General features: G+C 48.3%; 2 protein-coding genes across 14 annotated transcripts in view; one reads left to right on the forward strand and one right to left on the reverse strand.

Moving 5' to 3' along the window:
* Positions 1-23,114: 23,114 nt before the first annotated feature.
* Positions 23,115-105,255, reverse strand: klhl17 (kelch-like family member 17). 12 transcript variants are annotated; one of them, XM_038822014.1, is made up of 17 exons: positions 104,369-104,620; positions 103,187-103,348; positions 88,033-88,226; positions 79,032-79,145; positions 68,353-68,469; positions 62,564-62,825; positions 58,620-58,706; positions 58,418-58,539; positions 53,168-53,389; positions 51,168-51,284; positions 48,005-48,218; positions 40,464-40,608; positions 38,343-38,510; positions 35,459-35,547; positions 32,783-32,856; positions 30,737-30,918; positions 23,115-24,834 (listed from the first exon to the last, which is right to left on the reverse strand). In XM_038822014.1, the coding sequence occupies exons 5-17, from the start codon at positions 68,359-68,361 to the stop codon at positions 24,606-24,608; spliced, it is 1,920 nt and encodes a 639-aa protein (XP_038677942.1). In that variant the 5' UTR covers positions 68,362-68,469; positions 79,032-79,145; positions 88,033-88,226; positions 103,187-103,348; positions 104,369-104,620; the 3' UTR covers positions 23,115-24,605. The 12 variants fall into 12 exon arrangements, with proteins under 12 accessions (XP_038677942.1, XP_038677939.1, XP_038677941.1 ...); XM_038822011.1 differs by lacking the exons at positions 88,033-88,226; positions 104,369-104,620 and adding an exon at positions 105,018-105,255; XM_038822013.1 differs by lacking the exons at positions 88,033-88,226; positions 104,369-104,620 and adding an exon at positions 105,018-105,255 and having other exon boundaries at positions 103,187-103,351.
* Positions 105,256-107,606: 2,351 nt separating this feature from the next.
* The window catches only part of noc2l (NOC2-like nucleolar associated transcriptional repressor), a 185,613-nt gene continuing 149,040 nt past the window's right edge, over positions 107,607-144,179 (forward strand). For both annotated transcript variants that reach the window (XM_038821980.1, XM_038821981.1), the window contains exons 1-5: positions 107,607-107,750; positions 116,283-116,456; positions 125,151-125,331; positions 130,584-130,700; positions 134,237-134,357. In XM_038821980.1, coding sequence (XP_038677908.1) covers positions 107,692-107,750; positions 116,283-116,456; positions 125,151-125,331; positions 130,584-130,700; positions 134,237-134,357 — 652 coding nt within the window. In that variant the 5' untranslated portion in view covers positions 107,607-107,691. The remainder of the gene's footprint in view (positions 107,751-116,282; positions 116,457-125,150; positions 125,332-130,583; positions 130,701-134,236; positions 134,358-144,179) is intronic.

Raw genomic sequence — 144,179 nt, forward strand, 5'->3', positions numbered from 1 at the left:
CCTGTGGATGATGAAACCTCACAAACCTACCACCCAACTCTTAGCTACGCCCCCGAGAGAAAGGTGAAAACCAGTTTGGGACAAAAAAACATCTACTTGGGAAACTCCTCAAACAACAGATCAGAAATGAGGCAATTGCACCTCCAACTGGATATGCTTTCTGGTGGGGGGGAGGGGGTGTTTGGGGGTTTCAGGGCAGGAAGAACCTCTCAGTGGAAAAGGCTAGAAAATTCAACCCTTTGTCTAGAGATTTAATATTAATAATCTTTATTATTTTACAGGCGTAGCCCCGATGCTACCGTCCCCATTCATTAAAAGTACCATCCTCAATTTTTTATTAAAAATTTTTTTTTAAAAATAAATTTAGATTACCCAATTATTTTTTTCCAATTTTTAGGGGGCAATTTAGCATGGCCAATCCACCTACTCTGCACATTTTTGGGTTGTGGGGGCGAAACCCACGCAGACACGGGGAGAATGTGCAAACTCCACACGGACAGTGACCCAGAGCCGGGATCGAACCTGGGTCCTCAGCGCCGTGAGGCAGCTGTGCTAACCACTAGGCCACCGTGCTGCCCTTGTACCATCCTCAATGACAGGGAATCCCAGTACATCAGTGCTAAAGACAAGGCTGAAACATTTGCAACCATCTTCAGCCAGAAGTCTCCTCCGTTGGTCGCCAACATCACAGATGTAGGGCTTCAGCCAATTTGATTCACTCCACATGATATCAATAAACGGCTGTCGGCACTGGATACTGCAGAGGCTAGGGGACCTTGACAACATTCCAGCAACAGTACTGAAGACTTGTGTTCCAGAACTTGCCACCCCGTGGCCAAGCTGTTCCAGCACAGCTACAACACTGGCATCTACCCAGCAACGTGGAAAATTGCCCAGGTATGTCCTGTACACGAAAAAGCATGACAAATCCAAGCCGGTGAATTACCGCCCTATCAGCAAATGCTGCAAGTTTCCTTGCCTTACTAGCCAACCTTGTATACTGGGTGATTGGGTTACCGCGCCCCTTGTGGGGTGCACATTCTCCCCAAGGAATGGGAAAGACAAGCATTTCCACCCTGTAGGTCCCTTGCGGGATATTACGGTTGGGGAGGGGATTCCAGAGCATGGGATGTACATGGGTACAGGTGTAGCTGTCAATGGTGGATGAAAGGAGTGTGAAATGGGTCTGTCTGGTGACACCTGTGAGCATCAATTTACCTGTTAACCAGATAGCATACCAACTTTCATTATCTAAAAGTTGGTCAATGATAGGGACAGCACAGCGGCGCAATGGTTAGCACTGCTGCCTCACGGTACCGAGGTCCCAGGTTCGATCCCGGCTCTGGGTCACTGTTCGTCTGGAGTTTGCACATTCTCCCCATGTTTGCATGGATTTCGCCCCCACAGCCCAAAAGATGTACAGGATAGGTGGATTGGCCATGCTAAATTGTCCCTTAATTGGAAAGAAATGGATTGGGTACTCTAAATTTTATAAACAAACTTGGTCAAAGAGGTAGGTTTTCAGGGGCGTTTCAAAGGAAGAGAGAAGGAGGGATTTTAGGAATGGAATTCCACTGTGAAGAGTTCAGGCAGCCACTTACTGGGGAATGTGGGAGGACACAAAGGTATCTCTGAAGTTATAGGGGCTGAGCAGGTGACAGAGATAGAGAGGGACAAGGTCATCACAGGATTTGAAAAGGCGCAAGAGCTTTAATATCCAGATGTTGTTGAACCAGGAACCGATGTAGATCAGTGAAGGTGGGGTGATAGATGTGCACGACTTGGTGCAGAACAATAGATTCACCAATGGAAAAAATTCAGGTTGATAAAGTAAGTTGATGTATGTCACATGGTACATGGGGCTGGTTTAGCACAGTGGGCTATGACAGCTGGCTTGTAATGCAGAACAAGACCAGCCTCCCCGAACAGGCGCCGGAATGTGGTGACTAGGGGCCTTTCACAGTAACTTAATTGAAGCCTACTTGTGACAATAAGCGATTATTATTATTATATCAGACCTATTTTCCTGGAACAATCAATGTGACACTCAGCACAGTGGCACAGCGGTTAACACTGCTGCCTCACAGCAACAGGGCCCTGGGTTCAATTCCAGCCTTGGGTCACTGTCTATATGGAGTCTGCATGTTCTCCCCTTGTCTCGTGGGTTTCCTCTGAGTGCTCTGGTTTCCTCCCAAAGATGTTCAGGTTAGGTTGGATTGGCCAATCTAAATTGCCCCTTAGAGTCCAAAAGGTTAGGTGGGGTGTGGTGGTATGATTTGCATAGCTGTCTGCCATTGGTGCAGAACACCGGCTTACCATTGGCCCTGGTCGGTCATGTGCCTCTCAACCGATTGGTTGAGATCAGTCATGTGACGGCTCTCCGATTGGTCGAGAGGCTGAGTTAACCACGCCTCCATACCGAGGTATAAATAGTCAGAACGCCAAGTGGTCGTCCATTTACTGTAGTCGACCGCAGGGCAAAGTTCTAGCTTATTAAAGCCTAACTTTTGTACAGCAACTCGTCTCGCGTTCGATTGATGGCTCACCAATTTAATAAGCTTCTGGGCTAAGGGGATAGGGTGGGTGAGTGGGCCTAGGTGGGCGCTCTTTCAGAACGTCAGTGCAGGCTCGATGAGCTGGGTGACCTCCTTCTGCACTGTAGGGATCCTAAAGCACTGTAAATCCCCCTTTTCAGGGCAGCACAAATATAATGACCAATCAGCGCCCAGTTAAACGAATTGCATTCAATAAAGAAACAAAACCAACTACATTGAGTTGTTATTGTGAGTGTCTAAGGCAAAGCTGCAATTTCAAAGATTAAAATTGAAAAGAAAATGAGCACCCACATGCAAAAGAGGTGAAAACTATTGGTGAAAAGTATCTAGAAATGCAAATATGTACAGGTAGCTAAAGGGGAACTAATGGGGTTGGTGGCTGACATGCTTCTGCCTGAACCCAGCTGATCTGGTTTCTCTACTATGAAAGAACAAAGCTTTCCAGAAATTTGATGCAATCATTGGCAATCACGACCGAGAATGTTCCGTGTATGACGCGCAGCTAGCCCTGTTACTCATTCACCTTCTTCTCTTGTCTTCTCAGTAACAGAGGCCTGATACTATCGACTTTTGTAACCGTGCCGCTTTGTTTACCCTCAATGTCATACAGAAGCGTAGGCACACTTTGTTCTGGTGAAGGAACGATTCCAATGGTAGGGTTAGGCTAATTGTATCTGGCTCCTTCACTGCGTTAGAAACAGTTAAGGTTATCCCAGCTGCGAGTCAGGCTGCTGTGGCTTTCCACGGCTAGTTTTACCTGCCGCCTTTGCCCCCACCCCGAAGGCTTGGGGCACACAGAGTGCTGGCCATGTAAAAATGGCACTGGATCACTTAACATTCTGTTGATGCTGACGCCTCCTCCCAACCGCAGCCATGTTGCGTAAAGTCCTAAAGACCAAAGGCTACTCGCAATATGCAAATCGTGGTACATAGGAACCCGATTTCAATTTTGAGGTACGAATGGGCAGAACTTCATCACCATTGTGGGGCCTGTCAGCAGTCATTGAAGAAATTATTTTGTCGGAGTATGTAAGAGGATGGGGCATTCTGTTCAAGGGATGTGCGGGTTAGGTGGATTGGCCATGCTAAATTGCCCGTAGTGTCCTAATAAAAGTAAGGTTAAGGGGGGGTTGTTGGGTTACGGGTATAGGGTGGATATGTGGGTTTGAGTAGGGTGATCATGGCTCGGCACAACATTGAGGGCCGAAGGGCCTGTTCTGTGCTGTATTGTTCTATGTTCTAAGGGAGCACAAAAAATACTCTGGCCCCAACTGAGTCTAAGAAGGGAATAACTTTTAAGACTAATGAACGATCTTGAGTGGAGGGGCAGGCAATGCTGTTCCAAACATTGCAGATCAAAGTTTCACCCAATCATTGAAATGTCCGAGATCACAAAACGGGTTCATTTATGACTGTCTGTCTCTATTTACTGGGGAAATTGAGTGTCACTTTTTGTTGCTCAAAGTAAGTTCCAAACCCTCCTTTGTCCAACAGTCTTCTGCTCGAAATCCAGGAATCCCCATTAATTAAAAAAAATAAAATAAATTTAGAGTACCCAATTCAGTTTTTTCCAATTAAGGGGCAATTTAGCGTGGCCAATCCACCTACCCTGCACATCTTTGGGTTGTGGGAGCAAATCCCACGGAAACACAGGGAGAATGTGCAAACTCCACACGGACAGTGACCCAGAGCGGGGATCGAACCTGGGACCATGGCGCCCGTGAGGCTGCAGTGCTAATCCACTGCGCCACCATGCTGCCCTGGAATCCCCATTAATAAATCATTCACATTGAGCTGACCCAGCTTTTTATCGAGCAGCCTGATCAGTGGTATCAAACATAAAAGAGAGACTGCAGGGCTCCAACATGAAATGAGTTTGGATTGGGGTTCGTCTCAATCCAGCTCCTCAGGGCATGGTCATTTGATTAGATTTCTCAGGGAGGTGACTGGGTGTGTAGATGAGGGCAGTGTAGTTGATGTAATCTACATGGTCCCGCATGGGAGACTGGTCAAGAAGGTAGGAGCCCATGGAATCCAGGGCAATTTGGTAAATTGGATCCAAAGTTGGCTTTGTGGCAGGAGGCAGAGGGGGATAGTCGAAGGTTGTTTTTGTGACTGGAAGCTTGTGTCCAGGGGTCCCCTCCTGGGGCCCTTACTGTTTGTAGTCTACATTAATGACCTAGATGGGAACGGGGGGCGGGGGGGGGGGGATGATCAGTAAGTTTGCAGATGACACATAAATTGGCAGTGTGGTAAATAGTGAGGAGGAAAGCATTAGATTATAGGTTGAAATAGACGGGCTGGTCAGATGGGCCGAATTGTGGCAAATGGAATTTAACCCTGAAAAATGTGTGAGATGATGTATTTTGGGAGGACTAACAAGGAAAGGGAATATACAATGAGCGGTAGGACTCTAGGAAGAACAGAGGGACCAGAGGGACCTTGAACAGCATGCCCAAAGAGCACGTAAGGCAACAGGACAGGCAGATAAGGTGGTTCAGAAGGCTTTTGGGATACTTGCCTTTATTAACCGAGGTATAGAATATAAGAGCAGGGAGGGTATGATGGAGCTAGATAAAGCATTCAGACCACAACTGGAGTGCTGTGTGCAGATCTGGTTGCCATACTGTAGTAAGGATGTGATTGTACTGGAGTGGGTGCAGAGGAGATTCACCAGCATGTTACCTGGGTTGGAGCGTTTCAGCTATGAAGAGAAACTGGTTAAGCTGAAGCTGGTTTTCCACAGAGCAGAGAAAGCCGAGGGGGGGACCTGACTGAGGTGCACAAAACTTTGTGGGATAGGGTAAAGGAGAATAAACTATTCCCACTAGTAGTAGGGTCAAAATCAAGAGGGTATAGATTTAAGGTCAGGGGCAGGAGCTTCAGAGGGGATTTGAGGAAAAACCTTATCACCCAGAGGGTGATGGGAATCTGGAACTCTGCCTGAAAGGGTGGTAGTGGCGGGAACCCTTACAACGTTTCAGAAGCATTTGAAACTCCATAGCAGAGAAGGCTATGGACCAAGTGCTGGAAAATGGGATTAGAATAGATAGGTGCTTAGTGGCTGGCACAGACAGGGTGGGCTGAACGGCCTCTTTCTCTGCTATAGAACTCTATGACTCTGTGATGTGGTTCCACAGCAATAGCTACACCTATTCTGGCACGTCACTCGGTAATCTATCTCATGAAATATTGAAAGTGGATACATCTATTTTCTCTTTAGCTCGATGCTAAATGTTCTAATAACATGTTAATTTTATCCTTCAATTGCAGTGGTTAGCACTGCAGCCTCACGGCGCTGAGGTCCCAGGTTTGATCCCGGCTCAGGGTCACTGTCCGTGAGGAGTTTGCACATTCTCCCCGTGTCTGCGTGGGTCTGAAAAAAATTTCTTTTTTTTTAAATTTGACCCTTCATTTGGAGCGGCATGTGGCACAGTGGTTAGCACTAGGACTGTGGCACTGAGGACCCGGGTTCGAATCCCGGCCCTGGCTCACTGTCTGTGTGGAGTTTGCACATTCTCCCCGTGTGTGCGTGGGTTTAACCCCCACAACCCAAAGATGTGCAGGGTGAGGGGGGTTGGCCATGCTAAATTGCCCCTTAATTGGGAAAAACATAATGATAATTGGGTACTCTAAATTTATTTTAAAATAATTTATCCTTCATTTGAGATTCTAATATTTCTGTTACCACATATGTTATGTAACTTGCCTGTAATCACCTGGATTAATGCAGTATTCACCCTTAAATGTGGGTTGTACCATGGCCATTCTCCAGTCCACAGCCACACTTCATAAATCTCTGAGGGAATGTGGCAGTTCGCTCTCTCCAGATTGTAGGGTCTTATCTTCCGTTTGTTTCTTTTTTTTTCTCGAAAATATTTTTACTGTAATTTTTAGCAATTTACGTACAAAACATACAATAACAGAGAATACCAATCAAACAGTAAGAACCTCCTTACCCACTCTGCCTTCCTCCGCAACAGTCTAACTTTGTTACTAAGTTCCCCCCCACCCCATGGCGGCACGGTAACACAGTGGTTAGCACTGTCGCTTCACAGCGCCAGGATCCCGGGTTCAATTCCCGGCTTGGGTCACGTCTGTCGGAGTCTGCACGTTCTCCCTGTGTGTGAGTAAGGTTCCTCCGGGTGCTCCGGTTTCCTCCCACAAGTCCAAAAATACGTGCTGTTAGGTGAATTAGACGTTCTGAATTCTCCCTCTGTGTACCCGAACAGGCGCCGGTACGTGGCGACTGGGGGATTTTCACAGTAACTTCATTGACAATAATAATGATTATTATTAGATACAATATAAACGGCCGCTATCTGCGGTAAAACCCTTCCACTGACCCTCTCACGGTAAACTTGACCTTCTCGAGGTGTGGAAATTCCATCACGTCACCCAGCCACGCCGAGGCACTGAGCGGTGTAATCGACCTCCAGCCCATGAGGATCCGCCTCCTTACCACAAGTGAGGCAAAGGCCAGGACGTCTGTTCCCACCCCTGTCCGGAGTTCCGACACAACCCAAACACCAAAAATCGCCACCAATGGGCAAAGTTCAAACCCAATGTTTGGGATTCCCGACACTGTCTCAAAAAAGGACCTCGTCCTTTAATTTCTATAATTTGGCAAGTGATTTATTTTTCTCCATATTGGTCAAATTAATGGCAACGGTTTCATTTACTGTCTTAAGAGTTTTACAACACAGAAAGAGGCCCTTCGGCCCATGACATCTGCCACGATCATCAAGCACCTATCTGTTCATTTTCCAGCACATGATCTGGTGTCCTGCTTAGCACAGTGTGTATTAATATTTGTCAGTATTTATTAAATACTTCCTCGGCACAGACAACAAAGTGGCACAGTGGCTATTGCTCCCAGGGACCAGGGTCCAATTCCGGCCTCGGGTGACTGTGCGTGTGGAGTCTGCACGCTCTCCTTGTGTCTGCATGGGTTTCCTCTGGGTGCTCCAGTTTCCTCCTACAGTCTAAAGATGTGCAGGTTCGGTGGATTGGCCATGATAAATTGCCCCTTAGGCTGGAGTTGCACGGAGGGGGATTGGGCCTAGGTACGGTGCTCTTTCGAAGGGTCGGTGCAGACTCGATGGGCTGAAAGGCCTTTTAGTGCCCTGTGGGGATTCTATGATTCCCCTTTCAAAATCCCACTTGCTTTTGTCAATTCTCCTGCGCCAGTTCTCAGTGACACGCACTGTGTGAGTACAACTTCCTGCCGACAATACAAGATTGCGGAATTAACCACAGCGGCTGCTATTTAAAATTAGATATCAGGTAGTTTATGATACCTTGAGGAAATGATAAGGCTTTATAATGAATGCAAGCCATTCATCTTCCTTTCTTATCGGCAATACCAACAGTGGCCTGTATTTATATAGCATCTTTAACATTGTAAAAACTCTCAAGGAGATTCACAAAGCATTATCAAACAAAATTTGACATTGAGCTACATTGGATTAGATTGGATTGGATTTGTTTATTGTCCCGTGTACCGAGGTACAGTGAAAAGTATTTTTCTGTGTGCAGCTCAAATAGATCATTTAGTACATGGGAAGAAAAGAAAATACGTAATAGGGTAACACAAGGTACACAATGTAAATACATAGACACCGGCATTGGATGAAGTATACAGGGTGTAGTATTAATCAGGTCAGTCCATAACAGGGTCATTTAGGAGTCTGGTAACAGCAGGGCAGAAGCTGTTTTTGAGTCTGTTCGTGCGTGTTCTCAGACTTCTGTATGTCCTGCCCGATGGAAGAAGTTGGAAGAGTGAGTAAGCCGGGTGGGAGGGGTCTTTGATTATGCTGCCCGCTTTCCCAAGGCAGCGGGAGGTGTAGATGGAGTCAATGGATGGGAAGCAGACAGGGTTGGTCAAAGAGATAGGTTTTAAGGAATGTCTTAAAGGAAGAGAGAGACACACACACAGAGGGGGTAAGGTTTAGGGAAGGAATTCCAGAGGTTAGGGTCTAATCTAGGCAGTTGAAGCACAGTTGCCTGTGGCAGAGAGAATTAAGGGCATAGGGAAATGTGTAAGGGGTCAGAATTGAAGGGCAGAGATTGTGGAGGGCTATGGGGCTGGAAGAGGTTGTAGAGATAGTGGAGGAAATGTCCATGGAAGGATTTAAACACACGGATGGGAATTTTAAAATTGAGATGTTACCGGACTAGGAGGTCAGCGAACACGGGGATGATAACAAATCACTCGATCTAAATGTTATCATTAGCTCTGTATCAGTCAGTATTTTTCTCAATTTGAGAATATTTGATGTAGTTACTCATCGGCAGTTATGACATAGTGGAACATTGAGGTTTGGCACAGTTTTTCCACAGTTCTCCTGATACTTGCACAATACCAAACATGCCCAAACAGCTTCCAATTTTGGCGCTGAGTCTGTAGAGGTAATGCAGATCTCTGAAGACCAGCAGTTGTACTGGGCAGAAGCTGTTTTAGTAACCTGCTGAATCTGTGGTGATTTAATTAGGTAACCTTCATAACATGACTTTAAAAAAAAATTTAGAGTACCGAATTCATTTTTTCCAATTAAGGGGCAATTTAGCATGGCCATTTCACCTAGCCTGCACATCTTTGGGTTGTGGGGCGAAACCCACGCAAACACGGGCAGAATGCGCACACTCCGCACGGACAGTGACCCGGGGCCGGGATCGAACCTGGGACCTCGGTGCCGTGAGGCTGCAGGGCTAACCCACTGTGCCTTACATGACATTTTTGTAAACGGTTTGAATTCCAGGAAAGATTTAAGCTCCTATCCATGAAAGAAATGAAGAAAGTCTTGCAATTATACAGCAGCCGTGATTTTCGCCCCCATCCCCCCATGCCCCTCCTCCCATGCGGTCCTTGCCATTGGCCACCGGACGGATCTTTCAGTCCCTTCGAAGTCAATGGCCATTTGTGTTGCTCGCCCGAGCGACTGAATCTCATTGAGAGACAAGTTCAAGATATTTCGGAGACGGTTCACTGTGTCTGTGATATGGTTCACAGTCTCTTAAGATACAGTTCACTCTTTCTGAAGGCCCCTATAAGCCTACTTTAATTTTCTCTCTAACCCTTCTCTGCCATTGTCCTCTTGCAGAGGTAAACCCCCAAGGGGACCTCGCTGTTCTCCAGTACCACATTTAAGTGATCATTCTGCCTGTTGGACAGTGAATGCTGGTATTTAGGAGGCCTCACAGAACCTTGTCCTCATCCTGATCTCTGCACTTTCCCATTGACTGAATCATGAGGAGAACTATTGGCTGACTTTTCCCTCCAGGGGTACTGAGGCCAGAGGTACCTAACTCTGATCAGCAAATTTAACTCATACTTTCTATTTGATACTAAATTAGTGGTGACTCATTAGACCTTTGAAGAATGATAAGCGACCTTATTGAGACATCCACGATTATCAGGGGGCTTGACAGGGTAGACGCTGAGAGGTTATTCCCTCATGCAGGAGAGTTTAGGGTCAGAGGGCATAATCTCAGAGGAAGGTGTCATCCATTTCAGACAGAGATGAGGAGGAATTTCTTCTCTCAGAAGGTAGGGAATCTGTGGAATTCTTTACCGCAGAGGGCTGTAGAGGCTGGGTCGTTAAATATATTCACGGCTGAGATAAGGGAATGAAGGGTTATGGGGATAAGGCGGGAAAGTAGAGTTGAGGATTGTCATAGCACAGTCGGGGGCGACCAGAACTTTGGACAGATGGAGACTCCATACTTTCCGACACCAGAAGGCTTCACCTTCATCCAACAGGTTCCATTGGAGGAGCGTGTACGAGGGCCAAAGGGACCCAAAACCATTTCCTCCATTTTTGTCAGCAGCAAACAAGGTAAGAGAAAATGGTGGGTCGCGCAGGTGGGCTGGCATGGGTCACGTTGGTCGGCCAGCGTGGGTAGCAAAGGTCAGCCGCCGTGGGTCGCGAAGGTCGGCCGGCATGGGTCGCGAAGGTCAGCCGGCGTGGGTCACGATGGTCGGCCGACGTGGGTCGCGAAGGTCGGCCGGCGTGGGTCGCGAAGGTCGGCCAGCGTGGGTCGCGAAGGTCGGCCAGCGTGGGTCGCGAAGGTTGGCCGATTGGTAAAGATGGGTTCCCGGAAAAAAAGTTTGAAGAACACTGTCATAGCATATAGAACATAGAAAATACCCCACATCAAACAGGTGCATTACTTCAAAAGTGAGTCTTTACGGGCAGCACGGTGACGCAGTGGGTTAGCACTGTGGCCTCACGGTGCCAAAGTCCCAGGTTCGATCCCGGCTCTGGGTCACTGTCCATGTGGAGTTTGCACAGTCTCCCCGTGTCTGCGTGGGTTTCACCCCCACAACCCAAAAATGTGCAAGCTAGGTGAATTGGCCACGCTAAATTGCCCCTTAAATTGGAAAAAATGAATTGGGTACTCCAAAGTAAAAAAAAAGTGAGTTTTTACTTTTTGACTAATATTTTAGCTGCAAGATTCGCACAATTGAAATGAGGCTGCTTTAAAGATGCCTGGGCCTGCCAAGGTGATCATGGATTTTATTGCACATTTCCCCTTGTGGGAGTGTCCAGGACCAGAGGGCATAATCTCAGAGTAAGGGGTCACCTATTTAAAACAGAGAGATGAAGAAGAATTTCTCCCCTGCATTTTTGTGTGGACTTGTTCAAACTTACCTCTAATTAGTTTGTTCCAATTAAATTATGTAATCACCTGGTCTGTACTTGAGAATTTAACTAACCTTTCCAGTAAACCATATGGCGAAATACACTATTGATCATAACCCAGAAAAATGTGAGGAATGTCACGAGAAAATAATCGTTACAAATTTAGGTTTAGGATGTGCCATTATGACACGGTTCAAAGTACCTGTAGCCTTTATATCTTGTTCATGCCAATTTACCCCCATTTTGCTGGGATGAGGATTTCAATTGGAGGAAGATTCTACCAGGCCTCTTGGATTGGATTGGATTGGATTTGTTTATTGCCACGTGTACCGAGGTACAGTGAAAAGTATTTTTCTGCAAGCAGCTCAACAGATCATTCAGTAAAATGTGAAGAATGTCACGAGAAAATAATCTTTGTCCCCACTCCCTCTTTGAGCTGCAAACAGTGGCCACCAGAGGGGCGGCACGGTGGCGCAGTGGCTTAGCCCTGCTGCCTCATGCCGCCGAGGACCCAGGTTCGATCCCGGCTCTGGGTCACTGTCCGTGTGGAGTTTGCACATTCTCCTCGTGTTTGCGTGGGTTTCACCCCCACAACCCAAAGATGTGCAGGCTAGGTGGATTGGCCACGCTAAATTGCCCCTTAATTGGAAAATATTAATTGGGCATTCTAAATTTTTAAAAAAAGAAACAGTGGCCACCAGCAGATTAGAAGGCTCCAATGATGATCCCACCTTTTATTTAAAAAAAAAGATGGACGAGAATGGCACCAGAACTGAGAGATTATAGTTCATGAGGAAAGTGGTCGTTTGGCAGTCCAGAATTTGAGTATTGCTGAAAAGGCACCAGTCAGCTCTCTCTCAGAAGGGGGGAATACCCTATGGTCCTTGGGGCCCGGGGCGACTATCATTGCTGAAAGGCGACACATGTTGTTGAATCTTCAAGATCAGGAAAGACCGACTTGGGGCTTTGTGAAACGTGAAGACTTAGAGGTGACCCCATAGAGGCATTTAAACATTCTGCAAGGGTTGGACGAGGTAAATGCGGAGAGAATGTTTCCCCCTGTGGGAGAACCCAAGACTAGGGGCCACAATTATGAGTTGGTTAAGAATAAATCCAATCCGGAAATAAGGAGAATTCTCTTTATCCAGAGCGTGGCTAGAAATTGGAGCTTGCGAATTGGTTCAGGCAAATAGCTTGGATGCTTTGAAAAGGAGACTGGCTGAGGACAGGAGAGAAAATGAAATAGAAAGATATTCTTGAATATTGAGCTGAGGAAGATGGAATGGAGGAAGACACAATTATGTGTTTGAAAGTCGTGAAATCACTGTCCGTATGGAGTTTGCACATTCTCCCCTCGTTTGCATGGGTTTCACCCCCACGACATGAAGATGTGCCGGCTAGGTGGATTGAACACGCTAAATTGCCCCTTAATTGGAAAAAAATTAACTGGGTACTCTAAATTTATTTTAAAAAAAAGAAAGTCATGAAATAAATCATAAATTATGTAAATCTAGAATATCCTCAGGAGTCCCAAGATGGTTTAAGAATAAAGGTTTATTTAGTCAAAAGGCCCCAATGCGGCAGACCGCACCAAAGTCCCAGTTGGGACTATCAATCATCCTGCTTCCAATCCTGGCCGGCTTTTTAAGTGCCTGGTTCAGGAGTTCCAGCTGCTAGGCCTCCACCCCCTCAGCGGGGGAACTCACATTCCCAGAACCCCACGAGGATATCAGTTGGATGATCCCCATGGGTCTCATGAGGGTTATTACACCCTTCTCCCCCCCCAGAAGTCCATAAATCCCTCGGTTGTTGAGGGTGGAGGTCTCCTTCGCCACTTTGTACGCGGTTGTGTTTCCAGCGGTTGTGGGGCTGGGTCAGTTCCAAACTTGGCCGGCTTTTAAATGCCTGATTTACGAACCCCAGTTGCTAGGCCTCCGCTCCTCAGTGGGGTTGCTCATATTCCATGAGTCCCATGGGGAGATCAATTGGGTCATCCCCATGGGTCTCGTGTGGATTATTAAATAATCTAAAGGAAAAAGGAAGGAATCATTTTTTGTTGAACAAAAAGATGACTGACAGAAGTCACCTGACAGATGGAATTATATGGTGGCCCCTCAGGCATTATATGGGTTGCACTGGAGACATGCCTTGACATGTTGCTCATGGAGCTCACACCTGAGACTGTCAGGGGAATTTCAAAAGGAAACTATTGTAATTTGCATGGTGATAAGCTTACCCTGAGCAAAGGCTGAGGTTTTACCAAGACAATGGCTACCTGGAGCAGGGTAATTAATATGGATAATGAGGCTAATGAAGTAAAAGCCAGGTCTAGACACCAGATAAACATCCCGTTATGAAATCATTGTGGAGGAAGGTCATCATGACTTTAGTAAACATTTTGTAATCTCTTTTATACAGTTGGGAACTCAGATGCAGATCAATTTGCTGATTCATCTCCAACCCACCAATATCCATCAGCAGGACTCCATGCTGACTCCAGCGGCCTGCAACAAGTCCTCATCGAATTTATCTTGAAGTAACTAGCCATCACCTGCCAAGCAGAACAAGTCTCGGAATATCACTGCAGCATAATTAACTTAAAGGAATTCTGCACTTCTGCTTTCAGCCAGGAAGTTGCTTGAACTAGAACTTCCCCGTGAGGGACCTGGCTCTGGATTTGGACTCACTGGATTCTGGAAATCATGCAAACTGATATCTATTTATCTGGTTCTTTTTATTGTTAATGTATTAATAATCGTAAACCCCCTCCTTTCTATCTCCCTTTCTGCATGCTTGTGTGTGTGAAGTTGAGATTATCCACCAGGTTTGAATGTGTGAATAAACTAAACTTCTGATTGAATCCTCAGAGTTTATTGCAAGTTACTTGAAAACATTTTTTTTTTTTTAGAAATTTAGAGTACCCAATTATTATTATTTTTCCCAATTAAGGGGCAATTTTTTTTAGTGTGGCCAATCCACCTAACCTGCACATGTTTGGGTTGTGGGGGTGAAACCCACGCAGACACGGGGAGAATGTGCAAACTCCACACGGACAGTGACCCAGAGCCGGGATTGAACCTTGGATCTCGGCGCCGTGAGGCAGCAGGGCTAACCCACTGTGCTACCGTGCTGCCAGTAGTTTGTACATTTTAAAGGCAAGCGATTCCCACGTGCCGATGGGGTTGTTGCTTTCATTTAGGGAGGCCCTCAGTGTCCTTGTAGTGTTTCCTCTGACCTCCGGGTGATTCTTGCCATTGGGGAACTCGGAGTAGAGATTTTGGTTGAGTTCAATAAACCACTTTTGTGTTTCAATGCTGTCTCGTTAATCACCTCACAATACAAGACAGGTCTTTTCAGAATGAACGTCACATCTTATTTTAAACAGAAACACCCCGTGCTTACTGACCGATAATGGGTGAATCTTCTATTTTTAAAAACCACACGAGATTAGTTTTTTGTATCATTTATGCTTTGTAACGTCATGAACATACTGTGCTTCCCAATGAATGGAAGAAGACAATGGATTTAGAACATTGAGAACAAAGGAAAACGGAATAGCAAGGCTGGAGATTAAAATGCACATTTGGGGAAGAGAGTTTTGAAGGAAATGTGGGAGGCAGTAAAGCAGAGGAAGCAAATGGAAAGTTTGAGGGGACAGGATTGTGGTGGCTGCTCCTGTTGGTTGAGTGGGTTGATGGGGGAAGGAGAAGTTTGATGTTTAAAGGAGTGGATGGTGCATGCAGAGATGTAAGGCACGCACTCTCTACTGTCTAGGACAAGGGCAGCAGAGGCCTGGGAACACCACCACCTGAAAGTTCCATTCCGAGCAAGAAACACCATCCCGACTTGGGAGATTCCTTCACTGGCGATGGGTCAAAATCCTGGAGCTCCCTCCCTAACAGCACAGTGGGTGTACCTCCACCACATGGACTGCAGCGGTTCAAGAAGGCAGCTCACCACCACCTTCTCAAGGGCAATTAGGGATGGGCAACAAATGCTGGCCTCGTCAGTAATGGCAACAGTCCATGGAAAGATTTTTTAAAAATGTGTCAAGTTTACGAAAACACTTTTGACATGAAGTGTGCAAGGACCCCTCAAGACTGCAGAAGACGGGTATGTTCAGTGTGTGGGACTTGTTAGATGAAGGTTAGGATGCGACGTTTTGAATGAGTGGAGGCTTGGAGTGGGGGGCAGAGACGTGGGAAATTCCATGAGGGTCACTGTTGAAGACCTGAGATGACAAAGGCATGAAGATTACAAAATTAATAATACAGCAATTGAAAACAATGAATAACTTTACAATAACGCAGGTGTCACCGAAGGGAATATTTTCACGCAGAGCACTGCCGCTTTAATGAGTTACAGAGCAAGTGACAACCTCATGATCCATTGATTAGTCATCGTAATAATTATTTGGAAGAGTTATCCTCGGTCAGTACGAGAGTAAATTGCGGTGGCAGCCTTTTCTGGACTTCCTGGTGGAAAGGTAGGGAAATAGGCCGATAGCAGCAGCAGCCCGGGGGGGGGGGGGGGGGGGAAGGATTGGGGGGAGGGAGAACTGTGCACATGGGCTTGTGGAGGGTGCTATCTCTCTTTTTTTCCCTTTTTTTTGTTTTCTTTTTCTTTGTTTTTGTTCTTTCCTTTTGTTTGAAGTTGCTCTTGAAGCTGGGGGGGAGGGGGGGGGGTATTGTTCATGGGGTGTTACCGCGGTTGTATGTTAATAGAGTTATGTTTATATTTTGTATTTTGTAAAAATTTCAATAAAAATTATTTAAAAAAAAATGAGAGTAAATTGTAGGGTACGTGCAGTTACCGTTAGCCATTCAAACGCACATCATTTCACAAACCAAGTTTTGTATTTGTTTCAAATGCAAAATTAACGTGATCAAACAGACCGGGAATTCAGACCTGCGTTCACTAGTTTTTCTTCAAGCAAATTATTTTATTTTTTTTTAAAATTTAGAGTACCCAATTAATTTCTTCCAATTAAGGGGCAATTTAGCGTGGCCAATCCACCTAGCCTGCACATCTTTGGGTTGTGGGGGCGAAACCCACGCAAACACGGGGAGAGTGTGCAAACTCCACACAGACAGTGACCCGGAGGCGGGATCGAACCTGGGACCTCGGTGCCGTGAGGCAACAGGGCTAACCCACTGCGCCACCGTGCTGCCCCAAGCAAATTATTAGGTGGAAAACTAGGTCCCACAGATGCCAAAATTCCCAGCAGTAACTTTCTAAAAATAAATTTAGAGTACCCAATTCTTTTTTTTCCCCCAATTAAGGGGCAATTTAGCGTGGCCAATCCACCTACCCTGCCCATCTTTTTGAGTTGTGGGGATGAGACCCACGCAGACTCGGGGAGAATGTGCAAACTCCACACGGACAGTGAATGAATGAAAGTCTCCTCTGTCTGCTGGCCTCAACCCAGGTCCTACCGAGCATGGGTCCCTCATTTGACAATCCTAATAACACATTGGGTGTGAGAAATGGGACATGCAAGGGATTGCCCTCTGTTGCGGCTGACTCAGTTTTGGGGGATCAGTACCCAAAGTCAATAGTGTTGCCAACTCTGGTTGGGTGTATAACTGGAAGCTGTACCACATGACCTCCCAGCTCGCACCATCATGCCCCAGCACGTCCGGTCCATCCAAATGGACACGTTGCCATTTTGCAGCCAATTGAAAAGGGACTAGACTCTTTACCCAATCAGCTGTGCCTGCTGTCGATCAGCCTTTAATCCCACATTCACAATATTTTATATTACTAAAAATGTAGTCAAAGAAAATGAAAAAATAAGCAGTTTATTTCAATGTCCCTACAATTGTTCTTCTGGGTTGCTTGCAAAACGTGAACTTGATTGTTTGTGTTAGCACCCGTCCTGATTTTCCAAGAACTCAATTCACGATGAAGCATTGTTCCAAATATGACCTGATTGTACTCCTATGACATCAGTTTTATTACCTCCTCCTGACATGCAAGTTCAGAAAGTTGGAGATCAGAGGTTGTGAAAGGTTCATGATAGGTTCGGAGTCTTCTGTGACTCAACGTTTTGGGCCCAAGGACAGTTTTCTAAATATAAATTTCAAGTACCCAATTATTTTTTCCCCAATTAAGGGGGGAATTTAGCGTGGCCAGTCCACCTAAACTGCACATCTTTGGGTTGAGGGGGCAAAACTCACACAGACACGGGGAGAATGTGCAAACTCCACATTGACAGTGACCCGGGACCGGGTTTGAACCCGAGTCCTCAGCGCCATGGGCAGCAGGGCCCCAAGGACAGTTGACCCAATTTTGGAATTGCACCAATAGTGTGTCCATCAGCACCCCTTTGGGACAATTGTCACAGTGAAACTATTTGCCTCCTGAAGTGCAGCTGAGGCCTCTCCGTTTTCCAACTAATCCTTCTTTGATACATTTATCTCTTTCCATCTACTCCTTCTGCCTTCAATAAAGGTGATATATTGGATGGTAGATGCCAATGGCATGAGGCTCTAGGGCAATCCTCAGGAGAGTGTCCTAGACCCAACCATCTTCAGCTGCTTCATCAATGACCTTTCGTCCGTCATAAGGTCAGAAGTGGATATGTTAGTTGACGATTGCACAAAGTTCAGCACCATTCATGACTCCTCAGGTACTGAAGCAGTCCGTGCCCTAAAGTAGCAAGACCTGGACAATATCCAGGCTTGGGCTGACAATTAACATTCATGCCACACAGGTGCCAGGCAACGATCATCTCAACAAGAGAGAGGGTCTAACCATCGCCTCATGAATCCATTACTGTCAACATCCTGGGGTTTATCATTGACCAGAAACTGAACTGGACTAGCCACATAAATATTGTGGTTACAAGAGTAGGTCAGAGGATAGCAAACCCAGAACAAATAACTCACCTCCTGATTCCCCGAAGACTGTCCACCATCTACAAGGCACAAGTCAGCAGTGTGATGGATTACTCTGCACTTGCCTGGATGAGTGCAGCTCCAACAACACTCAAGAAGCTAAACACCTTCCAGGACAAAGTAGCCCCGCTTGATTTCCACCCCATCCACAAACGTACAGCGACAGCAGTGTGTACCATCTACAAGATGCATTGCAAGCACTCATCAATGCTCCTTAGGCAGCACCAAACAAACACATGACTGCCATCATCTAGAAGGACAAGGACAGCAGACACATGGGAACGCCACCATCTGGATGTTCCCTTCCTGACTTGGAAATATATCGCCGTTCCCTCACTGTCGCTGGGTCAAAATCGTGGAACTCCCTCCCCAACAGCACCGTAGGTGTACCCAAGCCACAGGGTCTGCAGTGGTTGAAGAAGGTGGCTCACCACCACCTTCTTGAGGGCTATTAGGGATGGGTAATAAATGCTGACCTAGCCCGCAGATGTAAAGCGCAGTGCAGGAGCCAGCAGAGACGAGACACATCTGTTCCATCAGTCTGAGCTGGATTTAAACCCAAAGCCCCCCCACCCCCCGAGATGGAAGAGGCGCTGGTCTGACTTTACTGTTAGCTTCACAATTGATTTAAATCTCAGCGAAACATGAACAGCTCTCTCTACATCAAAAGGAATTAACTTTGCCGGCTAATGGAAAAAAAAAACACATTTATTTCACAAGTCATCTGATATTGCTTTTTTCTTAAAAAAAAGTGTAGTGCAAAGGTAATTAAAACATTTCACACAAGTATGGCAACATAAATAATACATAAATAAGCAACAAGTTTCACATATATTAACTGTAACTTAAAACAAACCCATGGTGCTTCACCCACTCGGTTCAGACATGTCATTTTCTTCATACCAACACATGTAAAGACACAGCCATTGCACTGGGATCTGTTCAGGTGCAATTATCTAAATCGACGGAAAAAAACATACGTACAATACATAAACTGTATTCTTAGATAATAAAAATCAGGATCAACTATTTTGACAAGTGACAAGTTTGTGCATTCACATCTTCGTTGTAGCGTGCCTTCCGGTCTTACACTAAACAACCTGGAACCCAACTCCCAGTGCCAGCAAGGGACGGTCTTGCTCTTTGAAGCAAATAATTGTTCTTGGATTTACAGTGGGGAAAAAACACAAGTAGAAATGCTACGTTGAAGCTGGCCCTAAAAGGGATGAGGCAAAGGTTCAAAACAACTGACAGGTAAATAGTACGGCCAGGGCCTCTCGCTTGGAATAGGCAACAAATGCAGATCTTTTCACCCAACACGCATATTCTGGCTAATTAAAAATGAGTGTTCAGTGCACACTTAGATCCCCAAATATATAACTGAAAGAGGGACAATAAGCATTGCTTTTTAAAAAAATGAAATAGCAGTTTTGCTAAGAGCTCGGGAGATGCCATACACATTTTCCATTCCTTATGGTGAAGTCTGTTGTCAAATTATAGATATGTACATTGATTTCTTCAGGAACTACATTGTCGTTTATGAGGTGCTTTACAAAGTTAATGGGTGTTAACCACCTTGGCACTATTTACTCCAGAATAAAGATCACAAACATTTCTCAAGCTCTCTGTAATCGATTTTTAGTCAGGTTGAATTATCGCCCAGATATTTGATGCTTAAAGAAGCTTATCAGCCCAGCCAAGATGATAGATACAATTCATCTATGATAGGTGCATGATGTGGTTTCTGACGTAATACCTAATCAAGGTATTTAAAATGACGAAAGGTTTTGAGAGAGAGTGGATATGAAATAAAAATGAAAATCACTTATTGTCACGAGTAGGCTTCAATGAAGTTACCGTGAAAAGCCCCTAGTCGCCACATTCCGGCGCCTGTCCAGGGAGGCTGGTACGGGAATCGAACCGTGCTGCTGGCCTGCTTGGTCTGCTTGAAAAGCCAGCGATTTAGCTGAGTGAGCTAAACCAGCCCCTGGATATGGAGAGTGGGGGGAATTTAAAGTTTTGTGGTGGGGTCTGGGCAGGAGGGTGACGGGTGGGCTGCCTGCCTGCCTCTTTCCCGACTAAGTCTGTAGCGGGAATGCTCGGAGATGGTCTTCCCACCCAATTGAGGCTCTTACGTGGAAAAATAAGGGTTTCATCCGGTCTCCGCTGGTATTAACCCATTGGCGGGCAGGAGCCTTGCCATGCGGGGAGCGTGACAAGCAAAATCCTGTCCTGATTGCTTGTGAGATTGTGGGGGAGGGAGAGATCCCTCATTCATAGGCACACGGTGCCTGATCGAGGGACTTGCCATCAGGAAAGCTGCCCGAGACGGCACGGTGGTTTGCGCTACTGCCTCATGGCGCCGACGGCCCAGGTTCGATCCCGGCTCTGGGTCACTGTCCGTGTGGAGTTTGCACATTCTCCCCATGTTTGCGTGGGTTTCATTTCCAGAACCCAAAGATGTGCAGGGTAGGTGGATTGGCCATGCTAAATTGCCCCTTAATTGGAAAAAAAAGAGGAAACAGGGTCCCACTGAGAGTCAGCGCTCCTGCCCACCCCCACCCGCAATCCCCCACCCGTCATCTCACACCGGTGGCATGGGTCCCTCAGCAATCCTGGGCCTCAGCCGAGTCCATTGCCGGCAGCAGCCACCGACTCCCTGGTGGCGCTGCTGAGCAGTCAAGAGTGGTCAGCCTCTGATTGGCTGTCGGCGGATGAAACCTCTGTCCCCCAAGGTCACTGGTCCCAGGGAAAGCCCACCACTGCCCAATGAAGAGCCAGATTGGCACTTGAGTCAGTGGACCTTGCCGTAATGAAGTGACGCAGAGGCCATCAGGGTAAGTTAGTCACCAATCGGGAATTTAGAAATCTTCTGGTTGAGAACGTGGAACCTGTTAGCAGAGAATAATTGCAGGAAATAGCATTGGTACAATCAGAGCGAGAGGCTAGACAAACAAATGAGGGAGACGGGAACAGAGGTTCAAGCTGATAGAATTAGATGAGGAAATGCAGGAAGAGTCATGGACCATGGACTGGTTGGACCGGTTTCTATGCCATTTACCCGGCATTCTCATCATTAATAATTCAAACCAGTTCGTGGAAAGAATTTATCTTGGGCCACCGCAGAAACTGAGCTCTCAAAGTGCTTTACTTAAGAACCAATTATGATACAACCCCAAATATTGGATTTGGTCAGATAGGAGGGGGACTATAAAATAATGAACTATTATATGGAGCCTCATCACATTGTGAACAAATCTCCAAGTGCTTCACACAAGGAATATATATTTCTGGAGGCCCCGTTACTGTAACACAGACATGTGGGGACAAAGCCCACCTTTCCCAAATACAGGTGCTGGAGAAATCATTGAATGTATACCTGGCTGCATATTTATGTAAGATTTGATTTAACATGTCCTTTGACACCTGCTACTCAACAAAAAAACTCAAAAATACAAGAACTTAAGAATTATAAACGGATAAGATATCTTAATGCCTTCAAACCAATGTTAACGGTGTTTTTTGATGGTCTGCTTAAAATATCCGGTTTTGAAAACTGAAAATAATTTCTTTGGAAACCATTGTGGAAATTGTGGAAAATCCCCAGTCAAACCCCCCTTTACAACTGCATTTTACATATCAAGACACACAATTTTGTTTGAGACATACATTTCCTAGATTTACTTTTGCAATTATTTACATGCTAGCTGCTTCATTTATTAACATTTCAGTGTAACCCAGTACAGGAGGTTTATCTTCCATTTAATATTTACTACAGGACAGACATATTACTGGCTACTGTAGGCGAATGTAGGTGGAACGAGCTGTTTGCTTCTGATTGGGGATGGGTGGGGTGGTGGGGTGGTGGGGGGGGGGTGTGCGGTGAAACACAAGTTAGTTCAGCAATCAGGCGCTCTTAGCCGATTGGAGCTCTGTTTGAAAGTGGCCGCTCGCAGGGTTGTGTGTGATTGGTGAATTTACCCCAGGAGTTGTGTACTCCTAGTTTATAGGTCAGGCGATTTGCTTTCAGTTCCAAAATAATAATAATAACCGTTTATTGTCACACGTTGGCTTCAATGAAGTTACTGTGAAAAGCCCCTAGTCACCACTTCCGGCGCCTGTTCGGGGAGGCCAGTACGGGAATTGAACCCCCGCCGCTGGCCTTGTTCTGCATTACAAGCCAGCTGTTTAGCCCACTGTGCTACACCAGCTAAAAGGCTTGCTTCAATCCAAAAGGTGGTGACTTTTGGAGGGACAAAGTTCCTCAAGTACTTCAGTAATGCTAGTTTTTCCACACACAATATCCCCTTGCCCCCCCCCCCCCCCCCCCCACACCGCCCAACCGGCGTCCACAACATCCCCAGAAGGAAATCCCAGGTAAACCGATATAGAGGAGGCCTTCTTTCTAACTGCTACCAACAATATAGCACCAGGTCAGGGCATACCGCCCACCTATCCACTGCCAGTTGGCAGGTCATGCAACTACAATCAGTCAGAGCCAGACTTGTGCTGTCCCCAACTCCGTCCCACACCCAGGAGTTGGCAGCAAGACCACTGGCATTTCCTCTTCCCTAGTCCGGGGTATATGGAGAACAACGATAGCTGTCCCAGATGAGATGATCCTCAGTATTACACCAAGGAATTAAATCTTCCTCATCCCCATTTAGCCATCACCATAATTGGGAGGATCCTTTTGAGGACCAGAATCTTCAGAGACGAGGTAAAATAATAAAAATTGCCTGCTGACATGATGAGAATATTAACCAGAGGGGCCACCTGACCGTGTGATATATGGGTTACAAAGATGGCCAGCACGGTAGCACAGTTGCTTCACAGCTCCAGGGTCCCAGGTTTGATTCCCAGCTTGGGTCACTGTCTGCGGAGCCTGCACATTCTCCCGTGCCTGCGTGGGTTTCCTCCGGGTGCTCTTGTTTCCTCCCACAGTCCAAAGATGTGCACATTAGGTGGATCGGCCGTGCTAAATCACCCCTTGGTGTCCAAAAAAAGGTTGGGTGGAGTTACTGGTTTACGGGGATAGGGTGGAAGTGTGGGCTTGGGTAGGGTGCTCTTTCCAAGGGCCGTTGCTGACCCAATGGGCCGAATGGCTTCCTTCTGCATTGTAAATTCTATGATTCTGTGAGAATGCACAATGGTGGGTGTGCTAGACAAACACGTTGGAATACATTGTCTAAAGGAGATGATCAACATGAATAACCCAAAGTCGGACGCAATATAATCAAAAATGTAAACTGCATAATACTGTTCATTATTCCACACCTTTCATGTATCTCCTCAGAATAAAAATGAATGAAGAGATCACAATGTTTATCAGATTAATCCCCAGTTCTTACTTTCCCATTAAGATAATCAAAATCTGCCTCCTTTCCTCTCTCTGGTAACAACGTCCTGACCAGAGGTCGTCAAAAACTTAAATAAAATACAACTAAACTTAATTAAGTTGGATTTAAAAAAATAAAAATCAAAGACATAACAAGCTGACGCGCTTCACATTTAAAGACACCAGTTAAATTAAACACAATGTCATTACCTCCAGTCAGTGCTAACCCATTGACAATACAAGAGCAGTGGTAAAGTGTGAGTGCTACAGTAGAATCTCCTGGAGATTATAGTATATACCAAAAAATACGAGGTATGTAATTGATTTCTGAATTATTTTTGTTGATCAGTACAAAAAGATGTGGAATAATTAGGTCTGTTCACCTGTTACACTCCCGTCATATTTTCTGCACACCACTGTTCTGTCTCGCTTCGTTGAGGTGACCAGAGGTGAGTTGATATGTTGTATAACTGGTAATGCTACATAGCCGTAAAAGATTACTGAGCAAGGTAAGAAAGTGATCTTAAAGGGGAGGGGGTTGGGGGAGCAGAGAAAAGGTGTCCTCCACTGGGGTCAGCAACCATTAAGGTACTTGGCCAGGGGTGGGCTGTCATTAATTTTAACTGGAATTAAATAATCGTGCACCATGCCGTGAAAATATTGAATGCAAACGTGGAATATAATTTCAGAAAGAACACAGCCTGTGTTTACTTGGTGGCGAGGTCATGGAGGTACTCCAACCGTTGCCGAATTTCCAATGACACTGGCAGTGTCGCTGCCCGCCTCAGTTCTCAGACCCTGGAGGGCTGGCCTCGGGTTGAAAGAAACACAAAAATTCCGCCTGGACGCCGGTGAGTTCAGATCAGACTCCTTCGCCTCAAATGACACCCTTTATATCATCGTGTGACCAGATCATTGGTGGGGGGGAGGGGGGGGGGGGCACTGTGTCGCTCGTTTTTACGCTGCTGTTGTTGGCAAATTGCGGACTTGCTCTAAAGACGCTCGTGGTGGAAGTGCAATTTAGCCACTGTTCACAGTTGTTGTTGTTGTTGTTGAGCAGGATACACTAAAGAAAATGGCTGGCCTCGTCACGGGCCCCACGGTCACGACGGGCTGCTTCGAAAAGGACTGTGTTCATCATGAGGTAAAGCCAGGCTGTGCTGGAATGTTAGAGGCTGGTTGAAGAAACGGAGAGAGTGGGCGAAGAGGGAGGGGGGAAGTTCAGCAGTTCGAGGACGGCGACCCCCACACTGCTTCGTCGCGTGAACATGCACGAGGCGGCCACCCATTTATTTGTGCGAGGATTGTATTTCTCAATGGAATTAAGGCTCGAGCTTCCATCATTGCCACCGACTGCGTAAAGCCATCCGTCCATCGCAACAAGGTCATGCGTGCTCCTGAAGAAAAAAATAGGCGAGGTGAAAACACAACGGTGATTGTTACTTTCCCCCCTCAAAAGATATTTCTAACTCTCATCTTCCAAGGAGAAGCTCAAACTCAGGAGAATGTTGATCACTAGCACAGTTATAGTACAAGCCAGAAAAAACACTGCTGGCGGTGGGGCGGTGGCACAGTGGTTAGCACTGCTGTCCCACAGCGCCAAGAACCCGGGTTCGATCCCGGCTCTGGGTCACCGTCCATGTGAAGTTTGCACAATCCCCCCCCCCCCCCGTAATTGCGTGGGTTTCGCCCTCACAACCCAAAGATGTGCAGGCTAGGTGGATTGGCCAGGCTAAATGGCCCCTTATTAGGGGAACAAAAAGAATTGGGTACTCTAAATTTATATTAAAAAAACACTGCTGATCATGTTAATTTTTGGAGAGTCCAATGTCAAGGAGAGATCCAACTTTATTTCTAACATTTGAGTCTGATGAGACAGGAGTGCTCAATTTCAAAATGGTCCCTCGGGTTCTATGCTCCTTTCTGTGAACTACACCCACACCCAGTGGGGCTCAGCACTGGGGATCTCATCGAAAAGACATCGCCTGGGACAGTGCAGCGCTCCGACATTTAGCCACTGAATCGAGAGCTGGGGTTACGTGCAGGAGTCCGAAGTGGGCATTGACCCAGTGACCTTCTGACCCAGAGACAAGAATGGTGCCATTGAGCTAAAGCTTGGCATGGCGTGGCATCCCCGCCCCCCCACCCCAATTTGATATCATGCTGTGAGAGACTCGAATTAAGAGACTAGTTGCCTAGGAAGGAGACAGGATACCAAAAGTCTCTTTAACAATCGGACTCCGAGACCAGTGTGATTCCCATACTGTAGACACAGCGTTTCCCCAGATCTGCGGAATTTCTCACCCATTTGTTTTGGTGAGGTGCAGGGCGGCGCGATGGCGCAGCGGTTTTAGCACTGCTGTTTCACAGCGCCGAGGACCCGGGTTCCATCCCAGCTCCGGGTCACTGTCAGTGTGGAGTTTGCACATTCTTCCCGTGTCTGCGTGGGTCTCACCCCCACACAACCCAAAAAAGATTTGCAGGGAAGGTGAATTGGCCGCGCTACATTGCCCTGAATTGGAAAGAAAAAAGAATTGTGTACTCTTAAATTTATCACAAAAAAAAAGTTTCGGAGAGGCGTGGGGGAGCCGGTGTTCTGCATTTGGCCCTTGTGCTCATTGCAGAATACGAACTAGGCCAGGCAGTGTCAGCAGCCTGGCTTGCCTCTTGCTTCCAGTGACTTTTTAAAATGGGAGCTGCCTTGCTATCAGCCCTCGCTCATGAGCCGCAATGTCAAGATCCACCTTGCCCTACTCGTGACGCTGTACTAAGACTTGGTGTACAGTATCGCAGGTACAAACGGCACATGCAGGCGAAGTCAGCACTGCGAGTCCAGGCAACACACCCCGAGTACAGAGGAGCAAACACAGCAATTCCTTGCCACAAGATTGCAAGTGCTGAATCAGTCAAGTGTGGTTCAATGGAAGAATTTTGAACACAGCATTAGATCTTCCCTCGTGATCCAAGTATGCAAGACGCCATGTCCTTATCTGCCATCTCCCAAATAGCTTCTTGTTCCAGGATTTTTTCTGCTTTATTTGGTCTGCAAAGGGAAGCAACGCGGATGAATAATAAATGTTGTATTTTGGAGATTGGGACTTTTACTCTGTTAATGTTGTTGACCTGGACATGTCTCAACAGAAACATTCATAGTTTTATTTAACTGCTGAATGTGGTTTGTCCCATTTTGAAATACTTTTCCTGACGTCCTTCAGATATTTCCTGAAACTGAACCCAAGGCTAGTGGAGGTGGTGATGCAGTGGTATGGTCACTGGACCAATAGCCCAGAGACCAGGGGTAAAGGGCTGGGGACCAGGGTACAAATCCAATTAATCTGGAATTAAAAGTCTAATGATGGCCATGGAACCATTGTCGATTGCTGTAAAAACCCATCTGGTTCATTAATGTCCTTCAGGGAAGGAAATCTGCCGCCCTTACCCGGTCTGGCCTACATGTGACTCCAGACCCATAACAATGTGGTTGACTCTTTAAATGCTCTCTGAAATGGCCGAGCAGGTTACTCAGGTCAAGGGCAATTAGGGATGGGCAATAATGCTCTCTCAGCCAGTGAGGGCCACATCCTATCAATGAATTTGTAAAAAAGCACTACCGTCTGCTGACAAGGAGGGTCCCCGTTGCCAGCGCTAGACCCTGCCTCACCCCAAACCCAGGACAGACCAGGTTTGCCATGGGTACAGTTTCATGCCACAGGTTGATAAGGGAATAGGCCGGAGATGTCACTGGTGCAGTTCCACTTGGAACATAGAAGTCGAAGTGGAGATTGGAAAGAAGTGTTGAAAATCATCATCAACTTTGATGGAAGGAATACGGAGGATATGTTTCCAGTGGCAGATGGGCCGGTTACCAGAGGACACCGATTTAAAGGGATTGCTAAAAAAAAAAAGAGGTGACATGAGGGGGAAAAAAAAAAATCTCCTCAGTCCCCACCACAACATACCCAGCTTAGTCACTTCATACCTACTCCAGAGGCTGAACCCCAATCTGACCCTGATTCCAACCAAATATCCCCTCCATCGCCAACTACTGCCTACTTCCATCTCCGCAACATCACGGACGGTCGGATTGGGTTGGAGAACTCTTTCTCGGCCGCCAGAGACACAATGGGCCGAATGGCCTCGCCTTCTCCTGCAGCTCATCTGCTGTTGAAACCCTCGCCGAGGCCTTTGTTAGCTCTTAACTCAACTATTCCAAAGCTCCCCTGGCCAGCCTCCTACCCTCCATAAACCTCAACTCATCCAAAGCTCTACTGCCCCCATCCTAACTGGCACCAAATCCTGTTTCACCAGCCCTCCTGTGCTGTCTGACATCGGCCAAGTTGGCCATTTAATTTGCTTGGTTATTCTCCATTGCCTGAGCCACACTCGGGCACCTCCCTCGCGTACAGTCAGATCAGGAACTCACCTAGTAGCGACTGTGGGCGCTGATGCACATTCCCACTCCTCACTTACGGCTTAATCATTTCTTCCCCTCTGTCAGCAATTTGGTTTTCCCCTTCTTCTCCAAACCACACACATTCTACAGACAACAGTGTGGGCTGGAGATATTTGGCAGTTTTCCACTGCATACACAAGAGCATGTCGGAGCCATTGCCCTTCTCTCAATACCTGTGTGTGTGTGTGTGTGTTGGGAGAGACCAGGATATATCCAGGTGTTGGAACTGGCAAGTGTGGAATCTCTGCCTTGAATCCCCACATTCAGCTATTTAAAGTGCTGGAGGTTTGAGCAGCCGAGAGAGGCTGGTGTCTGTTGCAAAATGAACTGCTTGGTTATTTTCCAGTCCCCTTGGTGACAATGGAAGTAAACGAGAAGGCGTGAATTGGTATAGCACCTATCACAATCTCAGGATGAGGCTGAAGTACTTTCGAAGCACTGCCGCTGTCGTAATGTATGACGGACAACAGCCGAACTGACCACATAATCTGTTTGTGTTATCAACGGGGGCGCAGTGGTTAGCACTGCTGCCTCACGGCACCGAGGACCCGGGTTCGATCCCGGCCCCGGGTCACTGTCCATGTGGAGTTTGCACGTTCCCCCCGAGACTGCGTGGGTCTCACCCCCACAACCCAAAGATGTGGCGGGTAGGTCACACTAAATTGTCCCTTCATTGCAAAGGAAAATTGGATTCTTTAAATTTATAAAAGAACAATTTGCCACAGGATACATGGGCAAATGGGGGGGGGGGGGGGGGGGGGGGGGTGAAGAGAACTGCCTTGATGTTCTTCGAAACACGTACGTCCACCCGCGAGGGTAGACGGAGCTTCGGTTTAACGTCGCAACCACAACGCGACACTGCCGGCAGTACAGCACTCCCTCAGTACTGCAGCAAAGTGGCAGTCTTTGTGCACAAGCCTCTGGAGTGGGACCCCAGCCCATAACGGGGAGGTGGGAGTGTCGCCAATGAGGCACAGCTAATGCCTACAATGGGGCGCAGTTTGATCCGCTGCCTGGTGAGCTCTCCTGGCACCCACATGGCTATCGTGTGACATTTGGGAAGGTTGAAAGGTTAACCTGCACTGGTTGACCTGTTGAGTGTTTTCACTACTGCCTGTTTGCATTTATATCACAGATATCAGCAGATCCTGATGTCCTGAATGAAGGTCGATCCACCAATAAATGTAACAACACCCAGAGCAGTTTATATCAGAATACGATAGAAAATTATGAAAATGCAAAGCAGGTCAGGCAGCATCTCAAAACAGGAAAGACAGAGTGAACGTTTTGGGTTTGTTCCATCCAATGAAGGGGCTCGGAGTGAGTCTCTCTTCCTGTTACACATACGCTGTGTACGTCCACAGTTATTATTTCTCTCTCAGGCGATCCACTGCCACAGATGACTCGCTAGAATGTGGCATAGTTCAATATTTCAACCACCTGGGGTCATCTTACAAACCTGCGTGTTCGGAGGGCAGTCCGCAAACAAATTTCCCATTCGCTCATTAAACCACCCCTTCATCCATTCAATCCCAACAGTGCAGAAGGAGGCCAGTCGGCCCATCGAGTCTGCGCCGACCCTCTGAAAGAGCATTCCTCTACCCGCCCCATCTCCTTAACGCTGTAACCCCACCTAACCTGCACATCCTTGGGGCAGCATGGTGACACAGCGGGTAGCACTGCTGCCTCAGAGCACCAGGGACCAGGGTTCGATTCCCCACCTCGGGTGGCTGCATGTGTGGAGTTTGCACGTTCTCCCAGTGTCTGCGTGGGTTTCCTCCGGGTGCTCCGGTTTCCTCCCATGGCCCAAAGATGTGCAGGTTAGATGGATTGGCCGTGCACAAGATTGCCCCCTAGTGTCCAGGGATGTGCAGGTTCGCTTACGGGCAGGGTGGGCAAAGATGGGGTGCTCTTTCGGAGGGTCGGTACAAACACGATGGGCTGAATGGCCTCCTTCCGTACTGTGGCGATTCTATGGCTAAGGGGCAATTTATCATGGCCAACCCACCTAACTGCCTGTTTGGCAAGCCCAACATGAGCCTGAGGAACTTGAAGCAGAAGACGTTTGTGAATAATGACCTACTTATACTTATTTGTAGACTGGACTGCTTCCTCTTTCCTCCCTCTGTTTAATTTGCATTCTGTCAACTTAGAATTGTTCTGTGCAGAGAAATGGCAGTTTGGCACAGATTATATTTTGCTTAAACAGTCCTTATCTTTAATTTTGCACTGTCGGAATATAAAAGGGTATGAACAGGTCAACATAAGCCAGTTTGTGCACCATTATTCACTGTGTCAATAGAGGGCTCTTACCACTATTTGTTTTATTTTAAATATTTGGCATAAAACACTGAATAATGGAGCATCTGAAACCTCAGCATGTTTTTGTATAATGCAATGTTCCCCTCCCGTGGCCCAGGGCCCTTTGCTGGCCTGGCAAACTGAACAAATAGGTTTCAATTTGTAATGCCTGCTCAAACTTTAGAAAGGGGCGGTTCTGACCTCCCATCGCGACTTCCGGACCCCCCAAACTGCTCAACTTACCTATTAGGGGCCCCTTGATCCCTCTCCCCATCCCACCCCATAACGGAAGTGCAGTCCCGGGCCTGGTCCCTGGCTCAGGCAAGATGCCACCGTGGCACACTGGCAGCACAGCTTGAGCACCCGAATGGCACTGCCAGGGTACTTCCCTGCCCAGAGGCCGATGACCCGGGGTCTCCAATCATCTGGGTGACCACCCCCGACCTATGTGAACTGCAATCTTGTAACGTTGCCTGCTAAGAAAGAGACCGACATGGTCTCAAGTTAATGCATTGTAAACTAAGAGAGCACAGGGGCATACAAACCTTCTGATGTTCATGGGTGCCACACTCTCCCATGTGTTAGTTTTTGGATTATATCTTTCCACCGAGTTAAGGCAGCTAGTCCCATCATTGCCACCGGCGACGTACAGCATCCCCTCCAGTACCGCCACGCCAGCACTGCTCCGCCGACTCAGCATATTAGCGATATTGGTCCAGGTGTTGCTCTGCACAAGGAAACCATGAACAGGTCAGAGAAGGAAACCGGGAAACCGTACAGAAGGTTCGAAAGACCGAGGCTGAAAATGCTACACAGACCTGCAAACACATACACACACACACACACAATAGTTGTAACACAAAAGAGTTTTCTTTGATTTGGCCGCAATATATTTTGTTCCATTAGACCAAAACTAAAAACTTCGACACTACCTTGATGATTCTAATCAGTTTATCCATTTTGTGCACATATTCATGTTGAATTTTAACAATCCCAAAATACTCATCTTTTCCAAAGCTTACCTTTAAATATGATAACTTAAATATGCATTTTCAGGTTTCAGCTGAGTCTCCCAGATCCCGGGATTCTCCCCCATGCCGGTGTAGCACGAGGCAGGCGGGAATCACTACCGGTCTCCATCAACAGAGACCAAACGTGATGACCACCCCGAGGGGTTAGGAGGCCATTGGAGCCCCCGGGTGGTTGGCACCCAAGCAGTACCAATCTAGCACTGCCAGGTTGGCACTGCCAAGGGGCAAGGTCTGAGAGGGGCATAGTCTTTTCTCCTGGTGAGTAGGGGGGGGGCGGTAGGTTTGTCTGGAGATTGGCTTGATCTCCAAAGAGCCGACCTTTAGGTCCTGCACATCTCTTTCCCGGTGGGAATCTCCCCAAGCTCCAGAAATATGCGATGGCGGATTGTGATGGGAATCACCCCCAAAATGATAGTTTGTCATTGTTTGGAGAATTTCACCGTTTGTTTCCTGCAACACAACAGGGATTGCACTTTAACAAAATAAAAGCAATTTGTTCCTGTAATGCACTTGGAACGTCCCGAGCATGCGGACAGAATTACATAAATTCAAGTCTTTCTTTAAGACTGGATATCTTAATATTTCTGGAGGGTTGTCCTCCCTTGAAAGTGTGAAAGCCACTACGCTAACATAACCCACAGGAGTTCCAGCATGTACAATGCCACCCTCTCATACAACTGTGTACACAAGCCCAATGTAAAAGAAGCTGATTAGATTCCACTGTGTTGCTCATTACCAGTGAGTACTAGAGGCAAGTGTGACATCTACTGGTGTATGATATTACAAATTGCAGCTCCCTCATTGCTGTACTTTACACAGTGAGCCAGCGCCATCTAATTGAAGGTGAGAATTTATTACCAAGATATGTAATCTGTGAAAACATCTAAATTTACACATTTCGAGATGAGACTTTGTCAATTGCAGATTTGATCAATTACTTTGCATCACCCAGTGAATCAAGTAACAATACTACTTGTAAGAAGTCTTACAACACCAGGTTAAAGTCCAACAGGTTTGTTTCAAACACGAGCTTTCGGAGCACTGCTCCTTCCTCAGGAGGAACCTACCTCTCCATTCACCTGAGGAAGGAGCAATGCTCCGAAAGCTAGTGTTTGAAACAAACCTGTTAGACTTTAACCTGGTGTTGTAAGACTTCGTACTGTGCTCACCCCAGTCCAAGGCCGGCATCTCCACATCAATACTACTTGTGTCTAAGGACAGAAAGGCAGGCAAACAATCATTTGTAGCCCAGATCCACTTCTGAAATTCTTTCGTCGCGGGTTTGGTGAGTGCAGTGATCCGCTCTGTTCATCTTTTCCGAATCCCCCACCATAAGAATGTACAGTGATATCGTTCCCAGTCCAGAAGGCTTTGGGAAGAAGTCCAGAGATGGGGCAGGTGGAATGAAAAGTGGGTGAAATTAACAGTACTGCCAGAAATGACCGAGCTACAGAAGCAGATTTCCTTAGAAACCCATTCGGACCCTGCTCAAATCCACACCCTGGCCCTAGAACACAATCGGGCTGAAAAAGCTGCAGATATATTTGTGAGTTTAATTACCTGTGGATCATATTTTTCGACTGTTGCCAAGTGGGAGGAACTGTCATATCCACCGACAGCGTACAGATTCCCATCTGAAAGAACAGCATTCAGTGAAACACATTTAGTGACTTATGGGTTTCTTTGACTAATCAGCCTGGTTTTTGACACACAGACAAACCTCTCACTGTGTTCAGAACCTCACAGAATGCCTACAATGCAGAAAAAGGCCCTTCGGCCCATCAAGTCTGCACCGGCCTCTGAAAAGAACACCCCACCCAGGCCCAGTCCCCAACTCTATCTCCGTAACCCCCACCTAACCTGCACATCCCTGGACACTAAGGGGCAATTTTTAAAATCATGGCCAATCTACCTAACCTGCACATCTTTGGACAGTGGGAGGAAACCCGCGCAGTGATCCAAGCCAGGAATCGAACCTGGGATCCTGGTGCTGTGAAGCAACAGTGTAACCACTGTGCCACCCAGATGCCCTTTGTGTCCACAAGGTTAGGTGGGGTTACAGGGAGAGGTGAGGGTGAAGGCCTAGGTAAGGGACAGCACAGTGGTTAGCACTGCTGTCTAACAGCGCCAGGGACCCGGGTTTAAATCTGGCCTTGGGTGACTATCTGTGTGGAGTTTGCACGTTCTCCCCTTTGTCTGCGTGGGTTTCCTCCCACAAAGTCCCAAAAGATGTGCTGTTGGGTGAATTGGACATTCTGAATTCTCCCTCTGTGTATCCGAACAGGCGCCGGAATGTGGCGACTAGGGGATTTTCACAGTAACTTCATTGCAGTGTTAATGTAAGCCTACATGTGACACTAATAAAGATGATTATTATTAATTTAGCATGGCCAATCCACCTAACCCGCATATTTCTGGACTGCGGGAAGAAAGGGAAACCCCCCATAGACACGGGGAGAACATGCAAACTCCACACAGTCTCCAACCCAAACTGCTGAGAAAAACAACCTACACTTCCAGCCCTGGTAGGAATACCCTGGAGTTCCCCAGGAATTAGTGTGTCCGTCCAACTGTGATTAATTTCAGGAGGTTTTGTCACATGACCTGCCCCCACCCTCCAGCCATTCACTGGACAACATGTCCATCCTTGGGACGGGAACGGCCTTCCCACACCCATCAGAAAGCAAAATGACTGGCATCCATTTTTCAATCTGGTAAAAGAAAATGACAAGAGATAAAACTATTGTCATTTTAAAAAATATTAAGGCGTGGTGAGGAAAGGCAAGAGGTCGGATGACGAGATCTCCAGGAATACGTCAAACCAACGCTACCTGCAAATTTTCTGCTCCAACATTAAGACAGTCCTCTCACCTCGAAAAGAACACGTCCAATTTAACCCAGGGTTCATCAGTCATTCTACACTAAAACTGGGCCGGGTTTTCCTGCATTCGCCACCCCGTTGTCGAGGCCAAATGGGCATCCCTCTAGAAATGGAGGGGAAAACATTCCAGGTGGGTGGATGTGGGAAGGGGTTGTGGGTCTCGATCACTGAAGCTACAAGGGCTTCCTTTCTTTGTTGAGGCTCCGTCGACGGAGAACGGTGTCTCCAGCTGTCTGTCCGAATGTCAGCAAGACTGAAAAATCATCCCTTAATGGGGTTTCATTTCATTTTGTTTCTTTTTTTTTCATTTCATTTGAATGAATTAAATTGGATATTTTTTTAAAAAGAGAGACATGTTACTGAAGTTTTTTATCTAGGACTCAGCAGGCCAAATGCAAGACTTTCAAACAATCATGACAATCGATACTACAGGATAAAAGGGTGCTGATTGGTTCACGAGTCAACGCCGATTGGCTGAGGCGCTGCTATGGAGAAAGCAATGTGGCACCTTCGGCTCTTATTGGTGGATATCACTCTGTGGTGGTTAATAGAGTAATCGAGGCAACAACACATGACCATTATTCCCCTGCAACCTCCACAAGCTAAACCAATCCCAAAAACAAAGACCAAACCTGTTACTACAAGCATCCGATCCCCATTGCTCTCAATGTAAGGCAAGTCGTTTGGAACCCTGAATTTACTGAAATTTCTGACCCACCTAGAGGGTTAGGTTAAAATCGGGGATCAAGGTTTCACGGTGATGAGTTCCGATCTTGCTGCATGCCAATATAAGGCTAAATAGACACCAGCAGGCCTTTTGATGCCATAGTCTGGTGCAAGTTTCCTTCCACACGTGTTTTGATTGTGGTTACAGGTGAGCTGTTCAACTATGGAGGGAATGCCCCCACCCCCCCACACCTGTACTTTCCACATTGGTCCCTGGATGACAATCAGAGGTGGAGACACGTCGCCCATATCGCTCCACCACTGTGCCAGCTCCCTGCGCCACCTCGGATGGGACCAGCTAAGTTGGCAATGAGAGAGGGGAGAAAGTTTAGGGCCTTTTCACCTACATCACACCCCCGCTGTGCCAACAATGGATCAGCGGATGTTTCAACCCGCATAGGAACCCCAGTACCCACCGGCAGACAGAATAAATGGCAGACAGGAACCCCAAATCCAAGGGGACTAATTATTGCCAACAGTTTACACAGCAGGTTAACACCATAATCTGTCATTGGTGTCAGATTAGTTTCTCAATGATGGTTTAGTGTTTGCACCTGTGGGATTTCCATGTATTTTTCACTGGTACAAAATAGTTTGCTCGCTGCCACAGTTGAAGAAAAAAGGCTCACCTAGCGTTGCGATGCGGACATAGCGTCTCCTTGTACTCATGGCAGCAATGGAAGACCACGTTCCGGTCAGTGGGTCAAATCTTTCAGCACTGCGGGAGCAAAAACAGAAGGAGGCAGCTATTAAAAGCAAGAGACAATTGCCAGTCATTCTACCCTGTGCAAAACTTCATTTGTGTTTCACAGGTTCGACGGGCGGATTGCAAGTATCAGTCGGTTTCTTGTTTGGGTCGACAGGTTTGACTTACCCTGGTGATTTCTGAATTGCCTTGTGAATGCTCTCGCCCCAATTTCCCCCCTCTGTTCTCCCCAGCATTCTGACTTCCTCCGGTACCTCACCCTCAAAGCACCCATTCTTCATGTGAGAGATTAGTCAGTGACCGTTAACAAGCAGTTCAACCGGGCAGCACGGTGGCACAGTGGTTAGCATTGCTGCCTACGGCGCTGAGGACCCGGGTTCGATCCCGGCTCTGGGTCACTGTCCGTGTGGAGTTTGCACATTCTCCCCGTGTCTGCGTGGGTTTCACCCCCACAACCCAAAAGGTGTGCAGGGTAGGTGGATTGGCCACGCTAAATTGCCCTTAATTGGAAAAAATAATTGGGTACTCTAAATTTATTAAAAAAAAACAAGCAGTTCAACAACAGCTTAGCGTCCTTTTTAAAAAATAAATTTAGAGTACCCAATTCATTTTTCCAATTAAGGGGCAATTTAGCACGGCCAATCTGCCTACCCTGCACATTTTTGGGTTGTGGGGGTGAAACCCACGCAGACACGGGGAGAATGTGCAAACTCCACACAGACAGTGACCCAGAGCCGGGATCGAGCCTGGGACCTCGGCGCTGTGAGGCAGCAGTGCTAACCCACTGCGCCACCTTGCTGCCCTATATAGCATCTTTAATGCAATTAAACACCTCAAGCTTCTTCATTGGAGTTTAATCAGATGAAACTTGACACTGAGCCAAACAAGAAGGCATTAGGACAGGAAAACACGAGCCAGGAATTTCAGAGTTTGTGGCCCAGTTGGCTGAAGGCATGGCTGCCAACAGTCAGGGGAAATAAGTGGCGGGAATGCATCCGAGACCAGGATTGGAGGAGCTCAGAGATGTCAGTGTTTTACAGCAAGAGGAGGTTACAGAGATAGGAAAGGAAGAATTGGCTAGGAGGATGAGAATTTTTAAATTGGGTGTGTTAGTCGACCAGGATTCAATGCAAGCCAGTCAGCACAGGGGTTGCCTGCCCTGCTCTGTACCATCCAGCATCTCCCGAGGGAGAAATCACGGTACTTTTCAGTTTCCATGGCATTTCCCATCCGTTCTCCATCACAAATTCTCCCAAGGGTTAGGGAGAACTCCAGCCGATTATGCGGCTCGCTCGAAAAGTACAAGGAATGCTGAAGGTTATTGGAGAATTTCATGGGGCAAAGAATTCCCCTTTTTCCAAATGTCCCATTTGGGATCACCACATCAGGGTCTTTGTTAAAATGGCAGACGCAGGAGGTTTTAACCAACGCGTTGTGATATTCAGTCGAAATATCAAATCCACAGAACATTGTGTGTGCTGGGTATACGGCAATAGTTATGAGCTAATCACAATAACATGAATTACAGTGGGGTAGAGCCACAAATGGAGGACAATTTTGTAGTCATAATACCGTCAGGCATTTGAGCACTGAAACATTTAATAATACTGATCTTTATTAGTGTCACAAGTAGGCTTCCATTTAAAAAAAATAAATTTAGAGTACCCAATTATTTATTTAGTTTTTTTCCAAATAAGGGGCAATTTAGTGTGGCCAATCCACCTAGCCTGCACATCTTTTGAGTTGTGGGGGTGAAACCCACGCAGACACGGAGAGAATGTGCAAACTCCACACGGACAGTGACCCAGGGCCGGGATTCGAACCCGGGTCCTCAGCGCCGTAGTCCCAGTTCTAACCACTGCGCCACACGCCGCCCTGGAAATGAAATTTATGCCTAAAAATGAACTATTTGCTTTGGGAAAATGGGGGAAGAAGGGGGCTAATTGGAAAGCTCTATCAAAGGGAGAAACTGGCACGATGTGCTGAATGGATTCCTTTTGTGACGAATGCGCAGAATTTTCCCATGTGCCTGCCAGCTGATTCATGGGGAGGGGAGGGGGGGGGGGGGGGGGTGGATTTGATGGGAAGTCCCAAAATCGGTTTATTCGCCAGCGCACATTCATAGTGGGATCTTCCTTGATCTGGCGTGAAACTCTTTTGCATCCCGCTGATTGGATGGAGATGATGGAGATGCCTTCGCAACGGGAAACACTCCGCGTTCCTGTTCCCACGCGAGACCCAGACTGGGAGAATTCCACCCCAATTATTTGAGGTGCCCTTTTTGAAGTTGTGTCTGACAACATATTGCCACAATATCGGCCACTGCCTACCTGCACCTTATTTCCCAACAGGTCAACAGGGGTCAAATGACAAAATTTAGCCCCACACGTTGTTGAATTCTCATCGTGATACGTCAGAACATTATGTTTTCCAACTCACTTCAGCAATTAAAAACAATTAGCCCCACCGGAAGAGAAAATAACTTGAATTCATATATCACCATGGAACATTGTAAATTGCTGTACAAAGTGTTAGAAAGATACTTTGGAATTGTTGTCAGCTTTATATAGCAAACATAGCAGCCAATTTGCTCTCAAAAGAGAAATAAAGATCCTAAGATATGGGAGCAGAATTAAGCCATTCGGCCCATATAGTCTGTTCCACCATTCAATCAATAAAGACCAAATGCACCAAAGAACTGCATCAACCCACGGAATAAGAAGCTGCCGATCTGCACAATAGGCAGGCGGGTGAGGGAAATCAGGATAGAGTTAATAAAACGCATTTTGCAAATGAAAAGGGAGTACCTGTTCAGACATGACGCTCCATCATATCCTCCCGCTGCATACAGCAAGCCATGCAGCACCGCCACACCAAGGCAGCTCCGCCTTGTTCCCATGGCTACCTCTGGCTGCCAGGAGTTGGTTACCGGGTCGTAGGACTCAACAGTCGACAAGTCGGAAGTGCCGTCGTACCTGAGTAATTGAGGCAGCGTCAGTCAGCAATGAAATTGTGTCAAACTGTAAGAGCAGAAGCCTATCTAGCCACACCTCTGTTATCTGCCATTCCGGAGCAGGTCCTTCCCCAGTGGACAATGGAAATGGGAAGTTATTGGTTTGGACCTTATAATGTGTCAGACTGGTGAAAGTTAAGACAAGCAAACTGCAACAGGTGGAAGGATCGCTGTTATTTTGAAGGAACACAGGAATAGGAGACAACAATTTGGTGCCTCAAACCTGTTCAATAGATCATGGCTGATCTCCTTGCCCCATATTTACAATGTCCTCACAACATTTAAAGATTATTTAGGTGAATACTTGAAAAGCCATAGCACACAAGGCTATGGACAAGTGCCGGAAGGTGGGATTAGAATAGACAGGTGCTTGATGGCTGGCACTGACAATGGGCCGGAGGGCCTATTTCTGTGCTGTAAAGTTCATAAGATATATGAGCAGAATTAGGCCATTTGACCCATTGAGTCTGCTCCGCCATTCAATCATGGCTGATCCCATCCTGGCCTTAACTCCACCGTCTGCCCATTCACCATAACCCTTCAATTCATTAGCAATAAAAATCTGTTTAACTCCCCCCACTTAAATTTACCCACTGCCCCAGCATTCACCGCAGTCTGGGGTAGCGAATTCCATAGATTCACAACCCTGTGGGAAAATAAATAATAATAATAATAATAATTGCTTATTGTCACAAGTCGGCTTCAATGAAGTTCCTGTGAAAAGCCACATTTCTAGCACCTGTTCGGGGAGGCCGGTACGGGAATTGAACCCGCGCTGCTGGCACTGTTCTGCATTGCAAGTCAGCTATTTAGCCCACTGTGCTAAACCAGCCCTTTCAATTCAATTCTATTAGTACTTTCAATTCAACTCCATTTTAAATTTGCCACCTCTTATCCTGAAACTATGACCTTGCGTTCTAGAATGCCCCAAAAGAGGAAGCACCTGCTCCATGTCTACTTTATCCATACCTTTCATCATCTTATATACCTCAATTTTATCTCCCCTCATCTTTCTAAACTGTGGTATGGGCCTAGACTGTTCAATTTCTCTTCATACAACAAACCCCTCAGCTCTGGAATCAATCTAGTGAACCTCCTGTGAACTGCCTCCAAAACGACTACATCGTTCCTCAAATAAAGGGAACAAAACTGCTCAATACTCCAGGTGCGGTTTCACCAATGCCTTGTATAGTTGCAACAATACTTCCTTACATTTAAACTCTATTCCTTTAGCTATAAATGCCAACATTCCATTTGCTTTCTGTATTATCTGCTGCACCTGCATGCTTGGATAACGAAAAGCTATCAATTTTGATTGAACCAATTTAACTTCAATTGCTATATGCAGGAGGGTTTCAAACATCTACCACCCTGACAGTGTAGACAGCTTTCCTAATCCCGCTCCTCTAAGATTTGGTGATAATTTTTAAACTATGCCCCCTGGTCCTACCCTTTCCAACCAGTGGAAACAGTTTCTCCCCACCTTCCCATCTATTCCCTTAATACCTGGGAAACCAAAAAATGGGGAGTAAATCAAGGAAGCAGATTACACTGCAACACCTGGTAGAAGAGTTCCTGAAGGTAATCAGGGAGCTCGAGAAATAGGGAAACAACACAGGAATTCAACATGAATACGTTAACCAGATAAATGTTGTGTGTCGTGTTGACAAAACCCCCAGAAGTTAAACCAGTGGGGCTTTTATCCCTGGTGTACACTAATTAATCATTCAACACCTCGCCACCCCCCCCCAAATACCAGACAATGATAAACCAGTAACTTTTCCAACCAGATGCCTGAATGTTCTCAAACTGCTTACCGAAAGGAGAATTTGCCGATACTAAACCAGTCCCGCTCCCGTGTGGCTTTGCGCACTGATAAAAGATTGAAGCCCAATGAAAAGGTGTTGCTGCTTACCCCCCTACCGCGTAGAGCCGGTTTCCAATCGCGGCCACGCCGACCCGCGCTCGCCGTGTCGACATGGAGGTGACCATGTGCCACCGGTCTGTCCTGGTGTCATAGGCTTCACAATCTCCGTGGATGGCGAACAGGCTCCCACCACCTGCCAATACAGAGACACGCAGACCATTAACACTCCACTGTACCAATCAATACGCCGAGCAGCACCGACGGAGCTTATGCGTGGCGGAGGATTGAATCAGCAGGTCGGGGTCATTAGGTAGCGACTGTGGTATCATCATAACTATCAGAACTGCAAGAGTTAATGAAGTGTCGAGAGTAGCCACTAGAGGGAGCTACAGTTATACAAGGCAGTGATGCTAAGCCTTGTGGAAGTGGGTGTTCAGGAGTTAGCTAGAGAGAGTCAGAAGAGCAGATAGTGTAAGTGAGAGCAGATCATAGTTTAAACCAGTAGTGAGATTAGCTGTAGATAAGTGTAGTTTAGATCTTGTTAATCAACTGTGTATTCTTTAGGAGTACGCGCCGAATCCAAATTAGTGTTAATAAATTTATAGCTTTGTTTAAGTTAAAGCTATTTTGTGAGCTTTGCAAACACTATGCCAGCCATCTTGAATTTAGCAACAGAAAGAACACCACAGTGACCAATAAAACTAACCCTGGAGCAACACAAATTTCCGTTGCGGTTTCTCTCAATAGGCTCTGGTGTAAAGTTGCTTGGGTGCCAGCTGTTCTTACCCTAACGGCTATCCTTTTGTGCATTCCCATGGGCTACTCTGCTGCAGAGGAATCGCAGTGCTAATCCAATACTGTTCTTACTCATTACGATTGGGGCGAGGGTTGTGGGCAAAGAGGTGAATGGAGGGTATTTTGTTGCCTCACACTTTTTGCAATATGTCCCCCCCCCCACCTCCATCCCACGGTGGGTGGGAATAGCCAAGTGTTTCACGAGACTGCCACAAGCTGCTGACATAATATCACTGAGGCAGTTCAGATGGAACATTTCCTCCCTCTCTGGACCTTTAACTTACAGCAGCAACAGCAAGAACAGGTCAGAAAGGCAAACAACACTCCACAGACCGCAGACACGTCCAAATACTTCAGGTCAGTCTAACTAAACAGTAATGGTCAACATTCTGGAGAAAAACTGTCTGGTTCCAATCACGCTGCACTAAAGGGAATGCGTACAGTCGCTTGGTCATACACAACTAAAATATTGCTGAAAAGAGACACATTGCTGAAGTTTTTCATCTTGCACTCACCAGGGCAACTCGAGAATGCCAAATTTCAAACAATGACCAGAATTTACAATATGGGGAGAAAAGGATGCTGACTGGTTTGAAGTCGACTCGACTCGAGTTTGGCCAAGGCATTGCCATGAGAGTGCAGCGGGGAACTATAGACTCTCCAAGCTCATGGGTAATACAAAAAAAGGGGCAACGCTTGGGCATATTCCTTTTGCCTTCAGAGAATGGGTGTGTGTGTGTGAATGTATGTCTCTTCTAGCAAGTGAAAATTAGCCACATTACGAGCTCAACTGATTATCTTAATCGGTTCTTAGTGTGGCTATGTGGTGTACTGTGGATTATTCAGCAAGTGAACGCCAATCGCATATAGAATTCCCCATTGCTTGCCTAGTCACAATCGTTAGAATCCTTGGTCTTAATGTGGCAGGGCTCTTTCAGCATTTAAAAAAAAATTTAGAGCCCCCAATTAATTATATTCCAATTAAGGGGGAATTTTAGCGTGGTCAATCCAGCTACGCTGCACAACTTTGGGTTGTGGGGGTGAATCCGACGCAGACACAGGGAGAATTGTGTCTCCACACAAACAGTGACTCAGGTCCTCAGCGACATAGGCAGCAGTGCTAACCACTGCACCACCTGCCTCTTTCAAACATAGTTTTGTTTCCCATTATATGCCTTGTGGTCAACCCGCTAACCAATCAGCATGTTTTGCCCTGTAGTGTAAATAGTTGTGATCATTTGAAATTTGGCATTCCTGTGTTTGTCCAGAACACAAGATCAAAAAGCTTCGACAACAGGTTTGTTTTCAGCAATATTTGAGGGAATATTACAATGCTGACAATTAAACGTTTGCTTGCTATTGCTGGCTTGAATGGAATGAGAGACAGGCACAGGTGATGAGTGATGAATCCCAGTGGCGAGTGGCACTAATGGCAAGGCCGAACCCTGACCTGTTCAGCTCTCAGCAGAAACTCCGAACCCGAGCACTTGATTGGCTTCTTCACCCAGCCAGCTACTCCGCTCCCCAACTAAACACTGCGGCCGGGATTCTCACTTCCAGAGCCTCAGGTCTCCCGCTAGCAGTGAATCGGGACTCGTCTGCGCTGGAGTTAGGAGAGTCGCCCAGGTGAGGCAGCACGGTAGCACAAGTGGCTAGCACTGTGGCTTCACAGCGCCAGGGTCCCAGGCTTGATTCCCCGCTGGGTCACTGGCTGTGCTGAGTCTGCACGTTCTCCCCGTGTCTGCGTGGGTTTCCTCCGGGTGCTCCGGTTTCCTCCCACAAGTCCAAAGACGTGCAGGTTAAGTGGATTGGCCATGCTAAGTTGCCCTTAGTGTCCAAAAAGGTTAGAAGGGGTTATTGGGTTACGGGGACAGGGTGGAAGTGAAGGGCTTAAGTGGGTCGGTGCTGACTCGATGGGCTGAATGGCCTCCTTCTGCACTGTATGTTCTATGTGAGAGTCTCACTCCTGAACCATGCACATTCGCGCATGATGGAGAGCTCGCCAGATTCCATTGGGATCCTTGTACCTGTCCGTCTGCTCAAGATGGCGGCACACCCCCCCCCCATGCAAATCCTGCCCCTCCCCCCCGTTGACAAGGAGGGGCATCCTCCACCGACCCCCCTGCCCCTTCCCACGCAATCTCCCCAGTCCCCCCCTCAGTCCCCACCCCTTGACTATGCAATGGTGCACTTTCCCCTGGCTCCATGTACCTGGCACAGTGGAACCCAAAGAGAGGGGGGGGGGGGTTGGGGCTGGCAAAAAAAAGAGTCAAGCCATAGTTCAGATGTCCCTCTGGGGGTTGTGTCAGTGAGGGCTATGGGTAATGGGGTTGACCCCGGGGCGGGGTCCCATGACTGGTCTGCCCCTCTAGTCCTGGGCAACCTGAAAATTACCCTTGACAGTGATCTCAGGCAGCCCTCTGCCCAACAGCAGCCCCCTGGTCTGAGAACAAGAGGGCACAGATTTGGAGAGATTTGCAAAAAAAAAAACCCAATGTGACGTGGGGAAAATCTTTTTTCACACAGCGAGTGGTTGGGGTCTGGAACCCTCAGCCTGGAAGTGTGGTGGGGGCAGGTTCAGTCGAGGCATTCAAGAGGGCGTTAGATGATTATTTGACTAGAAACAATGCGCAGGGGTAGGGGGAAAAGATAAGGGAATTGCATTAAATCTCAATGCTCATTCGAAGAGCCTGAGCAGAGACGATGGGTCGAATGGCCTCCTTCTGCACTGTAACAATTCTGATCACTGATATTATCTGAATCAAGTTGTTAACATTGCAATACATTTATTAAAATTCCATGTTATTGAAATTGTGGATTCATCATAGAAAAAGCTGCATGTTGTTTATTGGAGAGTCTTACAAGCAAGCTCAAGACGAGAAGCAGGAGCTTTGTGCATTTGAAACAAGCACAGGTTATGAATATTGACAACAGGGATAATGCCATTGCAAAATAAATCTAAATGCCTAAAATTATTTAATCAGAAATTCTTTTTTTTTTTTAAAAAGAAAAGCCTTTGGGAACAAAAGGTTTCATGTTTGTTAGAGTCCTATTTCTGTACGTTCTCTCAATTCTGCTCAATGACAGCTAATTAATCTCTCTGTTTTTCTCTCTCACTCTCTCTCCCTGCTGCTGATTCGCATGGGCTATAGATCTCCTCGCTGCAGACTGTAGTAACTAGGACCAGCCCAAGGATAGATTACAACATTCACCCCCTGAAGATTGCGCAGCAGCCAACACTTCACGACTGTGGAGAGTAACCAATATATGTACAAGCTTTACATCTGGGGAGCATCCATCATACTTTGCATGCCACTCTGCAATGTGTCAAAAGTAGAGAATTATGAAAAAACACAGAGAGAGAAGTGGTTATGTCATGCTGTCTACATCTGACCCCGAGCTAGAAATTCACAGGCACTTGGCAATGTGCAAATCTCCCCGACTGAAAACAATTAACCTCGAATTGACATCAAAATTGACATCGAAATATCCCTCTTTAGAACCTCAGTCTTAAAGTGGCAGGCCCCTTTCAAAACCTAGCTCTGCTTCACCGTGTTTGCTCCGTCCTCTGGTTAGAATATAGGAAAAAGGGTGGAGGTCGGCCAATTAGTCCATCGGGCCTGCTCCACCATTTGCCCTCAACTCCACTTGTCTGCCTGTTCCCCATAACCCTGGGCTCGCCAATAGTTCAAACATCTGTCCATCTCAGCTGGAATGTATTCAAGGACTCGGCCTCCACGCCTCTCTGGAGTGGAGATTCACAACCCTCAGGAGAAATTTCTCCTCATCTCCTAAAGGGGCAACCCCTCATTCTGAAACTGCACCAACCCCCTGTTCTAGATTGCCCACAAGGGGAAACATCCTCTCAGCTAACACAAGACTTTCATCCAATCAACTGTGCGCACGTGTCTGCGTGGGTTTCCTCCAGGTACTCCGGTTTCCTCCCACAGTCCAAAGATGTGCGGGTTAGGTGGATTGGCCATGTTAAAAATTGCCCCCTTGTGTAAGTTTTGGCCCCACTTTAATTGAGGAATGTTTTCAGCCACATGTCTCCCTTGTTTCCAGCCAGTACTACACCAACTCGGATTTACTGCCGGGTATTCTACTGTAGGGCAGTAATCTTCCAGTTGCTGTGTTCTTCACTGGCCTCTTTACGCAAGATCATTTTGCCTTGCAATTCGCTTTCACTGCAGGACACCTTTTGAAAGACATTCTCTTTGTTCATTTGAGCCCTTACTCTTTGGGCGCGATTCTCCAAAATGGGGACGAAGTGTTTGCGCCGTGGTGAAACGCCGTTGCGTTTCACAACAGCGCGAAACGGGCGCGGGGACAACCGATTCTGTGGGGGCCAGAACGGCGCTGGAGCGGTTCACGCCACTCCAGCCTCCCGTCCCGGAGCCAGATGGGCGCCGCGCCAACCCGTGCATGCGCGGGGGACTTCTTCAGCACGCCGGCCCCTACGCAACACGGCAAGGGGGTTCAGGGGCTGGCCGTGCAACAAAGTAGGCCCGGGGGGGGGGGGGGGGGGGGGGGAAGAGGCCAGCCCGCCAATCGGTGGGCACCGATCGCGGGCCAGTCCCCTCCCGAGCACGGTCGTGGTGCTCGATCCCCGATCCGCCGCCCCCCTAGGCCCCACACTTACCTGGTGCGCCATGTTCACGACGGCAGCGACCAGGTGTGGTTGCCGCCGCCGTGAACAGGTCGGGAACGGCAGGCCGCTGTCGGAGAATCGGGGGCCGCCGTGAAAAACGGCGGCCCACGTTTCTCCGAGCGGCGTGTCAGAAAACCGGACATGCCATTTTGGGGGGGTGGGAGAATAGCGGGAGGTGCGGGAGCAGCCCTCCCACTATTCTCCCACCCATCGTGGTTGCGGAGAATCGTGCCCTAAGAGTCACAGGCTTGTTACGGCACGGGTGGAGGCCAGTCAGTCCATCTAATCCATACTGGCTCCCCATTGAGCAACCCACTCAGTCCCATTCATCCGCTCCACATCTGCAACCCTGAAAGTTTATTTGCCCTAAGTAACCATCCGGTTTCCTCAGGTTATGGCCCCTCCAGCCCTCATGCGAAGCTTTCCCAAAACCTGACACCCATGTCTCCCATTCCTTGCATCATCGAGTAATGTGGGCAGCTTTTCTTTGTCGACCTTCTCTGAACACTGACGCTACCTTGTGCGCCTCTATCAAATCTCCCCTCAATCTCACCTGCTCCAAGGAGAACAATGCCGGCGTCTGCAGACAGGAAGCAGGGGGATCAGTAAACCAGCTCGCCTCGCTGTCGCCATATCTATCCTGGGTTCGGTGGTGGGAATAGGGACTGGCCTTGCACCCCAGAGGCACCAGTGTCGAACAGGGACTGGGTTTAGAAACTTCGCTACAGCCCACGCGGAAGACAAACCGCCGTAACAGAGGGCTGAATGGATGGCAAGTAATCTCAACCACGAAGGGAAACTGAAGATGTGTGTGCCACCAAAAGGAAATGGATTTGATGATTAAATGCTGAAAACCTCGGGTGGTTCATTCGGTTGAGCGCAGGCTGGGGGCCAGTTCACCCAAAGCTTCCAGCATCCTCTCAGCATTTCATCTTCCAGAGATGGAGAGAAGGAAATACTACAGGCTGGACTTTGGTCTGCATCAGCAAATGGGTGAGGAGTGTCTTCAAGTAGGCCTTTTATAGCAGGACATGGAGAGAAAGTTGGAGATAGGCCCACTTCTTTTTTTAAAATAAATTTAGAGTACCCAATTACCTTTTCCAATTAAGGGGCAATTTAGCCTGGCCAACCCACCTAACCTGCACATCTTTGGGTTGTGGGGACAAAACCCACGCAAACACGGGGAGAATGTGCAAACTCCACACGGACAGTGACCCAGGGCCGGGTTTCGAACCTGGGTCCTCAGAGCCGTAGGAAGCAATGCTAACCACTGTGCCACCGTGCTGCCCGATAGGCCGACTGCTTGCTATGCTCGTCGAGTGTGTGTGACTGTGTCCCACATTGATATAGTGCCTTTTGTCACCACCAGCCTAATGTGGGTCGGTGCAGCAGACACGATGGGCCGAATGGCCTCCTTCTGCATTGTAAATTCTATGATTCTATGAACAGCAGTTTCACAATATCAGATCATCTGTTTGCATGATGTTGATTGAGGGGTGAGGCACCAGCGAGAGTCTCCTCTCCTACAATACTGTGCCACGGGATCTTTTACCTCGAGCTGGGGCGGATAGACAGGGCAGCACTCGAGAATGAAGGGCAGCACGGTGGCGCAGTGGTTAGCACTGCTGCCTCATGGCGCCGGGGTCCCGGGTTCGATCCCAGCCCTAGGTCACTGTCCGTGTTTGCGTGGGTTTCGCCCCCACAACCCAAAGATTGCCAGGACAGGTGGATTGGCTGCGCTAAATTGCCCCTTAATTGGAAAAAATGAATTGGGTACTCTAAATTTTTTTTAAATAAAGTCTGAAGAGTGGGGACTTGAACCCACAATGTTCTGACTCAGAGGCAGGAGTGTGGAACACTGAGTTACAGATGACACAACGTACACACTCTGGTCAAACACAGGCTAACGTATGCAGCTACTCTCACCGTTTCTAACTAGCAAAGGACGATAGCACAAAGTTGCATTTATAAAGGTAAATGGTCCTCAGGTGCTACGTAGCAGGACTATCGAACACAATGTGACACCGGGCTAGATAATGAGACACGAGGACAGGTGGCCAAAAGTTTGGGTCAAATAGGTAAGGAGCATGTTAACGGAGAAAAGTGGGAGAGAGAGTAGCTGCAGTCGAGTTCCTTCACTTACCCACTGCGAAGAGTACGGGGCTGGCCCCTTCACAGCGCCGGGGCCTGGTTCTAGTATTGCTGAGGACTCCGCGCTGTTCAGGCATGAGGTGATATTTCAGGGCTTCGATGAGGAGATCTTTGCACTCAGAGTGGTGTCTGACCAGAAGCTCGGTGTCAACGTTACTCATCAGAAAATCCCGGGTTAAGAGAGGCAGACGAACACATTTCATCAGCTGCAGGATATAAACGGTTTCAATTAGTGCTAAATCAAGCCAGGCGCACACTTCCAACATAACCGGCACCCTAACGTAGCCACACATCACAGAGCAGTGTGGTTTACCTGCTGTCGGTGCAGCCTCGCTAACAATCAAACACGCAAACCCCAACTCACTCTGCATCGAGCTGCCAGATAATTATTTTAAAAGGTGCGGACACTGAAATCTGCCCTCAATGCAGTGACTCTACTAGAGGGAGCAAAAGCAATTTCATTCTTATCCAGAGGTTTCTCCCTGGTTCCTTCGTCCGACAAAGCCTTTGTCCCTTTAGGCAAAAAAAACCCCTTAAGGATAACGGGTTTCCACAATCCTGAATTTTCCAATTTCTAGGATGCTTCAAGCTGGGAAGTTGCTGCCTGTGCAATATGGAGAAAGAGACGATAATAAACAGTGCTCAAAAAATGCACTTAACTGCAGAGTCCTTTGTGACTCGATTGAGAAGGGCCAGCAGAAGATTGATCTTAGGGAGTGCAGTGTAAACAGGAAGTCAATCTGCTTTTCCTCAAATGCATAACTGGAAGGACAGTTCACAAATAGTAAACGGGTACAAAAGCAAGGATGTTACGGTAAACCTCCACAGATCACTGGTTTGTCTTCAGCTGGTACGGCCTGTCTGGGGACCAGAGTTTAGATAGGTTTTCTGGTGAAGTCTTGGGGAGAACTGCAGGTGAGATTTGCCAGCACGGTGCCAGGGGTGAAGGGCCTCAGACGTTTACGTGCCAAGACTCGGGAAGCTAGGATTGTTTTTTTTTATAAATTTAGATTACCCAATTATTTTTTCTAATTAAGGGGCAATTTAGCGTGGCCAATCCACCTAATGTGCACATCTTTGGGTTGTGGGGGCGAAACCCACGCAGACACGGGGAGAATGTGCAAACTCCACACGGACAGTGATCCAGAGCCGGGATCGAACCTGGGACCTCAGTGCCGTGAGGCGGTTGTGCTAACCACTAGGCCACCGTGCTGCCCACGGAAGCTAGGATTGTTGCCCTTACGGCAGAGAAGGGTCAGGGGAAAGTTGATGGTGCTGTTCAAATTATGAGGGGAGAATTGTTTCCAGTGGCAGGCTGGTTGGTTATTGGCAAAAATTTAGCATAATTAGCAATTAAAAACATAATAATAATCTTTATTATTGTCACAAGTAGGCTTACATTAACACTGCAACAAAGTTATTGTGAAAATCCCGTAGTCGCCACATTCTGGCGCCTGTTCAGGTACACAGAGGGAGAATTCAGAATGTCCAATTCACATAGATTTACATAGATGATTTGGAGTTGGGGACCAAGGGCAATGTGTCCAAGTTTGCAGATGACACTAAGATGAGTGGTAAAGCGAAAAGTGCAGAGGATACTGGAAGTCTGCAGAGGGATTTGGATAGGTTAAGTGAATGAACTAGGGTCTGGCAGATGGAATACAATGTTGACAAATGTGAGGTTATCCATTTTGGTAGGAATAACAGCAAACAGGATTATTATTTAAACGATAAAATATTAAAGCATGCTGCTGTGCAGAGAGACCTGGGTGTGCTAGTGCATGAGTCACAGAAAGTTGGTTTACAGGTGCAACAGGTGATTAAGAAGGCAAATGGAATTTTGTCCTTCATTGCTAGAGGGATGGAGTTTAAGACTAGGGAGGTTATGCTGCAATTGTATAAGGTGTTAGTGAGGCCACACCTAGAGTATTGTGTTCAGTTTTGGTCTCCTTCAAACTGAGTGCCGTGAGGCGGTTGTGCTAACCACTAGGCCACCGTGCTGCCCACGGAAGCTAGGATTGTTGCCCTTACGGCAGAGAAGGGTCAGGGGAAAGTTGATGGTGCTGTTCAAATTATGAGGGGAGAATTGTTTCCAATTCCAATTTCTCAAGTAGAGAAAGGACGTACTGGCACTGGAGGGTGTGCAGAGGAGATTCACTATGGGTTGGATTACGAGGAGAGGTTGAGCAGACTGGGACTGTACTCGTTGGAATTTAGAAGGATGAGGGGGGATCTTATAGAAACATATAAAATTATGAAGGGAATAGACAGGATAGATGCGGGCAGGTTGTTTCCACTGGCGGGTGAAAGCAGAACTAGGAGCATAGCCTCAAAATAAGGGGAAGTAGATTTAGGACTGAGTTTAGGAGGAACTTCTTCCCCCAAAGGGTTGTGAATCTATGGAATTCCTTGCCCAGTGAAGCAGTTGAGGCTCCTTCATTAAATGTTTTTAAGGTAAAGAAAAATAGTTTTTTGAAGAATAAAGGGATTAAGGGTTATGGTGTTCGGGCCGGAAAGTGGAGCTGAGTCCACAAAAGATCAGCCATGGTCTCATTAAATGGCGGAGCAGGCTCGAGGGGCCAGATGGCCTACTCCTGCTCCTAGTTCTTATGTAAGCATGTCTTTCAGGACTTGCGGGAGGAAACCGGAGCACCCGGAGGAAACCCACGCAGACACGGGGAGAACATGCGCACTCAGCACAGACATGGCCCAAACGGGAATTGAACCAAGGACCATGGTGCTGGGAAGCTACAGTGCTAACCACCGTGCCACCTACATACAACAGGGGAAATAAGAGTTTTTTGTTTTTGTTTAACACGGTGAGCAATGATGATCTGGGATGTATTATCCGGAAGTGATGGAAGCAGATTCAGTAATTACTTTCAGAAGGAAATTGGATAAATATTTGAGAAGGAGAAATTGGCAGCACGACGGGGAAAGAGTGAGGTTGTGGGACCAATTGGATAGCTCTTTCAGAGAGTTGCCACATGCATGACGAGGCCTCCTGTTGTGTTGTATGGTTCCATAGGCAGACCAAAGTCCAATCTCCCCAGCTTGCGGCTATTGCAGCTTTTAAAAATGATTAATAAAAGGTACACGTGGAAAATACAAGAAATATTTACTGACGAGGATAATCATGCGGCTTGGTGCCTTACTCTGGGTATATGCTGGCGTCTGCCGTCCACATCGTGTTTGACCCAGCTCAGGACGGATCTGTACACCTCTTCTTCTGAAGGAACATTCAGATTGTCACTGGAGATAAGATCTAGCACCTGAAATCAGGGAAAACGAGCCCGGAATGATTATTCGTTTCCTTGTGGACATTGTCTCCCCCAAATTTCCTTGCTCCTGGACTTGTTGATTCCTTGCTGGAGTTTCAGAGAGGTGGTTGCTCTCTGGGTCTTTCTGCAGTTATTCATCTCTCACTTTGATGGGAGCATATTTTACACTGAACATCGGTGCAATTATCTAGGCTGATTGTCCAGTGCCGCGCTGTCAAGAGGTGCTATCTTTCGGATGAGAAATTAAACCAAAGCCCCAACTCTCACCCGGATGTACAAATTTCCACGGCACTATTTCATCGAATCAGAGAACCCCTACAGTGCAGAATGAGGCCATTCAGCCCATCGAGTATGCACCAACCCTTCGAAAGAGCTCCCCACCTCGGCCCACTCCGTATCCCCGCAACCCCACCTGCACATTTATGGACACCGAGGGGCAATGTTATCATGGCCAATCCACCTAACCTGCATCTCTTTGGACTCTGGACTATGAGGAGAGGTTGAGTAGACTGGGACTGTACTCGTTGGAATTTAGAATGATGAGGGGGGATCTTATAGAAACATTTAAAATTATGAAGGGAATAGATAGGATAGATGCGGGCAGGTTGTTTCCACTGGCGGGTGACAGCAGAACTAGGGGGCATAGCCTCAAAATAAGGGGAAGTAGATTTAGGACTGAGTTTAGGAGGAACTTCTTCACCCAAAGGGTTGTGAATCTATGGAATTCCTTGCCCAGTGAAGCAGTTGAGGCTCCTTCATTACATGTTTTTAAGGTAAAGATAGATAGTTTTTTGAAGAATAAAGGGATTAAGGGTTATGGTGTTCGGGCCGGAAAGTGGAGCTGAGTCCACAAAAGATCAGCCATGATCTAATTGAATGGCGGAGCAGGCTCGAGGGGCCAGATGGCCTACTCCTGCTCCTAGTTCTTATGTTCTTATGTTCTAAACCAGAGCACCCGGAGGAAACCCACGCAGACATGGGGAGAACTTGCAGATTCCACACAGTCACCCAAGGTCGGAATTCAACCTGGGTCCCTGGCAGCAGTACTAACCACTGTGCCACCATGCCCCCTGTCCTGGGTAAAACAGGGGAGTTACCCACAGTGTTTTGGCCAATATTTTATCCCTTAATTGGCATCACAAAAGCAGATGAAATGGTGGTTACGACACTGCTGTTTGTGAAAATGCACAAAATGGCTGCCATGTTTCCTAATGTACTTTGGGACATCCTGAAAAGCACTTTATAAATACAGGTCTTTTTTTCTTTTAGCGGATGTGTGCGCAAACGAACATATTCCCAAGAGGGTTATTATAAAACTATCAAGAGTGGGATATTTGATCTCCCACTGCACCCAGCACACTGATTCTCGCAGGTTACAGCTAACTGTACAGCCCTTATTAATGTCTCAGGCGCAATGTGTTAAATTAGGAGAGACCAGGGACCTTCTTAGTCAGACGGTGGCTTTTCCGTTTGCCAGTTTCGAATCCACTTCAGCTCCTTTGTCACTGAAATCCTTACACCTCCAGGCTCGACTGTTTCAGCTTGCCTCCCAGCGGAGACCCTTCCTAAACTCTGACTTATCCAAAACAGCGATCCTAGGCACCAACTAGTGGCAGCTGGCGTTGCAAAGCTGTTGGAACAGCCTGCTTAGAACCCGTTAAGCCATACAATGTGACTGGCAACGCAGGCATCCTCTTGCCACCTGGCACAATGTAAAGACTGGTGAGGGTCTAGTCTCACGTCGGAGGTGCGTTGCCAGCGCTGTGAGGCACCATCAAACCGTTGCACTGCACCAGAAAACACACGCCCGAGGGAAATAGCAGGGCAGGCTGTGGCACGGTGTGCAGGACCGAGCCCCGTTACTAAATCAATACCTGTTTAAGGGGCAGCAGCATAAATTCCTCAGTCTTGGACACTTCCACAAAGTGCTGGAGCACATACTTGTGTGCAGATTTGAGCAGGTCGCTGCAGGAATGTGTATCAGCAAATCCTCGGATTCCAAGACAATTAGACGGGTCGAGTTGGCTGAGCAGGAACTTGCAACAGGCGTCCCGGACCCCATTCAGCTGGAGCAGGCTTGCTGCAGGAAGCAGGGTCTGTGGGAAAAATAACATTGCTTCAAATATTAAAATAAAAATATGCACTGTTACAAATTACAAATGCAAAAGGTTTCAGAAGATTGTTAGGTTTTGGTTTTGGGATTGTCTGACTTGGGGTAAAATGGAGACATGAACAGGGGTCGTAGAATCATAGAATTTAAAGTGCAAACGGAGGCCATTCGGCCCATCGAGTCTGCACCGGTCTTGGAAAGAGCACCCTACCCAAGCCCACACACCCCCACCGTATCCCCATAACCCAGTAACCCCACCCAACACTAAGGGCAATTTTGGTCACTAAGGGCAATTTATCATGGCCAATCCACCTAACCTGCACATCTTTGGACTGTGGGAGAAACCGGAGCACCCGGAGGAAACCCGCGCAGATACGGGGAAAACGTGCAGACTCCGCACAGACAGTGACCCAAGCTGGGAATCGAACCTGGGACCCTGGAGCTGTGAAGCAACTGAGCTAACCACTGTGCTACCATGCTGCCATTCTGCTGACAGCAAGTCTTCATGGGGCAGGCGTTAAAGGTTAAAGAGGCAGGGTCAGGGGGGCGACAGGGCGTTTGTTTTACTGGGAACAAAGGGCAAGATGTGCATGCCTACAGGCAATGATCGAAGCAGCTGTGCAGACACTGTAGAGGACCCAAAATTTAGAGTACCCAATTCATTTTCTTCCAATTAAGGGGCAATTTAGCATGGCCAATCCACCTAGCTTGCACATTTTTGGGTTGTGGGGGCGAAACCCACGCAAACACGGGGAGAACGAGCAAACTCCACACGGACAGTGACCCAGAGCCGGGATCGAACCTGGGATCTCGGCGCCGTGAGGCAGCAATGCTAACCCACTGCGCCACTGTGCTGCCCTGTGACACTGTAGACCTGATGTGGAGATGCCGGCGTTGGACTGGGGTGAGCACAGCAAGAAGTCTCACAACACTATGTTAAAGTCCAACAAGTTTGTTTTGAATCACTAGCTTTCGGAGCACTGCTCCTTCCTCAGGTGAATTCACCGGAGGATGGAACAGTGCTCCGAAAGCTAGTAAATCGTTGGTAAATCTCTTCTGTACTGTTTTCAGTGATATCACATTCCTCCTATAAATGTGAATTCCAGAACTGCACACAATACTCTAGCTGTGGCCTGACCAACGTTTAATACAGTTCCAGCATAACCTCCTGCTCTTAAACTCTATGCCTCGGCTAATAAAGACAAGTATACCATATGCTTTCTTAACCACTGTATCCCCCTGCCTTGTTACCTTAAGAGACCAGTGTACGTGCACACCAAGGTCCCTCTGATCCTCAGTGATTCCCAGGGTCCTGCCGTTTATCATGTATTCCCTTGTCTTGTTTGTTTGCCCAAGTGTATCACCTCACACTGAACCGGATTGAATTCCATTTACCACTAATCAGCCCGTCTATATCCTCCTGTAATCCAAGACTATTCTCCTAATACCACCCTGTCAATTTTCATATCATCCGCAAATTTACTGATCAATCCTTCTACATCCATGTCTAAATAATTTATAGAAACCACAAACAGCAAGGGTTCCAACGCTGATCCCTGCGGGACCCCACTGAACACAGGCTTCCAGTCAGAAAAACACTCTCACCTATCACCCTCTGCTTTCTGTCACTCAGCCAATTCTGGATCCAATTAGCCAAATTTCCTTGGATCCCATGGACTTATATCTTCGCTATCAATCTCCCATTTGATGTGGGACCTTATCAAAAGCCTTGTTGAAATCCAAGTCGACTACGTCAAATGCATTGCCCCCATCAACACATCTGTTCAATTTTTCAAAAAACTCAAATCAATTTGGTCAGACATGACCTCCCCTTAACAAAACCATGCTGATTGTTCTTGATTAATCCCTGTCTCTCCAAACGCAGGTGAATTCTCTCTCAAAATTGCTTCCAGTAGTTTCCCCACCGCTGACGTTAGACTGACTGGCCTGTAGTTTCTTGGTTTATTCCCTCCTGAATAATGATGCCTCATTGGCTACCCTCCAGTCCTCTGGCACCTCTCCTGTGGCCAGAGGGGAATTGACAATTATTGGTAGCGTCCCTGCCTCATTCAACAGCCTGGGATACATGTCATCCGGCCCTGGAGATTTATCTACTTTTAATGCCTGCCAGACCAATCAGAACCTCCTCTTTGTCTGTGCTGATTTATTTAATTTTATCACAGTCCTTCTCCCCGATTTCTATACACTCACATTGTTTCAGTGTTTGCTTGTGAGAGGGACAATGTATTCATTTAAAATCCTATCTCCATCCTCCAGCTCCACACACAAATTATCACTGTGGTCTTTAACGGGCCCTACTCTTTTCTTAGTTATTCTTTCATCCTTAATGTATTTGTAAAACAACTTTGGATTTATTTACCAGCCAGTATGCTTTCATGTACCCTTTTTGCTTTCCTATTTTCCTTTTAAGTTCCCTCTTGCAAATTCTAAATGCCCATAGGGCTTCTGCTGTTTTGAGCCTTCGATATCTGCCATCTGCCTTTAGTCTCCCTTTTTCTCTTTATCCAATGCTGAATATCCCTCACTATCCAGGGCTCACTGGATTTGTCAGTCACACTGTTTTTCTCCGTTGGAACATGTGGCCCTATACTTTCCCTGTTTCCTTCTTGAATGCATTTCATTGTTCAGTCACAGATTTACCTAAAACAAAAGTGTCTAACACCAGTCCACTTTGGCCAAATCCTTTTCCATAACCATCTCGAATCTACCAGAGTTATGATCGCTGTCTGCAAAATGCTCCCCCACTGATACTTCAACCGCTGGCTTTGTTACATAAAATTAAGTCCAGGACCACACCCTCTTTTGTAGGACCTTCAACGTACTGGCTACTGGATGCGTTGTAAGAATTCCGCTCCCTCTAAACCTTTCACACTATGACTAACTCAGCCAATGTTGGGGAAGTTGAAATCCCCCATTATCACCACTCCATTACTTTTACACTTCTCGGAAATCTGCCTACACATCTACTCTTCTATTTCTCTTGAACTGTTCTATAGAACATTCCCAGCAATGTGATTGCTCCTTTTTGGTTTTTAAGCTCTACCCATACGGCTTCACTTGAAGAAACGTCTGAGATGTCATCTCTCCTTACTTCTGGAATTGATTCCCTGATCAAAATTGTGACACCGCCTCTTTTACCTCCTTCCCTGTCTCACCTGAAGATCATGTATCCTGGAATATTGAGCTGCCAATCCTACCCCTCTCTTAACCATGTCTCAGTGACAGTAATTACATCATACCCCCCCCCCCCATTTAATATGTGCCCTCAACTCATCTGCCTCGTTCATCAGACTCCTTGCATTAAAATAAATACCATCCAATCTTGCCAAACTCTCTCGTGATTTAACAGGTCCATAACTTCTATGCCTTCCTGACTCACTTGCCGTCTCTTCTAATTTTGGCCGTGCATCTTTCCCTGCTGAGTCTTCTCTCAGTATCCCATCCACCCCTGCCAAGTTAGTTTAAACCTTCCCCAGCAGCGCTAATAAACCTCCCTGCAAGGATGTTGGTTCCATTTCGGTTTAGGTGCAACCCATCCACCTTGTACAGATTCCACCATCCCCCAAAATGGTTGCAATGTCCCAGAAATCTAAAGCCCTCCCTCCTGCGCCATCTCTCCAGCCACATATTTATCTGGACTAACCTCCTATTTTTATACTCACTAGCACATAGCACTGGAAGTAATCCAGAGATGACTAACTTCTGCATCCCAGGAAGGTGTTGGGAGTGTCAGGTTTCATAAACAGGGTATGTTTTAAATTGTCTGCTCAGGTTCAAGAAAGAATGAAGTTAGAAGTCTACAGGAAAGCTCATTGGCATTTCTACTTGGACACATAGCCTATGCGATTCACATTTCCAAGGAGATAGGTTTTAAGAGGGGGAAAGGAGTCCAGTGCAAGGCATAGTAGGATTGGTGTACAGAGCGTTTTCTTAAAATGGCACTGATCTCACAGGCAAGGTGCCCAAATCAGGGAGAGGAAGAGAGGGGGAGAGAGAGTGAAAAAAATGAGGTAGCAAGTCTCTAAGGTTCACCATGCAAGAATGTGGGTGGGAGCTCATGATTGGATGGAAGAGATTGAGTCATGAGGACTTAAATAAGATTGGAAGATTTGCCTAGCTTTGGCTAGAGAGAGGGGAATCTCCAGGGCAATTCAAACCCCAAAAGCCAGCCTGGGGATTAGAAGTTATCCAGTTGGAAAAAGGAAAAGATGGTAAAGCATATCCTTGAGACCCAACAATCACTTTGGACTGATTCTGGGAGAACGGTATGTCTAAATTAAGGAACAGAATAACGTATGGCTGCAGAGAGGGTTCCAAATCATGATGGCGGGGAAGGGAACCTGCAGTTGGTGGTGTTCGCAATGTGTCTGCTGTCCTTGCCCTTCTATGTGTTAGAGATCACGGCTTTGGAATGAAACGCTGTCGAAGAAGTCATGACAAGTTTCTGCAGTACAACTGAGGAGTGGGGGAATGTTTAAGGTTAATGGTGGGGTCCTCAATCAAACAGGCTGATGTGCCTTATATGGTTTGGACCACGGAAGTAAGAAGCTGAGGAGCCAAATGGTCCTTCGGAAATGCAAAGCGAGAATCGACGAGTAGGTTATTGATGTGTGAGTACCACTTGAAAGCACTGTCAAGATCCCTTCCATCACTTTGCTGGTGAAAATAGGGTGATGGGGTGGTAATTAATTGGATTGGATTTGTTCTGCTTTCTGTAGACGGCATAAACCTCGGTAACTTTCCACTTTGCCAGTGGCTTAGCTGTACAGGGAAAGCTTGGCTAGAGACGTGGCTGGATCTATAGGGGCAGTAGGTGAACGAGAATTGTGTGTTCGGACATGAGCAGCTGAGTTTTGATGAACTATTCCCCCCCCCCCCCCCAACTTACCAAGTCAACATTCTATGAATTATAAAAATACATAAATGGGAGTCAAGTCAATCCATACAGAAAACATGACAATTTGCGGAAGAAACTGAGCGAAGGCCACCCTACCTGCACGTTTCCTTCCCCCACCACAATCTCGGCAGTATAGGCATATTGTACGAGCTGCTCTAAGGCCTGAGGGTCAATATCATGTAGCGTCACATGTGTTTGTCGACTCTCGCTCATCTCATCTGTAAGCAAGACAAAAAGAAAATACAGAAAAATAGTTTATGGCATCACAAGCAATCCCGAAAGATCACATTGCTTTTACCTTTTGGTGTCGGTGGTGGTGATGATGGATGGGAGGGAGTCCTTGGGGTTACCTCCAACCCAGGCACTTCATCTACAAGGTGGAACGCTGCATAGACAAACAATTTATTCTCACAAATTGAAGGTCTCACCGATACAAACCCAAACGTAATCTTAAAAAACACATGGGAGCGGGCAGAACCTCAAGGGTTATTATTAAACTAATGTTCCTGAACTTCATACCTTGTACCCAGACCCTGGGTTCTATCGCTAACACTTACTGTAGCACACTTGCATATGGGACTATTTTGTCAACCCAATTATTTTTTTCCAATTTAAGGGGCAATTTAGCGTGGCCAATCCACCTAGCCTTTGGGTTGCGGGCGTGAAACTCATGCAGACACGGGGAGAACGTGCAAACTCCACACAGACAGTGACTTGGGGCCGGGATCGAAACCGGGTCCTCAGCACCGTAGGCAGCAGTGCTAACCGCTGTGCCGCCGAGCTGCCCTCTCAACTGAGTATTACATAGAATTCACATCATCAGCACAAGCCATTGGATGCTACTGGTCCATACTGGGTTCCCGCTCCACATTTGCCTCCTCCCAACTTATTTCATCCAACCTTGACATGGTGGCATAGCGGTTTTGTGACTGGACTCCTAGATTAATGATCGAGACACGCAATTTCAAATACCGCCTTGGCAGTTCAAATTCAGCAAACTAAATCAATCTAAAATAAGGAGTCAGCATCGGTAACAATTTAAAAATAAATTTAGAGTACCCAATTCATTTTTTCCAATCAAGGGGCAATTTAGCGTGGCCAATCCACCTAGCCTGCACATCTTTGGGTTGTGGGGGTGAAACCCACGCAGACACGGGGAGAATGTGCAAACTCCACACGGACAGTGTCCCAGAGCCGGGATCGCACCTGGGACCTCGGCGCCGTGAGGCAGCAGGGCTAACCACTGCGCCAGACATCGGTAACGATGGCTATGAAACTATCAGATTGTCACAAAACATTTAGGGAAGAAAATCTGCCATTCTAACCTGTCTGGTTTACATGTGACTCCAGGCCCACAACAATGTGGTTTACTCTTAACTGTCCCTCTGAAGTAGTCTAACAAGCCACCACCATCGGCATCATCTCAAGAGCTCTCAGGGCTGGTCAATAAACGATGGCCTTGCCTGCACTATTCAAGTCTCCTTTCCCTGTTCCCCTGGTGGGGCTTGAACTTATGTCATTGGATCATCTGGATTACTGGTCAACTAATATGACCCACTCTGTTGCTGCTCCATAGCACAGTAGCATTCTGAACCACTGCAAATTGTTATTGATATTTAAACTGGTCAAGCAATCAGACTGTAACCCTAGAAGGAGACCAATAATATCCCAGCTTATCGTTTACAAACTTCAAGTTCTTTCACAGTCTTCTGGAGACGATTGTGGATGGGTGGCATTAGGTTTGACTGGAAAGCACTTTAGGCTTGGTGGGGGTGGTGGGGGCAGGGACAAGGTGAGCTTCTAAACTACTGGATGCCGTCATTTTGTGAGCTATTTTAATTCCCGGGCTTCAGATACATCCCACGGTCAGCTACCTGCCCGAACCAGGCAGGAAGACATGGCAAAAGGACTTTGAACAGGCCAACACTGAGGCTCAGGGGCTGCCCGCTGGTACCAATGAGGTGGGTGGATGGGAAAGAGACGATCGTAGCCATTTCGTACACAAGAGAGGGCAATGAGGAAACCCAAATTTTCCTCATGGTGCCTTGAGCAAGGAAAGTTTTGACTTTTTAGTCACTTTGAGCCAAGTGAGCATTTTAACTAACTAAAGGAATGGAATGTGCATTCTGTGGTGAGCAAAATATTGTAAGGATTCTGAGATATAGGATCTTTGATTATTTAGAAAAACATAGTTTGATTAAAGATAGTCAGCGTGGCTTTGTGAGGGGCAGATCATGCCTCACAACCCTCATTGAATTCTTTGAGGATGTGACAATACACATTGATGAAGGTCGGGCAGTGGATGTGGTGTGTATGGATTTCAGGAAGGCATTTGATCAGGTTCCCCATGGTAGGCCCTTTCAGAAAGTTAGGGGGCATGGGATACAGGGAAATTTGGATGTCTGGATACAGAATTGGCTGGCCGAAAGAAGACAGCGAGTGGTAGTGGATGGAAAATATTCCGCCTGGAGGTCGGTGACCAGTGGTGTCCCGCAAGGATCTGTTCTGGGACCTCTGCTCTTTGTGGGTTTTATAAATGACTTGGATGAGGAAGTGGAAGGGTGGGTTAGTAAGTTTGCCGATGACACGAAGCTTGGGGGAGTTATAGATAGTGTTGAGGGTTGTTGCAGGTTACAACAGGACATTGACAGGATGCAGAGCTGGGCTGAGAAGTGGCAGATGGAGTTCAACCTAGATAAATGTGAAGTGATTCATTTTGGAAGATCGAATTTCAATGCTCAACACAGGGTTAAAGGCAGGATTCTTGGAAGTGTGGAGGAACAGAGGGATCTTGGGGTCCACGTACATAGATCCCTCAAAGTTGTCACCCAAGTTGATAGGGATGTTAAGAAGGCGTATGGCGTGTTGGCTTTCATTAACAGGGGGATTGAGTTTAAGAGTTGCGAGGTTTTGCTGCAGCTTTATAAAACCCTAGTTAGACCACATTTGGAATATTGTGTCCAGTTCTGGTCGCCTCTATAGGAAGGATGTGGATGCTTTGGAGAGGGTACAGAGGAGATTTACCAGGATGCTGCTTGGACTGAAGGGCATGTTTTATGAAGAAAGGTTGAGGGAGCTAGGACTTTTCTCACTGGAGTGAAGAAGGCAGGGAGGTGACTTGATAGAGGTGTACAAGGTAATGAGAGGCATGGATAGAGTGGATAGCCAGAGACTTTTCCCCAGGGCGGAAATGGCTGTCACGGGGGGGAACATAATTTTAAGGTGATTGGAGGAAGGTATAGGGGAGATGTCAGAGGTAGGTTCTTTACACAGAGTTGTGGGTGTGGGGAATGCACTGTCAGCAGAGGTGGTGGAGTCAGAGTCATTAGGGACATTTAAGTGACTCTTAGACAGGCACATGGACAGCAGTAAATTGAAGGGGTATAGATTAGGTTGATCTTAGATTAGGATAAATGGTCGGCACAACATCGTGGGCTGAAGGGCCTGTACTGTGCTGTACTGTTCTATGTTCTAAAGAAATGGAATGCCCGTTATAATGGAACAGGGGGAAGATGGAGCGCCAATACGGTGCTAATTCTAAATGTTCAACTGCTGCATTCTACCCCCCCTATATTTACATCATTCAACAACTTTTACCAATTTCCAACTCTATTTTTAGCATCAATTCTCATTCTCAGCCAATCTTCCCTTTCTAGTTGGGGGTCAGAACCTTTAACCTTTAAAAAAAAAATCATTCACGGGCTATTCATTCGGGCAGCACGGTAGCACAGTGGTTAGCACAGTTGCTTCACAGCTCCAGGGTCCCAAGTTCGATTCCCTGCTGGGTCACTGTCTGTGCGGAGTCTGCACATTCTCCTCGTGCCTGCGTGGGTTTCCTCCGGGTGCTCCGGTTTCCTCCCACAGTCCAAAGATGTGCAGGTTAGGTGGATTGGCCATGCTAAATTGCCCCTTAGTGTCCAAAAATAGTTGGGTGGGGTTACTGGGTTACGGGGATAGAGTGGAGGTATGGGCTTGGGTAGGGTGCTCTTTCCAAGGACCGGTGCAGACTTGATGGGCCGAATGGCCTCCTTCTGCACTGTAAATTCTATGATATGGGCCTTACTGGCAAGGCGAGCGTTTTCTGCCCATCCTCGATTGACCCCGAGACATATACGGACAAACCAGCCTTGGTTTTGCTGTTTTAACCTCCTCCTTCAGGGTTTTCACCATTTGCAATCTTTTCTTTTTGCGTTTTATCTCATTATCAAGGGTTAACCGAAGAGGGAAAGGCTTGGTACTTACTGGTAAACATAGCATGGAAGTAAGGGCTACATGAGGCTAGCACCAGTTTGTGGGCCTTGATTTCCTTGTTGGCCACATGCAGGACGATATCGCACAGCAGGCCTCGCTGCCTCATTCGGTTCATCGACACAAAAGCGTCGTGGTAATGCCGCTTGGAATTGTGGGAGATGCTGTGACCATCCCGGTTCAGCAGCTGCATTCCACCCTCCATTGTGGGACTCCTCTCCGAGGTGCCTTCTTTTGCAGGTTTCACTCTCTGTGACTACAAATAAAAAGATGCATTACTTCAGAAAATCCCCCCCCAAAAAAATCCTAGAAGCAGTGGGGAACATAGTAGGATAAGAAATGGGAGCATTCCTATCATTAGACTACATGATCCTTTGGGTCTGCTCTGCCATTCCATAGGACGATGGCAGATCTTCTGCTTCAACCCCACTTTCTCGCTCGCTCCTTATATCCCTCGAATCCCTGACTGACCAAAATCTGTCCCGGCCTTGAACGCGTTCAACAACGGAACATCCTCAACCTTCCTTGGTAGAGAACTCCGAAGATTCACAACCTTCTTGAACAAAGAAATTTCACCTCGTTTCAGGTCCAAGAGGAGTCAGACATCCATGTACATTGATCATTAAAATGTCCGGGAGAGGTACAAATATAAAACCTAATGAAAGCTAGTCTTTATATATTGAGCCCAAGGAGGTAAGAAATAAAGAGTCGGCTGAACAAAGCCCTGGTTTGACCATACCTGGAGGCCAGTTCTGGGCATCGCACCTTGGTGGGAATGCAGTGTAGATTTACTAGACAAGGAGGTATTACACAACTCAAGGTTATATTCCCTCGAAATGAAAAGATTGAGGGTGACTTGATCAAAGTTTTCACGATATCAAAACGAGAACAGACTATTTCAGCTGGTTTGAGAGCCCAGTCTAGGCTATACAACCTAAAGCCTAGAGGCAAGCATCTCTCTCCGCAGTGAAATTAGGAAACACTTTGACATACAGAAGAAGCCTGGACCCTTCCAGTAAATAGCAATTAACAAGGGGCTGGCCAATTTTGAAATTGATAGTTCTGCGTTGATGAACGATATGGAGGGATAGTGGATTGAAGGTGGGTCTATATAGTTAGGTCACAGACGGGCAATGACCTCATTGAATGGAGGAACAGTCGTGAGGGAATACTCCTGTTCTGAAATCCCAATGGGTTCATGGCGATGTTCGCCTTACAGGTCTCCCATCTCACAAATCGCGTGATTCAATACGTCATTAGTGGGTGTTGGGGTGGGGTGAGAGGTGCACTTAAAAACTGAGGGGAAATGTTTGGCAAGGGAATGTGTTGCTGCTCCAATGTTGACATTAATCGAGCTACGCACGTGACCGTTCAGAGACTGAACGAGAAAGACCAACAACGCACCCCATGTCAAGTCAAGTTATACCATGCATTGGATCCGAAAATGGAATTATCTGGAAAGCACGTCATCATTCCGACAATCTATGTGCAGCAATTGGTTGTGCTGAACCTCTAGCAATGATCTGAGGGAGGGGAGGAGAACCCAGCTGATTTGACCGCACTGATTTCAGGGATTAGCCATTTGGTGAAGGTAAAGAATTCTGTTTGCGTGGTGTCATTCTCATAGCTACAGCCATCATCAATATTTAACAGGGACCCTTCCTACAAGTCAGGCACAAGAACTTGCAGGCTCCAGTAATCTCTCAGGTGGGAGAGGCTGCTGTATATTCTCTAACCACATCTAAATATAGAGGCCAAACTCTCTGTGGTGCCATTTTCTTGAATAACCATCAATAACGTTTCTTCGACTATGGAACTGTGCCAGGAGCAAGGCTGCAGCGAGGCAGTGAAGTGCAAACACAGCACAAAGATTTTAAAAAGGGATATGTAGAGAATAAAAATGGACAGAAAAAAAAAAAGAGAAAAGAGGAATGGGACAAAGCTCATCTGGAGCATAATCTGGTTGGGCTGAATTACCTCTCAATAGATGTTTGATGGGCAAGGGAGTCAGGGCTATGAGAGGCAGGCAGGAAAGTGGAGTTAAGATCACAACCTGATCTAATCGAATGGCGGAGCAAGCTCCAAAGGGCTGAATGGCCTATTCCTGCTCCCAAGTCATAGAACATAGAACATTACAGCGCAGTACGGGCCCTTCGGCCCTCGATGTTGCGCCGACCTGTGAAACCATCTGAAGCCTATCTGACCTACACTATGCCATTTACATCCATATGTCTATCCAGTGACCACTTAAATGCCCTTAAAGTTGGCGAGTCTACTATTGTTGCAGGCAGGGCGTTCCACACCCCTACTACTCTCTGAGTAAAGAAACTGCCTCTGACATCTGTCCTATATCTACCACCCCTCAATTTAAAGCTGTGTCCCCTCGTGTTTGTCATCCCCATCCGGGGAAAAAGACTCGCACTGTCCACCCTATCTAACCCTCTGACTATCTTATATGTCTCTATTAAGTCACCTCTCAGACTTCTTCTCTCTAACGAAAACAACTTCAAGTCCCTGAGCCTTTCCTCGTAAGACCTTCCCTCCATACCAGGCAGCATCCTAGTAAATCTCCTCTGAACCCTTTCCAAAGCTTCCACATCCTTCCTATAATGTGGTGACCAGAACTGCACGCAGTACTCCAGGAGCGGCCGCACCAGAGTTATGTACAGCTGCAGCATGACCTCGTGGCTCCGAAACTCAATCCCCCTACTGATAAAGGCGAGCACACCATAAGCCTTCTTAACAGCCCAATTAACCTGGGTGGCAACTTTCAGGGATTTATGTACTTGGATGCCGAGATCCCTCTGTTCATCTGCACTACCGAGAATCTTGCCATTAGCCCAGTACTCTGCATTCCTGTTACTCCTTCCAAAGTGAACCACCTCACACTTTTCCGCATTAAACTCCATCTGCCACCTCTCAGCCCAGCTCTGCAGCTTATCTATGTCCCTCTGTAACCTATAACATCCTTCAGCACTATCCACAACTCCACCGACCTTCGTGTCATCTGCAAATTTACTAACCCATCCTTCTACACCCTCTTCCAGGTCATTTAAAAAAATGACAAACAGCAGTGGCCCCAAAACAGATCCTTGCGGTACACCACTAGTAACTGAACTCCAGGATGAACATTTGCCATCAACCACCACCCTCTGTCTTCTTTCAGCTAGACGATTACTGATCCAAACCGCTAAATCACCTTCAATCCCATACTTCCGTATTTTCTGCAATAGCCTGCCATGGGGAACCTTATCAAACGCCTTACTGAAATCCATATACACCACATCAACCGCTTTACCCTCATCCACCTGTTTGGTCACCTTCTCAAAAAACTCAACAAGGTTTGTGAGGCATGACCAACGCTTCACAAAACCGTGTTGACTATCGCTAATCAACTTGTTCTTTTCAAGATGATTATACACCCTATCTCTTATAACCTTTTCCAACATTTTACCCACAACCGAAGTAAGGCTCACAGGTCTATAATTACCAGGGTTGTCTCTACTCCCCTTCTTGAATAAGGGGACAACAAGCCCAAGTCCCTGCAATTATGTAATTCTTTGTAAGAGCCCCGATAGTGACATTGACGTATCCAGTACATTAAGCACCTTGGGCTGGATTCTCTGTTTCAGTGGCTAAGTGCCGCTCGAATGGAGAATTTGCGGGAGTTATACGACCAAAAAAAACAGCACTGACCCTCTTAACGATTCCGGCACCAATGAGGGGTTAACAGCGGCGTTGGGTGAAACTCCTACATAGTACATACATAGAACATACAGTGCAGAAGGAGGCCATTCGGTCCATCGAGTCTGTACCGACCCATTTAAGCCCTCACTTCCACCCTAGCCTTGTAACCCAATAACCCCATCTAACCTTTTTTGTTCACTAAGGGCAATTTATCATGGCCAATCCATCTAACCTGCACGCCTTTGGACTGTGGGAGGGAACCGGAGCACCCGGAGGAAACCCACCCAGACACGGGGAGAACGTGCAGACTCCGCACAGACAGTGACCCAGCGGGGCATCGAACCTGGGACCCTGGCGCTGTGAAGCCACAGTGCTGTTTTTTGTGCTACCGTACTTTCCTGGCTCCACATGCCGAAAATGGCCGGGTCCCTGGCCGCGCAAGCGCACGGATGACGACCTGCAGCAATCGCGCCGTACAATATGGTGCTGGCCTTGCGCGGACCCGTCCCGCCATCTGCGACCCCACAGGCCATCCCCCCCATCCCTCATGGAAGCCCCCCAGCCAGCAGCACGGATCCTGTCTGAGTGTGGTGGGGCTGGACACAGTCTGCAACTTCGACGCCGGGTTCCCAACCGCTGAGACCCGCGGGTTCAGGAACGCCGCCCATCCAGGGCAGAACAGCGTGGGAGGGCCTGCCGATGATGCACCAACGACATTGCGCGTGGTGCGATTATGCCATTTCCTCGGGGCGGAGCATGGCTGACTAACATCAAACTGACGCCGGCCCTGATTTGGGCTTCGGAGTTGATTCTCCGCCCGATCACCGATTCCGATATCGGCGTCAGGCAACGGAGAGTCCCAGGTTCGATTCTCTGCTGGGTCAGGAGTCTGCACGTTCCCCCCGTGTCTGCGTGGGTTTCCTCCGGGTGCTCCGGTTTCCTCCCACAGTCCAAAGACGTTCAGGTTAGGTGGATTGCCCATGATAAATTGCCCTTAGTGTCCAAAACCGTTAAGAGGGGTTATTGGGTTACGGGGATAGGGTGGAAGTGAGGACTTAAGTGGGCCGGTGCAGACTCGATGGGCCGAATGGCCCCCTTCTGCACTGTATGTTCTATGTAATCTAGCACCTTGTCCATTTCTTTGCTGAGTTGTCAGTATAAGCACACATGTTGGTGGATTTCACATGTGGGTAAATAACCAAGAAAGCAAACACAAGAAAACAGATCAGTCTGGTGGCAGAAAGATGTGTTACTGGGATGTTAAACGTATTATCAAGGGTGAGAACGTACAGGTGAGCAGCACTGATTAAGAACCTTGAGCAGATATAAAGAAAGACAGGGAACATTATTTTAATAATTTCATGTTACCGTTTTTGATTTTTGTCACAGTGCGCTTTAAGGGGATGTTAATGAGTTACCTTAATTGATTTTTAGAAATAAATTTAGGGCACACAATCTTTTTTCCAATTTAAGGGCCAATTTAGCATGGCCAATCCACCTCGCCTGCACACCTTTAGGTTGAGGGGGCGAAACCCACGCAGACACAGGGAGAATGTTCAAAGTCCACAAGCATACTTTGTTCAATTGATGATACTTAAAAAGAGTAAAGGGTGGCATGTGGCACAGTGGTTTGCACTGCTGCCTATGGCACTGAGGACCCAGGTTCGAATCCCGGCCCTGGTCACTGTCTGTGTGGATTTTACACATTGGAATGCATTATCTCCACCCAAAATGTTACTTCAATCTCAATAAGTTACCATGAAAATTGCGATTTTTTTGTCAGTGTCCCTTTAAGGGGCTGTTAATTAGTTTATTAGTTCACTTGTTCATTTGTGTTCGCCAGTATAAGGAAAGACTGGCTAATGCTCAGAGGACGCAGGCTCAAATCCCACCATGCCCACTGGTAGAGTTTAATTTTTTTAATTACATTGCCTCATTAAGGCAGAGTTCATTTGTTAATTAGTTTATTTGATTTACTCAAAAGCGTATGAAGGAAGATTGCTGGGACACTGGGTGTTGGTAAGAGAAGAGGCATATTTCTGTATTCTGTAAATAATTTATTAATTAAGTAAAAAGACTGGTGTTTAATTTCCTACCTTCACCATCTATCTTTGGAATGGATGATCAGGGATGAGGTGAGGCCTGGGATTGCAGTTAAAGGGCAGGAGTGCATCTGGGGCAACAGGCTGGGATCAACTGGAGAGGAACGCCACCTGTCCGGGAAAGGAAATGTACAGTGACCCACAATGAGGGTTAAAGAATTAAAATTACAAATCATGAAAATGAAAAAAGTTGCACTTTCTAAGCCATGGAAGTATCTTTTGACCCTTGCATTGGTGTTGAGTCGCTTTTCAAGAGGGGGGAGAGAGTGAGAGAGAGAGAGAAAAGGGGGGTGAAAGAGAGAAGGGGGAGAGAGAGAGAGAGAGGGGGCGAGGGGAAGGGAGAGAGGGGGCGAGGGGAAGGGAGAGAGGGGGCGAGGGGAAGGGAGAGAGGGGGCGAGGGGAAGGGAGAGAGGGGGCGAGGGGAAGGGAGAGAGGGGCGAGGGGAAGGGAGAGAGGGGGCGAGGGGAAGGGAGAGAGGGGGCGAGGGGAAGGGAGAGAGGGGGCGAGGGGAAGGGAGAGAGGGGGCGAGGGGAAGGGAGAGAGGGGGCGAGGGGAAGGGAGAGTGGGGGGCGAGGGGAAGGGAGAGTGGGGGGCGAGGGGAAGGGAGAGAGAGGGGGCGAGAGGGAAGGGAGAGAGAGCGAGGGGAAGGGAGAGAGAGCGAGGGGAAGGGAGAGAGAGCGAGGGGAAGGGAGAGAGAGCGAGGGGAAGGGAGAGAGAGCGAGGGGAAGGGAGAGAGGGGGCGAGAGGAAGGGAGAGAGAGGGGGCGAAGGGAAGAGAGAGGGGGCGAGGGGAGAAGAGAGAGGGGGCGAGGGGAGAGAGAGAGAGGGCGAGGGGAAGAGAGAGGGGGCGAGGGGAAGAGAGAGAGGGGGCGAGGGGAAGAGAGAGGGGGCGAGCGGAAGAGAGAGGGGGGCGAGGGAAGAGAGAGGGGGGCGAGCGGAAGAGAGAGGGGGCGAGGGGAGAGAGAGAGGAGGGGGGGGAGAGGAGGAGAGAGAGAGAGAGGGCTGAGGGGGAGAGAGGAGATAGGGGGCAAGGGGAAGAGAGAGAGGGGGCGAGGGGAAGCGAGGAGGGGGCAAGGGGAAGCGAGAGGGGGGCGAGGGGAAGGGAGAGAGGGGGCGAGTGGAAGGGAGAGAGAGGGGCGAGGGGAAGGGAGAGAGGGGGGAGAGAGGAAGGGAGAGAGGGGGCGAGAGGAAGGAGAGAGAGGGGGCGAGGGGAAGAGAGAGAGGGGGCGAGGGGAAGAGAGAGAGGGGGCGAGGGGAAGAGAGAGAGGGGGCGAGGGGAAGAGAGAGAGGGGGCCAGGGGAAGAGAGAGAGGGGGCGAGGGGAAGAGAGAGAGGGGGCGAGGGGAAGAGAGAGAGGGCGAGGGGGGGAAGAGAGGGGGCGAGGGGAAGAGAGAGGGGGCGAGCGGAAGAGAGAGAGGGGGCGAGCGGAAGAGAGAGAGGGGGCGAGCGGAAGAGAGAGAGGGGGCGAGCGGAAGAGAGAGAGGGGGCGAGCGGAAGAGAGAGAGGGGGCGAGAGGAAGAGAGAGAGGGGGCGAGGGGAGAGAGAGAGGGGACGAGGGGAAGAGAGAGGGGCGAGGGGAAGAGAGAGAGGGGGGGAGGGGGAGAGAGAGAGGGCCGAGGGGGGAGAGAGAGAGAGTGGGAGAGAGAGGGGGAGTGGGAGAGAGAGGGGCAGTGTGGGAGAGAGAGGGGAGTCGGGAGGGGAGGAGAGGGGATGTGGGACGAGAGAGGGGGGAGTTGGGAGAGAGGGGGGGGAGTGGGAGAGAGGGGGGAGTGTGTGAGAGAGGGGGAGTGGGAGAGAGGGGGGAGTGGGTGAGAGAGGGGGGGAGGGGGAGAGAGGGGGGAGGGGAGAGAGGGGGGGAGGTGGGAGAGAGGGGGGAGGGGAGAGAGGGAGAGAGGGGGGGGAGGGGGAGAGAGGGGGGGAGGGGGAGAGAGGGGGGAGGGGGAGAGAGGGGGGAGGGGGAGAGAGGGGGGAGGGGGAGAGAGGGGGGAGGGGGAGAGGGGGGAGAGGGGGAGAGAGGGAGGAGGGGGAGAGAGGGGAGGGGAGAGAGGGCGAGAGAGAGAGAGAGAGGGCGGAAGAGACAGAGACAGGGACAGAGAGGGGGATGGAGAGAGGGTGAAGCGGGGGATGAGGAGAGAGAGAGAGATAGAGAGAGAGAGAGAGTGTGAGTGAGAGAAATAGGGTGAGAGATCGCGTATTTGTCGTAAAATATATCTTGGGTTATCTCATCACCAGGGTTCCCACCAAAGCAGGAACACGAGGAGCATATTGTGAAGTAGAAGCACACCAAATCTTTCCAAGAGCCGGTGCAGACTCGATGGGTCAAATGGCCTCCTTCTGCACTGTAAATTCTATGATCTAAAATTCTATGAAATCAAGGGGCTTTTCACAGTAACTTCATTGAAGTCTACTCGTGACAATAAGCGATTTTCATTTTCCTGATCCTTCAGGGTTATCGTTACTGGTTACATATTTAATTGGTGTTAGGCTCACAGTGAAAATTAATTCCTTGCAGTCAGATCCTTGGAAGCAGTGTCTGAACGCTTAGAGACTGCGAGTGGTGGGATTTTGTCCTACTTTACTTTCTGGGTAGATTCAAAGCTCCGGGTAATGTGAAGTGACTGCGGATAGACAAAACTGCACTTGCCCGATTGTTCAAACGCGGTAATGATGCCTTTAGGTTTTTGGTCAGGGAAATTCCTTGAATGATTTGAGCAAGGCAAGGGTGGTGGAGTCTTTTAAAAAAGATTATTCATGGCTGTGAGTTTCGCTGGTTAGTTGCCCATCCCCCACTGTCCCCAAGGAGGTGATGGTGAGCTGCCTTCTTGAACCGCTGCAGTCCATGTGGTGTAGGTACACCCACAGTGCTGTTAGGGAAGGATTTCGACCCAGTGACAGTGAAGGAACGGCCAATATATTCCCAAGCCAGAATGGCGAGTGGCTCGCAGAGGAACTTGCAGTTGGTGGTGTTCTCATGTGTCTGAGCTTAACTTCGGTAGTAGGGAAGATGCTGGAATCCATCATCAAGGAAGAAATAGCGAGGCATCTGGATAGAAATTGTCCCATTGGGCAGACGCAGCATGGGTTCATAAAGAGAAGGTCGTGCCTAACTAATTAAGTGGAATTTTTTGAGGACATTACCAGTGCAGTAGATAACGGGGACCCAATGGATGTGGTATATCTGGATTTCCAGAAAGCCTTTGACAAGGTGCCACACAAAAGGCTGCTGCATAAGATAAAGATGCATAAGGGTAAAGTAGTAGCATGGATAGAGGATTGGTTAATTAATAGAAAACAAAGAGTGGGGATTAATGGGTGTTTCTCTGGTTGGCAATCAGTAGCTAGTGATGTCCCTCAGGGATCCGTGTTGGGCCCACAATTGTTCACAATTTACATAGATGATTTGGAGTTGGGGACCAAGGGCAATGTGTCCAAGTTTGCAGATGACACTAGGATGAGTGGTAAAGCGAAAAGTGCAGAGGATACTGGAAGTCTGCAGAGGGATTTGGATAGGTTAAGTGAATGGGCTAGGGTCTGGCAGATGGAATACAATGTTGACAAATGTGAGGTTATCCATTTTGGTAGGAATAACAGCAAACGGGATTATTATTTAAATGATAAAATATTAAAGCATGCTGCTGTGCAGAGAGACCTGGGTGTGCTAGTGAATGAGCCACAAAAAATTGGTTTACAGGTGCAACAGGTGATTAAGAAGGCAAATGGAATTTTGTCCTTCATTGCTAGAGGGATGGGGTTTAAGACTAGGGAGGTTATGCTGAAATTGTATAAGGTATTAGTGAGGCCACACCTGGAGTATTGTGTTCAGTTTTGGTCTCCTTACTTGAGAAAGGACATACTGGCACTGGAGGGTGTGCAGAAGAGATTCACTAGGTTAATCCCAGAGCTGAAGGGGTTGGATTACGAGGAGAGGTCGAGTAGACTGGGACTGTACTCGTTGGAATTTAGAAGTATGCGGGGGGGATCTTATAGAAACATATAAAATTATGAAGGGAATAGATAGGATAGATGCGGGCAGGTTGTTTCCACTGGCGGGTGAAAGCAGAACTAGGGGGCATAGCCTCAAAATAAGGGGAAGTAGATTTAGGACTGAGTTTAGGAGGAACTTCTTCCCCCAAAGGGTTGTGAATCTATGGAATTCCTTGCCCAGTGAAGCAGTTGAGGCTCCTTCATTAAATGTTTTTAAGGTAAAGATAGATAGTTTTTTGAAGAATAAAGGGATTAAGGGTTCTGGTGTTCGGGCCGGAAAGTGGGCTGAGTCCACAAAAGATCAGCCATGGTCTCATTGAATGGCGGAGCAGGCTCGAGGGGCCAGATGGCCTACTCCTGCTCCTGGTTCTTATGTTCTTATGTCTGCTGCCCTCGTCCTTCTAGGTGGTAAAGGTCACCAGTTTGGAAAGTACAGTTGCAGAAGGGCATACCGCTGCCACTCTGCGTCGGTGGTGGAGGGAGTGAATGTTGAAGGTGGTGGATGAGGCGCCAATCAAGTGGGCTGCTTTGTCCTGGATTGTGTCGAGCTTCTGAGTGTTGTTGGAGCTGCACCTATCCAGGCAAGTGGGGAGTATTCCATCACACTCCTGACTTGGAGATGGTGGACAGGCTTTGGGCAGTCAAGGGGTGCGTTCCTTCTGATTAGGATTGCTAACGGTGGTTAAATTTATTCCTGAGGTTTCATCACATGACTTGCCCCACATTCCAATCTTTAAGGGCCAAGCCATCCATCCCCGTGATGTGCACGGCCTTCCTACGCCGTTTGGAAAGCAAAAAGGCTCATTGCCCATTGGATGATGTCCGACTGCCAGCCAAGCAGCGGCCCCCTTCCACATTTTCAATACTTTTATATCTGATAAAGATATTTGCCAAAAAAAAAAGACAACCCACAAAACCTTGTGTAACATCCCGAAGATTTTTCTCCAGGGTCGCACACGGCAGATTGATCTTCAATCCCTGGAGACTCCAGGCCAATCCTGGAGGATTGGCAACCCTCAATGCAATGGTGGGGGATACAGAGGTTTGGGCAGAAGGATGAGCTAGATTGGCTGCACTGCCTCTCACCATCATTTATCTCAGCGATATTGTTGGAATATCTGTGCACATGGGCCATGTGCAACCTCCAATGGCGGCCTATTTGGGGACTTTCGTCTCAACTATTTTTCCTGATTCCTGGGGAACCAGTTTGTGGTGGGGTGGGTGTCTCAGTGCCTGGGGTAGTACCGACCTTACCGGGTCTGGCCTACATGTGACTCCAGGTCCACCAGAGCAATGTGGCTGACTCTTGGAAATGCTCTCTTAAATGGCCGATCAGACCACTCGGTTGTATTAAACCGCCCGGCATATGGTGTGCAGCGGTCAAGACGGCAGCGCACCATCATCGTCCGAATAAATGACACCCACATTTCGCGAATGAATAAAAAAAAGGATAAGGTCAAAAACTATCACTTACAAAATCAAGATGGGTTCTGAGAAAGGAGGAATGAAGAGACGCTGATCTTAATAAAAAAAAGAAAAAAATTTGAAGTGCCCAATTTTTTTACCCAATTAAGGGGCAATTTAGCGTGGCCACCCACCTACCCTGCACATCTTTGTGTTGTGGGGGTGAGACCCACGCAGACACGGGGAGAATGTGCAAACTCCATACAGGCAGTGATCCGGGGCCGGGTTCGAACCCCGGTCCTCGGCACTCTGAGGCAGCAGTGCTAACCACTGCGCCACCGTACTCGCCCCAGGTTACCTTAATAAGGTGAACACAATGTAAAATAGGATTGGAGATAACCCAAATCCATCTTTCACTTTCAAGTTAAGTTGAAAGTCGAAGGACCAGGTTTCAGGTCCCATCCAAAAGGGAGATACTTTGAGAAGCCATCTCTAAGCTTGCAGCAGCAGTTCTGACTAGTATGACTCAAATCTGATGGGCTGCATTGACTCAATGCTCAGATCACCCGTTTTGTGTCTCTTTCCTGCTTTACGCAGTCTGTTGAGTAAACAGTGCCAGTGTCCCAGGTTCGATTCCGGCTTGGGTCACTGTCTGTGCAGAGTCTGCACGTTCTCCCCATGTCTGCGTGGGTTCCCTCCGGGTGCTCCGGTTTCCTCCCACAAGTCCCGAAAGACGTGTTGTTAGGTGAACTGGACATTCCGAATACTCCCTCAGTGTACCCGAACAGGTGCCGGGATGTGGCGACTAGGGGCTTTTCACAATAACTTTATTGCAGTGTTGATGTAAGCCTACTTGTGACAATAAAAAAAGATTATTATTATTGTTCAAGACAGCGAAAAGGTTACTGGAATCAACCACGAGTCCACTTTGCTGGAATGTTTTAATCTGGTCTGGCATACATTTCCAGCTTTACAAGTCCGGGCATGTGTAAATACTGCAGGGAGTGTTCCAGCTTATCTTTTGCTCTTGTCAATAATTCCCCTAGGTCAGGAACACGGAGTGGGAACCCAACAGGTTCCCTCCCATAGGACCTCGCTCCTTGCAGGCAGACCACACTCCCAGATACACTTTCACTGCCCATTTCCCATCCAATCTTGTTGATCTTTCAAATGGAGGTCGCCTACATTTTTTCCCCTTCGTAACTTCCCCCCCCTCTGCCACCTCATATTTTATACTAACTTTATTAAAACGCATCCTGCATCTGCTCAGGACAGAAGACAAAATTGCTTCTGACCCTTGTACGACCTCGCCACTCAAACCTTCCAGCAACTTGTGAAAGAGCACGGTTTGTGGTATCTTCAGCTGGCAGAGCCAAGTTATAGGATCCTGGCCCACAGGAAAGAAGGGGGTCTTAACGAGACCTGGATCTAACTGATTCAACAGCCAGTGAGGTAGCATCACTTCAGGCAGATAGCCTAATCTGCTCTCAATTCTTCACTGAATTATGCACACCGGGACGTTAATTTAACTAACAAGAAAATTCTCATCTTGAAACAGGATACGGCAGCACGGTTTGACAGGGATATCCAGGCTAGAATGTATGAGGAATTTCTGTCGACTGCCCGATATGTTAGCAGTGGAATAATCCCATTGAAAAGGAATAGGGCACCAGCATATTACATGTGCTGCAGTTCGGGGAGAAGCACACCATAATGACCTTTCGACCTCAAGCTCCATTCTTCATGAAAAATGAGTATGTGCTCACTTTTCTCCCTAATTAATAATCCACGAACAATGTGGGCTCAGTGCACAGCCTGAACAACGCGCTCTCTCAGCAGATGATTTTGCTGGCGGGTTAATTACTGTGGAGGATGGGGAATCGCCCAGATTCCATTAGAAATGGGATTGCCCCCCTCGCGCACGCTGTACTGTATTATGCTTTAAGGGCGCCATCTTAAAGCTGCGGCCTGGCCATTCACTGTATAGAATGCACAGGACAGAAGCAAGCCATTCGGCCCGACTGACAGCGTTAGTACTCTACACAAGCCTTCCCCCCTGTGATGAATGATATCTTTATAACTGTACTTACCTTAATGCGATGGCCCTTTAAGACCGGGCTTGGGACCATGGGGGACTCTGCCTCTTGCTCGCCCCCAGGAAACTGTATAAGGCTACGCTTAGTGGGCAGCGTGCTGTGAGCACACTTCTCGGCAGCTGTCTGGTTCTCTGGTAATTAAAGCCTATGAATTACCAATCTTCTCTCCTGTGCGTAATTGAGGGTATCTCCCCCCTCCCCCCATTCTTCACCTCATCCCTATCAGCACATTCTTCCATTTCTTTCTCCCTCGGTTTAGTTAGCTCGCCTGACATGGATCGCTGCGTTCACCTCAACTACCTTTTGTGACAGCAAATTCCACATTTTAATAATAATCTTCACTTACTGTCACAAGTAGGCTTCCATTAATGTGCAGTGAATTTACGGTGAAAAGCCCCTAGTTGCCACATTCCAGCGCCTGTTCGGGTACACGGAGGGAGTATTCAGCATGTCCAATTCACCCAACAAGCACGTCTTTCATCACAAGGATCGAGATCAGGAAACAATTCTTCGCCCAAAGAGTGGGGGAAATCTGGAACCTTCTTCCCCCTAAAGGCTGTGGGTGTTGGGACGGTTAATTGGAGTTGTGGTGACTGAATTTTGGTAGGTAATGGCACTGAGGTGCTGAGAGTTAAAAGCGGGTAGGTACAATTGAGCTATGGTCTAATTAAAAGGCCTCGTAGGTTCAAAGAGCTGAGTGATCTATCCCTGTCCCTATGATCGTGTTCATTAAAAACTTCCAAAAGGTTACAAAACAGAAAATGCAGCTGATACCGTGGTATCGCTGCTCAGTCCCTAACCCTCCACTAATATCCAAATTGTCATCAGGGACTCCTTTTGTTGGTGACCTATTGCATATGTAACGATGAAGGTCTCGCTTTATCTATTGTGAAAAAGAACAAGACAAACTCGGTCATTCCATCAGACCCACATCTTCCCGTACACCCTGCCCATCCTCAAGTATCTAACCACCAGAGAGAGAGCTTTCCATGTACTCCAGTTGATCCCCAAAGATTATCATGCAAGAAAATTAATCCAGGCTGGGTCTCGTAAAGTCATTGGAGTATGTTTTAGGGACTCGATTGTAAAGGGAGGGGGGGTGGGATTTATTGAGAAAGATTTACCAAAATGAACAGAGGATGACAAGTTGTAGTCACGTAGAAGACTATGAAAAATTCAGCTTGTGGAGCAAGGGGCTTTAAGAGAAGATACAAAAATTAAAAAAAAGGTTTTCAAAATTTGGAAAGTCTATTTTCCAAGGGATAAACCGTGAAAGTGAAAGCAAAATACTGCAGTGCTGGAAACCTGAAATGAGAAACTCTGGAAAAACTCAGCAGATCTGGGCAGAGAGAAACAGAGTTACCGTTTCGAGTCCATGTGACATTTCCACAGAAAATAGTGAGATAGAGAGAGGTTGAGATATGAGGAGTTGAGTGCTTATTTATTGTAAGAGTAAATGGGAAGTTCGAAGAATTTTCATACTGAAGAACAGATTATTACAAATGGTTATTGACGTGGAGAATATGGCATCTATTAACCCCTGTCCAAGACACCTGTAATCTAATTGGGGTCTATGCGAGCAGTTAGTTCTAAATCCTTTTTTAAAATAAATTTAGCGTACCCAATTCATTTTTTTTTCAATTAAGGGGCAATTTAGCGTTTTCAATCCACCTACCTTGCACATCTTTTAAGGTTGTGGGGGTGAAACCCACGCAAACACGGGGAGAATGTGCAAACTCCACACGGGCAGTGACCCAGAGCCGGGATCGAACCTGGGACCTCAGCGCCGTGAGGCAACAGGGCTAACCCACTGTGCCACCGTGCTGCCCTGTTCTAAATCCTTTTAACGGTACAATACCGAACTACACGCATCATGCCATTAGCTGAGCACGGGTTACAGAGATGGTCTTTCATCTCCGAGGTGTTCCTATCCAGTAGATGAACACTTCCCTTTATCTGTCTCTCATAGCTGTAAGGGTTCTATTTTAAACCGATTGGGGCCAGTCCACATCCGGGTCCCAGCACCGTACAGACACCAATTTAGCAGTTGCTCAAACCCGTGCAAAGGGAGTGAGGGTCAGGGTTGTCTATACCAACCAGATTTCTCTTCAATAATTAGCAATGTCCCAGAGGCCATATTGCAGCTGGCAGATTCACAGAAACAGACAACTTATCCAGTAGACCTAGTCGACTCAGGCAAAATAATACCAGAGAGCTGTCCTGATCCTCAACACCATTTGACCTTCGGCCCCAATTTTACCATTTTGCATGATGGCCGTACCAGCCTCCCCGGACAGGCGCCGGAATGTGGTGACTAGGGGCTTTTCACAGTAACTTCATTGAAGCCTACTCGTGACAATAAGCGATTTTCATTTTCATTTACAGTGCAGTAGGAGGTCATTCGGCCCATCGCGTCTGCACTGGCCCTTGGAAAGAGCTCCCTACTTAAGCCAACGCTTCCAACCTATCACCGTAACCCAGTAACATACACCTCGCCTTTTGGACACTTAAGGGGCAATTTAGCACGGCCAATCCACCTAGCCTGCACATCTTTGGATTGTGGGAGGAAACCGGAGCACCCGGAGAAAACCCACGCAGACATTGGGAGAACGTGCAGACTCCACAAAGACCCGAGGCCGGAATTGAACCTGGCTCCCTGGAGCTGTGAGGTAGCAGTGTTAACCACTGTGCCACCATTTATCTTGTTTGCTTGATAACATTGTGCCTGTGACCACCCCCCCCCCCCCCCCAGGTTAATTGCAAACTGGCTGAGATGTTTTATGTGCCCGGTACCCATGAGCCTGTTATCCCATCGGCAATGAGTCGGACTTGGACTCAAGTCCCTGGGTTGAAGGAACAATGGGCTAATCCACTGCCTTGTGGCGAAGAGCCAAACTCAAAAGCATTCAAAATAAAAGCCTAACCAGCTTGGCTGCACCTGTCAGACTTACTGACAACACTCAAAAACAATAGCGGATTCTCGAATCATCCTTTTTGAGGCGGTGTCTGTCGAGGAGTGCAAGGGTGGGTGGGTGCAGTTAAGTGGGAAAGGTTTCAGCTCATGGTCACTAGCTAACCTGCTTCAGATTTAACATAACATTAATACGAGCAAGTCAGAAATCATCTTCGCTGTTGCTGAAGCAACCGAACGCACAATGCTTCAGCTTCCTTGAAAGGATAGCAACACTTACCATTCTCACATAGTTTAGACTCAACCTTCCAGAAGTTTCTTTAGTGAAAGATCCGCCTAAAGTCCAGAGAGGTCTTGGATTGGCCGAGTTAAAATTGAGAGAAATGAGAGAAATCTGAAAAGAAGAGAAGCGAATAGTGCAACTTTAAAAACCAGAAGCAATCTGAAGGAAGTCACAAACACGATGGTTATCACCCAATTTTTAAATCGCAATATGCAACAAAATATTTAGAAAAATGTTCATTTCTTTTTGTGCGTTTAAAAAAAAATTCACACCTCTTAAGCCAAGGTGCTGTTAAAAATGCAAACATGTTAATATATAAACGCAACATTGGCCCAGACACCAGGAGACTCTCTTAGCCTTCATTGATCGGCTTCACAGATCTTTGAATACCACGTATGCCCCTAGAATAAGGAGGCAAGGTCTTCACACAATTCCTAGAGTGCAGAAGGAGGCCATTTGGCCCATCAAGTCTGCACCGACCCTCTGAAAGAGCATCCTCCCTGGGTTCATTCCACTGCTCTATCCCCGTAACCCCACCTAACTTTTTTTTTTAAAATTTAGATTACCCAATTATTTTTTCCAATTAAGGGGCAATTTAGCGTGTCCAATCCACCTACTCTGCACATTTTTTGGGTTGTGGGGGCGAAACCCACGCAGACACGGGGAGAATGTGCAAACTCCACACAGACAGTGACCCAGAGCCGGGATCGAACCTGGGACCTCAGCGCCATGAGGCGGTTGTGCTAACCACTAGGCCACCGTGCTGCCCAACCCCGCCTAACTTGACAATCCATCTAACCTGCATATCTTTGGACTGTGGGAGGAAACCGGAGCACCTGGAGGTGACCCACGCAGACACGGGGAGAACGTGCAGACTCCGCACAGTCACCCAAGGCCGAAATTGAACCCTGGTCCCTGGAGCTGTGAGGCAGCAGTGCTAACCACTGTGCCGCCTTGGTTTTACATCTCAGCGAAATAACAAAAAGCAGTCTAGATCGTGCTCCACCCTCAGTGAGGCTCGGACCCGATTAGATCTACCGATTAATGGGCAGAGAACTTTAGGTCACGCAAAGAGGTTAAAAAAAAAAGCAAGCACCATTACTTCAACAACCAACGTTACTAAATGACCCAGTTCGATTCCCAAACCATTCTCTGCCAGGATACCGAAGACAGTGAGCTCGTTCCGCCCTGAACACACAGGCACTGGGCCAAGAGGAGAGAAAGCTTCGCTGAAACCACAGGCAAAGAAAGTGACAAACACGTCCGTCTGTATTTCACATGTGTTGAGCAGACCAAGGCAACAACTGTTTACAATGTAAACAGAACCTTGCCAGGGTGAATCATAACTGAATATTTTCAGCTGAGTAGCAGCAGACAGCACATGATGGCAAATGCTGAGGGATATTCCAATCGGCGTCACCCAATAACATATTACAGCAATGACATCTTTAGTATGGTGTTATAATAATGTCCAGAATTACATGCTATAATCCTCTTACCTAATTAATCTTCAATATTGAAAAAAAACAATCACATCCTGACAATTAGAAAATCACGTATGGAATTGGGATTGACAATTTAGAGAAATAATGCAACATCCAACTCTTTTTAAAAAAAATAAATTTGTATTCAGATTTTCACAAAATATCAATAACAGAAAATATTGACCTATTAACAACTAAGAAAAACAAGTAAGAAAAACAAGAACGAACCCCCACCCCCTCCCCGTTAAATACAAAAAGAAGAAATAGATTAACACCCATCATAACCATAGAACACATGTACACGTCCCTTCAAACCCACCCCCCCCCCCCCCCCCCCCCCCCCCCCCCCCCGGGCTGCTGCTGCTCCGGCCTATTTCCCTACCGTTCTGCCAGGAAGTGCAGGAAAGGCTGCCACCGCCTGAAAAACCCCTGTACTGATCCCCTCAGGGCAAATTTCACCCTCTCCAATTTGATGAACCCCGCCATATCATTGATCCAGGCCTCCACGCTTGGGGCCTCGCATCCTTCCATTGAAGCAAGATCCTCCGCCGGGCTACTAGGAACGCAAAGGCCAGGACACCGGCCTCTTTCGCCTCCTGCTGCGCGTCCCCAGCCTGGCTTGACCCTGGATCCTACCACCCTCGACACCGTGCTTGCTAACCCCTTCCAAAATTCCCCAGCGCTGGGTATGCCCAGAACATATGGGCATCGTTCACTGGGCTCCCCGAGCACCTAGTACACCTGTCGTCGCCCCCAAAGAACCTACTCATCCTCGTCCCGGTCATATGAGCCCTATGTAGCACCTTGAACTGTATGAGGCTAACAGCCAAATCTTATGGGATGGCCCTTCCCTTTGATCCACTGAGTTTGCTATCGCCTGCACAGCTCCATGGGTCGCACAGCGAGTTCCCAGTCAGTAGTGTTTGCTACCCTTTCAATCTAACAATTTCACTATTACTGCTTGAGCAAATGCAGCAGGGGACCCGACCCTGTAGAGACCCTCGGAAGTACGTGGCACCAATGGCAGAACTTGCACCCACGGGCGCTGCGTGAAGTCTTCGGTTTCATTTGCTCGAATTCTATCCCCGACTCAATTTATTCAAAAGTCAGTTTGGGTGGGGGGAAAACACTGTCTGGGAATGTTGACAGTGCCGCCCCTCCCCCCCCCCCTCTCCTTTAATGGGGTAACGTCCCCACGACTTGTTATGGCTGCCATTAAAACTGGCTGACCAGAATTTGAAGCGTGGATGTTAGGGCGCAATAGTTTTGTGGTGGTATGACTAGCAGACCTTGCAGCACCTTAAGAGGTGTGCTACTATTGGGGCAGAGGACTCGCTGCCCATTGGCTCTGGCTGGTCAAGTGCCTCTCTGCCAATTGGCTGACGAGAGGCTGGTGGCTCCTCCCACGGGGAGGGGTATAAGTACCATTGCACCTGGCAGTCGGCCATTCTGTGTAAGTCGACTGCAGGGTTAACATCTAGCTCATTAAAGCCAAAGTTTTGGACTCACTCTACAGCTCGTGTCTGAATTGATGGTATATCAAGTTTCATGGTCACCATTAATGAGACTAGCTGTAAGTTCCAGATTTATTAATCGAATTCAAATTCCCCCAGCTGCTCTGGTGGGATTGGAACCAATGCCCATGCCACTCCGCCTACCCCAAGCATTAACCTGGGTCTCTGGATCACTAGTCCAGTGGAATCATCACAGCGTCACTGTCTCCCTCAATTGCACAATCAGGCTGCTGGACTATAATCTGTCCCAATGCTGTACTTTAAAAAAAAAGAACTGACCTATAGCGGAGTCCTCAAACCACTGAGAAACATCATGACATCTCACACATGTTGCTCATGTGAATCACGATGAATCAGATAATAAACAAAATCTCCTCTCCTTATACTTGGTATGCTCTTAATCAAAGCAGATGAGCTAATATTCTTTAGCCCTAGGGAGCGTTCATTCAGCCACTCAAGCTCGCTCTTCCATTCAGTTGGGTGATGACTGACGTGTATCCGTCTTGGCTCCAAAAGCTTGAATGCTCTTGTTTAACAAAAACCTTTCAATCGCACTTTTCAACTGAGCCCCCAATCTCACCAACTTTTCAAAAAGGAGAGAGAGGGTGTTCCAGATTCCCATTGCCAGGTGTGTGACAACGTGCTCCCAGATATCACCCACCAAACAACCTAGCTCCAATGTTAAAGGTACTGCCCCTCGCTCTGGACTGTCCCAATGAAGGAAATTGTTTAACGCTGCCTAATTTAGTTACAGTAAACCTGAAGGTTTTGGTTGAAGGCCCCCCGAGACATTATTCGAAGAAGGGCAAGGGTGCCCAATCCGGCCATGGCCGATATTTCTCCATCGAACAACATCACTGACAAACAAGCAAGGCTAACGGATTGTTCCGAATGGCACTTTCTGCTCATATAACCATCACTGCACTCCAAAAGATAACTATCTGCTGTGAGGCATTTTGACGTGACAAAGATGCGCTGTGTAAATTAACGAAAAGATGTTTTCAAATGACAAAAACCTGTAATTCTAGTGAGCAGTTAAGATGTTAAATATGCCATGGCATTTTACAGAGAAGAAATAGAGCACAAGGAATGGTGAACATCAAGGCTGATGATCCAAAATGGTGGTCGAAGGATCAGCTTCCGATATAACAACATCAGAAGGCCATAAGACACAGGAGCAGAATTAGGCCATGCGGTCCATCGAGTCTGCTCCGCCATTCAATCATGGCGGATATGTTTCTCATCCCCATTCTCCTGCCTTCTCCCCATAACCCTTTATTAATCAAGAACCTATCTATCTCGGTCTTAAAGACACTCAGTGATTTGGCCTCCACAGCCTTCTGCGGCAAATAATAGGAGGAATATTATACCAAGATTAAAAACGACCCGGAGGTCATTGTTCCATTTAAATCTCTCACTTGCAAGCTCAGAATGTGACTGCACAACTCACAAGGAAATGGTCCAGAGAATCTCAATCAGAGTGGCAATAGGGATATTAACATTGTTAACAGTGGGGCAGCACGGTGGCCTAGTGGTTAGCACAACCGCCTCACGGCGCTGAGGTCCCAGGTTCGATCCCGGCTCTGGGTCACTGTCCGTGTGGAGTTTGCACATTCTCCCCGTGTCTGCGTGGGTTTCGCCCCCACAAGCCAAAAATGTGCAGGGTAGGTGGATTGGCCACGCTAAATTGCCCCTTAATTGGAAAAAATAATTGGCTAATCTAAATTTATAAAAAAAAAACATTGTTAACAATGTCAGGGTTCTACTCGTGACTGACGCCCAGTAATTTATTGTTAATGTCGGGGGCAGATCTCACTTGCCTCTGCATTCAAATCTGGAGGGCCCACAATTTGAGAATTATTCCCCCCGCACCCTGCATCTTTGTTCTTTGGTGAAAGAGATTACCTTGTTTTTTCCACTTGACGGAAGCTGAGAAACATCACGACATCTAACACATGTTGCTCATGTGAATCACCATGAATCAGATAATAAACAAACAAAATCTCCTCTCCCTGTACTCAATATACTCTTAATCAAAGCAGATGAGCTAATATTCTTTAGCAACAGGAGCCACTCAAGCTCGCTTCTGCATTCAGTTGGGTGATGACTGATGTGTATCCGTCTTGGCTCCAATTCTAAGGTATTGCCCCTCGCTCTGGACTGTCCCAATGAAGGAAATAGTTTAACTCTGTCTAATTTAGTTACAGTAAGCACCTTGGTTACATTGCCCTTACTCTCCTATTTTCAAGGGGATACAAGTGTCATCTATGCAACCAAGTCTCCATTTTGAGCCCGTTTCAGCGCACACTTGCGGCAGGCCAGGAAGCCGCCATGCTTTCCGCTGCGGCCACGATTGGAACCCAAACGCAATGCCATGCTGGTTGGCCAATGAGAAACGTAACTGGACACTGGCGCAGCATTGCCTGCCGGGGCGGGACGGTGGGTTTTGAGTCCAATAGGGAATCTATTTACACAGACACAGCTCCCTGAAAGCTGCCACGAGTGGCGAGGAGCCTCAGGGAGTTGTCCAGGAGAGATTATAAAAATCAGTTATGGTCCCAGCACTTGCCAGCCATGCGAGGGGCGAGAGCAATGCCGGTGCGCAGTCTGCCCCTGCTTCCCCGACGAGCGCCTGCGCACTCTAGTGGAGGCAGAGAGCCGAGCAAGTCATTCTCATGTTGCTGGATGGGAAGTGAAGGCCACCACACCAGACAAGAGGGGCCTGGTCAGAGCTGGAAGCCCAGGTCAGCAGGCATGGACATTGGGTGTCACATCTGGATTCAGTGTCACAAATGGCTGAATGGTCTTCTGTGCTTGGTGAGGGCGAGTAGAGAGTTGGGGCCAGGTGGTGGGGTAGCCAACCTTATTACTATCCCAGACCAGACCCCAACAGAGGCTAGGATACTGTTATGAAAAACAGTATATGGAAAAAATACTTCACTCCAGGAGTGATTGTCTGAAAAGAATAGGGATTTGGTATTTTTAAAACAAAACTTTATTATTAATACAGTATTAAACTCTTTAACCTCACACCCAGAAATAGCTTACAATTATCCCTTAAACAATAATACTAAATACAATACCCTTAATTACTATCTCTATTCGCAATCAAACCACAAGAAAGGAAAAACGTACAGTTCTCAATCCAGCCTACATCCCAATTGCATAGAGTAATTCATGCTTTCCAGAACAGGTTTGGCTCCTGTTAGAAACCCTGTAGACTCTGACTGGATGTCTTCAGAAAGCTGTTTTAACTGGTATGTTTCAGCTTCCCCCATTGTCCTCTGACAAGTCCGCTCTGCTTTAAATGCTTCTTAAAACTATCCCACTGTGAGAGGAAACTGCCTTACCTGCGGACTCAGTGTCAGCCAAATCCTCGCTCAAAAGCTTTTTCACAAATGTCTGAATACCGTAGCTCCACCCAGCAATGACATCATCTCCCCAAGCTGAAAACACATGAACTCCTCAGGGACTCCCCCTAGTCAAACAACAGTGCATTAGCCCAGGCTTTTTACTCTGTGGTCAATTTCACTTCTGGCTCCTAAAAATCTTCTGGTCTTGCAAAACAAGATTATTTTAGAAACATGACTACTGCAGTCAAACACACACTAAACCAGGCTTTTCACCCTTAAAATTGCCAAATGTTTATAATCCAATGTCTCTAAAATCCTGCATCCGTCACATCATACTGAGCAAATTTGAGAATGATACGCTGTGCAAGTGTGGAGTAAGATCCTCAGGTCACAGAGAGGCTGATGTCGCAGAGGAAGGTAGAAGTTCAGTGGACAGATGTGAGACTGGCGGAGAGTGCAAACAATGTAGGGTTGCCTCATCTCAAACATAAAGTTCCAAGCAAGGGTCCCCAGATGATCCAGCAATCACAATGCCACCATGATGCACCTGTCCGTAGGCTGCACATGGGCGACGTGATGATTGACACCACTGACATATTGTCTTTCTCCACGAGGTCAGCCATCCTCCAGAGGCTGCTGGGATCCCAAGGACCCTCCCTTTGAGACCCAGCAACTAACCATCCAGCCAAGCTACGGCCACAAACAGCACCTGGGAGTGTGGCAGAACTTATACCTCATGGCTACCTTGCACAGACTTGCAGAATCTAGGTCTTGTGGCCACGTACGATCTGCATGTTCATGGAGTGGTGACACATCCAATTCACAAAAGATACCCCCCGCTGGAGCCCTGATGACCACACGGATGCAGTCTATGGCTCCCTGGATGTGGGGGAACCCAGAAATACCTACGAAGCCTCTGGCTCGATCAGTCTAGCTGGCTTGGTCCATGTGGTGTCCCGAGAGAGGTGCACTGGACCTTGGACATGTTGAGGTCGCTGGGTCGTTGCCTATACACACTGGCAGCAGGATAGTGGGGGTCTTTCATGGTGCTATCCAACTCTCCCTCCCACAGGTCTGTCCCTGCAACATTGCCTGGGGACACCTGGCCTCCACTCCCCGTCTCTTCCTCCTCAGAGGAGGTGCCCCCAGCGGCGTGCACAACCCCCACCTGCTGAGATGCAGATGGCACTGCCCTGTGCACCAAAGGCTAAAATGGGCAGAAATGCTCCAACAGAGTTAACAAGAGTTCGCAGGACAAGGCTGACAAAGCAAAGACTTCAGATGAAAACAGAAGATAAGGTTTGAAAGCTCCAGGCTAAAGCAATAGCAAATTCTCACCTGAACTCTGAACAGTTCATGCAGCCAATGCCCCAGCCCCCTTTTATCCCGCCTTTGGATGAGAAAAGTGAGAAACGGGATGGTCGGCGGTCCGTGTTTCCCGCGCTGTGACCTACAAGTTGCATGGGCAGCATTAAGGGCTGCCCTTAAGATAATCTTTAACTGGCTAAGTAATGGTTGGCACGTGCCCGCTGCCCAAAATATCATGCGAGTGCGCATGACGTCGGGACACACATCTGATATCTTTCCGCACGATTTTGGGTCAGGTCGGGTAGACAACATACAATTCTGGCCAGAGACTTGGGTAATAAATGTTCTCATTTGGCCCAGAGGGTGCCTATTTTACCACAGTCTCTGGTAGGCCACCGACAGGCTCTCTGCCAATGTGGGAGATTCAAAGACATTTAATTTCTTCAATTTCTTTATTTCCCACTCCAGTGTCCGTTATATTACCTGGAGTAATATATGTAACTCATTTGTTTATGCCAAGATATACTTAACTTTGATGATGATGGATGCTCAAAGTCGTCCAGTGATAACAAATAATTTATTAAGTAACTAATCAATTAATTTAGGAGTTCGATTCTTCAATATTTTTACTCGTAGTTAAATTAAAGAATCATAGAATTTACAGTGCAGAAGGAGGCCATTTGGCCCATTGAGTCTGCACCGGCTCTTGGAAAGAGCACCCTACTTAAGCCCACACCTCCACCCTATCCCCATAACCCTGCAACCCCATCTAACCTAAGGACAATTTATCATGGCTAATCCACCTAACTTGCACATCTTTGGACTGTGGGAGGAAACTGGAGCAGCCGGAGGAGACCCACGTAGACACGGGGAGAACGTGCAGACTCCGCACAAACAGTGACCCAAGCGGGAATCGAGCCTGGGACCCTCGCTCTGTGAAGCCATAGTGCTAACCACTATGCTACCGTGCTGCAGAATTAGATTAATTATGAATATTATACTTCGCACTCTGATCTAACTATGCACTTCTGTTCTCTAGCCACAACACGCCGGAAGAGAGCGGGAAAACAGATTGAGCTTGTGTTTATACCCTCTGTTAGTGTTGCCCTCTAGTGATCTTCTGTCTGTACTGACTGCACATTAACCCTTCATATATATACAGAGATCACTAGAGGGTCCACTTTCTGTGCAATGCCCACCTGCCGATCTTGTGACTGGTATTTCTTTCCTCAACAGCAGCCAAAACCAGACGCAGGTTCAAGACGAAGAATGCAAAATAGAACTCAAGGCGCAACACGATGAAAAAAAATGAACCAACGAACTTGGATTTATAAAGCACCTTTAGGGCATCCAAAAGTATTTCGCAGCCAATGAATGAATTGCGATTGAAGTGTAGTCATTCTGTGCAGCCCGTTTGCACACAGCAAGTCACTTAATCGGTTGCGAAGGTGTTGACAGAAGAATCAATTATAGCTTGGACACTGGGAGAATCTGCTCTTCTTCAAATAACACCATGGGCTCTTTTACATCCATCTGACAACAAATCAACAACAACAAATCAACATCAGGCAGTGTTGGCCTTGGTTTAACATTTCTTCCGATAAGAGCTACCCTGTAGCACTCTGTCTGGGGAGGAACGAAGGATCTGGTAGTTGTCAGTTTTGATGGTATCCCTTGGATCTGTAGCTGGCAGCAGCGCGTTCCTCCTGACTGAGAACATTTACAAAATCATTCTGATGGAATTTTAATCGGGCATTCCTGGGGTTACTGCAGAGGCAAAAGAGAAGGAATTCCAGCAGTAAATTTGGAGGAACCTGGTTCACATCCGTAATACAGTATAGCAGATCAGAGCTCAAGCAGCCTGCTTGATCACAAGCATTGCTTTGCCTCTTTAAAGTCTACTATTTTTGTTGGTTTATCCTCTTGCTAACACCCCATGAACTCTGTATACGTGCGGTCTTTAGATGTAGGAGAAAGGGACATTTGAGGTCCTCGCAGAAATATCTGATCTCCACGAGTCCTCGTAGCTGAGCTATAAATTATTCTTCAAGAATAGAAAGTTCCTTCGCCGGTAGTTTTGCTTGTTCACTCACACGACACAACCAAAGCTGACTTTTCACCCCCTCCAACAACTAATTGCATTTATTCTGTGGCCTTAACATAATAAAACATTTCAAGGCACGTCACAGGAGAGATTCTAAACAAAATACGAATTGATTCCGAGTGTTGTTGAGCAGCGAGACCTTGGTGTCCATATTCCACAACTCCTCGGAAGGCAGCAAGAGAAACTGAGGTGAGTATGGTGTTGAGATAGAGGATGAGCCAAGGATTATATTGGAATGGCAGAGCAGGCTTGAAGGGCTGAATGACTTACTATTTTCTACGTTGATATTTGAGGGTTTTGTTAAGAGTGGATAGAGAAAACGACTCCTTCTGGTGAGGGGGGTTAATAACCAGAGGTCAGAGATTTAAAATCATTGTTCATTGTTCAACGATCCGGACAGGAGGAGATTTGAACTCCCGATTTGCACTAGTATGCCTGAAAAGGTGAGGGAAGCCGATTCCGTCAGTAATTTTAAAAGGGTCTCGAGGATAAGAAACGTAACGCAGGTGCGCGAGACTCAGCTGGATTGTTCGCACGGAGAAGGAGCAAAGTCCCAACAAGCCAAACGACCACCTTGTATGCCCTCGGTTTATTTGATTCCACAATAATGTGACACCGGACCACAAGAAACAATATCGGCTGAGGTGAAGCTTGATCAAAGAAATGTTAAAGCTTAAATAACCATGGTACTTCATAGTGTACGATAGGCTCATTCGTTTTGCTTTTAGGTTTTGTTAGGTAAAAGAGGGAGGTGAACTCACTCTTTTTTAAGGATTTTAAGGCGTGTCACACAGCAGGGCTAGAGGGGTTCAGGGCAAGGTTTCAAAATCTTCGGGCCCAGGTCAATGTGGTTCTTTTCATAAATTTAGTTTACCCAATCCATTTTTTCCAATTAAGGGGCAATTTAGCGTGGCCAATCCACCTACCCTGCACATTTTTTGGGTTATGGGGGCAAAACCCATACAAACACAGGGAGAATGTGCAACCTCCACACGGACAGTGACCCAGAGCCGGAATCGAACCTGGGACCTCGGCGCCGAGAGGCAGCTGTGCTAACCACTGCGCCACCGTGCTGCCCTGGGCCCAGGTCAATGTTGGCTCAATTAAAATCAGGGATGTTGAAGGGGCCACAATTGGAGGATTGCAGAGATCTGGGAGAGCTGCGTGGCTCGAGGAGGCTGCAGGGATAATGAAGGGTGAGGGTTTGAAAATATGATTTGAGGATTTTAAAAATCGAGGCTGGTGGCCCACAGCGGTCAGAGAAAACAAGGGTGAGGGCTACTGGCAACAGCGGCTTGATCGAGTTCAAGCTGACTTTGGGAGTCTTAAATATAAAATGTGAGTGTTCAGCTGCTTAATGAAGAAGGGGGCTGGATTAGCTCAGTTGGTTGGACAGCTGGTTTGTGATGCAGAGCGAGGCCAGCAGTGTGGGTTCAATCCCCGTGCTGGCTGAGGTTATCCATAAAGGCCCCGCCTATTTAACCCTGCCCCCTTGCCTGAGGTGTGGTGACCCTCAGGTTAAATCACCACCAGTCAGCTCTCCCCCCTCAAAGGTTCGATCCCGGCTTTGGGTCACTGTCCGTGTGGAGTTTGCACATTCTCCCCGTGTCTGCGTGGGTCTCACCCCCACAACCCAATGATGTGCAGAGTAGGTGGATTGGCCACACTAAATTGCCCCTTAATTGGAAAAAATGAATTGGGTACTCTAAATTTAAAAATAACTAAATAAATAAAAGAGAAGCTGTAGCCACAAGGCCATCGTTCACCTCACTCTTTTCCCTAACAAAACCTAAAAGCCTGTCGTACACTATGAAGTTCCATGGTTATTTAAGCTTTAACATTGTGAAGTTCCCAAAATGTCATGCCAGTTCTTTATTAACCAATTTCTAGGTCTAAACGTGAGTTTTGAGGAAAGGAAACCTTGTATTTAAGTAGTGTATTGCCATTACATTGAGCCATCTTAAAGTACTTCACACAGTGAATAATCTCAGGCCCCATGTGTCTTTGAAGATAAAGCACATTTTGAGTCACAAAGTCTCAGCGTTGACTCAATGGTAACACTCTCGTCTCTGAGTCAGAAGGTGGTGGATTCAATCCCACTCAGAAGAACTATCTCAATTCCACTTTCCTGTGTTACCCCCCCTTCATTATCCAAAACCTCACGAGTGCAGTCTTGAACACACTCAGCGGCTGAGCATAAGAAGTTCTCAGTGCTGCACAATTCCAAAGCTTCTCACGACCTCAGTGCTCAGTAACTAACCGTTATCCTGAGGCTATGATCTTTTGTCCAGGCGAAACATCCCCTGCCCCACTCCCCCTGCTATGTCCAAACATTTTTGTTACATGTTTCAATTGGACAATCGTTATTTTTTCTAAATCCTGGGGGAATATAGGCCTGGTTTACTCAACTTCTTTATCGCAGGAGGTGCTCCAGTGAATCTTCATTGCGCTCCCTCTCTGGCAGATATAGCCTTCATCATGCTACCAGAGCACACAGTCCAAAATGATGCAGTACTGATGGAGTGCTGCGCTTTTGAAAAGACAAACTAAGGGCTCATGGAGTTTGGGTAACATATTGGCACGGATAGAGGATTGGTTATCGTACGGGAAGCAGAGAGTGGGGAATTTCAGGTTGGCAAGCTGTGATCAGTGATGTGCTGCAAGGATCGGTGCTGGGGCCTTGGCTATTGACAATATTGAAAATTGAAAATCGCTTATTGTCACAAGTAGGCTTCAATGAAGTTACTGTGAAAAGCCCCTAGTCGCCACATTCCGGCGCCTGTCCGGGGAGGCTGGTACAGGAATCGAACCGTGTTGCTTGCCTGCTTGGTCTGCTTTAAAAGCCAGTGATTTAGCCCAGTCTGCTAAACCAATATATATTCAACTCTAGCCAAGTCTGCCGATGGTACAATGCTAGATCGGAATGTAAGCTGTGAGGAGGACACAAAGAGGTTGCAGAGAGATATAGGGGCATTTCTGCTTGTATCCCGTGACCTGTCTCTCGGCGGCAATGGTGACTTCGCCACTGGCTGGTGGCCGGGACCTTCTGTCAATGGGATTTCCCATTGAATCCCCCTCCCTTCGCCGCTGGGAAACCTGTGGCGGGGGTTTGCTGTCAGAACGACCAAAAAATGCCCTCCCTTAGACAGGTTAGGCGAGTGGGCAGCAAGGTGGCAGATGGATTTATAATTTGGCCAAATGTGAGGTTATTCACATTGGTTGCAGGAATAGAAAAGCAGAATATTTTTTTTAAAAGGCATGAATGGGTAAACGTTGATGTTCAGACTCGAGTACACTTGTACAGGGAATGCAAAACGTTAAGAAGGAGGTACATCGAGCAGTAAAGAAAGCAAGTGATATGTTGGCCTTTATTGTGAGGGGATTTGATTATAAGAATAAACAAGTCTTGCTACAATTATACAGGGCTTTAATGAGACCACGCCTGACATACTGTGTGGTATTATGGTCCATAAAGGCGCAATTTAACGGTAAAAAAACAAGAGTACTATTTTGAGCGTGTTGAGCGGGGAGTTTCTCATCACAACTGCCAAAGCCGCACTTACCTTCATTTCCTGCACGGACAAACTCAGCTCGTCAGTACAGGAAGAGATCGGGGTGCCATTTTCAAACGCCACCATGATCTCTGGACCCCTCACTGCGGCCTCCATACCCTCCCCCTCCCAACGCCGAGTGTCCTCGAGCTCCCTCTGACACCACTTCATAAGGGCAGGGCACCCCCCGGGTACAATCCCCAACAGTGGCAACGTGCCACCTTGGCACTCCCAGCCGGGGACCTTGGCAGTTGCCCTGGCAGCCTGGCAATGCGACCAAGGCACCACGGCAGTGTCTGGGTGGCAGTGCCAAGGTGCCAGGCTGGTAGTGGGAGTGCCAGGGTACCACCCAGCCCAGAGCCGACCAGCTAGGCACCTTTGATGGCCTGGGAGGGGAAACACACCCCTGCCCAGCTGCTGTCAAGCCTGGTCCACATTTGTCTGGACCAGTGCTAAACTGCACCATGACGAGATCTCCCAGGCGCGGGCATTCGTTCCGGCTTTTGGGAAAATCCAGCGCTTACACATTTGAGTGAGCTGCTCACCTAGATATGCAGATCGGGATTCCGCCCGGTGAGGGCGAGATCCAGATCGTGACGTCTCGCGAGATCTCGTTCGACCTTGCAAGGCACCCCGAGTCCCAGGTCGGGCGCAATGCGACCATTCGATCAGGCCCCATGCTTAAGGAAGGATATACTTGCATTAGAGACAGTAGTGTCAAGGTTCACTGGATTGATCCCCGACATGCGGCTGTCCTCCAATCAGATAGAGGCCGAGTAAATAGAGTCTTTAATCTCTGGACTTTGAAAGAAGTGAGACATTGAAGATTCTGAAGGGGCCTGACAGGGTAGATACTGAGAGGTTGTTTCCCCGGCTGGGAAACCTCGACCAAGGGAGCAGGGTCTCAGGGTAAAGGAGCAATCATTTAGGACAGCGATGAGGAGAAATTTCTCCACTCAAAAGGGTTGTGACATTTTGGTTGTGCCATCACTGAATATATTTAAGGCAGAGTCTGGCCTCCCAGGGCATCGAGGAATATAGAGAGCGGGCGGGAAAGTGCAACTGAAAGCCGAGGATCAGCCATGATCTTATTAAAGAGCTCGATGGGCCACGTGACATTCTCCTTATCGTTCACATATCTTCCTGATGAGATGGCAAACTGAGGCTCCACCTGCCATAAAACATCCCACGTCACTACGCTGAAGAAAAGCAGAGTAGCTCCTCCCGTCACCTGATGAATATTTATCTCCCCCCCCCCCACCCCACCCTCTCCCCACACACATACACAATAGTGGGCAGCACGGTAGCATTGTGGTTAGCACAACTGCTTCACAGCTCCAGGGTCGCAGGTTCGATTCCCGGCTTGGGTCACTGTCTGTGCTGAGTCTGCACATCCTCCCTGTTTGTGCGTGGGTTTCCTCCGGGTGCTCAGGTTTCCTCCCACAGTTCAAAGATGTGCCGGTTAGGTGGATTGGCCATGATCAATTGCCCTTAGTGTCCAAAATTGCCCTTATTGTTGGGCGGGGTTACTGGGTTATGGGGATAGGGTGGAGGTGTTGACCTTGTGTGGGGTGTTCTTTCCAAGAGCCGGTGCAGACTCGATGGGCTGAATGGCCTACTTCTGCACTGTAAATTCTATCTATGATAGTGCAAAGTGATGTCCTGGGGATGTGAAAGGCCAGACAGAAATGCACGTTATTTCTGTACGTCAATTGAAATAGGAAGAAAGGCTACTCTTTTCAATTCTGTTGCTGAATCCTATCAAATGGAACAAAAACCTCCCAGGACATTTAATCACTGGTTTCTTGGGGAAAGTGTAACAGTTGTACACTTGCTATCTGTGCAATGTGATCCCAGCCCTTTCAGGGTCAGTCAGAGAAGACAGCCTCGGTTCTGAAGGACAAATGCAACTGAGGAAAGGGAGGTGTTCCAAATTCACAACCCTTCGGGGGGAATTCCCAGGTTCACTACTGGGGTAAAAATTACAAACACCAATTGGCAAATTCACTTTGCACTTGATCACATTATAGCTGACCTGAGAATGCCCGATACCGACTCCTGATTTTTTTTTTTGCCTGCTTGTTGTCAACACCCAGAATCGTATGTTGCCACAGATACAAGCTGAGTCTGGCCTATGTATGTTGCCACTGGAAGAATGATTTCAGAAGAGGAAAAAAGGAGTCACCTTCATAATTACGGAGAGGGGGAAGACTGAAAGCCAGCAGACAGGAATGGAAACAGAGGCAAGATGTGAAACAGAGCGCAAGGAGTAGGCTGCAGAAAGCGGATCGCAGACAGAAAGCGTCAAAGTCAGAGCTACGATCACGCAAGACAAAACATCACGTTTATTCCACCAGCGACACTCCGAGTAATTAAACTATGAAACTCTTAAAAGGATTTTATAGCTCATGAGCACTTAACGTGTCTAGTGTTGTTCAGGTTCCTACTCGTGTCTTTATTTTTTAATGTGCTGCTGAATGCTGAACAATTTGAATAACACCATTGTTTACGCGATCAAGGTCAATCTCATTTTTCCCTCTTTCTAAAAAGTTATTTTTGCTTCTTCTTATTTATAGACTCCTCTTCCCCAGGTATTAGGGTGGGTATTGTTAGAGTGCAATCGATACTGTGTGTTCTGTAGCTGCTCACTGGGGAATATCCGATGGGGAACTGGTGTGGCCTTCTCCCATGTTTCACGGTCATTATTATCAAACAGCAGAATGCCAGTTCCACACACGTGCTGACAACAGCCCAGTTCTACCTCATCACCACCTCCCTTGACCTCCACAGCCTCGGATTTGCAGGCTGCTTCGTTGACCCCTCAGTATTGCACGAGTTGAGGTTTTGTCCAATTAAATGTTAATTGCCTTCAGTCTCTGCCACAAGCTCCTTCCCTTGCCCTTGGAGATTGTGAACAGTGTGATTCAGCTTCAACCTTACATATCGTATTTAAAAAAAAATAAACTTAAGAGTACCCAATTCATTTTTTTTTCTCCAATGAAAGAGCAATTTAGCGTGGCCAATCCAACGAGCCTGCACATCTTTGGATTGTGTGTGTGTGTGTGTGTGTGTGTGTGTGGTGGGGGGGGGGGGGAACCCACGGGGGGGGGGGGGGGGGGGTGAAACCCACGCAGACACGGGGAGAATGTGCAAACTCCACACGGACAGTGACCCAGAGCCGGGATCGAACCTGGGACCTCGGTGCCATGAGGCACAGTGCTAACCACTGCGCCACCCCCTTACATGTTGTATTTACCCACCAAGATGAGCCTCTGACCACATATCCACCCCCCCCCCCTCCCCCCACGCCGACCAGGCCGCCCATTTCCACCTCTATGGCGTCACCCCGTTCTGACCCTGTCTCCACTGATCTGTTACCGAAACCCTCATCCAGACCTTTGGACTTAACTCTCCTGGTCGACCTCCCATCTTACCTAAACTTGGCCTCCTTTCAGGATGCTAACTTGCACCAATGATACTCAGCCATCACCTTGGTGCTTGCTGATTTTTTTGGATCCTGGACTGGCAACGTCTCGATTTTAACACTCTCATCTTTTTCAAATTGCTCCATGGCTCCTCACCTTTGCTGCTTCCTCCAGCCCTACAAGCCATTGGGATCCCTGCACTCCCCTACTTCTGATTTGCACCTCGCCAATTTCCATTGATTCACCATTGGTGGCAGTGCTTCAGTAAGCTAGGCCTTAAATTCTAGAATCCCTTCCCTCATCCCCTCTCTCTCTTCCTTTAAGACACTCCTTTTTGACCAGTTTGTCTTCACCTGCCTTTATAACTCCATATGTGGATTGGTGTCAAATATTGTTTGATAAGGCTCCCGTGAAGCATCTTGGGAAGTTTTACAATAGTACAGGTGCTACACCGATACAAGTTGTTGTTATATCTTTGTTAGTGTCACAAGTAGGCTTGCATTAACACTACAATGGGGCTGGTTTAGCTCACCAGGCTAAATCGCTGGCTTTTAAAGCAGACCAAGCAGGCCAGCAGCACGGTTCGATTCCCGTACCAGCCTCCCCAGACAGGCGCCGGAATGTGGCGACTAGGGGCTTTTCACAGTAACTTCATTGAAGCCTACTCGTGACAATAAGCGATTTTCATTTCATTTCAATGAAGTTAATGTGAAAATCCCCTAGTCGCCACACTCTGGCACCTGTTTGGGTACACAGAGGGAGAATTCAGAATGTCTGATTCACCTAACAGCATGTCTTTCGGCACTTGTGTGAGGGGCAGGTCGTGCCTCACAAGCCTCATTGAATTCTTTGAGGATGTGACCAGACACATTGTTGAAGGTCGGGCAGTGGATGTGGTGTATATGGATTTCAGTAAGGCATTTGATAAGGTTCCGCATGGTAGGCTCATTCAGAAAGTTAGGGGGAATGGGATACAGGGACATTTGGCTGTCTGGATACAGAATTGGCTGGCCGAAAGAAGACAGCGAGTGGCAGTGGATGGAAAGTATTCCACCTGGAGGTCGGTGACCAGTGGTGTCCCACAGGGATCTGTTCTGTGACCTTTGCTCTTTGTGGTTTTTATAAATGACTTGGATGAAGAAGTGGAAGGGTGGGTTAGTAAGTTTGCCGATGACACGAAGATTGGGAGATTTGTAGATTGTGTTCAGGGCTGTTGCGGGTTACAGCAGGACATTGACAGGATGCAGAGCTGGGCTGAGAAGTGGCAGATGGAGTTCAACCTAGATAAATGTGAAGTGATTCATTTTGGAAGGTCGAATTTGAATGCTGAATACAGGGTTGAAGGCAGGATTCTTGGAAGTGTGGAGGAACAGAGGGATCTTGGGGTCCACGTACAGAGATCCCTCAAAGCTGCCACCCAGGTTGATAGGGTTGTTAAGCAGGCGTATGGTGTGTTGGCTTTCATTAACAGGGGGATTGAGTTTAAGAGCCACGAGGTTTTGCTGCAGCTTTATAAAACCCTGGTTAGACCACACTTGGAATATTGTGTCCAGTTCTGGTCGCTTCATTATAGGAAAGATGTGGATGCTTTGGAGAGGGTACAGAGGAGATTTACCAGGATGCTGCCTGGACTGGAGGGCATGTCTTATGAAGAAAGGTTGAGGAAGCTAGGGCTTTTCTCACTGGAGCGAAGAAGGCAGGGAGGTGACTTGATAGAGGTGTACAAGGTGATGAGAGGCCTGGATAGAGTGGTAGCCAGAGACTTTTCCCCAGGGCGGAAATGGCTGTAACGAGGGGGCCATAATTTTAAGGTGATTGGAAGAAGGTATAGGGGAGATGTCAGCGGTAGGTTCTTTAAACAGAGAGTGGTGGGTGTGTGGAATGCACTGCCAGCGGAGGTTGTGGAGTCAGAGTCATTATGGATATTTAAGTGACTCTTGGACAGGCACATGGACAGCAGTAAATTGAAGGGGTGTAGGTTAGGCTGATCTTAGATTAAGATAAATGGTCGGCACAACATTGTGGGCCGAAGGGCCTGTACTGTGCTGTACTGTTCTATGTTCTATGAAACCGGAGCATCCGGAGGAAACCCATGCAGACACAGGGACGGGGAGAATGTGCAGACTCCGCACAGACAGTGATCCAAGCTGGGAATCGAACCAGGGAGCCTGGCGCTGTGAAGCGCCAATGCTAACCACTGTGCTACCAAGCCGCTGTCTCAAACATTCGCTCTGTTGAAACAAGAGAGTGAGCGAAATGTGGCAAGGATATCATCACCACCCAAGGAAAAAGTGGAAACCAAAGCTGGGGAACCTCCCTGCCAGCAAAGTGGGCAATACGTTGATCATGGAGAAACATCAAGGCCCTGTGACCCAGGCTTCGAAAGATCAGGAGGGCGTAGACTGGGAAAGCAACAGTCCTAAACCAACAGCACCAATCATTATCGCTGGTGCTTTGGCCAGTGGGAGGGGTCAAAACTTTCCTCCAGCTATGCCCAGGTTCTTTTGCTTCTGGGAATGGAGCTATGGTTTTTAGTTTTGTAAACCTTGCTGAAACACATTTGAACCGATAATAGCCACTCCTCATTTCACAGAACTGTGGCTTTCTATCTTGGGGGCTTCTAACTGTAAAACACTTCTATAACGAGATGTTGGCAAAGTGGCATTATCATTGGACCAGGGACTCAGGGCAATCTGGGTTCAAATCACACCAGGGCAGTTGGTGAAATTTGAACTCTAATTTAAAAACAATCTGGAATCAAAAGACTAATGATAATTAGGGCAGCACAATAGCACAGTGTTTAGCACTGTTGCTTCACAGCTCCAGGGTTCCAGGATTGATTCCCAGCTTGGGTCACCGTCTGTGCGGAGTCTGCACGTTCTCCCTGTGCCTGCGTGGGTTTCCTCCGGGTGCTCCGGTTTCCTCCCACAAGTCCAAAGATGTGCGGGTTAAGTGGATTGTCCATGCTAAATTGCCCTTAGTGTCTAAAAGGGTTGCGTGGGGTTACTGGGTTATGGGGATAGAGTGGAGGGGAGGCGTGAACTTAAGAGGGTGCTCTTTCCAAGAGCCGGTGCAGACTTGATGGGCCGAATGGCCTCCTTCAATACTGCAAATTCTATATCTATAAATAAAATCTATTTGTGCAAAGCAAGGGATCACAATCTCTCGCTTTGTGCAGCCCGTGTCAGCATCAGCAAATCCCTCTTTAAGTAAGTTATGATCAGCTGTGAGGCTCTCACTATTCTGGAATTGCATTAAGCTCCCCAGGCTCAAGGACAGAGATTGGGTCAGGGTGCTCTCTGACAAAGAACCTCAGAGTCTCTGCGAATTCTGACACTTCCCCAAACGTCAGTCGCTTTGAATCTTTGAGTGAGAATGGCAAAGTAATTTTCACTGATATTCTGGACTGCAGTCCAGAGGGAATGCTACACTGTTGAAGATGTTCTCTTTTGAATCAAATATGTCAGGTGGATGTACCTTTAAGAAATGGGTGTTTTTCAAATAGCTGCAGTGATGGCAGTGTGTGGGTGGAGCTGGGCTGTCTGTCTCCCTTTCACTTTCGTTTTTGAGCTGGGAGCTGCAGTGTGTTTAGTTTAGTTTTCAGAGTTGGAGAGCTGCATTCAAAGCAAGCAGCTGTGTAATGATCTCTCTCTCTCTACAAGCTAAAGAATGTCTTCAGCTCATTGATGATTTCAAAGTAATACCTGTTTCTGTAGAGAATTTAAACCTGCTGTCTTTGTTTAAAAAGGTTCTAACTTATGGATGTTGTTTGGAAAGTTATTAAGGGTTATCTATAGAGTACTGTATCTTTTTGGGGGGTTATCAGGGTTGATAGTTGATAAACTGTTTGCTGTGTGTTTATAAAATGTTAACTGGATTCATGGAATAAACATTGTTTTTGTTTAAAAATACTTTTAGTTCTCTGTTGCATAACACCTGTAAAGTGGGCCCTTGTGCTCCCCACAACCAAAATCTATTAAACGTTGTGGGTCAGGTGAACTCTATGGTATACTTTGGTAATCTTTAAACCCGGCCTGTAATAGATGCTAAACCCAGCCCCCTCTCGAGGCGGTCGTGAAAGATTTCATGGCACAATTTTGTACGAGGGCAACAGGGCTATCTCCAGAAATTCTGGCCACCATTTATCCATAAACCAGTATAACTAAAACAGGTTATTGAATCATTTATCACAAGTGTTGCTTGTGGAACCTTGCTTTGTGCAATTTGGTTGCTGCGGTTCCTACACAACAACAATAACATCACCTTAAAAGTAGTCAACTAAAAACAGAAAGCGGTGAAAATACTCAGCAATTCCGGCAGCATCGATGGAGAAAGAAATGGAATTAACATTTCAGGTGAACGACCTTTCATCAGTCCAGTTCTGACAGAGGTCATCGACCCAAAATATTAAATCAGATTCCTCACAGGTGCTTCCAGAACTGCAAAACATTTTCAGAATTTTGCAGTTTGATTTCAGATTTTCAACATCTCTACTATTTGTTTTTCCATAAATTTAGAGTACCCAATTATGTTTTCCAATTAAGGGGCAATTTAGCATGGCCAATCCGCCTACCCTGCACATCTTTGGGTTGTGGGGGTGAAACCCACACAGACACGGGGGGGGGGGGGGAATGTGCAAACACCACACGGACAGTGACCCAGGGCCGGGATTCGAACCCAGGTCCTCAGCGCCGTAGGCAGCAATGCTAACCACTGTGCTGCCCTATCTCTACTATTTTTACTTTCCTTCAAAAGTACTTAACTGGTTGCAAAGGGCTTTGGGCCTCCTTGAGGCTATGACAGGCACTATTTTTTTCTGTTAAATCCCTCCCTCTTTTTTTTTAAACATGACCCTCCATTAAATCATCTTCTTTGTAACCAAAGTTTTGGTCAACCCCTCCATGCTTCACATTTACATCTTTACATCAGTTTTTGTCATGCTGGAGCGCGGTAAGCACCCTTTTCTGATAATAAGGGAAGACTATCAATGCCAGCTGCTGCTACCAAATTCCGGGCAATTCTGTGACCTGGATCCCTCAGCATCCAAGAACTGGATTCAATCTGTCAACATTGGGGAGACAAAACACAGATTGGGTGAGTGCTTTGTGGAACAATCTCCATTCTCCCCACAACCATGATCGCCAACTTCTGGTGACCTGGCACTCTTAATTCTCCACCCTCCTCTTACGCTGACATCTCTATCCTCGGCCTGCTGCGCTGTCCCAATGAAGCTTAAACACAAGCATGAGGTAAAGCATCTCATCTTTCAATTAGGCACCTTACAGCCTCGTGTTTGAAAAGTTCAGATGGTAAACTGTCTCCATTTTGTTTTGTTTCCCTTGCTGGTTTTATTTTTCTCTCTCACTCTCTCAGTTCCTGCTCCAGGCATATCTTTTGCTTCTTTTGTTGCCCCATCTGCATTCCCTTTGGCCCTGGGAGGACTAACTTGTTTGTCATTCAATCTCTCCCGTCTTCCAGTCAGTCAGAGACCTTCCTTTTGCCCTTGGTCCACCCAGCCCTTGCTCAAAACCTATTGCACCTCTAACTTCCCCAGTCTGGTGAATGTGTAACTAGTAATTCATACTGTACCTTTCTGTTGTCCCTGTGGGCCCCATCTGTGAGCCAATGTCCAGCTCTGCCCACAAGGGGGAGATGAGGAGCATGTACAGGGCTCTGCCCCCTTTAGGGAGTATAAGTGCTGCGGTCCTGTGAGACCGCCCTCAGTATCGTGCAGTCGCAGGCAGGCTCAGTTGTAAGCCGATTAAAGCCACAGTTTACTCCAACTCGTGTCTCAGAGTGAATTGATGGTCGCATCACCCAGTCCTGATGAAAGGCCGCAGGCTCTTTCAGGAGGCAAAAGACTGCACCCTATTTACTGTCCTCGCTTTCTCTGGAGCAGTGGCTGGTGGTCTCTGCTCTGCACCTCTATCCAGCAGATTGACCATGATGCAGGAATTCATCACGTGGGCAACATGACAAACGTGACCCCTAGGGTTGTCACTGTGCGATATAACCCATAACCCAATGCAGCCACGATAATGGTACCGACTGAGCAACTCAGAGGTCCTGCGTTCAAGTCAGCCGCAGCAAGTTCCAAAATGTAATCTAATAATTAGTGGGCTTGCCACCGCTCAGGAAGAACAGAAACATGAGGGGTGCCCGTTCACTAATGTCTTTCAGAGAAGGGAACCGTACCCAATTCGGCCTTCATGGGACTCCACACTGGTAGCACATGATTAACGCTCAGTGTTTGCTGAAATGTGCTGCTCGTATCCAGAAAACAAATACGAATGTGCCATCCTGAATCACTAACTCTGTAAATTCACGAGGGCAGTTTGCATCTTCATCAAATAGGGCAGCACAAAAGAAGATCCCCATGCCCCCGACATTTTTACTTTAAACACAAATTCATGGAAAAAGTTCAGAAATACTCAGTCTGCTGCAATGCAAATTCTATTTTGATTTGGAATTGATTTATCCTTTCTTTGTCTTTCACCCCAAATTAGTCCCTTTGCATCATTCCCCACTGACAGCTCAGGCCGTTTGAGATCTCTTGCAAAACCACTGCTGGGGGCTGGGGTGGGGGTCTTGGAGAGGAGGGTTAACTCATGTCATAATGCTCACTGCCTCACTTGGGAGCTTTTCTCGGAGTAAAGCAGAGTTGGTGAAAAGACCATAAGGGAAAAATCAATTTCTTATTGCACCTCCAGTGCACCCAGCAACAATGATTTTCTTTTGTTTAAAAAAAAAGGTAAAAGAGCCAAGATGAAAGCAGACAAGTGGACAAATCTGGCTAAAACAGCAGCAGGCTGCTGAATTATACTTCCCTGCTAAGGTAATGGGGGGGGGGGGGGGGGGGGGGGGGGGGAGGTGGAAGGAATCTCATTAAATGGTCGAGTGCTTGAATGAGATGAGCGGTACTGCGATTCTTGCATCATATGCAGGTTCTTAGTTTGTCAGGCGAGGGAGAGGGAGGGAGAGAGAGAGAGAGAGAGAGAGAGGGAGGGAGGGAGGGAGCGGGAGGGAGGAGGGAGCGGGAGGGAGGGAGGGAGCGGGAGGGAGGGAGGGAGCGGGAGGGAGAAAAAACCCTCAATTTGAATGGTGCATCCATTTGACAAAATGATCACTGAGCCCGGGCTATAGGACAGCCACAATTAAATTGGCCACAAAACCTACACACATGGACAGTGTTGAGCTTTTGACTTGTATTGCAGGATCTGACAGGGCAGAAGGAGTTTACTGAAGCTCAATGGTGTAAACTGCACTGGTTTATACATAAATATATATAATTAAATAAAAACACACGCCCCTTTAGATTAAACCTATTTTTCAATGCATATTTTGTACAGAAAAGGCAAAGTGCAAGAAGCCTCCACCGTCAAACATTGAACAATAAATGTAAATGTTACTCACAGATCAGCTGCCAGGGTATCATTTACAATGTGGCCACTTATGGAGCTGAGCAGCTGACGTTTAGTCCCGCCCTCGCTGATTCTGATTGGTGCAATGACGTCAATGGAGCTCTCAGACCAGCTCTGACTGGCTGACCGCCAAGTCCATCAGGGGACGTCTCATCTTCTTAAAGCAAATTGTATCCGGTTAGTGTTGGGGGACATTAAAATGCCCCAGTAACATTGAATCATCCTGATATTCTCCAGCCAATTTAATTACAGTAAGCCCTGGGTGGAGGGGGAAATCTCTCTGATTTAAGAGGGGAGGTGGCAACCTTTGATAACAGGACTGCTGCTTATCAACAACCCAGACGTTTAAACAATAAAATAGGAAACTGGGAAATTAACTGTGTTTGCAAACATTGCTGTAAGCCCTTCCCTCCTTCCCTCCCAAAAAAAAGCTGTTTAAAATGTCCACACACACACAGCATTTCCAATCAGGTACACAAAGCATGTGCCATTGATGAATCATTTGCTCCTCATATCCTGGAATGAAACTAATGTGTGCAAGGTTTTATCAACAAGACACACATTAAAAAAAAGGAAGTAGGATTGAAGATAGCAACAACAGCAGCACAAAGGAAATGGGATTAATACACAGCTATAGCCTTTGGTGTCAGGAGCAAAGACAGATACTTGCCCTGTCAATTGGACCCTCCCGGGCAGAATCGATGAAAACATCAACAATCCTTTGAATTCCAGCCTCGATATTTCACTCCCTCACGATTAATTTCCCCATCTCCCCTGCCCGGGCCTTTGCTACATTGACTACGTTGAATCCACCCTTTATTTTAAAATGTCCTTTAATAACACAGTCCACACGTTACCCACCCACCCAATCCACCCCCAATTACTATTACATTTTTCACATGGGTGTGCTCGCAATCTCCTTGCGTTGGGGAACAAAGGAACTGAGAGCTACAACCGTTTAGATTAGAGATTGCAATATATATATATATTCAAAACCCTCACAACCTCCCTATAGAGAGACCCTCTCTCCTCTCCCTGTAACATATGTCAAAGAATCGGCCAATATTTACAGCCTTGATGCCAGAGTTCTGTTGCCAAAACAAATTTAAAACAAGGACGATGGCGCTTAGATACACCACGAATTTAAAATAAGGTTTCTTACGTGGATACTTACAGCTGGTGTAACTGAAACTGACAACCTTGAATGGGGGAGGGGGGTTGAGAAGAGATGCTTCAATTTCTCACCCCTCCGAAATTAAAAAGAAACAGAAATAAATCAGGGGACACAGTTTCCCTCTTTGCTTCCTTGCAGGCGCAGATGCAGCACAGATTGAGATGGTGGAGGAGGAGGTGGGATCAGTGTGCTACAGGCTGTCTTTCGACAAGTGGACGGTGCCGGTTATACAAAATGTATCCACCGCCGATGTGTAGCGGGGGGGGGGGGGGGGGGGGGGGAACCCATCATCCGGCGGACCCAACATGCAGAACGCCAAGATATTTACTCCCAGAATGTAAAACCGACCCACATGCAGTTTAGCCCAGTGTCATCTGGATTTAAGGAGGCACAAATGGTAGAGAGATGTTGTAGCTTAAAAGCAGCCCTGATGAACACACACACACACACACTCTGACTTTGCCCCTGTCTCACTCCAATCTTTCAAAGTTCTTTGTGTAATCTCAAGTACCTGGCCATTCTGGGTTGGTGTGGGAGATTGACCCAAATACCACCCCAACACACACACACCAAAATACAAAAGACAAGACTAAAAGATACAATTGCGAAAGGTGGAAGTTTAAACAGATCCTTCCAGAAACACACGTACTTTATGTTCGGTTTCAGCATTATTCTCGCCAAAAATCAACGGAAAGGATTTTTGAGACTTAAAACAATTCCTCCCAAGGTGGGGTTGAATCTCACATCCTCCCGTTTACCAGGCTCTGCACATTTGTAGCAGTTATGTTTCCATATCTGAGTGAAATCTACACTGAGCCATAAATCTACACGGTGATATCAACAGTCCAGGACTGAGACAATCCGGCTTCCACCTCATTTTGGGTTTCAAGAAAGGCACAGATTGCATTCAACGTCACAGCTTTCCCTGGATGAACCCAGCCCACACTTGGGCAGCTCCCTGAATCGATGCTGCCTCAATCACAGGATGTTTCAGTAACATTTAACACTCATCTAACAGAGAATAGACAAATGTAGTTTTAAAATAACACAATTGCAGCCTGGACGGATCTGGCAGGTACTTTTGGAAATAAATCTGATGAATAATAACGCCTCCCCCCCCCCCCCCCCTCCCCCCCAATCCACCAGGAATACCTACTCAAGTACAACACATCATCACAACATCAAAACTGGAGCCCCACAGGTGTCACAATATAACAGGGCAAAATAATGTATTTACTTAGAGATCATATGACGGTTAAAACAAGTAATATATATATACATACATGATATGTTATATATAATATATATGATATATTATAGCCTCTTTAAGACTTAAGTGCCCAGCATTTTTCACTGTAAACTGCAACATAATAAAAATAACTCAACAAATTAACTTTTTTTTGTATTGATGTTAAAGCAAGACTTGTTACATGGAGAGGGGGTTTTGACAAAGGGGACAGGTAATGTCAAACCTGTGTATCCGGACACATTTTATAATGCAGATGGATTGGAAAGAAGCAGAGACAACAAAAGGGGTTGTGGTGCCAGGGGCTGGGAGCAGTGAGTGAGTGGCAGGGGGAGTGAGTGAGGGGCAGTGTGAGTGGCAGGGGGAGTGAGGGAGGAGCAGTGTGAGTGGCACGGGCAGTGAGTGAGGGGCAGTGTGAGTGGCAGGGGGAGTGAGTGAGGGGCAGTGTGAGTGGCAGGGGGAGTGAGTGAGGGGCAGTGTGAGTGGCAGGGGGAGTGAGTGAGGGGCAGTGTGAGTGGCAGGGGCAGTGAGTGAGGGGCAGTGTGAGTGGCAGGGGCAGTGAGTGAGGGGCAGTGTGAGTGGCAGGGGGAGTGAGGGAGGAGCAGTGTGAGTGGCAGGGGCAGTGAGTGAGGGGCAGTGTGAGTGGCAGGGGGAGTGAGTGAGGGGCAGTGTGAATGGCAGGGGCAGTGAGTGAGGGGTAGTGTGAGTGGCAGGGGCAGTGAGTGAGGGGCAGTGTGAGTGGCAGGGGGAGTGAGGGAGGGGCAGTGTGAGGGAGGAGCAGTGTGAGTGGCAGGGGGAGTGAGGGAGGGGCAGTGTGAGTGGCAGGGGCAGTGAGTGAGGGGCAGTGTAAGTGGCAGGGGGAGTGAGTGAGTGACAGTGTGAGTGGCAGGGGCAGTGAGTGAGGGGCAGTGTGAGTGGCAGGGGCAGTGAGTGAGGGGCAGTGTGAGTGGCAGGGGCAGTGAGTGAGGGGCAGTGTGAGTGGCAGGGGCAGTGAGTGAGGGGCAGTGTGAGTGGCAGGGGCAGTGAGTGAGGGGCAGTGTGAGTGGCAGGGGGAGTGAGTGAGTGACAGTGTGAGTGGCAGGGGGAGTGAGTGAGGGGCAGTGTGAGAGGGAGGAGCAGTGTGAGTGGCAGGGGCAGTGAGTGAGTGGCAGGGGGAGTGAGTGAGGGGCAGTGTGAGGGGCAGGGTGAGGGAGGAGCAGTGTGAGGGAGGAGCAGTGTGAGGGGCAGGGTTAGTGAGGAGCAGAGTGAGGGAGGAGCAGTGTGAGGGGCAGGGTTAGTGAGGGGCAGTGTGCGTGGCAGGGGGAGTGAGTGAGGGGCAGTGTGAGGGAGGGGCAGTGTGAGGAGCAGAGTGAGGGAGGAGCAGAGTGAGTGAGGGGCAGTGTGCGTGGCAGGGGGAGTGAGTGAGGGGCAGTGTGAGGGAGGGGCAGTGTGAGGAGCAGAGTGAGGGAGGAGCAGAGTGAGGGAGGAGCAGTGTGAGTGGCAGGGGGAGTGAGTGAGGGGCAGTGTGAGTGGCAGGGGGAGTGAGTGAGGGGCAGGGGGAGTGAGGGAGGGGCAGGGGGAGTGAGGGAGGGGCAGGGGGAGTGAGGGAGGGGCAGGGGGAGTGAGGGAGGGGCAGGGGGAGTGGCGGGGAGTAAGGAGCAGTGTTAGTGAGGAGCAGAGTGAGGGAGGAGCAGTGTGAGGGGCAGGGGGAGTGAAGGAGGAGCAGAGTGAGGGAGGAGCAGTGTTAGGGGCAGGGGGAGTGAGTGAGGAGCAGCGTGAGGGAGGAGCAGTGTGAGGGGCAGGGTGAGTGAGGAGCAGCGTGAGGGAGGAGCAGTGTGAGTGGCAGGGGGAGTGAGTGAGGAGCAGCGTGAGGGAGGAGCAGTGTTAGGGGCAGGGTGAGTGAGGAGCAGCGTGAGGGAGGGGCAGTGTGAGGGGCAGGGTGAGTGAGGAGCAGCGTGAGGGAGGGGCAGTGTGAGGGGCAGGGTTAGTGAGGAGCAGCGTGAGGGAGGGGCAGGGTTAGTGAGGGGCAGGGTTAGTGAGGCTGCTCCTTCCTGTCTCGGATTGTGGGAACGGAACCGCTGCTGGTCACGTTGCTACAATGTGTTCCCTCGGCAGCAGCAGCAGCAGCAGCAGCAGCATGGCGGCTTCCAGCAAGAGGTGGGTCCGGCTCAGCTACAGCTCTCTACCCCAGCCCCCCCCCCCCCTGTCTGCCCCAGCCCCCCCCCCCCCTGTCTGCCCCAGCCCCCCCCCCCCCTGTCTGCCCCAGCCCCCCCCCCCCCTGTCTGCCCCAGCCCCCCCCCCCTGTCTGCCCCAGCCCCCCCCCCCTGTCTGCCCCAGCCCCCCCCCCCTGTCTGCCCCAGCCCCCCCCCCCCTGTCTGCCCCAGCCCCCCCCCCCCTGTCTGCCCAGCCCCCCCCCCTGTCTGCCCAGCCCCCCCCCCCTGTCTGCCCCAGCCCCCCCCCCCCCTGTCTGCCCCAGCCCCCCCCTGTCTGCCCCAGCCCCCCCCCCCCTGTCTGCCCCAGCCCCCCCCCCTGTCTGCCCCAGCCCCCCCCCTGTCTGCCCCAGCCCCCCCCCCTGTCTGCCCCAGCCCCCCCCCCCCTGTCTGCCCCAGCCCCCCCCCCCCTGTCTGCCCCAGCCCCCCCCCCCCTGTCTGCCCCAGCCCCCCCCCCTGTCTGCCCCAGCCCCCCCCCCCCTGTCTGCCCCAGCCCCCCCCCCCCCGTCTGCCCCAGCCCCCCCCCCCCCGTCTGCCCCAGCCCCCCCCCCCCTGTCTGCCCCAGCCCCCCCCCCCCTGTCTGCCCCAGCCCCCCCCCCCCTGTCTGCCCCAGCCCCCCCCCCCGTCTGCCCCAGCCCCCCCCCCTGTCTGCCCCAGCCCCCCCCCCCCTGTCTGCCCCAGCCCCCCCCCCTGTCTGCCCCAGCCCCCCCCCCCTGTCTGCCCCAGCCCCCCCCCCCTGTCTGCCCAGCCCCCCCCCTGTCTGCCCCAGCCCCCCCCCCTGTCTGCCCCAGCCCCCCCCCCTGTCTGCCCCAGCCCCCCCCCCTGTCTGCCCCAGCCCCCCCCCCTGTCTGCCCCAGCCCCCCCCCCTGTCTGCCCCAGCCCCCCCCCTGTCTGCCCCAGCCCCCCCCCCTGTCTGCCCCAGCCCCCCCCCCCTGTCTGCCCCAGCCCCCCCCCCTGTCTGCCCCAGCCCCCCCCCCCCTGTCTGCCCCAGCCCCCCCCCCCCTGTCTGCCCCAGCCCCCCCCCCCCTGTCTGCCCCAGCCCCCCCCCCCCTGTCTGCCCCAGCCCCCCCCCCCTGTCTGCCCCAGCCCCCCCCCCCTGTCTGCCCAGCCCCCCCCCCCTGTCTGCCCCAGCCCCCCCCCCTGTCTGCCCCAGCCCCCCCCCCTGTCTGCCCCAGCCCCCCCCCCTGTCTGCCCCAGCCCCCCCCCCTGTCTGCCCCAGCCCCCCCCCTGTCTGCCCCAGCCCCCCCCCCTGTCTGCCCCAGCCCCCCCCCCTGTCTGCCCCAGCCCCCCCCCCCTGTCTGCCCCAGCCCCCCCCCCCCTGTCTGCCCCAGCCCCCCCCCCCTGTCTGCCCCAGCCCCCCCCCCCTGTCTGCCCAGCCCCCCCCCCCTGTCTGCCCCAGCCCCCCCCCCCTGTCTGCCCCAGCCCCCCCCCCCCTGTCTGCCCCAGCCCCCCCCCCCCTGTCTGCCCCAGCCCCCCCCCCCTGTCTGCCCCAGCCCCCCCCCCCTGTCTGCCCCAGCCCCCCCCCCCTGTCTGCCCCAGCCCCCCCCCCTGTCTGCCCCAGCCCCCCCCCCCTGTCTGCCCCAGCCCCCCCCCCCTGTCTGCCCCAGCCCCCCCCCCTGTCTGCCCCAGCCCCCCCCCCTGTCTGCCCCAGCCCCCCCCCCTGTCTGCCCCAGCCCCCCCCCCCCTGTCTGCCCAGCCCCCCCCCCCCCTGTCTGCCCAGCCACCCCCCCCCCCTGTCTGCCCCAGCCCCCCCCCCCCCTGTCTGCCCCAGCCCCCCCCCTGTCTGCCCCAGCCCCCCCCCTGTCTGCCCCAGCCCCCCCCCCTGTCTGCCCCAGCCCCCCCCCCTGTCTGCCCCAGCCCCCCCCCCTGTCTGCCCCAGCCCCCCCCCCCCTGTCTGCCCCAGCCCCCCCCCCCCTGTCTGCCCCAGCCCCCCCCCTGTCTGCCCCAGCCCCCCCCCCCTGTCTGCCCCAGCCCCCCCCCTGTCTGCCCCAGCCCCCCCCCCCTGTCTGCCCCAGCCCCCCCCCCCTGTCTGCCCCAGCCCCCCCCCCTGTCTGCCCAGCCCCCCCCCCCTTTCTGGCCCCAGCCCCCCCCCCCTGTCTGCCCCAGCCCCCCCCCCTGTCTGCCCCAGCCCCCCCCTGTCTGCCCCAGCCCCCCCCCCCTGTCTGCCCAGCCCCCCCCCTGTCTGCCCCAGCCCCCCCCCCTGTCTGCCCCAGCCCCCACCCTGTCTGCCCCAGCCCCCCCCCCTGCTGCCCCAGCCCCCCCCCCTGTTCTGCCCCAGCCCCCCCCCTGTCTGCTCCCAGCCCCCCCCCTGTCTGCCCCAGCCCCCCCCCCTGTCTGCCCCAGCCCCCCCCCCTGTCTGCCCCAGCCCCCCCCCCCCTGTCTGCCCCAGCCCCCCCCCCCCTGTCTGCCCCAGCCCCCCCCCCCCTGTCTGCCCAGCCCCCCCCCCCTGTCTGCCCCAGCCCCCCCCCCCCCTGTCTGCCCCAGCCCCCCCCCCCCCTGTCTGCCCCAGCCCCCCCCCCCCTGTCTGCCCCAGCCCCCCCCCCCCTGTCTGCCCCAGCCCCCCCCCCCCTGTCTGCCCAGCCCCCCCCCCCTGTCTGCCCCAGCCCCCCCCCTATCTGCCCCAGCCCCCCCCCCTATCTGCCCCAGCCCCCCCCCCTAGCTGCCCCAGCCCCCCCCCTATCTGCCCCAGCCCCCCCCCCTATCTGCCCCAGCCCCCCCCCCTATCTGCCCCAGCCCCCCCCCCTGTCCTGCCCCAGCCCCCCCCTGTCTGCCCCAGCCCCCCCCCCCTGTCTGCCCCAGCCCCCCCCCCCCTGTCTGCCCCAGCCCCCCCCCCTGTCTGCCCCAGCCCCCCCCCTGTCTGCCCCAGCCCCCCCCCCTGTCTGCCCCAGCCCCCCCCCCCTGTCTGCCCCAGCCCCCCCCCCCTGTCTGCCCCAGCCCCCCCCCCCCTGTCTGCCCCAGCCCCCCCCCTGTCTGCCCCAGCCCCCCCCCCCTGTCTGCCCCAGCCCCCCCCCCCTGTCTGCCCCAGCCCCCCCCCTGTCTGCCCAGCCCCCCCCCCCTGTCTGCCCCAGCCCCCCCCCCCTGTCTGCCCCAGCCCCCCCCCCTGTCTGCCCCAGCCCCCCCCCCCTGTCTGCCCCAGCCCCCCCCCCTGTCTGCCCCAGCCCCCCCCCCCCTGTCTGCCCCAGCCCCCCCCCCCCCTGTCTGCCCCAGCCCCCCCCCCCTGTCTGCCCCAGCCCCCCCCCCTGTCTGCCCCAGCCCCCCCCCCCTGTCTGCCCCAGCCCCCCCCCCTGTCTGCCCCAGCCCCCCCCCCTGTCTGCCCCAGCCCCCCCCCCTGTCTGCCCCAGCCCCCCCCCCTGTCTGCCCCAGCCCCCCCCCCTGTCTGCCCCAGCCCCCCCCCTGTCTGCCCCAGCCCCCCCCCCTGTCTGCCCCAGCCCCCCCCTCCTGTCTGCCCCAGCCCCCCCCCCCTGTCTGCCCCAGCCCCCCCCCGTCTGCCCCAGCCCCCCCCCCCTGTCTGCCCCAGCCCCCCCCCCCCCCGTCTGCCCCAGCCCCCCCCCCCCCGCCGTATTTCTCACACAGGGCAGCACAGTGGTTAGCACAGTTGCTTCACAGCTCCAGGGTCCCAGGTTCGATTCCCAGCTTGGGTCACTGTCTGTGTGGAGTCTGCACGTTCTCCCCCGTGTCTGCGTGGGTTCCCTCCGGGTGCTCCGGTTTCCTCCCACAGTCCAAAGATGTGTGGGCTTGGTGGATTGGCCATGACAAATTGCCCTTGGTATCCAAAACAGTTAAGTGGGGTTATTGGGGGACAGCACGGTGGCACAGTGGTTAGCACTGTAGTCTCACGGCACTGAGGTCCCAGGATCGATCCCGGCTCTGGGTCACTGTCCGTGTGGAATTTGCACATTCTCCCCGTGTTTGCGTGGGTTTCGCCCCCACAACCCAAAGATGTACAGGCTAGGTAGATTGGCCACACTAAATTGCCCCATAATTGTAAAAAAATAATTGGGTACTCTAAATTTATAAAAAGAAACAGTGCCTTGTCCACTCTGTTCTCTCTCTCACTCTCTTTTTTTCTCGCTGTCTCTCTCTCTATCTCTCTCTCTCAACACTGCCTTGTCCACTCAGTTTCCCCTCCTCCCTTTCTCTTCAAAACCCTTCTTGTCCTCTCCGTTTTCTTTCTCTGTGTTTAAATGCTGCTGCTTTTTGCTGTTGGATTTTGTAGGTGCCCTGATGGGTGTTTAAAAAGGGATTCGGGGGGCAGAGTGTCTGCAGGAATATTTTTCTCCATTTGGGTGCAAGTTGCTGTCTGGAGTGGCTGGAACCGCCTAATCAGCCTTTTATTAATAAGCGGCTTATTGATTACCACCATCACCAATCTGATACCCCCTCCCTCATAGTAACACACAAACCTGATTGAGTTGTTAGCCCTGTCTCAGTGGGAGCACTTGCGCCTCTGGGTCGCAAGGTTGTGAGTTCACTCCAGGACCCCCATGCACAAATCGGGGTAGACATTCCGATGCAGTGTCGAGGGAGTGCTGCAGTGTCGAGGGAGCGCTGCACTGTCAGACTTTCAGGTGAAACATTAAACTGAGGCCTGCCTCGCCTGCCCTCTTGAGGTGAATGTGAACGATCCCATGGAACCATGGGCGGCACAGTGGTTAGCACTGCTGCCTCAGTGCCTGGGATCCAGGTTCGATTCCGGCCTTGGGTGACTGTCCGTTTGGAGTTTGCACGTTCTCCCCGTGTCTGCGTGGGTTTCCTCCGGGTGCTCCAGTTTCCTCCCACAGTCCAAAGGTGTGCAGGTTAGGTGGATTGGCCATGATAAATTGCCCGAAGGTTAGGTGGAGTTATGGGGATAGGAGTAGGGGACTGGGCGATAGGGTGCTCTGTTGGAGCAAGGGCTGGTGCAGACACAAAGGGCCTCCTGCACTGTAGGGATTCTATGAGCTATTTTGAAGAAGAGCAGGGAAGTTATCCCCAATGTCCTGGTCAATATTCCTCCCTCAGTCAACATCACAAATTGATTATCCGGCCGTTATCACATTGCTGATTGTGTGCGCTTGCTGCGCGCAAATTGATTGCCACGTGTCCCACATTACAACAGTGACTACACGCTAGATAGGTGCAAGTCTGTTTTTGTAAAAGCTGCTAGATTGATAAATTTGGGTGTGGGTGGCTGTCAGTGCTGGTTTAAACAATCACTGATATAGTGTCAGCACTTCTGATGTCAGCAAGTGGGATAGATCAGCCGTTGCTGGTTTAACGCCATTCATGGAAAAAGGGTGCGAAGGGTGATAATATCAGAGCTGAAGTTGGTTGTGCCGCACACTCCCTGATGTAACATGGACCGAGTCATTATTATTCCTATCGCGGTTTTTATTATGTTTCACCATCTTTTCTGTTCCCTCTCTGTCTTTGATGAAGAAGAGCAGCTTTTTAATTAATGCTTGAGTGTGACGTGTTGACACTTCAGTCACATGCTGGTGTGCATCGAGTGTGCTCCCCATGGCCCTCGTGAGTTTGTGTACTGGTCACAGTCACCGGGATACTGCTCAAAACACCAAATGTCCAGACTGTAAACTTTCGAAAATAGATCAGTTCATCTGGTCGTCAGTGAAAATATTATTTGGGCCGTGCCACAAGATTTGATCAAAGTGGGCATTTTCAAGTGTTGTGACCTTGATAATGGGATCGTATTTAATTAAATGAACTTGCAATTATATCGCGCCTTCCGCGAGGCAGCACGGTGGCGCAGTGGTTAGCACTGCTGCATCACGGTGCTGAAGACCCGGGTTCGATCCCGGCCCTGGGTCACTGCCCGTGTGGAATTTGCACATTCTCCTCGTGTCTGTGTGGGTCTCACCCCCACAACCCAAAGATGTGCAGGGTAGGTGGATTGGTCACACTAAATTGCCCCTTAACTGGGGAAAATAAGAATTGCGTACTTAAAATTAATTTTTTTTTTAAATCCTGAACGTCCCAAAGTACTTTGCAGTCATTTAAGTGCTTTTTTTGAAGTGCAGTAAGTATTGCAATGGAGGAAACATGGCAGCCAATTTGCACACAGCAAACTCCTACAAATGCTGCGATAGCCAGAGAATGTTTTTCGTTGTGCGGATTGAGAGATGAATATTAACCAGTGCACCAGGAATAACTCCTCTTGCTTGTCTTTGAAATATTCTGCCCATCCCAAGGGAGGGCAGACAGTGCCGTGGCTTAACCTCTGGCACCTCCACATGTGCGGCACTCCCTCGGCCCTGCGTCCCCCATGGCCCTGTACTGGAATGCCAGCCTTGATTTTTATGCTGGAGTGGGATTTGAACTCCCATGACCTTCTGATTCTGGCGTCGCCCCGTTGAGTGACAGCTGAGGAGTGGGAGACCATCCACGATGGAATAGAGAACTGAATGAGTTGCTTGTGACTTGACTTGTTTATGACTGGAATAGTGTAAATTCTATATTTTGCAGTTTTCCACGGGGTGTTTTGTCCCAATAAAATATAATTTTAGTGAGGACGAATGCCAAGGATGTTTAAATGCTCCTGGAGGTTGTATGAGCTGTCAAGCCCACTGTGTCGTTAAATTACAGTTCAGGGTAAAGCAGTAGTTGGGATGGGATTTTAGCTCTAACTTGCTTGTAAAAGCTAACATTTTAAAATTGCCTGGTGATTTGGTGAGTTGGATTGTCTTGAAAGGTCAAATAGCGTCAGCCTCCAGTTTTAACTCGCATAGAATCATGGAATTCCAACAGTGCAGAAGGAGGCCCATCAAGTCTGCACTGACCTTCTGAAAGAGAAACCTACCTCGGCCCATTCCTCCACCCTGTCCCCTGTAACTCCACCTAACCTACACATCTTTGGACACTAAGCGGCAATTCATCATGGCCAACCCACCTAATCTGTACATCTTTGGACTGTGGGAGGAAACCGGAGCACTCGGAGGAAACCCAAGCAGACATGGGGAGACGACTTTGCACAGTCACCCAAGGCCGGAATTGAACCTGGGTCGATGGCGCTGTGAGGCAGCAGTGCTAACCACTCTGCAACTCCGCACAAGGGAGCAAAGATGCTTGTCTTGTTGTGCCAAGTACGATGTGTGAATTCTTCAATTTTGTTAAGGGGATTTCGATGACAGGGACCTGGAAGGGGTCAGGCCAGAACTTGTGACAATGTTAATGGTCCTGAATTAAAGCAGTTGCTTATTACATTTGTTACTTAGTGTTAATTAACTGCAGATTTCTCCTCTGGAATATGAACCATAATTTAAACAGCGTGGTGTTGGAGCCCTTTTTTTGTATAATTGCAATTCAGTCCTAATCTAAGCAACATTGAATTCATAAGCACATTTAGTTCTCGAAGTTAATAGGATTGTAATTCCATCATTCAATTTTGTTGGGTGTTTTCGTACATTTAACAGAAAATTTAGGTTTGGCGTGAATTGTAAGACAGGATGTTGGATTTTGTTAAATTTTCCAGGAAAGTAAAATATAAGGCGTATGGGATTTAATCTTTGATTTAAGTGTTTCCCATATTTCGCCATTGATAGGTGGAAGCTTCAAGAAGTTAAATTCATAAGAACATTCCACTCCTGTATCTGGACAACGTCTTGCCCTGTGTTGTAAACCTGGTAGTTTTATTACTGAACCAAATGCAGTCTTTATTTACTTTCCAACCAGAGCCAATTTATGTTCGATTCTGTTTTTAAAAAAATTCCCCCAAAGAGATTTTGCTGCATTGTGTTTCCAGGACTGCAACCTCACTTGAATCCTCAATGACAGCGTTGAATTTGAGAGTAAGAATAAACTGAGAGCGCCACCTGTCACCTCCTCAGCATTCCCTCTGCCTGGTAAACAGTGGTTAGCACCATTGCTTCACAGAGCCAAGGTCCCAAGTTCGATTCCCAGCTTGGGTTACGGTCTGTGCGGAGTCTGCACGTTCTCCCCGTGTCTGCGTGGGTTTCCTCCGGATGCTCCGGTTTCCTCCCGCAAGTCCCGAAAGATGTGCTTGTTAGGTGAATTGGACAATCTGAATTCTCCCTCTGTGTACCCGAACAGGCGCCGGAATGTGGCGACTAGGGGCTTTTCACAGTAACTTTGTTGCAGTGTTAATGTAAGCCTACTTGTGACAATAAAGATTATTATTATTGAACAACAACAACTTATATTCAAACAGCACCTTTTAAGACAGCAAATGGTCCCCAAGGTAATTTGCAGGAGCATTATCAAACAGAATTTGATATTGAACGATGGATGGAGCCATTAGGGAAGATGATCAAACGTTTGGTCAAAGGGTGTTATATTGAAGAGTGTAGAAGGAGGAGAGGGATGTGGAGAGATTGATGGAGAAAATACCAGAGCTTAGGGGCGAGGTAGCTGAAAGGTACGGCCAGCGATAGTTGTGACTTAATAAGTAGGACGCACAAATCGTTGCCCTGTTTAACTTTTGTTTCGAGTCAGCCTTGAACGTTGCTGTAATTGTGTGTTCCAGAAAACTTTCCAAACTCGGTGTCGATGAGTTTTTAACCTCCACCTTCGACTCCGATACTAACGGCGGCTCGGAGGGTGATGATTCGTCTGCTGAAGACACGAAGAAAAGCAGCAAACAAGAGGGCAAGACGGGAAAGAGAAAGAAAGCGTCTGAGCCCAAAGTGCAGGGGAAGAAGTAAGATCTGTTCCCACACTTAGCAAATCAGTTTGCAACCTTTTGCACTTTTAAAGCATTCCTTTGATTCTGAGAATTCAGATAACTGTTGGCTGAAGTGAAGTACAAGATGCAGCAATCAGCTAGAGTCTGTTTTACACAGCAACAGAGATGCCTTGTTCACACCCTGGCTGGTGTGAGAATTGAAGCTGGGCTCGTGTTAATTTGTGCCCAAAACAAGAGTGAAAATTAACAATCATTTTCTTTAGCGGTCATATCAGCCATTTCGACGTTTTCTAGTGGTCAGTGGTAATTTCAAAAGAGGCCACTTTGCCCATTGTGTGGGTCCAGTTACAATTCTCTTCCCGCATCTAGTAGTGCTCTAAGGCAGACTTTCATCTGTTTCCATTGTTAGTAATTCCCGGAACAGGTTGCTATCAGTCACCAAGGGGGCTTATAGCCTATGGGGCGCCTCTCTGCATCAAGTGTGGCTGACTCGGAGTCTCTCCCACTCTTAGCGCCAGCAATTGATGAGTTTTAGAACAATTGTGCAGGTTGATGCTCAACCTGTTGGCTGGGTTATGTACTTGCCTCCCTCGGCAGTCACATCCTGGGGTGAGACTCGAACCTGGAGCTTCTGTCTCGGAGGGTAGGACCCCACGCACTGCACCAGGAGACCACCCTCAAAGTTAAAGAGGTGGAAGTATTCAGAATGGTGACCAAATGTTGCACCAAGATATTCCACAGTGAGCACAGAGTTGTATATCTGATCTTGTAAACCCTTCCTCCTGTAAGGATTTTCCAAACCAGGCACGAGACAAGTGACCAGCTCTGGGATCTCTGCGTTCTTTTCCGATTGGGTTTGTAGGAGGTGTGTGATTGGGAGGACGGGCCAAGCCGGGAGAGGGGGGGGCATTCTTTCCTAACCTGCCTCCTTTGGAAAGACTTCTGCCTCCCTGAAGACCCATCTCCCGTTTAGGGATTGGGATCTTGCTGCCTATTGAATTATCAGTGTGGATCACTCCTGTTGTCTGGTGAACTGTACTGATGTACACGGGAACATACGACCAGGAGTAAGCCACTCGCCCCCTCGAGCCTGCTCTGTCATTCAATAAGATTACAGCTAATCCTATAGTAACCTCAACCCCACATTCCTGCCTAACCCCAAAAACTTTTCAATCCCTTACTTTGTCAATCATCCATCTAGCCCTGCCTTAAAAATATTTAAAGACTGCTTCCACCATCTTTTGAGGAAGAGTTTCGAAGGCTCACTCCCCTCTGAGAAGAACAGTTATCCCCATTTCTGTCTTCAGTGAGCGACCTCTCATTTTTAAGCAGTGACCCCAAATTCTCGATCCTCCCGCAAGAGGAAACATCCCCTCCACATTCACCCTTTCAACACCTCTCAGGAGATTTATGTCCTGGATGGATTTAGATTTAAATCTAAGTCTAAATCCTGTCCCAGGAGCTCAGAGTTGGTTTGGGCCATGGTTTAGAGAACCCCAAAGTGTATCATGGAGTTCACCTGACCCACAACCTTTACTAGATTGTGGTATGGGGCGCACACGGCCCATTCTACAGGTGTGGTACAGCAGAAATCGAAAAGTATGTTTTAAGCAAAACAATGTTTATTCTATGAACTCAAGTTCACCTTTTTAAAACATACAGTGAACATCTTAGCAACCATTAATTCAAATACAACCCCCAAAGAATACAACACTACGTAATCCTAACTTTCCTTTTAACATCCATAAGACTTAAAAAAAACCTTTTAACAGAAGCACATCGGGTATAAATTCACTACTGAGAGCAGTTATAACTCTGAATTCATCAAATGATCAAGAGATAGTTTTTACATGGCAGAGAGAACAACAGTACACCTTCTCTGGCTGACTGCAACTCCAACACTGAAACAAAACCCAAAAAACACAAGACACACCCAAGCTTTTCTCAAAGTGAAACTAAAAGCTGACAGACAGCCCAGCTCCACCCACACTCTGACATCACTGCAATGATAAACACTAATTTCTTAAAGGTCCACCCACTACAGTTATTCCGTAAAAACACAATTTCTTAAAGCTACTCTCGCATGACGGAATGATAGAATCATAGAATGGATACGGCGCACACGGAGGCCCTTTGGCCCATCGTGTCCGTGCTGGCTGTCCACAAGAGTTACTCCGCCTGTCCCACTCCCCTGTCTATTCCCCATAATCCTGCGATTTCTTGTACCCTTTAGATCATTGCCCGTTCTCTTCTGAATCATGGAATTGTTATGACACAGAAGGAGGCCTTTTGGCCCAGCTTGTCTGCACCGTCTCTCAAAATGAACATTGTGACTTGGTGCCTTTTTCCAGACCCCTGCACGTTGTTTCTTTTCAAATCGTCATCTCATGTTCTATTTGAATGCCTGGATTGGACCCTCCACCCTTCCAGACCCGAACCCTTTCTGTGTGTGTGGAAAAAAAAATTATCTCACCACGTTTGCTTCTTTTGCAAATCACTTCCAAATCTGTGCCCCCTCTTTCTCAATCTTTTTATGAGGAAACAGTTTCTCTCCTTATCCAGCCCCTTATTATTTTTAACACTTCTCTTCTCTCCATAGAGAACAGTCCCATGTCTCCAATCTATCCTCATCACTGAAATTTCTCATTCCTGGAATCATTCTTGTGAATCTCCTCTGCAAACTCTCCAATGCATACACATCCTTCCTATAATGTGGCTCCCAGAACTGTGCACAATATTCCTGCTGAGGTCTAGCTAGTGTCTTGTATAAGTTCAGCATAACCTCCTTGCTCTTGTACTCTATGCTCCATTAATACATCCCCGAATACCGTATGCTTTATTAACTGCTCTCATCATCTTCAATGATCTATGTAAATTTACATCCAGCTCCATCTGCTCCTGAACTCTCTTAAGAATTGTAACTCTTATTTTTTTTTTTGATTTGATTTTTTGATTTGATTTATTATTGTCACATGTATTAGTACAAAGTGAAAAGTATTGTTTCTTGCATGCTGTACAAACAATGCATACCATACATAGGGAAGGAAGGAGAGGCTGCAGAATATAATGTTACAGTTATAGCAAGGTGTAGAGAAAAGATCAACTTAATACGAGGTAGGTCCATTCAAAAGTCTGATGGCAGCAGGGAAGAAGCTGTTCGTGAGTCAGTTGGTACGTGACCTCAAACTTTGGTATCTTTTTCCTGACGGTAGAAGGTGGAAGAGAGTATGTCGGGGGTGCACAGGGTTCTTAATTATGCTGGCTGCCTTTCCAAGGCAGCGGGAATTGTAGACAGAGTCAGTGGATGGGAGGCCGGTTTGCGTGATGGATTGGGCTACATTCACGACCGTGTGCAGTTTCCTGCGATCCTGGGCAGAGCAGGATCCATACCATTATATATTTTATAATGTCTCCATGTTTTTATATTGTGTCTCCATTTTATATCGCGTCTCCATGTTCTACCTACCAAAATGCATCACCTCACACTTCTCCGCATTGAACCTCATGTGCCACCTCTCTGTTCACTCCACCAACTTGTCTAGGTCCTTTTGGACTTCTGTACTGCCCTCATCACAGTTTACAATGCTTAAAACATAAAATGGCTTTTTCTTCTGCCGTATCTCCGATATCTTCCGACAATTTGCACCCAAGATTTTGTCGTCTATTTTCCACCTTCCCTCGTTCAGTTTTTGGTGCCTTGACTTTTCCACTGACGATATAATCCAATTCCAACATAGGATTTGGGTGTGCCGTAGAATCAGCACCTGTAAGAGATCTCCTTGTGTTTCTACGTTCTTTCATAGAATGTGGGTGTCACTGGCTCAGCCAACATTTACTGCCCATCCCTAATTGTCCTCGAAAGGGTGGTGGTGAACTGCCTTCTTGAACCACTGCAGGCACAGGGAGGGGAGTTTCAGGAATTTGCCCCAACGACAGTGAAGGAACGGCGATATATTTCACGTCAGGATGGTGAATGGCTTGGAGGGGAACTTGGAGGGGAGGTGGTGGGGCTCCCATGCATCTGGCGTTTTGTATTTGGATGGGAGAGATCGAGAGTTTGGAATGTGCTGTGGAATATCCCTGCAACGCATCTTGTAGATGGTATGTGCTGCTGGTGCTGTGTGTCGGTGATGGAGGGAATGAATGGTTAAGGTGATGAATGGAGTGCCAATGAAGTGGGTTGCATTGTTCTGGATGATGTTGAGTGTTGTGGGAGCTGCACTCATCCAGGCAAGTGGAGAGTATTCCAACACACTCCTGACTTGTGTCTTGTCGATGGTGTTAAGGCTTAGAGGTGCCAGGAGGTAAGTTACGCGCCACAAAATTCCCAACTGCCGACCTGTTGTAGCCACAGTATTGAGGGCATTGGCAAATCAGCTGAAGGTGGCTGGGCCTAGGACAATAAGGCAAGGCAGCAAATGTTAAACCCCGAGAGAAAGATGTTCATAGCATTTACAGTGCAGAAGGAGGCCATTCGGCCCATCGAGTCTGCACCAGCTCTTGGAAAGAGCACCCTACCCAAGCCCACACCTCTATCCTATCCCCATAACCCAGTAACCCCACCCAACACTAAGGGCAATTTTGGACACTAAGGGCAATTTATCATGGCCAATCCACCTAACCCGCACATCTTTGGACTGTGGGAGGAAACCGGAGCACCCGGAGGAAACCCACGCACACACGGGGAAGATGTGCAGACTCCACACAGACAGTGACCCAAGCCGGGAATCGACCTGGGATCCTGGAGCTGTGAAGCATTTATGCTAACCACTATGCTACTGTGCTGCCCCAAGTAGAATATTGGTGTTCTGTGCTGATATTTATATGTTCAGACTGCTACACAGTGAGTGAAATGGAGTCGTTTTTAATCTGTAATGTAAACTCCAGTAGTTCTCAAACTTGGGACTTTCAGGAGTTCTGCAAAATAATGTGAAACGCAAAAGACGTGAGTGGAGTGCGTGCATGGCAGAGTGAGATGGCTGTCCCACTTCGGAGGGGCGCATGGCAGAGTGAGATGGCTGTCCCACTTCGGAGGGGCGCATGGCAGAGTGAGATGGCTGTCCCACTTCGGAGGGGAGCATGGCAGAGTGAGATGGCTGTCCCACTTCGGAGGGGAGCATGGCAGAGTGAGATGGCTGTCCCACTTCGGAGGGGAGCATGGCAGAGTGAGATGGCTGTCCCACTTCGGAGGGGAGCATGGCAGAGTGAGATGGCTGTCCCACTTCGGAGGGGAGCATGGCAGAGTGAGATGGCTGCCCCACTTCGGAGGGGAGCATGGCAGAGTGAGATGGCTGTCCCACTTCGGAGGGGAGCAGGGTAGGGTGCGCAGACTTGCCGCCACACCCATTTCACTGATATCTGTGAGTAATTACCTGTTTTCTCGAAAGTATAATTAAAACATACTTTCCAGGCAGTAGTTACACCTCCGAGTATCTCACAGCCTGGTGGTCGGAGGGTTTGGGTGCGACATGTCTTTTTTTCCCTTTAAAAATAAATTTAACATACCCAATTCATTTTTTCCCAATTTTGCGTGTTAAGTCCACCTACCCTGCACATTTTTGGGCTGTGGGGGCGAAACCCACGCAAACACGGGGAGAATGTGCAAACTCCACACGGACAGTGACCCAGAGCCGGCATCGAACCTGGGACCTCGGTGCCGTGAGGTTGCAGTGCTAACCACTGTGCCACCGTGCTGCCCTGGGTGTGACATCTAACTTGCGTCTGTGGAGATCTCATTCGTGAAAGTCAAACTAAAGAACAGCAACAAAAAAGTTGGAAAACAATAAAACCACCTGGCCAGGTGAAAACCACTGAACAAATTAAAAGTCTGGAAGACTTTGGAATTGACAGGTTGAGGCTTACCTTTCAGTGACACAGGGCACTTGAATAGGAACTCTATTGTATGATCAGTCTGATGAGTCACTTTACTAAGGTCCTTCCTCGGGCACTGATGAATAGGGTCAGGAGGAAGTTATCAGATCTTCAATGCGGTTTTGTAAAAGATAGAGAGATGAGAAATGCTATCTCTATGGTGTGCATTCTATCAGAAACTGCCAAAGGGATGAAAGGCATGTGTTTTATTGATTATCGCAAGGCATTTGATGAGGTGAAACATGAAATCTTGATGAGCATGTTAGAGTCTCTTGACCTTGACGGCAAAGGTTGTAGAGTGATGAGAAATCTTTATTGGGAACAAACTGCAGCTGTAAAAGTTGAGAATGATTGAAGTGATTTTTCTGAAGAATAAAACAGGGGTCAGACAGAGGTGTGTTCTCTCTCTTCAGATTTATCCAGCTTGTACAGTGAAAATACTCTTCAAGGGGTTGAAAGCCTTCCCGAATGATTAGTTGGGGATGGCAACTTGGATAATATGGAAGAATTGTTCTCGTTGCCAACTCCTGAAGAGGAAGATTTTGGATGGAGCAGGGAGTGAAAGTGAGAAACGAGGGCTGAGCAAAGATTGGAAGGGAATAAAATGTCCAAAAAGAAAATCGTACCAGAATGAAGATCAGAGTGAAGAATGGAAAAAGTCACAGAGGTAGCTGTACCCAGAAAGTTGTACCAGAAAGTAAGTTAACATCAGACGGAAAGGGAGTGGCACGGTGGCGCAGTGGTTAGCATTGCTGCCGACGGCACTGAGGACCCCGGTTCGATCCCAGCTCTGGGTCCGTGCGCAGTTTGCACATTCTCCCCATATCTGCGCGGGTCTGACCCCCACAACCCAAAGATGTGCAGGTAGGTGGATTGGCCACGTTAAATTGCCCCTTCATTGGAAAAAAATAATTGGGTGCTCTAAATTCATTTTAAAAAGCGTCAGACGGAAAGAACAACTAAGAAACATGGCGATGGATTTGCGAGGCCAAAAACGTATTTTAAAAAAAAATAAAATATTATTTCAATATGAATTTAGATGACCCAATTCCTTTTTTCCCCCCAATTAAGGGGCAATGTAGCGTCTTTTTGGGTTGGGGGGGTGAGGCCCACGCAGACACGGGGAAAATAAAAGAAAAATTATCATCCTAGTCAAAATTAGCTGTGAAAAGTAAGCTGAGAATCCTGGCATATGGGATCTGTCCGATTTTGACATGGAAGTGAATGCTGGATAATCATCAAAGGAATGCAGAAGAATTATTGAGGCTGCACAGTTCCTGGATTTTGAGGCGAATTATGAAGATTTCTTGGGGTAAGCTACACTACCAATGAAGCGATGATGGTCCGAGACCAACAGAAATCTGTTGACTAAGATGAGGAAAGAGGGAGCTGGAATTTCTTGGGCACGTAATAAGAAATCATGATTTAGAAAGTCCGAAAGAAAGATAAAGAATCTGGATCGGTGCAGGCTGGGAGGGCCGAAGGGCCTGTTCCTGTGCTGTAATTTTCTTTGTTCTTTGATGGGATGGATCGATGGGAAAAGGTGGACGAAGAACAACCTTTCTAAAGAACCTCACAAACTGGATGAATGTGCCGCCAATGAAAATGCCTCCAGAGCAAGATTAACATGGAGGTCCATGGTCACCAATGCCCCCTCGGACCATGGTAACCTGAGGAGAGAGTGAAGAGCTGGTCAGATGATGGACGGTTGAGGACTCTGGGGCGGTACTCGGTGGAGTCTAGAAGGATGAGGGGGGATCTTATTGGAACTTACAGGAAACTGAGGCCTGGATAGAGTGGACAGGGAGAAGATGTTTCCTCTGGTAGAAAAAACTAGACCCAGAGAGCGCAACCTCAGACTGAAGGGATGATCCTTTAAAACAGAGATGAGGAGGAATTTCTTCAGCCAGAGGGTGGTGAATCTGGAACTCTTTGCCGCAGAAGGCTGTGGAGGCCAAATCATTGTGTCTTTAAAACAGAGATAGATAGGTTCTTGATTAATAAGCGAATCAGGGGTTATGGGGAGAAGGCAGGAGAATGGGGATGAGAAACATATCAGCCATTATTTAATGGCGGAGCAAACTCGATGGGCCGAGTGGCCTAATTCAGCTTCTATGTCTTATAGGTCTCCAAGACTTAATTTGCAGATTAAATGTTACCACTTTCTTTTCACTGAATCCTTTGGGTTTCTGTTCAAGTAAGGGGCTTGTACGCATTGCATGAGTGAGTGAAATGGAGCTGTTTATAGTCTATAGTGGAGTCCACTCCAGTGGCTCTCAATGTGAGATCCGCAGGCATTCTGGGGGTTCGTAGAATGACTGATTAAGTGCTCTGAAGCACTTAATCACAATCATTCTACGAACCCCCAGAATGCCTGCGGATCTCACTTTGAGAGCCACTGGAGTGGGTCTGGACCCGCAGCTGTAGAATCAGTTTGATTCACAGCGGCTTCGACTTTTCCTTCATCGTAGAGTAGATCTTCCATTTCTGGGATAGCAATCGCGAATGCTAACCCAGTGAGTCCCAGCTGACTCAATATTCCCAAAGGTAAGGAAATCTCATTCACTATTACTTTTTCACCCTTTGCTTACCTTTCATTTTACAGTTTCTAGAAATGCGATTTTTTACAAGGTAGTGAATTCTGGTAGACTGCCCAGTGATGCTCTAGTGTCGATTGCTGCCTTGCTGATGACCACACACACACCCACCCACCCACCCACCCACCCACCTACATACACACACACACACACACCCCCTTGCTCTGTAGAAGGGAAGACAAACTATTTCTTCCGAAGCAAAAGTGACTTGAATGAGATATCTTTTTCTTTGTCTCGTTAGGGACGAGAAGCCGAAAGGTGCCGCCAAAGAGCATAAAGAGCAGCTCTCGCGACTGAAGGAGAAGGACCCTGAGTTTTTCCAATTCTTGGAGAAGAATGATCAGAAGCTGCTGAATTTTGACGACACAGACAGTTCGGAAGATGAAGAAAACCCGGTGCACACGCTGCCAGCGGAACTCGAGGTAACCGCCTCTTTTGTTTCAACCTCGGGTTCAAACGAAGGCTTTTGGAAGTAGTTGTATTAGAGTCGCTTGTGTTTAAACAGAGCAAACTCTTAACTTGGATGATTAGAGCAAACTGATTTCTGTCAGCGTTGTCGGCAGCTACAGAGTTGCCAATTGTTGAGTGTTAAATATAGAATTTCCACAGCACTGATGGAGGCCATTCTGCCCATCGAGTCTGCACCGACCATTTGAAAGAGCACCCTTTATTTTTTTTACCAAACAATTTTATTGAGGTATTTTTCGGCATTGTAAACAGTTACAGATTAAAAAAAAGTTACAGATAAACAAAAAAAAGCAAAAAAGGGAAAAATGTGCAAACATCAATGCAAAATCAATACTTCAATCGAATCATACTGCACAAGCCCGCTCCTCTCCCATCGACACTATTCGCCTATTTATCCCCCCTACTCTACTCTAATCTCTCTCTTCCCCCCCCCCCCGGGCTGACGTTCACTCTCCCGCGAATAAATCAATGAATGGTTGCCACCTTTGGGCGAACCCCCTCAAGGCAAACTTAATTTTTTCCATACCCAGAAAACTTGACATGTCCGAAAGCCATAGCTCGGTCTTCGGGGATTTTGAGTCCCTCCATGCCAGCAGTATTCGTCGCCGGGCTATCGGGGAACCAAAGGCCAGAACATCAGCCTCTTTCTCACCCTGGACTCCCGGGTCTTCCGAAACCCCAAAAATTGCCACCCCTGGACCCATCACCACCCTTGGTTTTAGCACCCGGGATATGATCCCCGCAAATCCCTCCCAGTACCCCCTCAGCTCAGGGCATGCCCAAAACATGTGAACATGGTTCGCTGGTCCTCCCGCGCACCTAGCGCATTTGTCCTCTATCCCGAAAAATTTGCTCATCCGAGCCACCGTCATATGGGCCCGGTGAACGACCTTAAATTGAATCAGGCCGAGCCTGGCGCATGTGCGGTTGAGTTTACCCTACTCAGGGCTTCTGCCCACAGCCCGTCCTCCATCTCCCCACCAAGCTCCTCCTCCCATTTGAGTTTCAGTTCCTCCATCTGGGACTCTTCCCCCTTCATGAGCACCTTATAAATATCTGAGACTCTACCCTCTCCTCCAGAGACTATTCTGTCTTGGATCCCTATTGGCGGGAGGAAGAGCACCCTTTCTGGGCCCACTCCCCCCACCCTATCCCTGTAACCCACCTAACCTGCGTATCTTTGGTGTGCTAAATATGCCTTTTTATTTAAGGCTGAAAAGTGCTCAGTGAGGTTCACCGTGGGGAGGCAATGGCATAGTGGTATTGCCACTGGGCTAGTAACCCAGAGACCCAGGTAATGCTCTGGGGACCTGGGTTCGAATCCCACCATGGCAGATGGTGATTTGAATTTAAAAAAAGACCAGACGCCTCCTCTTGCATCAGGTACCTACCAGGCCGAGAGAGGGTCCAAGGATTTCCATTGCTTTGGTCCATGATATGCTTGGCAAAGTACTGCAGTGGTTTGCCGTTGGCCAGGAAACCCTCCAGCGCTTTACTATGTCATCAGGCTGGACCCAGGATGGCAATCAACCTGTTTGGTCACGTTAGGAACCTGCCTTCCGTGGCATCAAGTCCTGAAGTGGGACTTGAACCCAGAGCTTGTGACTCAGAGCAAGGGACGCTGCCCAGTGCGCCACAAGACCTCCTGATCCGACACCACGTGGTGTCTAGCTAACTGGGGTGGATTGAATTCCATTGGAATGACTGAGTCGTCTACCCACCCACCAACTGGGTGCTCACCGACCTATATCAGCTCTCGTTCAAGCAACGTTTTGATTTTAAAATTCTCAGCCTTGTTTTCAAATCCCTCCATGGCCTTACCCTCTCCCTATCTCTGTAAACCCCCACCCCAGCCCCACAATCCTACTGAGATAACCGTGCTCATCAAATTCAGGCCTCCTGACCAGCCTAGATTTCGCTGCACCATTGGTGGTCGTGCCTTCAGCTGCCTGGGCCCTAAGCTCCTGAATTCCTTCCCGACAGCTCCCTGCTTCCTTACCTCATCTTCCCTCCTTTGAAGATGCTCCTTAAAGCCAATCTCATTGACTAAACATGTGGTCACCTGACCCATTGCCCCCTGTCGTTGCTGGCGTGATATTTTGTTTTAAAAAGCTCCCCTGACGGCGGCATGGTGGCGCAGTGGCTAGCATTGCTGCCTCACGGCACCGCGGACCCGGGTTCGATCCCGGCTCTGGGTCACTGTCAGTGTGGAGTTTGCGCATTCTCCCCGTGTCTGCGTGGGTTTCACCCCCACAGCCCAAAGATATGCAGGGTAGGTAGAATGGCCACGCTAAATTACCCCTTAATTGGAAAAAAAAAGAAAACAAAAAGCTCCCCTGAATCAGCCTGGACAATCTTATTATGTGGTATTATATCAATAGAACGTGTTGTTGTTGAATGTAAGGTTTCATTTTGTTATGCGTTGAGTGACATGAAAATATACTCAGAACCTTTTCTATAAATAGCAGTCATCAAAATTCCACTGGGAATGACTGTGGTCACAATTGAGATTTTAATATGCAGATAATTATCCATTTTGGTTGGAATAACAGCAAAAGGGATTATTATTTAAATGATAAAATATTAAAACATGCTGCTGTGCAGAGAGACCTGGGTGTGCTAGTGCATGAGTCGCAAAAAGTTGGTTTGCAGGTGCAACAGGTGATTAAGAAGGCAAATGGAAATTTGTCCTTCATTGCTAGAGGGATGGAGTTTAAGACTAGGGAGGTTATGCTGCAATTGTATAAGGTGTTAGTGAGGCCACACCTGGAGTATTGTGTTCAGTTTTGGTCTCCTTACCTGAGAAAGGACGTACTGGCACTGGAGGTGTGCAGAGGAGATTCACTAGGTTAATCCCAGAGCTGAAGGGGTTGGATTATGAGGAGAGGTTGAGTAGACTGGGACTGTACTCGTTGGAATTTAGAAGGATGAGGGGGGATCTTATAGAAACATTTAAAATTATGAAGGGAATAGATAGGATAGATGCGGGCAGGTTGTTTCCACTGGCGGGTGAAAGCAGAACTAGGGGGCATAGCCTCAAAATAAGGGGAAGTAGATTTGGGACTGAGTTTAGGAGGAACTTCTTCCCCCAAAGGGTTGTGAATCTATGGAATTCCTTGCCCAGTGAAGCAGTTGAGGCTCCTTCATTAAATGTTTTTAAGGTAAAGAAAGATAGTTTTTTGAAAAATAATGGGATTAAGGGTTATGGTGTTCGGGCCGGAAAGTGGAGCTGAGTCCACAAAAGATCAGCCATGATCTCATTGAATGGCGGAGCAGGCTCGAGGGGCCAGATGGCCTACTCCTGCTCCTAGTTCTTATGTTCTTATAATTTGACCAGTACTTATAATTTGACCAGTACGTCTGCAATGATAAAAGGTCCAAGGTAGTTACTGCACTGGCGTATGCTACGCAAAATTGCGTTGACTTGGGCTGGTACCGTGGTTAGCACTGCTGCCTCCCAGCACCAGGGACCCCGGTTCAATTCTGGCCTTGAGTGACTGTCTGTGTGGAGTTTGTACGTTCTCCCCTTGTACACGTGGGTTTTCTCCGGGTGTTCCAGTTTCCTCCCACAGTCCAAAGGTGTGTAAATTGGGCGGATTAGCCATGCAAAATTGCCTTTTAGTGTCCAAAATGTTAGGTGGGGTTGCTGTGTTCTGGGGATAGGTGGAGTTGGCCTAGGTAGGGTGGTGCCCTTTCAGAGGGCCGGTGCAGACTCGATGGGCTGAACGGCCTCTTTCTGCACTGTAGGGTTTCTATGACTCCAGTGATAAGAGATGTAGGGGAGGACTGTAATGACAGCTATCGGCTTCACTATCTGCTGGCATGGATAAGATCTACAGCAACTGGTAAGGAAACCGATGTGCTCTTAAACACAAGATCAGGTCAGTTGAAGGAAAGGACTTAGTGCAGCGATGGGCGTTCCGTCTTTACGATGTACCCCGAGGTTGCGTGCTGGAATTAACAATCTGATCTTTCCCAGCTTCCTCCGTATTGTAAAATCGCAGAGAAAGTTGGTGTAGCTTGACCAGTTATTGGGGGACACGGACCTCCATAGTCCAGGGCCTCCAATAATCCAGCTGTAGTTAGCGGTCCGACTGAGTGAGTGACTCAGCTAGTGTGGGGAATGGAGCGAGTCACAGTGCAGTGAAGGGACAGCTGGCCCTCAGAGTGGAATGATAGTCGCAATAGAGAAACAGCCATTCAGCCCGACAGCCTCATGCTGGTATTAATGTGCCACTCCCAACAACAGATCCTCCCACGCCATTCTCCCCTGTGTGTTTGGCCCTCAGGAGAACATCGAAGCCAGAAATGCTTCCCTGCTTTAACACATCGATAGTGTTCGGCTCAGCCACTCCTGGTGACAACGGGCTCCGCATTGTCAACACCTGATGAGTGATGCAGTTTCTCCTGAATTCCCTGTGTGCAGAAGGAGACCATTTGGCCCATCGTGCATATGCCACGGCAAGGTACCTTGATTGCCAAGAGTGGAGGGAACTTTGAGGGACTTCTGCATTGGTGTTTGTTCGCATCAGCCTTCGGAATTGTCAATCCAAGTTTAAGGGGCCAAGGTTGTAGGTTTTAGCAATGTTTTTTTTATTTTATAAATTTAGAGTACCCGATTATTTTTTTTTTCCCAATTAAGGGGCAATTTAGCATGGCCAATCCACCTAACCTGCACATCTTTGGGTTGTGGGGGCGAAACCCACGCAGACACGGGGAGAATGTGCAAACTCCACACGGACAGTGACCCAGAGCCGGGATCGAAACCGGGTGCTCCGCCCCGTGGGTAGCAGTGCCAACCACTGTGCCACCATGCCGCTCCAGTTTTAGCAATGTAAACACACAAACTGGCCCTTGGGCTGCACTCTTCTATAATCAGAATGAAACGAGAGGTGTCGCAGAAGTGTCTTTATGCTACTCCGCTTTATACTGAGTGCACTGCATGGCACAAATATAAAAATGGATGAGTGTCAGAAACAGACAGCGCCTTCGCCAATATCCGTTGGTCAGATCAATCCTAAATGGCTCATTTTGCTTCCTGGCCGGTGTCCTCTGTGTCTTCGTGCAGGTTGCCACCTTTATTTCTTAAAGTCTGTGATTAATGCGGCAAGGTTGCTCGCAGGTCCCTTCTCTTGATAAACGTGCGTGATCGTCGCAGTCTTAATTTAAAAAAAAGCTGAATTGATTTTGTTTTCCCTCTTTTAAGTTGGCGTCTGACGATGAGGAAGATGAAGAACAGCAACCAACTCCAAAGAGCAAAAAGACAAAGGACTTGATAGCAGTCACTGTCCGAATGGTGGACCAGTGGAAAACAGAAGTGGAGGTCAGTCACCCCAAACGAATTAAATGCGCACTACATTTTTTTAATCGTGGGGATATTGCTGGCAAATGCATTTTTTAATGGAGTTGTTCCTGTGTTTCCTGCATGAATTAGGTGTGAGGGTGATCTAATATCGGCTGTAAATGTGACAGTTTAAAAACGCCGACATTTTGGGAGTGTTTTGAGTGCTGAATAATGTTTTGTGTAAGAGTAGATCATTATCGCCAGGAAGCTACTCGAATAAATGTTAACCCTATTAGAACCAGGCCTTGGGGGCAAATATGTTTGGTATGTTTTTCAGCTGCAAATTGTGCTATAAAATATCGAGCTAAAGTCCGTAAGTACAAGGCCATGAGTCAGTCTATTCATTTCACTTAAATCTTATCGGTTGCTTTTGGACAAAGTCAAGTTTTAACTGAGGTGCTGTCACTGTAATTCGTTACATCTCCGATCTCGCAGGCTCGTTTGCGATCTGGTGTACATACATTTTCAAAGTATGTTTGTTTTTTGGGATTTGTCTGTCGCTGTTGAGGCCAGCGTTTATTACCCATGCGTGATCGCCCTGGCGAAGGTGGTGGCTGGCCGCCTGCCGCCTTGAATGGCCGCAGTCCAGTTGTAGAGCCTTTACAGCGCAGACGGAGACCATTCGGCCCATTGAGACCATGGTTGGACCTCTGCAGAGCAATCCAATTTGTCCCAATCCCCAGGGCTATCCATGTGGCCCCGGAAGGTTACTTTTCTCATGTGCCCAATCAAGCCACCCGTTTGAAATTAGGCTTCATCATCTCTCCTTTCATCCAGGTTCAATTCTGGCCTCAGGTGACTGTGTGGAGTTTTTCACTTTCTGCCCGTGTCTGCGTGGGTTTCCCCCGGGTGCTCCGGTTTCCTCCCACAGTCCAAAAATGTGCAGGTTACGTGGATTGGCTGTGCTAAATTGCCCTCAATGTCCAAATATGTGTGACTTAAGTGGGGTTATGGAGTGTACTCGGGCGGCACGGTAGCACAGTGGGTAGCACTGTCGCTTCACAGCGCCAGGGTCCCAAGTTCGATTCCCGGCTTGGGTCACTGCGGAGTTCTCCCCATGTTTGCGTGGGTTTCCTCCGGTTTCCTCCCACAAGTCCCGAAAGACGTGCTGTTAGGTGAATTGGACATTCTGAATTCTCCCTCCGTGTACCTGACCAGGCGCCGGAGTGTGGCGACTAGGAGCTTTTCACAGTAACTTCATTGCAGTGTTAATGTAAGCCTACTTGTGACAGTGATAAAAAAGAAAGATTAATAATCATCTTAATTAGTGTCACAAGTAGGCTTACATTAACACTGTAATGAAAATTTCACACAAAGGGGGTAAAATAAAAATGAACCGGTCAATGCCCATCAGACCAATAAAATGGTTCTGTGCTTCACTTAAAATGGTTGTGTCTCCTTGTCACAGGGGTAAATGTTCTGTTTGGTGTCTGAAGTGGGTGCAGACTTAACAAAGCATCTGAGGTGACATTGCAACGCATTAGTGTCTTTGAATGTTCCCTCTGGGGAATTGTTCCATTTCCAGCGGATTGTGGTCTGTGAGGTGGGTACCCCAGGGTCAGTGACGTCAGGACAAGTTTTGTGAAATAACAGCTAAAAATAACCCGACATGACATACAGCAATTTTTTTTTTGTTTCCAATCACTGCGGAGGTTGAGTTTGGGCGTAAACGGGTGACAAAAGTGCCTTGGTTGGATAATGCTCGCTCTTTACAAAAAAAAATTGAATGAAGAGAAATAATTTACAACATTGTTTAAAAAATGCTCCTGTGTTTGTCAGAGAAGAACACGCTGTTCCTGACTCACCGCTCTTAACACAGAGGGAATTGACTGAAAATTGCAGAGCGTGACTTGAGCTAAAGCCAATGTGATTCTGGGTTGCTCCCATTCTTTTCTTCCTCCACTGTTTTTTTTCTAAGATGTAACTTCGAGTTGCACAGGCGCTGGGCGCACTTCAGTCAATTGACCCTTCTTGATCGATGAGCCACAAGAATCCAAATTAATGGATTTTCCATTTGGCTGAAGCTTCGCAGTTGAGTTTCCTCATCTGATTGGTCGCCTGCGAGCACTTTCACCTTGGGGGAGGTCACTGCCTTGAACGCACCAAGATTGCCTCCCATCCACTCCCCAACCTCGCTCACAGGTACCTGAGTGAGATTAGTTAATGCAGCAGCGGTAGAAGTATCCCACCCAAACCACACCAGATAAGGTATTCACTAAATGGGGGAGCTCTTTTATTTTGGAAAATTTTATTTTTCCAATTAAGGGGCAATTTAGCGTGGCCAACCCACCTAACCGGCACATCTTTGGGTTGTGGGGGCGAAACCCACACAAACCCAGGGAGAATGTGCAAACTCCACACGGACAATGACCCAGAGCCGGGATCGAACCTGGGACCTCAGCACCGTGAGGCAGCTGTGCTAACCCACTGCGCCACCGTGCTGTCCAAAATGGAGGAGCTCTTTAAATGGACACCTTTTTGATCCAGACAAATTTGGTTAGATCACACCCCTAGGAAGCAGCTTAGGCCACATTAACTTGCCATCTATCCACGTGCTGTTGCTTAGCTTTGGTCACAGCACACCTGGAACGTTGTGCAATCTTGGCCTCCGTAATTAACAAAGTATACACTTGCACAGGAAGGGAAGGTTCAATAGGTCGTTCCCTGCAATGCGAGGGATGTCCTTATGATGAGAGCTGAGTAAATTGGGTCCATATTCTCTGGCGTTTCGAAGAATGAGCGATGGCCTCATTACAAGATTCTGAAGGGGGAGTAAGCGCAAGATTCCAAACAGCCAAATTCTGAAGGGGCTTGACAGGATAGACACTGACTGGGGAATCTAGACCAAGGGGGCACAGTTTCAGGATAACGGGTCTATCCCTGTGACGAGGAGAAAGTTCTTCACTCAAAGGGTTTTGAATCCTTAGAATTCTCTAACCCCATGGATGCTCCACGGCTGCAAATATTTGGCTGCCAGGGTCGACAGATTTTTGGTGTCTTGGGGAATCGAGGGATATGGGTGCGGACAGGAAAGTGGGGATGAAGCTCCAGATCATCAATGGTTGTATTGGATGCCAGGGAGGGCTCGGTGGACCGAATGATCTTCTGTTCCTATTTCTTGTGTTCCAATCTTTCTCCGATTTCAAAGTAGGGGGAGAACTGTTTCGCTGATGTTGTACAATAAATTGCAAGTGTTGCTTAAATTGGTCACTGAAAAATTAAGCTTTTAATTGCAACAGGCGTAATCTGGCCCCTGCACCTTCATAAGGACATGGAAGGTAGGTCAGTAGACCAGGCTCGCGTATCCGCACTTTCCGACTCCTGTACTGGACTGTTCCCAATGGAGGCAAACTGAGATTCGACACGGGAGACCGCCTACATCGCCCGAAAACTGGTTGATACAACACGGAATGGCTTTTTAAAAAAAACTTCCTTAACTGCTGTATAATCATCTGAACTGGTCGATGATGCACTTTTGTGTGTTTTGAAAATGCCCCAAATTTCTCGCCTTGCAGGACAAGCTGACCTTTAAGCTGTTCCACGACATTGCCCTGGCGTTTAAAGCCGCTGTCTCTACAACAAGAGGAGGCGATGAAAGTGGGGAACCTGGAAAATACAAAGTGGAGGACCCGTTAGGCAAGTATAAAACCTGCGGCTGGAATGTCCAGCACAGGAGTGATGAAAACCATTTAACCCAGTCAATGTTTTAAATTGAAAATCCGAGCGAGTGGGATTCTGATTCATCTCTCAGCTTTCTGCAAATACGCACATTTTTATTAACGCGCAAAGCTGTGATTTTACAACTCCACTAACCGAGCTGATCGGGGTGTGTGTGGGCTTTGAGCCACATTGATGAATGAGGCTGGATTTTCGATTGTAGAGCTTCCATGATCTGCAGTCGCTGGTGTTCATTGTGGCAATAAGTGGAAGTGCCAATTCTCGGAACCACCCGCCAGATTCCCCAATGAAAATGAAAATCGCTTATTGTCACGAGTAGGCTTCAATGAAGTTACTGTGGGAAAAGCCCATAGTCGCCACATTCCGGCGCATGTCCGGGGAGGCTGGTACTGGAATCGAACCGTGCTGCTGGCCTGCTTGGTCTGCTTTAAAAGCCAGTGATTTAACCCAGTGAGCTAAACCAGCCCCTAATATATTTGTTTGTATAGAATTACTTGCTGCTGTTTGAAGAGAGGTGTTGAACATATTAACTGGAGGTTGGTCCAGCTGTTAAAATAATGGAGGAAGGATTCTGTTGCAATTATGTTCAGTGTTAGCACAAGAAATAGAACCTGTAAGATTTCAGGGTTTAGACTTCTAAAAGCCTCCTAATTTAAGGTTCAAGTTCTTAATTTCTAACACCAGGGTCCTCAGTTCTGCTTGACCTGCAAGGTACAAATAGCTAATACTTAATCAAGCACAATTTATTAAGCAATATTTTACATACAAGCAGTTAAGACAACATAGAAGTTCCTCATCTCTCAAGGTCTTGGGAGTTCTTGAGCGTTGCCAGAGCAGGCGATGTCTTCGTCTTCTATCTTTGATATGATGTTGAACTTAACACGGTGCCAATAAAAACTGCAGTGTTCCAACTTTTATCCTCCAGACTCATTATTCCTCCTCCCTTATTTGGAAATAGTCTAAATTCACCTCTTCCATTGGCTTAGGGTGCAAGTCATCTCATGCCACCCCATTTCGGGTTTACTTGGGCTCCTCAGATTTAACTTTCATTTGAAAACAAAACAATAGTTGCAAACAAAGTCACACCCTTTTATCAATCTACTTTAACAAATGTTAAAACCATTAAAAACAAAGGTTAAAACACGTAGCCGTTTAATATCAGAAGCTAGATTGGCTCCTCCCTCTGCAACTGGGTCCTCTTCTTCCTGACTCACAGGCCACAATCAGTAAGGATAAGCAACAAAATCTCCTCCACGATAGTCCTCAATACCGGCCCCGCAAGGCTGTGTACTTAGCCCCCTACCATACTCCCTATACACACGACTGTGTGGCAAAATTGGGCTCCAACTCCATCTACAAGTTTGCTGATGACACGAGCATAGTGGGTCAGATCTCAAACAACGATGAGTCAGAGTACAGGAGGGAGATGGAGAACGTAGTGGCGTGGTGTAATGAAAACAATTTCTATCTTAATGTCAGCAAAACTAAGGAGCTGGCCATTGCCTTCAGGAAGCAAAGTATCATTCATTCCCCTATCTGCATCAATGGTGCAGAGATGGAGATGGTTGACAGCTTCAAATTCCTATGTCCTGGGCACCCTCGTCGGCCCTATGGCCAAGAAAGCACAACAACGCCTATACTTCCTCAGGAAAGTAAGGGAATTTGGCATGTCCACATTGACTCTTACCAATTTTTACAGATGCCGATGCACCATAGAAAGCACCCTATCTGGCTGCATCACAGCCTGGTATGGCAACTGCTCGGCCCGAGACTGTAAGAAACGAAAGAGAGTCGTGAACACAGTCCAGTCCATCACTTGAACCTGTCTCTCATCCATTGACTCTATCTGCACCTCCCTCTGCCCTGGGAAAGTGGGCAGCATAATAGAAGACCCCTCCCACCCGGGTTATTCTCTCTTCCAACCACTTCCATCGAGCGGGAGATACAAAAGTCTGAGAAAACGCACTAACAGATTCAAAATCCGCTTTTTCCCCGCTGTTACCAGATTCCTGAATGACCCTCTGATGGACTGCAGCACCCAACTTGCACACAAAGTTCCCACAAGCAGCAAAGTGTTATCAACCAGACTTTCTGATTTTGTGAAGTTGATCTGAGGGATGAATCCTGGGGGCAACTCCCCAGCATAGTACCGAGGGGGATATTTTACATACATCCTTGCTGATGTCGGAGACCACCATTTATTGTCTAATTTCAAAGGTGGCATCTCTGACAATGCAGCACTCCCTCATTACTGGAATGGGGTTTCAGCCTTCATTCTTGTGCTGAGGACTCTGGGGTGGGTCTTGAACCCTAAACCATGTGACTCAGATGAGCGCGAGACCAAATAAGCCTCAGTCAGTATTTTGCTTTTTACAATTGAGAGGACTATTTTGTGTAGGATAAGTTTCCTGTTTACATATTTAATATCTGTGCTACTTGTAGAAACATCTGACTGCAAGAATCGCAGTTTTGGTATGGTCTACATTTTGGATCAAGCTTTCTTTTGTTTACGCAATCAGAGGAATGATTGCACAGTTGGTCACTCATTAACGCACGTGCGGTCGGTCACTCATTGAGAACGCACGTGCGGTCGGTCACTCATTGAGAACGCACGTGCGGTCGATCACTCATTGAGAACGCACGTGCGGTCGATCACTCATTGAGAACGCACGTGCGGTCGATCACTCATTGAGAACGCACGTGCGGTCGGTCACTCATTGAGAACGCACGTGCGGTCGATCACTCATTGAGAACGCACGTGCGGTCGGTCACTCATTGAGAACGCACGTGCGGTCGTCACTCAGTGAGAACGCACGTGCGGTCGATCACTCATTGAGAACGCACGTGCGGTCGATCACTCATTGAGAACGCACGTGCGGTCGATCACTCATTGAGAACGCACGTGCGGTCGATCACTCATTGAGAACGCACGTGCGGTCGATCACTCATTGAGAACGCACGTGCGGTCGGTCACTCATTGAGAATGTACGTGCGGTCGTCACTCATTGAGAACGCACGTGCGGTCGGTCACTCATTGAGAACGTACGTGTGGTCGGTCACTCATTGAGAACGCACGTGCGGCTGGTCACTCATTGAGAACGCACGTGCGGTCGGTCACTCATTGAGAATGTACGTGCGGTCGGTCACTCATTGAGAATGGACGTGCAGTCGGTCACTCATTGAGAACGCACGTGCGGTCGTCACTCATTGAGAACGCACGTGCGGTCGGTCACTCATTGAGAACGCACGTGCGGTCGGTCACTCATTGAGAACGCACGTGCGGTCGGTCACTCATTGAGAACGCATGTGCGGTCGGTCACTCATTGAGAACGCACGTGCGGTCGGTCACTCATTGAGAATGTACGTGCGGTCGTCACTCATTGAGAACGCACGTGCGGTTGGTCACTCATTGAGAACGCACGTGCGGTCGGTCACTCATTGAGAATGTACGTGCGGTCGGTCACTCATTGAGAACGTACGTGTGGTCGTCACTCATTGAGAACGCACGTGCGGTCGGTCACTCATTGAGAACGCACGTGCGGTCGGTCACTCATTGAGAACGCACGTGCGGTCGGTCACTCATTGAGAACGTACGTGCGGTCGGTCACTCATTGAGAACGCACGTGCGGTCGTCACTCATTGAGAACGCACGTGCGGTCGTCACTCATTGAGAACGCACGTGCGGTCGGTCACTCATTGAGAACGCACGTGCGGTCGGTCACTCATTGAGAACGCACGTGCGGTCGGTCACTCATTGAGAATGTACGTGCGGTCGTCACTCATTGAGAACGGACGTGCAGTCGGTCACTCATTGATCGTATGTGCGGTCGTCACTCGTTGAGAACGCACGTGCGGTCGGTCACTCGTTGAGAACGCACGTGCGGTCGGCCACTCACAGATCCATGTGCGGTCGATCACTTATTGAGAACGTACGTGTGGTCGGCCACGCACTGAGGTCCATGTGCGGTTAGCCACGCACTGAGATCCATGTGCCACCACTCCTACATGTATGCTCCTGTTCATTGTTTTGATCGATTCTGAAAGCTATTACTTTTCTATGCATTTTACTTGTCTTAAGTTCTCATTTAACTGTCAGTCCTTGATTTACCGGACGCATTTCAGACTTTACAACTGCCGAGCTTTCATGTGATTCAGTGAGGGGAAAATGGACCTGTTTTTTCAATTTGTCTGAAAATGGTTTCCTCCTCCATCCATCACCTGGTCAGAGCATAGTTGATTGCAAACGAGTGAGAGAAATGCGAGGATGAGGTAAGGGTGGCCTATTCATAGCAAGACTATTTAAAGTGCTTGGCTCCTGGTATTTATCCAGCGTGGTAGAGGGCACCGACTCCCTAGATAGGAGAGCAGCGTCGGTTTTGGATGGATTGAGGACCGTGTAATTGAGAATTCTTGGGCGGGGAGGAAATGTTTTTTCAGTGATGATGCAGGAGTTCATGCCGAGGTCCGAGATTCTTGGCAAGGCAGTAACGGCAGCTGTCTGCCTGGCTCGTCAGGACCTTGAAGAAACTGTCTTTGAAGATGAGGAGCGGAAACTGAGCAGCAGTATAAACATTGGCGTTGTGTGCATGCCCAGACTTTCTAACGTGGCTTTCAATCTGGAGAAGCCGTGCACTGATAAAACTGCTTCATCGCTGACATGGAGAGGAACAGTTGGACTGTGCTAACTCACTCCAGTTCTTCATCATTGCTGGGGCACGGGCAGTAAAGATGTGGAACTCCCTCCGCTGAAAAGCAGCAGATGCCAGCTCAACCGGTCACTTTCAGTCTGAGGATCGATGGATATTTGCTCGACAAGGATATAAAAAGATATGGGGCAGAGACGGGTGGATGGGACTATGGGCCGATCGGCTGCTATCTCGTTACATGGTGGAGTGGGTGGAACAACCCCAAGGGGCCAAATGGTCTCCCCCTATTGTTATATAGCCACCTAAAGCTACTGTGGGAGCAACTTCACTGTGCGCTTCAGAGAGGGGGCTACCACCACAAGGGCGATAAGCTGGCCCAGCAGCGCACACCCCAAAAATTAATTTCAAAAGAAAACGAAAGGGATGGCGTGTTGTGAGCTGGTTAAATTGACATTAGCCGTCCTTTTTCCATTGTATTTTGTTGCCCTGTGTTGCATGATGAATTTTGTATTCCCCGGATGTGTGATGTGGAAGAAAGAATGGAGTGGCTTGTGCTGAGAATCCTGCCCCATAAAGCCTAAACCCCCTGTGAAGCCGCTTCCGTTTTTCGTGCTCTGCCATTGTTTTTAGATTAACACCCAACACGAGAAGCAACTTCACAGCCTTTTTGAGCTCCGAGATTATTCGGGCACTATCCAGCGTGAGGCTTGCTAGCAGCTGTTTCTGGAATCCCTCGCTCGAGTGGAAGGGCTAATCTGCTCATTAGCTCCTTACCTGTGTGGAGAGGTTACTTTGACCACGCTGCACTTTTAGAAAAAGAACCAGATCATTGGAATCGGCATCTGATGCAGGTGGATGGTTTTCAGCTTTGGTAAAGAAGGGTCTAAATGCGTTAAACTCCATTGTAAAAGCTCGTTCAGGACAAGCCACCCCACTCTGGGTTCACTTACCTGTGGGCGCTGAGCAAATTGAGCGAAACCTTCATTTGTCACTTTTTGTTTTACCCTTGGACACGACTATTCCAATGTTCTACTTGGAACCTTGGAATCCCTACAGTGCAGGAGGCAATGCAAACCTTCGAGTCTGCACCAACCTTCACAAAGAGCACCCCACGTAGGCCCACTCCCCTGCTCTGTCCCCATAACCCACCCCCCTAACCTGCACGTCTTTGAACTGGGGGGGGGGAAACTGGAGCACCCGGAAGAAACCCACGCAGAAATCCACACAGCCACCCCAGGCCGGAATTGAACCCGGGTCCCTGGCACTGTGAGGCAGCAGTGCGAAGCACTGTGCCATCGTGCCTACTCCTGGTGGATCCTCCCACATTGCACCTTCAGAAACGTTCAGCTCATCCAAAAGCTCTGCTGTTGGTATGACGACTCGTACCAAGTCCCATTCGTCCATCAGCCCTGTGCTCACTTACCCCGGCTCCTGGCTAAGCTGCACTTCTGTTGTTAAAACTCTCATCCTCTGTTTCAAACACCTCCACCCCTTCTTATCTCTGTAACCTCCTCCAATTATACAACCCTCTGAACTTGCATCCCTCCTCCAGTTCTGCTCACTTGTGCATCCATATATTTCTGTGCGCATTGCTCCAGGAATCTGCTGCTGGGTTCGGTCGTGTGGTTTGACAGTGAAAACCCCATTTAAAATGGCAGGAAATCAAAAAACAGATTATTTGTTCCCATGCATACCCCTTCTGCAGCACTGAACCCTGTGTGCCACTTTGCGCTTCAGCCCAATGACAGATGCACAGCTTCTGCTATGAAAATGATGCCCGGTCGAAAGCTGATGCATTAATTATAATTTAGTTAGTCAACCTGCTTTTTTACGTTTTATTTATGCTTTGCGAACCATTTTTGCAAAGTGTAACTGTTTCGTTTCAGCACCATTCATACATTCCCAAAGCAAACACGAGGCTACCAAGCTTTTCAATATAATTGTAACCCCATAAACCTAATACCCAGTCAGCTATTGCAGATTCACTCTGAACAACACGGCAGTTTTATATATATATATATATATATATATCTTTAAAATTTGCAATGGTGCATATCTGCAATATTACCAGGAGTGCAGCTAATGGCAATACTGATTGCACACATTTTTCTTGATTCGTGTCCTTAATGTGCGCTACATCAAATTACCATGCGTTGGAATGGTTGAGTGTATTTTAACGATCAGTTGCGTTTATCCTGATTTCTATCCTGAATTAATAATCTTATTAGTCACAAGTAGGCTTACATTAGCACTGCAATGATGTTACTGTGAAAAGCCCCTAGTTGCCACACTCCGGCGCCTGTTCGGGCACACAGAGGGAGAATTTAGAATGTCCAATTCATCTAACAAGCACGTCTTTTGGGACTTGTGAGAGGAAACCCACGCAGACACGGGAGAAAACGTAGACGCCCCACAGACAATTACCCAAGCTGGGAATGGAACCTGGGACCTTCGTGCGGTAAAGCAACAGTGCTAACCACTGTGTTACTGTGCCGACCCTTGGTTGTTTGGCTTTGGTGTACTCCTTGAACATTTTTAATATGCGTCGAGCCTACCAATGATACAAGTATGCAGAAGGAGATAGTATTATCAAGGCAGTCCATCGGATGGCACGGTGATGTAGTGGTTAGTACCGCTGCCTCATTCTTCCCGTGTTTGCGTGGGTCTCACCCCCACAAACCAAAAGATGTGCAGGGTAGGTGGATTGGCAACGCTAAATTGCCCCCTTAATTGGAAAATGTTTTGAAAAATCAATGCAGTCCTTGCTTTTTCACTCAAAAACTGATCATTTTGGATTTGAACTTATTGTCACGTGTACCAAGTTACAGTGAAAAGTATTGTTCTGCGTACAGTCCAGACAGATCGTTCCATACGTGAAAAAATAGGACGTACGATAAATGCACAATATAAATACATAGACACAGGCTTCGGGTGAAGTATACGGAGTGTAGTACTGCTCAGTAGAGATGTGTGGAGAGATCCGTTCAGACCATAAAAGGGTCATTCAGGAGTCTGGTAACAGCGGGGAAGAAGCTGTTTTTAAACCTGTTAGTGTGCGTGTTCTCAGACTTTTGTATCTCCTGCCAGATGGAAGAAATTGGAAGAGTGAGTAAGCTGACTGGGAGGGGTCTTTGATTATGTTGCCCGCTTTCCCCCGGCAGCGGGAGGTGTAGAGAGAGTCAATGGATCGGAGGCGGGTTCGTGTGATGGACTGGGCGGTGTTCACAGCTCTCTGTAGTTTCTTACGGTCTTGGGCCAAGTAGTTGCCATACCAGGCTGTGATGCAGCCAGATAGGATGCTTTCTATGATGCATCTGTAAGAATTAGTAAGATTCAATGTGGACATGCCGAATTTCCTAGTTTCCTGAGGAAGTCTAGGCGCTGTAGTGCTTTCTTGGTCGGAGTAACGATGTGGGTGGAACAGGACAGATTTTTGGAGATGTGCACACCTAGGAATTTGAAGCTGTCAACCATCTCCACCTCTGGACCATTGATGCTTCCTGAAATTAATTGTTTAATTTAATTTAATTGCTTTTCCATTACAATGATGAGTGTTGTTTTAATTGCTTCTTTCAAATTAATGAATGTAATTGATTTTTTTGTTTCCAAGCAAAAATGAGTTTGAATTAACCAGGTTGAAGGTGGGTACTGCAGGGTATCAAAGCTTGGGTGACCTGGTTTATCTTAGATCACCAAGATGATATGAAAAGGAATTTACCGGAATTTACCAGAACCATACTATCCAAAAACTGTTCTGGGTTTTTTTTTCAGTTATTTTTTCTGCCGAATCCAGAAGGTGGCGTGGGGTTTGTTGACAGGCGGGTAGAGTATGTACGAAAAAGGCATCCCAATTGTGCGGGGCATGCCAGATGGGTCAGAGAGTTTTTACTTCTCAGTCACCCTCACTTTAAAATGATTGGCCAAAGAACAAAAGGCCACATGAGGGGGTTGGGGGGGGCGGGGGGGGGGATCCTTTGTACACGTTAGGCGGGGATACACCGCCTGAGAATCTGATGGGGGAAGATTCAGTCGTGGCTTTCAAAGAGGAATTGGCTAAGCACTTTAAGGGGAAACAAATTGCAGGACCCTGGGGAAAGGGTGAGGAAGTGGGATCAGCTGAATTGTTCTTGCAGAGAAGCAGCATCTACATTGTGGGACAACCAACCTCCTTGTACTGTAACCACATTATGGTTCTAATCCGTTTGTGGGCATTGCTAATGTCATGTCAATCACATTGTTGCAGGTGGAGGTGATGCCTTTTATTTGGGCACAGATAAATAGGGGATATCTGGGACGCTGGGTTGTGTAGGAGGAGAGCTGTGAGATTCACAGCTCCAGGGTCCCAGGTTCGATTCCCAGCTGAGTCACTGTCTGTGCGGAGTCTGCACGTCCTCCCCGTGTGTGCGTGGGTTTCCTCCGGGTGCTCCGGTTTCCTCCCACAGTCCAAAGATGTGCGGGTTAGGTGGATTGGCCATGCTAAATTGCCCGTAGTGTCCTAAAAAGTAAGGTTAAGGGGGGGTTGTTGGGTTACGGGTATAGGGTGGATACGTAGGTTTGAGTAGGGTGATCATTGCTCGGCACAACATTGAGGGCCGAAGGGCCTGTTCTGTGCTGTACTGTTCTAAGTATCTAAGTATTGAGCAAGCCAATAACCTCGGTTTAGCTCACTTGGGTGGACAACTGGTTTGTGATGCAGAGTAAGGCCAGCAGCGCGGGTTCCATTCCCGTATCAGCTGAGGTTATTCATGAAGGTCCCGCCTTCTCAACCGTGCCCCTCGCCTGAGGTGTGGTGACCCTCAGGTTAAACCACCACCAGACAGCCTCCCCCCCCCCCCCCCCCCCCCCCCCCCACCTCCCTCAAACGGGAAAGCAGCCTAGAGTCACCTGGGACCACAGCGACTTTACTTACTAATCTCTCTCAATAAAGTAAAGCTTTGTCTTGGTTTCTGTTTCACCAACCAGCTTGGGTCCTGTTAGGAGCAAGGCGTTGTGCGAAATACTCAACCATACAGTCTGATTAGGCTGTGCAGTCAACTTTGCTGTTGTCTGAGAGTAGTGGGACATTCACCATCAATATATGAGCTGCATTTTCAATCGTTTTTAAAATACACAATCCAATCAGGCTTTCTGTTCC

This window comes from Scyliorhinus canicula, chromosome 16, assembly GCF_902713615.1.
Source record: "Scyliorhinus canicula chromosome 16, sScyCan1.1, whole genome shotgun sequence".
In the NCBI taxonomy this organism is placed as follows: domain Eukaryota; kingdom Metazoa; phylum Chordata; class Chondrichthyes; order Carcharhiniformes; family Scyliorhinidae; genus Scyliorhinus; species Scyliorhinus canicula.

Bases quoted from the DNA above. Each gene is read 5' to 3' on its own strand.
- klhl17 (XM_038822011.1), bottom strand. The intron at 58,707-62,563 runs GTAAGTACCAAG...TTGTCTATGCAG, and splicing joins CTTCCATGCTATGTTTACCA to CGTTCCACCTTGTAGATGAA. The intron at 30,919-32,782 runs GTAATTAAACTC...TTCCTTGTGCAG, and splicing joins TCGAAAAATATGATCCACAG to AGCAACACCTGGACCAATAT.